This window comes from Perognathus longimembris, chromosome 3 (genome assembly GCF_023159225.1).
Source record: "Perognathus longimembris pacificus isolate PPM17 chromosome 3, ASM2315922v1, whole genome shotgun sequence".
NCBI classification, from domain to species: Eukaryota; Metazoa; Chordata; class Mammalia; order Rodentia; family Heteromyidae; genus Perognathus; species Perognathus longimembris.
In genome coordinates this window covers 46,970,288-47,114,466 of record NC_063163.1, presented here as the reverse complement: position 1 = coordinate 47,114,466, position 144,179 = coordinate 46,970,288, and the positions used below count along the sequence as shown (strand labels likewise).

The following is a 144,179-nucleotide window of genomic DNA, read 5'->3' as shown; positions in this document are numbered from 1 at the left end:
GAGTCAGATTGGTAGTGACAGACGTCTTTAGAAAGGACAAGGACTTTGTCCAATAATTAACAATAATGTGTCAAGTGAGTGGACAGGACAATTACAGCCAACTGCCCTATCTGTGGGCTCTCTACTGGTAGATCCAACCAATTGCCAATAGAAAATAAGAGAAAACAAATTGAACCTACACTGAACATGCTCCAACATTTTCTGGACATTGTTACAAGATTATTACTATATTGCTTAATCAAACAGTACCCTATAGAACTATTCACATAGCACTTACATTGTACTGGGTATTATAAGAAACTTGAAGATGTGCAAACACGATGCCATGTACAAGGACCTCGGCACTTGTGGAATTTGGTATTCTTGGGGACAATCACTTGATGATTTTGGATGACTGGAATAAGAAGGAAACACAGAGTACAAAGGACACTTTTCATGGTGAAGATGAAGGCGCTATCCTTCTTCTGCAGAGGAAAAATGAATTCCTCTCCCACCAGCTAAGGAGGATTATCGGGTAGTGATTTGTGAGGGAAGATGGCAGACAAGGACCCAGCCTGACTCACATTCTATAGCTCTCTGCAGGGCTCCCTCTGTGCCTTCACTCCGTGAAGTACTGTAAAGGCCCAAAGTTTTTCACAGAGAGAGAGCAGAAACACCTGTTTTCCATACTGATGAGCTATATTCTGGGGTGATGTTGGGAAACTCAGTTTCAACAGGACAGGCATTGGCCAGAATTGTAGTTACACAGTTATGTCAGAACCCATGGACTGAAAAACCATTTCTCCATAGCCACCAGTCAAGTTACCTTGTTATAAAGGATAGTTTAAGGCCAGGTGCCTGAGTGTAGTTCACACCTATAATCCTACCTACTTGTGAAGCTGAGATCAGGAAGATGGAAATTCAAGGCCAGCCTGAGCAAAAATATTATTAACACCCCCCCACACACACACACATCACAGACAATATCTAGTCAATAGCTCAGCATGCACCTGTTATCCCAGCTACAGTGGGAAGCATAAGGAGGATCACTATCCAGACTAGCCAGGGTAAAAAGTGAGAGCTTCACTATGTGGAAAAAGAACTATACACCTTGTGGGTATATAGTTCCACCTTGTGAACTATTCCACCTTGTGGGTAGAATTGGAGGAAAAAACTGGGAGAGAGCAAAGGAAGGGTTGGCATGGTCCAAAAAGAAATGTGCTCTTATGCTAGGCAGCTGTGGCTCTTGCCTTTAATTCTAGCTATTAAGGAGGCTGAGATCTGAGGGTCAAGTTTCGAAGCCAGCACAGGCCAGAAAGTATATGAGACTCTTATCTCCAATTAACCACCAGAAAAACAGAAGTGGCCCTATGGCTCAAACTGAAGAGTGCTAGCCTTGAGCAGAAAGGAGTTCAGGGACAGCTCAAGCTCTTTAATCAAAATAATAATAATAACAATAATGATAATAATAATAATAATAAATGTATTCTTTACCTGACTTATGTAACTATAACCTTCCTGTGCATCATCTTTATAATAACAATTTTTTTTAATTTTAAAGAACACTAAATAAGCAGTTTATCAGGCATGCTTGGGGGTTAAAACTTCAGATAGCATTCAGAAATTATAAAACTATTTTTCTCACTATCAAAAAATAGAGGCAGGTAAAATAATGACATGTACCTACGATAACTTAGACTTATCCCTCCATTACTGAAATAATATTTGCAGTTGTATGTCTTCCCAAAAGTGAGAGATCAGGGTACATTTGAGCTTCTGTGTGTTGTAGCAAAAAAAGAAAGAAAGAAAAGATGAGAGCTTATCTCAAAATTAAACAGAGCAAAAGAGGGCCAGAGATATGACTCAAGTGGTAGAGCACCTGCCTAGCAATATAAATTCTTGAGTCCAAATGCTAGTACCCTCCAAACAATAAAATAAGGGACATTTTAAAATTAAGTAACAAGATGCATAAATGAGAGATATATGATGCTATGTATTCAATTATTATCATGGTCTCGTGCAAGACAGGCTTCCTAGACAAAAGATTTATGTAGCCACTCATGAGCCCCAGCCCCTCCCTCCTCCACTCCAGCCTTAGTTTAATGCTTTGATGTTAACAATTGAGTCCACCGGAGTCAGAAAACTGGTCCTAGTGTGGTGAGGAAGAAACAGCGGTAGTCACAGAATGCTACTTGACACATGGGGTGGCTGCAGGTTAAGCAGGTTAAATGGCTTCTCCCAGGTCACCTTGCTCTCAGAAGCAGCTAACTTCTAGCCACACACAGGTCTCATGTCTCCCAAACCAGTGTTAGGTCCAATCCTTCAATGCCATGGGTGTGATTGCCTGCCCAGCTCACACCATCAACTACTCCACAGCTTCAATGATGAGCCCCTCAGCCCACCCCACACCCCTGCCCCACATGAGACTCTTGAGAGAGGCACTGTTCAGAACTATCATCTGGTCAGGAGATAATAATCTGAAACCTTAGGGAAACCTGCGGCCTCATCTCTCTGCTTGAAAGCCTGCCAGACCTGCTGATGGTGCAAGTTCGGGAGAGTAGTGGTTGACACCATTTCCTATCCACGCTGCTAAAGAAACTGAGACAGAGAGCTTGTGTAACTCTACCAATGTCTCACAGCTCTTATGTGGTAGAACTGGGAGTTGAACACAGACAGCCTGGCTACAGAATTTAGGCTCTTAAAGATGTCTCTTGGGAGCATCATTCTGGGTGATCTGAATTAAGGAACAGGCAATCTCTACTTTGAGTTTTTCATCTTCACACAGTACAGTTTTTTTTTTCAGAAGTCCTTACTTGTTGGAATTCAAAAGGCCTTTAAAGCCAGGTGCCAGTGATTCATGCCTGTAATCCTTGCTACAGAGCTATTCAGGAGACTGAGATATGAGGATTGTGGTTCTAAGCCAGCCTGGGCAAGAAAGTATGAGACTCTTATCTCCAGAAGTGGAGTTAGAGTTCAGGTGGTTCAAGCTAGCCTTGAGCACAAAAGCTCAGGGACAGTGCTCCAGCCCTGCGTTCGAGCTGCACACACACACACACACACACACACACACACACATTTTCAGCAGTTACGAGGGTTGTACATAATGAAAGTGTGAGCACAAAGTCTCTCAGCCTTCTCTCCCTCCCCTTCTCCTCCCTTTCCCTTTCCCTTCCCCCGCCCCCTTACTCTGCATCTGCCTCCCCTCTTTTTCCCTCTCCCTCTCCTCTGCTAAATCAATATTGCCATCATTGGTTTATATTTAGGTAATTTGACATGTATCTGATAAGGACAGAATTGGAGGTTCATTAAGGTTCATCAGTATCATGATATCAGTATAGTAGAGCAATCAGGGCTTAGACTTTAGAATCTGAAACACCTGGGCCCTTTCCCAGTTCAGCCACTTATGTACTATGTAGATAGGCTAGTCATTTATTCTCTCATTTCCTCAGTCTCCCCATCTGTAAAATGCAGCTGACATTCATGGCTTGTCAGAGTGATAAGGACTAAACAAGCTTGTGAATGCAGAGAGCAGCATAGTGAATGCTCAGATCTCAAGTTATCCTCATACCATCCAGCATCAGCAACCAAAAATGTCTGTCATCTGCTACATTCAAAGTCTTGTCCAAGGCACGGAAGGAGATCTTCAAGGCTGTCCTTAGAGAATGAAAGAATGTCTGAGAGATCTGAGAGGCTGTCAAGCATGACAATGAACTTGAACAGATTCAAGAGACACGTATCATTGTCATCAGTTTTCTAAAGCCATCTGTGTCCTATAGCACTAAACTTTAGCCATAAAAACAAGTTAAGCTAGTTGAAAATACAAGTAAGCTGGGCAGTGGTGGTTCACATCTGCGACCCTAGCTACTCACAAAACTGAGGTCTGAGGATTGAGGTTCAAAACCAGCCCAGGCAGGAAAGTCAGTAAGACTCTTATCTCCAATTTAGCAGGGGGAAAAAAAAGCCAGAAATAGAGCTGTGGCTGAAGTGGAAAAGCTCATGGACAGCACCTAGGCCCTGCATTCAAGCCCCAGGACTGACATTAAAATAAAATGCAAGTAACAGCAAAGCAACATCCATTTGCCTAGGTATTTGTTAACTGTTTTCTCTTGTGCTTAAAAAAATGGGTGGTATTTCAGGAGCTGGTTCACAATCGCATTGAACAAAATGTTGAGAACTAGATAAAATTTTCATTTGTGCCTAATTTCAAAGTTCATGGAACAACACTATAGCTAAATGATAGTCCTGTCGCCATTAACCATGGGGTGTTGTTTGTTTTTTGCAAGGACTGGGGCTTGAACTTAGGGAACTCAGGGCCTCCCACTCTCACTTAACACTGTACCACTTGACTACACTTTCGCTTCTGGCTTTTTAGTGGTTAATTGGAGTCAAGAGTCTCATGGAGTGTTCTGTCCAGGCTGACTTGGAATGGTAATTCTCAAGTCTCACCTCTTGAGTAGTGAGGATTAGCAGCCTGAGCCATCAGAGCCTCTAATAAGGTTTGTTTTTTTTTTTAATTAAACTTTTTTGTCAAAGTGTGGTACAGAGGGGCTACAGATTCATATATAAGGCAGTGAGTACATTTCTTGCTCATTTTCTGTTTGTTTTTTGTCGGTTGTGGGGCTTGAACTCTGGGCCTGGGCACTGTCCCTGAGTTTCTCAGCTCAAGGCTAGATCTCTACCATTTTGAGTTTTCTGGTTGATAACTGGAGATAAGAGTCTCACAGACTTTCCTGCCCGGGCTGGCTTTAACCACAATCCTCAGATCTCAGCCACTGGAGTAGCTAGGCTTACAGGCATGAGCTACCAGCACCCGGCTGTTTTTGGTATTTTTTATGGAACTTTTATTCTCTTCTCTGATCCTTTGTCTTGAACATACTCTCTTTTCCCCCAAAACATGGAGTCAGCTGATCTTGTTGACCACCATACCAAACAGCCTGTACCTCATAATATAAGAATGTTCCACGGTATTGCTACAAGCCATTAAACTTTAAAGCTCAGAACACCATTCACATTTCCAGCTTCACAGGAAGATAGAGCACAACCTGCTTTGCTATTGGTTGCAGAATTTACTTACATTAGACCTCTGGAAATATCGCACTGTTTGGGCCCAACTGGCCTCTTTGAAGGAGGGGTACCCACCACCACAACAAAAACAGTGTTAATTCTCAGGTTAACCAACAACTTACACTGTGGCGTTGGCCATAGTCCCAACAGCTGGTGCTTTGGCCCCCAGATTGAGGGCCATTACTGTATCATCATCAACCATGTAGGAAACAGAACTGGAGGGATTTATACTCAGTAGATAGCTACAAGATTAGTAACTGAGAGTCATGACCTTTCCTGATTGCTCTCAGTACTTCTGCTCACCCAAAGACCCATGGAGCTGTGAAGCAGGGACCTTGATGTGCTGAAAAGCAGAGTAAAATGGAACAGATTTGTCCTGAGGCAAAAGGTCTTAGAGCCCAAAATTAACTTACTCCAAACATCCATCTCTGCTTCCAGTCAGATAGTCATTCACAGTGACTCAGTCAATGCCAACTCCCAGAGAATTAATGAATAGCTGCCAATCTCTACAAGGTTATTCTTCCTCAGAGCATGATTCTGCAAGTCATCTATTAAATTTGTAGAGTTCTAAAGGGAGGGACCCTATGAATTCTGTCTTTACATTCATGTCTCTTTACTTTTGTTTCTTTCTTATGCTGTACTGGAGCTTGAACTCAGGGCTAAGGTCACTGTCCATTAGCATTTTTGCTAATGGTCTGGTGCTCTACCACTTGATCCACTGTTCTGCTTCGTGATTTGGGGTAGCTAATTGGAGAGAAAGAGTCTCACAGATATTCCTGCCAGGGTGGCTTTGAAACTCAATTCTCTGATCTTAGTCTCCTGCGGAGATAGGGTTATAGGTGTGAGCCATCCATGCCCAGTTTACATTCACTTCTTAACCTAAATGGCTGGCAGAGAACATGCGCATGATGGGTACTTGTGAAGTGAATAAAATATAAGCATAATTCTCCAGGACTTCGTTTTCTAAGGAATTTCCAAGCTTTTGAGGAATGGTGGAGTGGCCTCTAATCACACAATGACTAGAAAAGAATGTTTGGCCACACACACACACACACACACACACACACACACACACACACATACACACCCTGCTCTTGATGCCCCATTGTTTTCCTACATCAGAAATCAAGGACTAGGATGCAGGTTTGTTGGAATGCACCTCCCTGGAATTCCCAGCATATGTTGACTCTGTGAGTGAGTAATAGTCAGACACTGGCTACCACTATCTAACATCAGATAATATCCTTTTCCTCCCACAAGCCAATTGGATTTTGAACCTCAAATACCCTTAGAAGGATATTTTCATTTCATTTTATAGTTGGGCTGCAGACTCAGCCAGCCTGCCAGGCAGGATACAAGGGTCACTGCACATTCCTGCTGGCTCTGAGAGGCAGAGCCAGGCCTCTTATCCTTATGGCCTTGCCAGCCAGCATCTACCCATCGCTATGACACTCATTTCTCCAAAGGCCTGGCTCACCAGCCAACTTCCTCTGAGCCCCTATTATTTAGAGGTGCGTGGCTTTCCCTTGTGCCTATGGAGTAGCCTAAGTTGGTGGCGACTTTTTTACATGTCACAAAATTGCACTTCATTCTCTACTATTTGGGCTTTCCTATCTATTACTAGTAAGATCTGGTTTGTCATTCTCTTTCTCTAGAGTGACTTAAGAACATTTTTCCTGAATTTTTTTTCCAGATACCTATCTCAATGAGATATAATTTCTTGTCCAAAAAATGTTTCTGGAATCAAGGGGAGGGACATAAATGAATGGAAAAAAGGGTGGGTGGATACAGTCATAATATTCAATGTACATATGTGAAAAATTGAACCGAGTAAGGTTGAAGGGATAGGTGGGGTTGGGGGAGAAGTGGGGAGAACAATTGAAAAGGTCATATTGATCAAGATGCATTGTACTCAAAAGCTGATGTGTTAAATTGAAATCCCTTTGTACAACTACTTAAAGATAATAAAATCAATAAACATTTCAGCAAATAATGCTACTGAATGGCTGCTGTCTCTGGCTTTCTATATATTCTTTGCTCCTTGGAGTGGAGAGAAGAAAATTACCCACTAGATCAGGAGCTCAAAGCTGAGTCCTTCTTGTCGGCGTCATACTTTGGTCATTAGGTTGTCAAGAATTCAAGAGTCTACCACTACTTTTTTCCATCTTCTTAGTATATTGCTAATTTTATTGTGATCTGAACATTTTGTTACAATTCACTTGTTAACATCAGGATGATTCTGTGGGTTTCCTATGGAAATACATGCAATATAATTTTTATGTGTTATATTTATAATGGTGTGGGATACATTAATAAAGCAATGCTAACCAAAGGAGAACTTCTATTTTGACAAGGTGTTGGTGGAAGCTGAGTCTTCAGCTTCAATTTTTACATATTGAGGATGGGAAGAATTTATCGCAAAATAGCTTCTGGCTCCTTCTCTTCAGACTTTGATTATCTTCGATTACCCACCTACTTCTGGTGTCAGGTACCCAAGTGACTGTTCAGAGCAGCTCAATCATTACATGGGTTGAGTCATCGCAAAGAGAATTTGAAGATATTTCTGGAAACTACTCCTACACAAAAGTGGCTGGAAATATTTAGCTACACACAGAAGTGGCAGTGAATATCCTAAACATAACCCTCGAAAAAACTATTTCCCTTAACCTGACTCTCCAAATGCCTGCAGTCACCAATTCAAGCAAGAGAAAAAAATCTCTGACATTCATCAGAAAGTGCCTTAAGGAATCGCGACTAATTTATTTTACTTGCAGGAAGTTTTACAAAATTGATGGTCATGTGAACACTTTTCCAGGGCCTTCACAACATTGAAAACAAAGGGACCTGAGCTCAGGCTTTGATTATGGATATGTAAATCTACTGTGGCCTCAGCCAATCAGAACAGATGCTAGGCATGAATGCCCACCCCCATCATCTGGCACAGAATAACTGAAGGGACGTCCAGGAATGTTGACAACTGATGTGTATAAATACACATAGGTGACATACACCCACAAAGATATGGTTCTTGCTCCTATTTGTTACAAGTTCTGTTTTGCTATCCTTTTCCTAAGCAGCTCACTCTTGCCTTCCTTTACTCTCATTTGCTGAACTCTCAGTCTCTTCCAATTACTTTGTTGTTGTTGTTTGCAGCCTTGAGTTGTACACCATACATTTTAAAATGTGTGTTATATGTTAAGGACTTTAAAAAGACAGAATCACAAGTCATACGACATTCTAAAGAAAGATGTAAGAGTAGCTTGGATAAAAGGGCAAAACATTTGGATTAGATGAAGGAAGATATTAAGCAACAAAATGGTAACCCAACCAATAACATTAAAGAGTGTTGAAAGTAGTCCCCACTCTCAGACTGGGTCAGGAGCTGGATATAGATTACTCTTTAGTGCTTTCTCTTCTATTAGAATGTAAGTGTGTTGAGAATAAGGACTGCATCCCAGGGGTACAAATAATACATGTGCAATCAGTTTCATTGATGGATGGATGAATGAATGCTCAAGGCATCAAATATGAGGTTTAGCCATGCTTTCTTTGTTGGTAATTAGGTGTCACCACAAACCTTGGCAAAAGTGAGGCCAAGGAAGTCAGATCAGAGAAATTCCAGAAGAGTATTGTTTACTAAGGAAACCCACTGTAGATGCTGCTGCAGGATACAGGGGCGGGGCAGGAGCACAGCTGTCAACAGGGCCACACATCTGGGTTCTAGTTCATAAAAGAAGGTATTCAAAGAAAAAAAGCTAAGACTTCAGAAGACAAGGGAGCTAGGGGGCAGGAAGAAGGGCATGGCATGGGAGGTGTCACCAGGAAGGTGAGAGAAAAGCAGTGATTTTTTAAGAATTTGTACAGATCTTGGTCCCTTTGAGGAAGTCCCATCATAGGCAAGAACACCTTCAGAAGTGAATGAGCTTCCTGGTGAAAAGGAGTGACATGGTAAGCAAGGCTGCTGGGGGCATGAGGTGATGGGAGAGGGAGGGGGTTAATATTTACAGGGGGCAGCAGTGGCACTGGAATGCCTGAAAAAACCCTGGAGGAGAGTAAGAAACAGCCTACCCAGCGAAGCTGATTCACACAACCCAGTTTCTGTGAGTCTTTCATCACAACTCATTCATTAATTCTCTTCCATGGCCTCCAGGTTTGCCACCCCCACCCCTCATTTCCACTGAGGATTCAAGTCCACAAAGCTATCAAGTGGGTGAGAACCAGGCTGGAAAGGTGACCTCCTTCACTTTGAGGTTATGATTTACATATACCTTGACTTTTTCCTTCCTTTCAACATTCACAGTAGCCCTTCCTTTGATGTATAGTGTTGTGCCTAAGCGAATTACTCTATTGCTCTAACCTTTTAATTTTTTCTTAATTAAATGTGTTTCCTTTCCCCTGTGAGCCAGGCCTCTTCTCAGTTTGAATGCAACTCTCCATTTCCCAACTAACATGGGATCCTGCACGGGTCCAGCATCTACTTTTTCTGGTTCATTTTATGTTAAATTAGCATTTCCCACTTTTTTTGTCTCTATGGCTGTTTGATTGACCTAAACAGAAAATAAACACTAATCTAGAGAGACAGAGAGCACAGAGAGACAGAGAGACAGAGAGAGAGACAGAGAGAGACAGAGAGAGAGAGAGAAAGAGAGAAAGAGAGAGAGAGAGAGAGAGAGAGAGAGAGAGAGAGAGTCGTTCTGTAAGCAAGAGTCCTTTCTGTCTCATTGGCTAGCAATAAGGCCTGAAACTCCATGGCCACGTTGCCTGGCAACTTAGGAAATATTGTTTTGATTAAACAAAAACTATCTGGAGTAAATTCACAAGGAAACAGCTAAAAAAGCATTTGATCATCCTGCATTACACTATGAATATATGAGCAGCAGACAATTTGGGGCCGATTACCCCCAAGAAAACAAGTCCACTGACATCACAAAGAGGCAGGAGGAACCCAGAAAAGTCCTGGAGTAGGATCAGAAGTCCTGGGCAAGTCTCAAACCCTTTCGGTACAGTCTGTGTTTTGCATCTGCAAAAAGAACAAGTGGAAGTAATGAGCTCTGACATTTCAGGATTCAAAAGAACAGTAAAAACTGGAGCACAGGAGCCGTTGTCTGTGTGAACAGCAGCATTTACGATGCTCTGGTAGGCCATGAACACAGGCCTGGAGGATGAGAGTTATCCATCTTGCCTTAAATGCAATCCACAGCAGGGATGGTGGGGTTCCTATGAGCTACGGATACCCGGGTGATTACAAGTCACCCCTTAGCAGCAGAAAGACTCTCAGCATCAGAAAAGCTGCTCATCTCATTAGGACAAAAATACCTCCTGGAAATGTCTTCAAGACTATGGTAACGAGAAACCCTGGAGTCAAAAAGCCTGGCAAAATTAAAGCAACTTGTTCAGAGAAATCATAAATGAATAGACCATTTAAAAATTATTCAAAAGGGGAAGTTGAAATTAAAATTGAAAACTGCAGAGACAAGGCTATGAAGAGTTATATTGTGGTTAAAATTCAAAGTGGTGGATTCGAATCTTGACTCTACCACTTACTGGCAAGGCTGGGTTTTTGTTTTGTGTGTGTGTGTGTGTGTGTGTGTGTGTGTGTAACTCTCTGCATCTGCATATATCTTATCAGTATGTAGGTGCATGCCCAGCATACAATTGTTGAGATTTTTTTTTTTTTTGAGACAAGGTCTCGCTAGGCAGCCAGGCTGACTTCACAATCCTCCTACCTCCACCTCCAAGATGCTGAAATTACAGGCATGCATCACCATACTTAGCTCCAATAATTATTAACCCCAGTGTGGAGACAAATGGACCTGGACTTAAAGCCCAGGACCACTGGCTAGAAGCAGCTGACCATTGGGCAAGCCTCCTAGCCTCTCTAAATCTCAATTTGTCCATCTTTTTAAATGAGAATAACCAAAATCTATGAAGATTACATGAGATAGTGCATATGACATGCATAAGCCAATGTAGTTATCATATGTTATTATGGTCCAAGAATAATGAATACATTTCCCAGTCTCTCACTGGTGTTGATTTTTTTTAATCTATGCCTTAAAAATAACAAGGATGATGACTATGGTAAATGTCATGCACATTTTACTGAAGATATTTAAAAATGGAAAAAATAACATTGGATGCCAAAGACATGTCAATGAATAAAGAATATTTTCTTTTCCAACAAATGGTGCTGGAAAGCAATGGACATCCACATAGAAAACAATAGTTGGAGCCTGAAGTGCAGAATAGGAGCATGGCAAGTCTTTGACATTGGATGGATTCTGGGTCAGATCTCAGCATTGTGTTTCAATTTGTTAACCTCCCTCAGCCTCAGTTGTATTGTCTGAAAACAGAGAGACAGCAATGCCCAGCTTTCCCGTGCCATTGTGAGAGGATGAAACAAAGCAATGTCAGTAGCAGCTTCCTCAAACAGCCTGGCGACCCCCCACCCCCTTAACATTTCTTCCCTTGGTAATCGCTCAATCAACTAAATGGTTGCCCAGTAGATTCTAAATATCAGGAAAGCTTTATTCACAATTGTCTTCTCAATGCTAATAGATGAATTGTTTTGCTCAGCATGGTGCCTGACACGTGGTTTGTGCTTAATAAATGGTACAGCTATTTTTAACTCATGCCATTTTATTTTATATATAATTTTTATTTTCCATATTTATCATTGACAATTGATATTTATAATTTTATATAATATATTTTACATATAAGTTTTTATTAACTTTAAGTAGATATACAAAAGGGTTTCAGTTATACCTATTACTTTATGAGTACAAGGCATGTTGATCAATGTCACTCCTCCCAACCTTCTTTCCTAACCCTACCCAACCCCTCAAATTGCCTGGTTCCATTTTCACATATGAACATTGAATACTATGAGTGCATTTGCTCACCCTACCTCTCTCCATTTATCTGCCTTCCCTCCCATTGACACTCCACCCCTCCACACTTTTCAGATTCCTAGTAACCATTTTTGTTAAACTGTGAGTTCGTTGAGCGAAGCAGATCTACCATTGCAATCCTTCCCTATACATACCTACTACTTCCGTCAGTGACGTATGTCTACATATGTACGCAAATGTCAGGTCTTAGTAGCATCTAGCTCAGACCAATAAGGAAAGCTTACCTCGTGACCCTTTGACCTCAGAAACCTTATGAGAAAATTAAGTGGGCTCCAAGGAAAGGAACCAATGTTGTGTTTTCTGCTGAAAAGAGACAAGCAATCCAGAGACCCAAAGTCTGTCACACCCACAGACCACAAGGACATGAATTCCTGCTTCTCAGCCTTCCTCAGTTCTGGTCCACACAGCTGCTCTTGAAACTCAGTCTGCCCTGAGTATGCATGAACAAGGGTTGTGTGGGAGGCAGTATCATCAATGGTGAGAGGCCTTCACTCTTTCCCAAGAAGGTGTTACTTTTGATTTCCTTCAAGTGTGATCAAGGTGGGTGAAGTGCTGGCTGCTAGAAGGCTGGGTGAGGTGTGGGCTGTCTGAGTCAGGGCTGCTTGGGCTCACCTCAGGAAATTCCCCTGGGGAGGGGAGCAGGTGGCAGTTGTCAGCTGGGAAATTAAGCAGGTGTGACTTGAGATCAATGGGTAGATTGTAATGTGCCCACAGGAAAGCCTGGCTCTAATGAATGGATAGAACTCTGGGTAGAAGTGAGATCTTCTGTTTGGAATGAAGTTCTTCACCTGGTCTGCTCTGTCTCCTGGTGATAGTCTTTCCCATCGCTGTAGGTCAAAGAGATGTCAGAATAAACCAAGTGACTATATAGACACATAACACATATGTAAGCATGTGTACATACAAATATGTACACATTTGTACATAGCATGGAGATATATATGTGTGTTATGTTGGTATACACATATATATACCAATTATAGATAGATCTGAAAATATACTTACAGATTAAACCATGTAATGAAATATAAAAGAATTAAGAGAATTTTTATATTGTACTGTGTGTGTGTGTGTGTGTGTGTGTGTGTGTCAGTACCTAGGTTTGAACTCGGGACCCGAGCACTATCCCTTGGCTTTTTCAGTCAAGACTGTTACTCTATCACTGAAGTCACATTGCCACTCCAGTCTTTTAAGGGTTATTTGGAGATAAGAGTCTCACAGACATTTCCTGCCCTGGCTAGCTTTAAATCATGATCCTCAGATCTCGGCCTTCTGAGTAGCTAGGACTATAAGTCTGAGCCAACAGCACCCAGCTCATACTACTTTCATTAACCAAAAAGAAATTTAAAATATTATTGAGGGCTGAGGGGGTATCTCAGTGGTAGATTACTTGCTTACCATGTACAAGGCCCTGAGTTGAATCCCCACCAAACACACACAAAAATACTATTGGTTTTAGTTTCATTTTTATTCACCTCCACCAAGGATCCCTTCCTTTTGGGAAATTGAGTGCTTTCTATTTGATCAGCCATGTGGCTTCTGGTAAATAAACTCTAAAGGAACATAAAGATAGGAATCCACCCCCAATAAAAGGGTTTCTTAGAGTCATTTTAAACCGTCTCCCAATTTATTATGGTTAAAAGAAACATTTCCTTCAAATTCTTAACCCAAATCCTAAAGAAAGAGTGACAAATACCTTACATAAAAGGACTAACAAGTACCCTGAGAATCCATGAAGTTGAATTAGAACAAAGACTTAACTCATACCTTCCAGGAAAAAATTTCTCACATCAAGGGAGAATTTCCCAAAGCAGCTTTTTATCAAAAATGATTGTCATTATATTGGACATCGGCTAGGCATTACATATTTCTTCTGCATCATTTCTAACCCTCAAGCCAGGCCTCATTTAGAAAGTATATGAAGAGAGCATGAACTACTCCTAAAAATTGGTGAAAGGCGGCCTCAATTTTGTACCCAGCCTGATTGTTTGGTGAGGACATACCATTGGTCATCCACAGTGAGCCCCAGAAAACGATCAAAATCAAAAAGGGTCCAGATGGACATCTCTGCAGGCTAGGCAATACCTCTTCCCTAAACTGGAACAGTTATACTTCCAGCAGTCCAATGTTGAACCACACAAGCCATTCTTCTTCCTCCTGTCCAGTAGAATAAAAATGTAAAAACCAGATGTGAAGAAAAAAATGAATTACAAAACTTTTTTGTTATGAAATAAATTCATCTCCTTATACCCACCAAACTTCAACTACAACTGCCACCACAGCCTTGTACTATTCTTTTCTTTCCTTTTTAACTATAATTTTAATTAAATTAGTTAATTAATGAGTGCCCTACTAGGTCTTAAACTCAAGGCCACACACTTTTTCTTGGCTTTTTTGACACTTGAGCCACACCCCCACTTCTGGCTTTTTGCTGGACTTTTCCACATGGCTAACTTTGAACAGTCCTCACATCTCAGCCTCCTGAGTAGCTAGGATTACAAGTATGAGCCACTAATAACGAGCTTTTTTTTTTTTAATAGTACAGGGATTTTAACCTGCCTTATACTTGCTATGCAGACACTCTACCACTTGAGTAATATCCCAGCCCTTAGCTTTGTTGGGATGTACCACTGATTATCATTATCTATCATCACACTACTGCATAATGTAACAGCAGAAATTACTTCGCCTATTTGACTCTAACTTGGCAAAAGGTCTTCTTGTTCGTTTGAATCTAGTCCATCCATTACAAAATCTGAATGTTTCAGTTCTATGCAATTTCTTTTCTGGGGAAAAAAAGAAATTTTATAAAGAAGAAAACATTATTTCTGGGTGGTCAAAAGATGTTTTATGATGAAATCAGGAAGACAGAACCACCCAAGCAAAGCAAGCTACATGATCCAAGCTACATGCTTCATGTTGGCCAAAATGATTTCAGTGTTAGGAAATGATGGCTGTCATTGCTTTAGGCACAAAGTGGATTTTCCCTGTAATGAACAATGTGTGGATCAGGAAAGGAAACAGAATGTGCATAGAATGGGTGAGAAGTGAACTCGACCCTACCCTAAGCAGACCATGTAGTTGTTCTGAAATGAGAACCATTTCTAGAAGACAAAATAAAACTACCATATTCAACACAAACAATAATGTTTAAACATTTTTTTAATTGAGAATGTAAGTTTCATTCTCTCCTTGAGAAAATAAAAGGAGCTGGGCACTGGTGGCTCACTCCTGTCACCCTCACTCCTGTCAGGAGGCTGAGAACTGAGGATTGCTGTTCAATGCCAGCGGGAGGTGGGGGAAATAAGACTCCACAAGACTCTTATCTCTGAGTAACCACCAGGAAACCGGAAATGGCACTGTAGCTCCAAGTGGTAGCCTTGAGCAAATACAGCTCAGGGACAGCACCCAGGCCCCAAGTTCAAGCCCTTCAACCAACAACAACAAGAAAAGGTAAGTGTTGAAGTCACTTTTGTATTTTGTAATCAATGTGTGGGCAGATTATTAACAAACTCATATTTTCATCCTCTCTGGGACTCATTGTCTTTCATGTCACAGTTATGATGTCTGTGTTGAGGGGATGCGGATGATCTTGATGATCTTTGCACAGCTCTTCCATTCATCATCTCCCTAGTGGACACTGTGATGTGCCACCCAGACACACCTTTCCAGACAGATACTCACTGCCCAGGTTACCTGAAGTGTTGGTGGCTGGTGATAGCTCATAACTAATTCAGTTCTCAGAAACAATTATTGGCCCAACCTCACATCCTTCTCCCAGAGGTCATCAACAGCCATGGACTAGTTGGGACTTTTTGTTGTTATTGTTTTGTTTTGTTTAATTTGGTCACCTTTATTTTACAGATGAGAGACTGGATGTGATTACATACTTGGTCAAATGTCACACTGAACTGGATTCAGATTCATTTGGCTTTTTGTTTATTTATTTAAGTTACCTGGTTGTCTTTTTGCCTATCTACATTGAATGCCATGACTGCATGTGGCCACCTTTCCTCTCTCCCCTTGACCTCACTCCTCCAACATGTACTTCAGCTACCTGATAGTTGGTTTGCTAAAATCTAAGTTAGTTGTTCAAAAAAGTTACACCAATGCAAGCCTCCTCTGTATATACCATACTTTAGTTAATATGTTTATGTATATATGCATATGACTCTGTATATGTTTATAATTTAGACCTAAATTACAAATACATATTTATAATTTATATGTATATATTTATTTATAATTTAGATCTAGCTTCCACACATGAGAGAAAACATGTGTCTTTTGTCTCTCTGAGCCTGGCTTACTTCACTTACAATAATTCTTTCCAGCTCAATCCATTTCCCTACAAATGACATGTTATCATTCTTCCTGATTAATGAGGAAAATTCCACACATGAAGAAATATTCAACATCTCTGGCCATAAAGGAAATGCAAATCAAAACAACAATGAGATTCCATTTCACACTGCAAGAATGGCCATTATCAAAAAAATGAACAATAACAGATGCTGATGTGGATGTGGGAGAAAGAAATGGGAATGTAAGTTAATGGGAATGTAGACTGGTGCAACCACTGTGGAAGGTAATTTGGAGAGTCCTCAAAAACTCAACATAGAACTACCCTATGATCTAGCAATAACACTCTTAGAAATGTATTCAAATGATTACAAATAGGATACAATAAAGATGCTTGTACACTCATGTTCATTGCTGTACTGTTCACCATTGCCCAAAGTATGGAGATAGCCCACATGCCCCAACGCTCTTCAGTGAACATATGGATTATGAAAACAAAAATTTGAATTCCAGAGTGTTTCCTGGGGACTGACATCTTCTTCCACAGATTGTCATCTAGAAACTTGCTACATTTATGATTCCCAAACCCTAACATTTACAGCTCCAGTGCAATGGGCCAGCAGCCAGGAGGAGGTAGCTTCCTCTTCAACACAAGAGGTCTGGGGCCTCTGAAGCTGAGGGCACTGCACCCAGCCAAACTGGCAACCCAAGTTTCTCAAGGATCAGATAATTTTCATAATCTTGCACAAATACAACTGTGATCCCCAGCTGTGAACCCCTTGAGAAAGTAATCAAAGCTATCCAGACATAATAAATTATAGCAACAATATTTCTAGGTAATAATTAACACAGCAGCCAGAAAGAACTTTTAAAATAAAAGTCAGGTCATTGCTCTCTCTCTTTCTCTCTCTCTCTCTCTCTCTCTCTCTCTCTCTCTCTCTCTCAGACACACACACACACACACACACACACACACACTTTAAAATCCTCCAATGGAAAGCCATTGTTCTCATTTCACAACACAATCCCCAAATTAGTGCTTTGAAACCGGCTGATGGCCTCTCTGTCTATCTTTCCCTGCTCTCTGCCCCTCTCTGTCTCTTTGTCCCTCTCTGTCTCTCTGTCTCTTTCTGTGTGTGTGTGTGTGTGTGTGTGTGTGTGTGTGTGACCACCTCTCCTCCCACTCTCTCTCTCTCATCCACCCTGCCACAATCAACATTGGTTTCCTTGCTTTCCCAGAATATCCTGTGCCCACACCTGCCTTAGGGCCTTCCCCTAGGTTGCTATCTGGTTTCACCTTACATCCTTCTGCTTTCTTATCAAACATCATCTTACTAAGGAGAATGGTATTGTTTGGATATCTGTCTCCCCAAAGCCTCTATGTTAAAGGCTTGGTCCCTGGTAAAACTATAATATTGGGAGTTGGTGGAAGGTCCTTATGTCACTGGGAGGTTCTCTGTTGATGCCATGCAGCACACCCACAAGAGGCCCAAAGTGACAGATCCACCTGATCTTCAACTGGCACCTCCTACACTATCAGCCAAGGTAATTCTTTTACCTTTAGAAGTTAATGGTCTCTAGTATTTCATTATAGTGACATAAAGCAGATGGATACAGGTAGTTCCCTACCTTTATCATAGGAAGGCTGTCAGAATGAGATATCAGCTGCATCCAGTACATGAACTCTTTCCTAGAAACACCTCAATTGTCAAGGAATACACACAATACACACAATAATTGTCAAGGAAATCATTCTCATCGCCTTGAGATCTGCCTACGTTCTTTCCTAAGCTTGATTATGACTCCAGTCAAGAGTCTTACAAGGGGGCTGGGAATATGGCCTAGTGGCAAGAGTGCTTGCCTCCTACACATGAAGCTCTCAGTTCGATTCCCCAGCACCACATATATGGAAAATGGCCAGAAGGGGCGCTGTGGCTCAGGTGGCAGAGTGCTAGCCTTGAGCAGGAAGAAGCCAGGGATGGTGCTCAGGACCTGAGTCCAAGGCCCAGGACTGACCAAAAAAAAAAAAAAAGAGTCTTACAAGCCCCCACTTCATAAGAGATTCTTCCCTAAGAGACCCTTTTCCCACAGTGCACAAACACTTCTCACTTAGTATAATTTTTTCCAAGTCCTTCCATTTCCTAATAAATGGGGAAATGTCATTCTTTCTGATAGAAGCATAAAATTCCATTGTGTATATGTACCACATTTTCCTGATCCATTCGTCTACTGAGGGGCATCTGGGTTGGTTCTGTATTTTAGCTGCGATGAACATTGTTGTGCTGGTGGCTTTAGTGTGTTCTTGTTTGTGGTCTTTTGGGTAGATGTCCAAAAGTGGGGCTGCTGGGTCATAGGGGAGCTCTATGTTTAGCCTTCTGAGGAATCTCCACACTGCGTTCCAGAGTGGCTGAACCAGTTTACATTCCCACCAACAATGAAGTAGGGTTCCCTTTTGGCCACATCCCCTCCAACATTCATTATTGTTAGTTTTCTTGATAAGGGACATTCTTACTGGGGTGAGGTGGAATCTGAATGTTGTTTTGATTTGCGTTTCTTTTATGGTCAGTGATGTAGAGCACTTTTTCATATGTCTCTTGGCCATTCTCGTTTCCTCATCACAGAAGTGTCTTTTTTAAGTCTTTAGCCCACTTGTTGAGGGGGCTATTGGTTCTTTGAGGTTTTGTTTTGGAGGAATTTAATTTTTTTAAGTTCTGTATATATTTTAGATATGAGGCCTTTGTCCATTGTATGGCTGGTCAAGATCTTTTCCCAATTTGTGGGCTTTCTGTTTATCATGTGAGCTATGTCCTTTGCCCTGCAGAAGCTCTGCAGTTTGATGCAGTCCCATTTTCCATCCTTTCCTTGATTTGTAGCATTTCTGGGTCTTTGTTAAGGAAGTTTCGTCCTGTGCCAAGGAGCCCAAGTGTTTCTGAGCCAGACCCAAAGAAACACGGACTCTATGGTCTCCCTCATAGGGAATAATTAGCACAGGTTTAGGCTAGTCACAGCAGAGGATCACAAGAGCCTAATAGCTATGCCCTTATGAATGCATAAGATGATGCTAAGTGAAATGAACTCCATGTTATGGAAATGACTGTTATATCACTGTTGTAATCACTTTCAACATGCCATGTGAAACCATAGCTTCTATTGTTGATGATCCTCTTGTATCCCCTTCCTGTGGTTGTAGCTGCACTATCACTGTATCTCATTTGAGTACACTGGATACTCTATATACTGGTATTAGAACTAGGGAAGTGAAAGAGAATGTCCAAATTGAGAGACAAAGGATAAAAAGACAAATGACTCCAAAAGCAATACTTGCAAAACCATTTGGTGTAAACCAACTGAACAACTCATGGGGGGAGAGGGAAAGGGAAAGGAGGAGGGGGGAATGAGGGAGAAGGTAACAAACAGTAAAAGAAATGTACCCAATTGCCTAACATATGAAACTGTAACTTCTCTGTACATTAGACAATAAATAATGGAGAAAAAAAAAGGAACACTTCTTAAGTCCTCATCCTAAATCTTGGGATGCAGTGTCCATGCAAAACCTCCAGGGGATCAGGCAAAGATTAATTTGAAATACTGAGGCTGCTTTGTGGAAAGTAAAATAACTAATGACTAATAAAATACCTTCTTGCAGCTTAAGCCATTTCTAATTCATTGCTTTCAACAACTGGGAAGAATCCTTAAAAGAGTTTATTTAATACAGGTACCTAAAACTATTTTTTGACAAAAGATCAAATGACTCTGGCATTTAACTCTGAAGAAATTCACAAAATTGAATGGCATTGCTCTTATTGAACCTTTCTACTTCTGTCTACTTAGACATGCACATGAGACTTCATAGCACTTACAGCCATGAAACCAAAATAGTAACAGAGATGTTGAACCTCTTCTCATTGAGGTATCAAGTCATATTCAGCCATGGATACAGGAATTAATTGTAACCTTAAAAGAGAGACCTAGTCTCCTTCAAACATGATACATTTCCAGTGAAATTATGTTTCACATGTTTTAAGAACATGTTAAGGTTATCCAGGAGAAAATAAGTTGATATTAAGAGATAATTCTGAGGGAAGAGTGAGATGAAAATAGATTTTTCAAAGATAAAAATGGAATAATAGTAAGTATCCTTTCTCAACACTAAAGATGGTATGTTAATTAGCCCCATGGAGCCAATCCACAGTGTGTACAGGCTTCAAAATATCACGTAGTACATAATAAAAATACTCTTTTGGCAATTAAAAGGGAGGCAACAAATGCAGTCAAGTGGTATTTCCAGCAGTTAAAGAGTTTGTTCATGCAGTTTTAAGAGTAATATAATTAGTTAAAATTTCAATATAAACAATACATTTTATAATATGCAGCAACTGCTATTCTATATTTATTTAAGTAGTTGCACAAGTTCCATAAGTCAGGTTATGAGCACAATGTTTCTTAGTCAATGTCACCCTTTCCATTGTTCTCCATTTTGCATCTTCCATCCCCTAACTTCAGGTTATGTAGTTAAGTTTGTATATAATGTATATTGGATATAATGACTATATTTGCTCACTAGGAAGTGCTATTCTTTACTATTTATGATAAAATTGCATTTAAAAGGGGGAAAGTGGCATTATTGATGCTACAAACATTAAAAGAATAGTGAAAACATGTGAAAAAAATCTATGCCCATAAATTTGGTAACTTAGATGTAAAGACTCAAACTATCATAACTTATTTTTCAGTTATATTTTTATTATCTTTAAGTAGTTGTGCAAAGTTGTTATTATTCAAAAAATCATCTAATAAGTACAATGCATCTTGCACCATACCTTAGAAAAAGGGAAATATAAAATCAGAATGTCCCTGAATCTATAAAAGAAATGGAATAGTTCACAAATAACTTTCCTAAGAAGAAAGTACTAGGCTCAAATGGCTTTACTAGTGAATTTAACCAAATATTTAAGGAAGAAATTGTATTGATTCACCATAATGCCTTCCAGGAAAGAGAACAGAGGTAATCATTATACAAGATCAGTATTAATTGAGTTCCAAAATTAGATAAACAAAATACAAGAAAAAGAAACCTACAGGCAAATATCTCTCATGAACCTAGTCACAGCACTTCCAATGAAACATTAGCAAAGTGTTTGTAACAATGTATAAAATGATTATATGGAAATTTTATGTGAAAATGCAGAAGACTGAGTCAGGCAAGATAGTTTGGGGGGAAAAAAAACAAAATTGAAAGCATATATCTCCTGAGTATACAATTTACTCTAAAACTAGAATAACCAACACAGTCTGGAAGCTGATATAAGGACGGATGAGTGAAGGAGAATTAAGAATCCAGAAGTTCTTATGAGAGCTTGGGAGTGACTCAATGGTACAGCACTTGCCTAGCATGAGTTCAATAGACATATAGGAACAAAGAAATTCTTATAATTATGGTCAGCTGATATAATATTTTTTCAGTGCTGGCTAAGCAAAAAAGGGCTTATATCAATGTGACTGGAAATAAAACTGTTCAGAGCAGAGGAAGCAGATATGGGTATAAGATCAATTAAGCTAACTCAAGCCTATGGTCTTGAATTTGAATTGGAAATAATAACACATTGATAATCTATTTCATCTTAAATACATTCTTAAACTTTGTCTACCAAAAAATCCTAATGGAAATCAGGCATCATGGTACATACCTGTAATCCCAGCTACTTAGGAGACAGGAGGATCAAGAGGCCATCTTAGGAAACTTAGTCAATGAGGCTTTGTCTGAAAATAAAGTTTGAAAAAAGGGGGCACTGGGTATGTAGCTTAGTAGTAGTAGAGTGATGTCCTAGCATGCATGAGAACCTGGATTTGATTCCTCAATACCATGTAAGCGACATAATAATAACTGTTATTATTATATTTATTTTTTTAAGCTGAAGTTGTAACTCCGAGGCATAGTGTTTGCCTAGCATGACTGAAACTCTAGGTTCAACACCTAGCAAAATACACACACACACACACACACACACACACACACACACACACACACACACACACCCCTAGTGGAAAATGACTTATTTGGTACCAATGAGCCCCAGCACCCTGTGGACTATGACATAATTTTCCACTGAACGAACAGGCTGCTTTAAAGAAGTGACAGAGTCCAAATCTATGGCACAAACACACCAAGGAAGGCTCTACATTTTGTCCATACTACAAAAGAAGTGGGGAGGGGGGAGGAAAGGGAGAGGGAAGGAAATGACCATGCACAGGGGGCATGCTATTGGAAGCACGTTATGCCAGCTGTGATATAACCTGAACCTAATGGAGCATATAAGCCCAATTCACCAAATCAGCGAAGAGAAGGATGCACTAAGTGACACCCCAATGATACAGTTGATAAAATCCAGACTCTTGCAAAGACTCATTTCTTTCCAAACAAATACACTGGGAGTAATACTGTAGAGCAAGCAATGTAACCCAGGGCTAAAGAGGTAGCTCGGTGCTGGAGGGCTTGCCTACTGTGTGCAAGCTGGGTGCCATCCCCAGCACCACAATAAATAAATAAATAGTACATTGACCAACTGCAGCACATAGGCTTCAAAAAAATTCTGATGCCTATGAGGTTGTGGTGATGTTCGCAGAGCCATATAAATTTGCTTAAAATAAAACAGTATATTTACAATGGGTGAAGTTTATAATTGGTAAATTATACATCAGTAAAACTGGGGGTGAGGGGGAGTATCAGACTCTCAGGGAAAAAGGAGCACTAATGGCAAATAAGGAGTTCTTGAATTGAAAGATCATCATAATCACATTGGAAAATAATCTTTATCGTTAAAATAAATACTTTAGCATTTATAAATACGCATATTGCAAAGAATCTACTTTGAATAGGAACTGCATGTGCTTATCTAGGCAGTGAGCATGCAAGTATCATACTATTCTATATTTGCGCATGCTTGAATTTCTCTGTAATAAAAAGGCTAAAGCAAGCAGGCACTTGTGGTTCATGCCTGTAATCCTAGCAGCTTACGAGGCTGAAAATGAGAAGATCGTGGTTCGAGGCCAACCAATACAGAGAAGTTTTTAGAGACCCCTTGTCACTGGGTGCAACAGCTCTGCCATCCTAAGTTATGTGAGAGGCTAAGACTGGGAGATTTGAGGTTTGAGGTTCCTAGGCCTTCCTCAGCAGAAAAGTCTACCTCAGTTGAGGAAAACTGGGTGTAGAGCAATAAGTGGAGAGCCTAAAATAAGTGGTTTGTGATCTAGTTGCCTGTTCAGTCAAGAAGCAAGAACAAAAAACAAAAAACAAAACAAACAAAAAAAAAACGTTTTTCAAATCAGCAAAAATGGGCCAGAGGCATGGCCCACCTCCCTAGCACATGCAAGGCCTCCGGTGTAAGCCCCAAACAGATAAATAAATGAATGAAGCAGCCAGATATGATCATACATGTCTGTAATCTCAGCTAGTTGGGAGACATAGGTTAGAGGATCTGTCTGAGGCCAGCCTAAGTAAAAAGTTAGCAAGACACATCTCATCTCAACCAACAAACTGGGCAAAATGGTGCACGTTTATAATCCTATTTACGTGGGAGACATAGATCAAACTTTGAGGCTGACCCCAGACAAAAACACAGACTCTATCCAATTAATAAATGAATAAGCACCCAAGAAAGAAAGGGCTGAGGATATGGCTCAACTGGCAGAGTGCCTGCCAATCAAGCACAAAGCCCTGAATTCAAACTCCTGTAAACACTCCCCTCAAAAACAAAAGCATTTGAAAGAAGAAGAAAAAAGTAAAGTACTTTAAATCTCTGCCTGATTAGCAGGACCTACACATCTATGGATGATGAGAAGATTCTGTGCAGACAGGAGATTTTCTCAGAAAATATGGTAAAGCTGCCCTGCAAAGTCTAAAACACAATCCCTACCATTATGATCTGGTCGTTTATTGATTTACATGGTTTGTTTCACTTCAGCATTTTCTTTTCCTCCTTGAATCCTGAATCATTTGTTTTAGAATCATCCATTCTGGAAAATCACTGGGGAGACGCCACTCAATCCCCAGCAGGCTCCGTGTGCTCATCTTCACCTCCCAGGAGCTGTGTGAGACTCACACTGGGCTGGTATCAGGTGAGGAGCGTGGTTTTCCATAGCTGGCCTTCTAGTCACTTGCACTGGACACAGAGCTAAAGAAAACACATGGTGTTTGTTCTGGGTGTGTGAGAGCAAAGCTGCTAGCATGGTAGCGAGGTATGACAGAGAATGTGGCCTTCAGAATTCGGTGGACAAGCTGCAGAGGATTTCAGTTCTTTCAGACTCCAGATTCTTCTTCAGGGAAACAAGAATGCAAACTTTCCTCACTTGGTAGATGTGGGATCCTTCTTCCTACCGTGTGGGACCCCTAAGATACTGTCACCCAAACTTGATGGGAAAATGGGTTTTTCCTTTTTGTTTTGTTTTATTGTTGTTGTTTTGGTCTTGGCCTGTCTTGGGGCTTGAACTCCGGGCCTGGGCCCTGTTTTTTCCTGAGTAGTTTATTAGAGAGAAGAGTCTCACAGACTTTCCTGCCTGGGCTGGTTTCAAACCATGATCTTCCCATCTCAGCCTCCTCCACAGGTAGGAGCCACCAGCACCTGGCTGTGAAGATTGTTTTTAACACAGAGGCCTTGGGTAACTGGAAACAGGAATGAGCCCTGTAGCCTGTTTCACTGGCAAAAATGAAAAAGAAAAAAAATTGAAAAACAAGGCACATGGACTGATGGGTGACCTGGCAAGGCACAAGACTGGCAAGTAGAATTTTCCTGTGATGACTCTGAAATGGCAAGGGCTTCGAAGGGCTTGCAGAGAGGCCCTCAGAGGCCACACTGCCAGTCTGCTCACCCTCCCGAGTGGGCACAAGGGGCAGCCAGACAGAACTCCACTGTGGATCCAGGCCACATCTGAGCATAGATCCCATCCTTGGCTGAGCTGCTTCCCCATCCCATCCTGTCCCAACAATGAAGATGATCAGGGCTGTCCCCCAGAGAGAAGAGGAGAAACCCCAGCAGCAGCAGTGTGTCAGGAACTAAGGGTCACTGACCAGGGACTCCATGTCTAGCCCTGAGCCAGGGCGTATGAACACTAAGATGTTTCATCCTCCAGAAAACAAGGTATTCTGATCCCACTTAGTCAATGCAGAAAGAAAGGCTCTGCTGGGCAAAGGCAGAACCCAGGGTTACGTAACTGCTAAGTGCCTGCGCCAGGCTTTGACACCGAGTCCACATTCCAACCCTGCTAACCACTCAGCTCTCCATGGGGGACAAACAACGACTCAGAGACTGCACAGAGGACTGAACAGCATTTTTAATGCCTCTGCTGATCGCTATAATTCCATTTATTCTGATTCACAGTCACAAAGAGCCAAGGTCTGGGCTCAGCTCCCTGCCTCCTCCAGTGACTTTCTGTGAAGGATTCAACTCTGTTATATCCAAAGGAACCCAGTGAAAGAACAAAGCTTCTCAGAAGATGAAGGGGCTATTGATTTGGCATCGAGGGGATCCGCTCATGAAACAAGAAAGATGGCAATACATCTCAAGTCCCTTTCTTTCAGAAAACTAAGTGCAGGGAAGAGATTGCTCTGAGCAGGACCTGCAGAACTAACTAGGCAGAATACTTAAGGTGCTTACTCACCATTCAAATTCCTTAAAGCTGGAGTTCTTGTCTCAAGACCCCAGGGTTAACCTAAGTCCAAAAGTCTTGGGGCACCTGATTATAACTTACAGCTGCTAAGTAAGCTCGATAGCTGTTGTCAGACTGTCCAAACACAGACAGGGCCAAGGTCCTCCCACCAGTACCAGCCTGCTCTGAAGAGCCATGTTTTGGTTTCCATCACACCAGCTATAAAGTCCTCTCAAGCTGTCATCCCTGAGCGCCATGTGCCTGCCAGCCCCGACCTGGGTCACTTTTCCCTCTTCTCTTGGGCCATAGATTTGTTTTTTTGCACAAAATCCATGGCCACTTACTAGAATGAGTCAGACATTCCCCAAATCTCCTAACACAACTGGGGCGCAGAGGGAAAGGGACAACAAATAGGCCTTGCAGGGGATGGAAAAGGGACTGTCTAGCCATGACCTAAGAGTCCAACACAGTTTTCTAGAGGAACATTCATCCCCATGTCCTGACCAGCTTCCCAAACAACAGGACAGATCCAGAGCCATCATTTCTGCTGGAGAGACAGGAATTGGGCCAAGCACCACACACACCCCATGGTTACTCCAGACGTTCAAGGTCCCCATCGGAGCTTCTGTGTCCACCCCAAAACCCAGACACCTTGGAAGGGCAGTGAATTGATTTCCCCACAGTGAGTCTGATCAGGAGAATTTTCTGCTGGAGGAGGCATGCTTCCTTGTCGAAACAGGAGTTCTCCTCATCCAGAGAGTCACACAGGCACCAAGGGAGGCCTCCAGGAACCAAAGCCACATCTACCTCATAGGTGACCCCCAATATCTGCTAGTAATTTGCCCTGTAGGATACAGGTCTTTGGTGTGCCTGTTTGCACACAGTCATTCCTAGCCTTTCCCTCATTGTGGCTACAATGTCTACAAAGGCCTATAAATAACACATTATTTCCATAGCGCTGGGTTTTTCTTGAGCCAATGAGACTGATTCATAACTCAGTGCCCCAGTTTACTTCTTTTTTTACATTTTTTTTATTGTCGGGTGATGTACAGAGGAGTTACAGTTACATACGTAAAGTAGTGAGTACATTTCTTGTCAAATTTGTTACCTACTCCCGCATTTTTCTCCTACTTTCCCTCTTCCCTAAGTTGTACAGTTAGTTTACAACATATTGTCTTGTTAGTATTTTTTTGTAATTTATTTCTTAATTAAAGAAAAAATTTTTTGACAAGGTGTTGTGCAAAAAGGGTACAGTTACATAGTAGGGCAGTGTGTACATTTCTTGTAATATCTTACACCCTGTTTTTCTTTTCCTTCCCTAGGTCGCTAGACATATATACAATATACAATGTACCAAGAACAAATACAGTAGCCACGTGGCCTACGCCGAAGAAAATTCACCTAAGGCTTTAAATGTAATGTCTACAATAGACAATATGTCGAAAACAGACTTACATGAACGTACATACATAGCTTTTGAGCTATTGTGATCCACTGAGAGGTCAATTTTTGACCTTTATATGTTGAGTAGTTGGTTTTAGTTACATAGTGTAGGGTCGCTGACCCAAACCTGTGGGAAATACCATTTGACAGGAAGTTTTTGGTTTCACAGACCTGGTCTCTACTGTCTTCCCCTCCCCCGCACCTTAACAGTCATATATCAGGGAGATCATGCCCCTTTGTTTTCTGTGTTCTAGGCTTCTCTCACTCAACATTATTTGTTCAAGTTCTGACCATTTCCCTGCGAATAACAATATTTCACCATTCCTAATCGCTATGTAGCATTCCATTGTGTATAGGTACCATATTTTTTTGATCCATTCATCTGTGGAGAGGCATCTGGGTTGTTTCCATATTTTGGCTATTGTGAATTGTGCCGTGATAAACATGGAAGTGCAGATGTCTTTTTGATATCTTGGGACCTGTTGTTCAGGATAGATGCCTAGGAGTGGTATGGCTGGGTCATAGGGTAGGTCTATGTTGAGCTTTTTGAGAAACCTCCATACTGTTCTCCAAAGTGGTTGTACTAATTTGCACTCCCACCAACAATGGAGAAGGGTTCCTCTTTCCCCACAGCCCCTCCAGCATTTGTTGTTTCCTGAGTTCAGAGTATAGGCCATTCTAACTGGAGTGAGGTAGTATCTCAGGGTTGTTTTTATTTGCATTTCCTTTACTACCAGGGATGTTGAACATTTCCTCATATGTTTCTTTGCCATTTTTATTTCTTCTCTTGTGAAGTCTCTCTTTAGCTCCTTTGCCCATTTCGTAATTGGTTTACTGGGCTTGGAGGGGCTTAGTTATTTGAGTTCTCTGTAGATGACAGATATTAGGCCTTTGTCTGTTGCTGTGCTGGTAAAGATCCTTTCCCATATGGTTGGCTGTCTTTCTAGTTTGGTAGCTATGTCCTTAGCTGTGCAGAAACTTTTTAATTTGTAGTAGTCCCATTTGTTGACTCTCTCCCCTATTTGTTGTGCCCCTGGGACTCTATTCAGGAAGTTCCTTCCTGTGCCTATAAGTTCTAGTGTCTTTCCTACTCTATCCTTCAGTAGTTTCAAGGATTCAGGTCTTATATTGAGGTCCTTGATCCATTTTGAGTTGATATTGGTGCATGGTGATAGGCTTGGGTCTACTTTTAGTTTTCTGCATATGGCTGCCCAGTTCTCCCAGCACCAGTAGTTGAAGAGACTATGTTTATTCCATTGTATGTCTTTAGCTCCTTGGTCGAATATCAGCTGACTGTAAGAGTGTGGTTTTATTTTGGGGTCTTCAATTCTATTCCATTGGTCTTCAGGTCTGTTTTTATACCAATACCAGTCTGTTTTTGTTATGATGGCTCTATAGTAGAGCTTGAAGTCTGGTATTGTGATACCTCCTGCACTGCTTTTCTTGCCTAGAATTGCTTTTGCTATTCTAGGTCTTTTGCTGTTCCATATGAATTTATGGGTTGCTTTCTCTATTTCAGTGAAGAATGTAGCTGGGATTTTGATGGGGATTGCATTGAATTTGGGCAATATGGCCACTTTCACTATATTGATTCTGCCTACCCATGAGCATGGGAGGTCTTTTCATCTCCGTGTGTCTTCTTTGATTTCCCTTATTAGATTTTTATAGTTCTCATTAAATAGGTCCATCACGTCCTTGGTTAAGTTGATCCCTAGGTACTTTACACTTTTTTTGGCTACTGTAAAAGGAATTATTTCCATAATTTCCTTTTCTGTTTGTATATTGCTGGTGTGCAGAAAAGCTGCTGACTTTTGTGGATTGATTTTGTATCCTGCTACATTGCCAAAATGGTTTATTAGGTGTAGGAGTTTGGGGACTGAGTTTTTTGAGTCCTTCAGATATAAGATCATGTCATCTGCGAATAGGGATAGCTTGATTTCTTCCTTGACGATGTGGATCCCTTTGATGTCCTCCTCTTGTCTTATTGCTATGGCTAGGGATTCCAGCACTATATTGAAAAGAAGTGGGGAGAGTGGGAATCCTTGTCTTGTTCCTGAGTTTTGGGGGAATGATTTTAGTTTCTCTCCATTTAATACGATGTTAGCAGTTGGTCTGTTGTATATGGCTTTTATTGTTTTGAGGAATGTTCCATCTATTCCTGTTCTCCGGTGTCTCTGTCGGTCTGCACTCAGTCTGGGGTAAGTGAAGTGATCCAGACCCAAAGAATCATAGACTCTATGATTTCCCTCATTTGCAATAATTAATATATGACTAGGATAGTCCTAGCAGAGAATCACAATAGCTCAATAGCTATGTACATACAATCACATAAGATGATGCTAACTGACACGAACCCCAGTGGAGTCTCCATTGTTCATCCAACTGCTCAAGCTTTCCTGGCTGTCCGGCTTCCCTCATTCCTAAGACAAAGAGGAATCTGGCCTGCTTCACATTTTCCAGGCCATTGACTTCCAGCTAAAACTTGCCCTTCCCACTGTGCTCCAGATGTTAAAAGATGATCCACTGTAAGTGCCCACATTTCCCCAGCCAAATCTGCCCATCAAAATTCTCTGAGAGCTGGACCCTATAACACTAGATACTTAGGAGGCTGAGATCTAAGGATTATCCAGGAAGGAGAGTATGTGACTCATTTTGTTGTTAGTTGTGGGGCTTGACTCAGGGCTTGGGCACTGTCCCTGAGATCTTTTGCTCAAGGCTCTCCCATATTGAGCTACAGCTCCACTTCCAGTTTTCTGGTGGTTAATTGGACTTTCTTGTCCAGGCTGGCTTTGAACCATGATACTCAGACCTCAGCCTCCTAAGTACAGGTGTGAGCCACCAGTACCCAGCAAGTGAATGACTCCTATCTTCAATTAACCACCCCAAACCTGGAAGTGGAGCGATAGTTCAAGTGATGGAGTACTAGCCTTGAGTGAAAGGCTAAGAGAAAACACAAGATCCTGAGTTCAAGTCCCATTTCAGCCTTGTAGACCCTGTCAGATGCTCCCCTGACTCCCCATCCTCTACTTCGGCCCACATCTCATTCTGGAGTTACTTCATCCCATCCCACCACCCCAGGTGAATGAGGTGTGAATTCACCTTACTTTCAAATCTCTTGCAATACTTAATTCTTCACTTTCAGTGACTGGGCACATCTATATTATGTATTTTATTTTGATAAAACTTTAGATATTCAGGAAAGTAAAAAAGTTTATATAGGCTCCTTCTAGCTTCACCTGAAATTAGTAGCTTATGTAGTCACAGTACAATAATCAAAACCAAGAAATTAACAATACCATATTGATACCCAAACTGAAGTTGTTATTTGGATGTATCCAGATTTTCCATTTATATTCTTTCTCATATTTCAAGATCGATACGGCTGAGATGTAACTCAGTGGTAGACCACGGCCTAACAGGCATGAGGCCATGGGTTCCATCCCTAGCACTGTAAAAGAAACAAACAAATACAAGCCAGGTTGCTTCTATGTATTTAATAATCCTGTCTCTTCCATCTCTCCCAAGCCAGGGCATTTCCTCTCTGTTTCTCAGTTGATCCTGTAGGACTTTGACACTTTGGAAGAACATTGGCCATATATCTTGCAAGTTGTTTCCAAACTGGAAACAACTGTTGTTTTCTTGACACTAAACTGAGGTTATATATTCCAGGCAAGAATGAGGGGCACTGTACTCTTCTTGGTGTATCCTCAGGAAGTCCACAATACCCAGACATACTCTCACTGGAAATAGAAACAGTGAACACACGGCTAAGGGGCTAACCCAGGATTCTCCACTGGCATCTTCCCTCTATAGAATTAGAACAGAATTGGGGAGAAATCCTTTCAGACTATGAAAACACTCTCATTCTCCTTAACCATTTTGCTCTCTGATTGCCATTATTAGTGCCTCTTCCTACAGCGGTTATTACTAAGATTCTAACACTGATTTTTTTCCCCTTCTTTCCCTACAGATTTATTCAACAGGACTTTCCAATAAAGAATTATACCTCTTCCCCATTTCTCATTTTAGTCACTTATTTATATTTTACTTCATTATTAACCTATTTCAACCTCTTATATTTGTCAGTATGAACTCAAGGATACTTATTTTACATAAAAGTTAATATATAATGATTTTGTCTATTACATAATAGAATATCTATCTTATATTCATTACAAATTATAGTCTACACAAATTATATTAAATTGTACCAATTATAACCAGTATAAATACTATTAATATAGTAATAAAATTAATTGACCTAAATGGAAATACTAAATATTATTTATATGAAATAAAATAATAATTATTTTGTTGATCACAGTGTCGTAGCAATGGCTACTGGGAGCATATTTGGGTTGCCACAATTTGATTCAAAGCTTTCTGATGATGAGTCACATATTAATGTTCTTTTGGTTAGATAGCTTTTAATACATCTAATCACTTTGATCATTTCTTGTTAAAATGCACTAAGCATGCTAGGCATCAGTAGCTCATGCCTGTAATCCTATTCAGGAGGCTAAGATCTAAGGATTGTTGTTTAAAGCCAACCATGGGCAGGGAAGTTCACGAGACTCTTAACTCCAAATTAACCACCAAAAGGCCAGAAAGTGGAGCTATGGATCAAGTGGTAGAGAGCTAGCCATGAGCAAAACAAAACAAAACAAAACAAAAAACACAGAGGCAGCACCCAGGCCTTAAGTTCAAGCCCCAGGATGGACATACACACACACACACACACACACACACACACACACACACACACACACATACATGGCACTAAACTGCTTTAATATAGTTGATTCTCAGAAAAGATGTCTTGTTTAAACATCTTTTACATTTTAAAATGTTATTAGATCTGTTGTCTTGACTCTTACAATATTAGAATGCTTGAGCGAATAATAACCAGAGTAACTCATGAATGAAATATATATGTATAAATATATATATATCTACAGAGAGAGGGGAGAGAGAGAGAGAGAGAGAGAGAGAGAGAGAGAGAGAGAGAGAGAGAGAGAGGTGCCTAAGGTAAACAAAGGTGGGGACGCAGCTCTTCATTTTTCTTTCCTATTTAACTTTAGAGTCACTTTAGGAAAAATACTTGGTTATTTCAGCTGGCTCCAGCCACCACCCTGACTCAGGCTAAGTCTACAGAAGACTCTTTATAGGAGAACCTAGGTTGTTTTATTTGCTTGTCAAATCAAGTTGAAAGTTTCTTCCTGATCTACTAGTCTGGACTATGCTAGTTTACTGCTGGACACAGGCTTAGCGCTAAGGCAGTGGCTGAGGGGGAAAGCTTCTTCCCCTATCACAGATGCTTCACTTTTTGTTGTTATTGCTCTACAGTGTCTGGCCTCATTCTGTGGGACAGCAATTCAGATCCATTCTGACGGGCAGACACAAGAAGGGTTGGCTGCTATACTTTTGCTAAAATGACTTCGAATGAGTGGGTGCATTCTGGTTGCCCTAGAGTGACTTCACAGTTTCCTAGTTATTACAAGTAATATTCGTGGAAAATGGTGAGTGGTATTGCGAATGCCATGGTCTGTATCTGAATGGGACAGCCCCAAGACACCATACGAGTGATCCTTTTATCCAGGAGTGGATGAGAGTCCTGCTGGCTCTCATTCTCCTTCTTTCCTAAGCTCACTTCTGCCATTTCCATGCCTGGGGTAAAACTAGGCTGTGTAATTAGTGTGCCCAGTGGTTTGCCATCTACACAAGGATTATTGTTTACAAGCGAAAAGAGGGTAGTAGTCATAACTGCAGCAGGGCCACAAGCTTGAGCTGGGGATATCCTGGGGAAACAGGACTGAAAACAACTGAGGTTGGTGAACCTTTACAAAATTAGCCATATCTGCAAGAAAGCTAATAGCAATCCTTGGCAAGATCTAGAGAGAAAATAGATGGTCTTATGGCTGAGTTAATGTGCAAAGGCATAGAAACTTCTGGACATGTGGAAGATATTTTTGTGTGAGCACAAGAGCTAGAAAGCAGAACTTTCTGAGACTTGGCTACACAGTACGTGTCCTGTGAAGGAAGGAGGCTGCTGGTTAGCCTTACGTTCATTAGTTCTTTAAATGCTAAACCATTTCTCTTCTCAGGTCAAAGCCCATTTTAAATATTCTGTTTAATAATTTCCTTTAAACATCTAAGCGCTTAGATCATTTCCTTTTAGAAGACACTGAATTTTGAAGGAGATATTATGGAGAAGGATGTATTTCTGGGGTGTTGCCCTTCCATATTTACGTGGAAGCAGTTGAACCCCACCAACTAGGAGAGTTGTCTCTAGTTGGTCTAGAGAGGGAAGTATCTCTTTGGCACAAAGTCATGACCCAGTATTATTTTTTCCCATCCTGCTAAGGAGGAAATGGAGCCTTTGTGATGGGTAAATGATCTGTTTAAGTTTCTGGCTTGACTCAGTAAGCAGCCAGAGGTAGGATTACTCATGCTGCAACTATGGCCCTCCTCTTTCAACTTTAATGGGAATATTCAACATCCTATTATTTGAGCGTTTATTCTGGGTTTAGATTCTCTCTCACAGAGAAAGGCATTTAATGGTAGAAATCTTTTAAAACCTAAAAAAAAAAAGTTAAAAGAGGAAAGAACTCTCCTTTGTATCTATACTGGACACAATGGCCTAGAAGAAACCCACATAGAAAACTGGAGATCATTTATAAACTCATTTCCTTAAGCTGAAAGCCAGAAGAACCTGGGAGCAAAGATGTCTACCTCCAAGGATCTATGAGTAAAATATGATGAGTGCATAGGTTAGTGCACGGTGAAGCTGTGCTGAGCAGATATGCTGCAGGCTGACCCAGTCAGGAAAACTTAGGAGTGCAACAAAGCAACTAAGGAACTATGGTCATTCTGACAGGCACTGGGGGATTCATGCTGTAATCTTAGCTACTCGGGAGGCTGAAATCTGAGGATCATGGTTCAAAGCCAGCTCAGGCAGGAAAATCTGTGATACTCTTATCTCCAGTTAACCACCAAAAAGCCAGAGTGGAGAGGTAGCTCAAGTGGTAGAGTGCTATCCTTAAGAGAAAAAAAAAAAAAACGCAGGGATAGTGCTTAGGCCAAGTTCAAGCCTGAGGACTGACACACACATATACCCTCTCTCTCATGCACACACAGATACACACTATACACATATACACTCTGTACACATACAGACACACATACACATTCAGTTTGTTTCAAAGAAGTTTCTAGGTTTCAAGGAATTAAGTTAGAAGAAATGCTTAGAATTAGAATATCCTATTATGTTATTTTATAACCTTTATGAAATAATAGCTGTCATTACTTGCTAACACTATATAAGGAAAGCATAAAATATTAGCATAAAAGAATAAAAGAAAGCCAGGCTCTGATGGCTCACATCTGTAAACCTAGCTACTCATAAGGCAGAGATCTGAGGATCATAGCTCAAAGCCAGCCTGGGCAGGAATTAACCACATGAAAATTGGAAGTGGAGCTATGGCTCAAGGTGGTAGAGTGTAACCTTGAGCAAAAAAAAAAAAAAAATCACCAAAAAAAACCCCCAAAAACATCAGGGACAGCATTCAGGCTCTGAGTTCAAGCCCCACGACTGATGACGACAATGATGATGATGACAATGTATCTTATGTAAACCTGGGTTAGTATTATATACAGTAATATGGTATTACATATGATATTATTGTTGTACTAACTTATTGTGCTAGTATTATTGTTGTACTAATTGTACTATTGTTGTACAAATTTTATCTGAATATATATTACATGCTTAGATTGTTTCTTTATTTGTATCTCTACATTTCAACATCTATATCTTATAACCCAGATATATACAAACCTCACATAGCTCAATAAAACATTATTATCAGTACAAATAATATAAAAAGAGCCCAATTTTAACAATGAGAAAAAGAGTTGAAGAAAAGAAAGAAGCCATACAAGCCAGGTGTCAGTAGTTCATGCCTGTAATCCTAGCTACTCAAGAAGCTGAGATCTAAAGTCCCAGCAGGAAAGTCTGTGAGATTTGTACCTCCAACTGCTTCTTTTAAAGGCCCAGTGCTGGTGGCTCATACCTATTGTCCTAGTTACTCTAGAGACTAAGATCTGAGGATCACAGTTTGAAGCAAGCCTAGGCAGAAAAATCGTGAGACTCTTATCTCTACTACACTACCCAGAAAACTGCAAGAAACTGACTGATGAGGGACATGAAAATGGATGAGGGAAATACTAGGTACCATGACTCACCATTGTCCAGGCAACTCATGTTGTATTTCCTTAAATATATTTCACTTTTGAGGACCTTCTTGGACACAATTTATATATCTGAGAAATATTTAAAATTTTAAAATATTCTTATCTATTATATAATATTCTTATCAATTACATAGTATCCTTATAATAGAGTACTCGAGTAAGTCAGTCTGTCTGTAGGCACGGATGCATGTATTTAATACAGGTAAAAAAATATATATGGAATTTTCTTTTCTAAATGTTGCAATAAATGCACCTTTTAAATATCTTAATTATCTCTAAGTAGTTGTGCAAAAGGTTTTTAATTCAACATGTTCATTTATGAGTATGACACATCAATATCTTCATCATTCTCCCCATCTCTTCCAACCCCATTCTTCCTCTCTAGTTTACTGCTTCTATTTTCACAAAAATACATTGAATTTTAAGATTTTCTTTAAAATAGTCTAGTACTGAAGATGAACATGTATTAAAAATGTTCAGCCATAACCTGATCATTTTGCAGCCTGGGTGATGAGTATATATGGAAATTCATTATCTTTTTTTTTTCTTTCTGTTTTTGCAGCACTGGGGATTGAACTCAGGGCTTTGTGCATGTTAGGCAAGCAGTCTATCATTGGGCCACATTCCATCTCCTTACTATATTTGTTTATTCTTAATTTTTGTTTATGTTTGAAAATTGCCATGCTAAATGTCACATTAAAATCCATTAAAATACACAATGAGCTGGCACAGGTATCTCATGCCTGTAATCCTAGTTATTTAGGAGGCTGAGATCTGAGGATCACAATTCAAAGCCAGCCTGGGCAGGGAAGTCTGTGAGACTCTTATCTCCAATTAAATCACAGAAAAGCCAGAAGTGGTACTGTGGCTCAAGTTGTAGTGCTAGCTTTGAGCACAAACAGCTCAGGGACAAGACCCAGATCGAGTTCGAGCCTCAGGACCAGGAAAAGAAAAAAAGCACATTGAATACAAACTAGCAATTATAAAAGAAAAAAAAAAACAAAAAAAAACTATGCAACAAAGGTTTTATATAATAAATGAAAGAGAGGAGGAAGAAGAGAAAAGAAGGGAAGAGCAAGGAGGGAAAGGATGGAAAGGGAAAGGGAGGGGCGGGAAAGGGAGGGGAGGGGAGGGATAGGAAGGGAAGCAGAGCTCTCAGATCATTACTGAATACCAACCAGTCAAGTACCAATATTCCTAATGATCCTGAGTCATGGGGAAATGTCAGGTTATACTGGATATGGTTCTTCTTGCAAGAGAGATTGATTTATGTCCTACTTTTGGTCATACTTTACAAACAAAATAGAAAAAAGGCAGCCACAGAGGCGGCAACTTCCAGTGATCCAGAACATTCTCAAGTGTGGAACAGAGCTCAGCCTGTCGCCAGCCACCACCACCCAAATGAAGTGTCAAGGTGTTATCTTCATGGAGTGTCTGCCCTGTTAGGGTGGTTCCTGCCTCCTCGCCTGGGATGGGGTTAAGGGGTGAATTCTGCCTCAGAGCTGAGGCAGGCCTCCTCAGCAGTCCCCACCAACCTGGACCAAAGGGTGGACACACTATCTCAGCTAGATCCCCTCAAAAAACTCCCATGAAGAGCTAGCTGCCTTTCTTTCTCTGACAGCTATTTAGGAGAGACTGATAGCAAGGAAAACGGCTTTGTTTCCAATAGAAAACAGACACTTCGTGGCCCAGGTTATTATTGACTCAGATCTGGATGCATTTAACTCAGCTGTGGTCCACCCTGGATCAAACGGGTCCATTTCCACGTCTCCTCTTGACTCAGCCTGTTTTCATGCCACTCCATGGTGTTATTCAGGGTTGGCCTTTGTGCTGGCAAGAAACCCTGCCAGATGAGAAATGCTGCCAGGTCTAGAATGGGAAGCCCCAAGTGAGAAGAAGGCAGGCTGTCCACCATCAAAGATGGGACAGGTGAGAGCCTTAGGAAAGAGGGAAATTTGAAAATTGTAGGGCCAGGGATGATCTGAGTTTTGTTTGATCCAAGTGGCCAATTTTATTTATTTTTGTTTACTTACCTATTTATTTGTGGAGACAATCTAGTTAGACCAGGCTGGCCTCAAATTCTTTTTTGTTTGTTTGTTGTGTCTGTACTCAAACTTGAACTCAAGATGTTGGTGCTACCTCTTAATTTTTTTTCCTCAGAGCTGACACTCTTTATCAGTTAGGCCAAAACTCCACTTCCTGCTTTGGTGTGGTTAATTGAAGATAAGAATCTCTCAGACTTTCCTGCTAGGGATGGCTTTGAATTATGATCCTTAGATCTCAGCCTCCTGAATAGCTAGCATTGCAGGTGTGAGCCACCAGAATCTAGTTATACAATTCTTGTGTTTGGTTGGTGCATTTTTTATTTGTTTGTGGTCCTGGGGCTTGAACTCTGGGCCTAGTTGGCTGTCCCTGAGCTTCTTCTGCTAAAGGCTAGCAATCTACCACTTGAGCCACAGCTCCACTTCAGGCTTTTTCTGAGTAGTTTGTTAGAGATAAGAGTCTAGTGGACTTTCCTGCCCTGTCTGGCTTCAAACCATAATCCTCAGATCTCAGGCTCCTGAGTAGTTGGGATTATAGGCATGAACCACTGGCACCTGGCTGGGTTTAAATGAATAGCAAAACACAGTACAGTTACAGCTTTGCCAAAGACTAAAAGTGAGTCTCCAACATTAGCGTTCACAGGTTTCACAATGTACACTTCCTGGTCCCAGGCCCCTTCCAAGATTCAGAGCGCACACTTTGAGAAGCCCTTAGAACAGGTTCCTCAGGGTCTGCAGTACCTCATCCCTCTGTCCTGGACCGTGGTTTTTACCTTACAGTGTATGGTCCAGGGAAAATGGCTTTGCTACACTCTATAGTTCAAAGGGAGCCTGAGGAATGGGCGTGGACAAAAGTGCCTGGTATCCTTTAACAGGAGGAATTACAAATGAAAAGTCCTAATAAAAAAAAAATCACCGAACCTTTTGAAGAAAAAAATGTTTCCTAAATAATTCACCCACTTTTCTTAATTGTAGTTTTTCTTCCACAAGTCTGAGAACTGCCCTGCGGGGGGGGGGGGGGCGGGGGGAGTGGGGGGGGGAGCAGGGAATCAATGGGTTCACTTTTGCAGAGAAACCATCTGACGCTAACACTTAATTTCTGCTGCTCAATGGCCAGCCTCACTGCTTTCAAGCTCTTCATATTTGGAGCTTTCATTTGCTGAATCTACAGAAGGCCTGCTTGTCACACCCGCACGGGACAAGCCTGCACCTCTCTCCCTGGCACAGGCTACCTCAGCCAGAGTGATTCCAAAGCAGAGCAAAACAGCGCCTTTGGGAAAGGGGTGGGTTGAGAGTGATGAAAGGGGTGACAATAATGGAGACTCATTATATTCATAAACTGCTTTGTTGAATGGCAACTCCTTTGTACAACTAAAAAAGTTACACACACACACAACAGCAAAACGAAACTCGCCAAAAAATGTTTAAAAAAAAAAGGGGGGGGGGAAGGGGAAGGAGAATGGTTCAGAAAGAGTAATTTGATCAAAGTACATTATAGGTATGCAATAAATATCACAACACAATTGTAAATACACAATTAATTTTATGGTAATAAAACTTTTAAGTTAAAAAAGCCAGACACTGGTGGCTCATGCCTGTAATCCTAGCTACTCAGGAGTTCAAAGCCAGCATGGGCAGGAAAGTCCATGAGACTCTTTTGTCTCCAAATAACCACCAGAAAACTGGAAATGGCGCTGTGGCTTAAAAAGGTAGAGTTCTAGCCTTGAGCTGAAGTGCTCAGGGACAGCACCCAGGCCCAGAGTTCAAGCCCCAGGATCAACGAAAATAGATAGATAGATAGATAGATAGATAGATAGATAGATAGATAGAACATTTTAAATTAAAAAATAAATCTAGCACTTTTGTGATCCAAGGCAGATAATGCAAACTTCTGTTTTTTTTTGCTGTCAAATACATGAAGAAATTTCCAAAGAGCCACGGTCCACAATAGACTGAATTTTCATTCATGCCATTGCTATCAGATCCAGCCATCAGATCCAGCAGGGGGGAATGGCTGGATTTCTTTGAGCCAACTTGTAGAGCAAAGTAAGGTCACATGGACTTCAAAAGTATTACACAACAGAATACCCAGGCCTGGAAACATTCTAGAGCCTTTTTATAGTTACCCAGAAATGACAAAGAGAATTATTTACTCCAGGAATGTTTGGAGATTGGTGTGGCCAAAGGGATCCAAGAAAGCATTTTTCTTGTCTTCCTCCCTCTCCTTACTCCTGCCAGTAACCAAGTGACAACAGAATTATTGCTAGCCATCTATTTTTTATATCATGTGATCTTCTTACAAAAGGCAAGGACAATGGCTCAGATTGTTGTTTCCAAAAAAAGGCACTGAATGGTTACATGAGATTCTGTACAGCTGCTGGATGCTTCCAGCCCAGCTCCAGCCACAGTTCTGAAAATTATATCCATGCTTTTAATGGAATACCAATTATTTATAAACCCCCCAAATGAAAGGAGTCACAAAGGAACTAGAAAGATAACAATGAATTAAAATATAGCCCAGAGGGCTCTAAGAACTTTCAAGATGTCAAATGTGTTCACAAGAACAAATGGGGGGGGAAAAATGTCTTATTATCCAGGATATGTTTTTTGTTGTTTTTTTTTGGCCAGTCCTGGGCCTTGGACTCAGGGCCTGAGCACTGTCCCTGGCTTCTTCCCGCTCAAGGCTAGCACTCTGCCACTTGAGCCACAGCGCCGCTTCTGGCCGTTTTCTGTATATGTGGTGCTGGGGAATCGAACCTAGGGCCTCGTGTATCCGAGGCAGGCACTCTTGCCACTAGGCTATATCCCCAGCCCCCAGGATATGTTTGATCACAGTTTTTATTTTCTTTAAAACGATATCTGTTCATTTATTTATTTATTTTTGGCTGTACTGGAGCTTGAACTCAGGGCCTCACATTGCCTAGGCAGATGCTCTACCACTTGAGTCACATGCCCCTTAGCCCTTTTTGACTTCAGGTTGGTTTTCAAATAGAGTATTGTGCTTTGGCAAGGCTAGAACCCTGATTCTTCTGTGTCCCAATGCCTCCAGAGTAGCTGGGATCACAGAGATACACAACTCTGCCCGGCTTATTTGTTGAGATAGTAGTCTCCTTAACTTTTATTTTCCCAACTGTCCTTGAACTGTGATTCTCCTAATCTCTGACTCGTGGGGTAGTTAATATAGGTGTGAGCTACTGGGCCAAGCTTACAATCTCACATTTTTAAAAATTTCTTTATTGTCAAAGTGATGTACAGAAGGGTTGTAGTTTCATACATAAGGCAGTGTGTACATTTCTTATCCAACTTGTTACCTCCTCCCTCTTTTCCCTGCCTTCATTTCACAATTATTTCTAAAGACAATTGTCTCCTTGTTTTGTGGGTGTTTGTGTGGATGTAGTGAATTAAAGTAAGAAAAAGGTGTGTTGCAAAGGAGAACCAATTACCTTCCTTCCAAAGCAATATTTCCTTTTTAAAATGTTTTCAAAGAGTCGAAATTCCAAATATTTCAGAATAAAATTTTTTAACAAAAATGAAATTGTGAAATATATATATTTTATCCAATCCCATTTAGTTGGCAAAAAGTGTACATACCACAGTAGCAAAACACTGAGGCAAGCTAGGCTCTGGTGGCTCACAACTGTAATCCTAGCTATTCCAGAGGCTGAGATCTGAGGATCACAGTTCAAAGCCAGCCCAGGCAAAGAAGCCCAAGAAAAAAAAAAAGCCATGGTGGCTCAATTAGTAGAATGTTATCTTTGAGTAAAAAAGCTCAGGGATAGTGACCAGGCTCTGAGTTCAAGCCCCAGAACCAGCGCACACACACACACACACACACACACACACACACACACACACACACCCCGAAACCACAGAGGCAGAACCTTTAAGTGGCGATGTTTGTGTCCTTTTCAGGTGTGGGGGGAAGGGGGGAGGGTAAATACAGACCAACTAGCTAGTTAAGGGTAGCATCTCCCTCTTCTGAATGTAGAGGACTGACTGGATCAGCACACCCTGGCTGGTAAGTTTGTACCGACATGTGGCCTCTTCTGAGATAGCAAATGGACTAGCACTTCAGTGCTCAGTGGAGCCAAGCAGAAGGCTGTCTTTGTCCTTGAGTCCACAAGCTATATGGCAGGACAAGATTCTGCAGTCTGGAGAGGTGGCTGGCTGGAAGGCAGGCAATGCATGTCTTTTTCTTTTCTTTTCTTTTTCTTTTGAAGAAAGGAACTGGCAGCTGGGCATCAGTGGCTCAGCCTGGGAAAATCAGCTCATGAGACTCTTAGCTGCAATTAACCAGCAAAAAGTTGGAAGCAGAGCTGTGGCTTCAGTAGTAGAGTATTAGCCTTGCATAAAGAAGGTAAGGGACAGTACTTGGGGTCCTGCGTTCAAGCCCCAGTATAGACACACATACACAGAAAAAAAGTGATTTGCAGCTCCAGACTTGTCAAAATACTTTGGGCTTCTTGATCTGCATTTAATTTGTTGGAATGTTGGCTGACGCAGACTGGCTCACTAAAGAGGAATGCCTTTGGCTGTGTCCAGGGTCAAGTGCACTGGCAGTTGTATGAGGCTCACCGGGAGTCTGCCTACCCAGGCAGGCAGGCATGGCTCTGAATGTCCCTGTGGGGTGCTACCAGGCAGCCTTGGGAAGATCAACCATAGCCACAGTCTGTACTGAGAAAGGGGCCCAAATGTACCCAGCTCATCTGTATAACTGTTTGGATGCAAGGATGTATGTGGCCGACATGAAGAACAGAGGAAGGTTTTGAAGAAGGCCTTGGCTGAGAATTGAGGAAGGTGTCAGGCATTTCAGAGAAACAAACCTCCCAGCATGTGGAAGGTCTGGAAGCGGCTGAGGAGATGGCTGAGTGTGAACAGTGTATAAGGTGGTAGAGGAAGTGAGATGCAAAGGAAAGGAATACCCTTGTCTGGTATCTTAGGCCATTTGGCCTACTATCATGGAGTAATTTATAAACACCAGAAATGTATTTCTCACCCTTGTGAAGGCAAGTAACAGCAGATTCGTTGTCTGGTTCAAGGCCCATTTCCTAGCTCATAGATGATACCTTTCTCCATATGCTGTCCCCCGCTGATGGGCTAGCTAGCTCTTTAGAACATCTTAGAAGGGAATTAATCCCAACAGGAAACTGCTTAGGGAAGGAACCCATGTGAGTGGGGAAGGTGAAAGGAGAGAGCAAATGGGAGAGATATGATCTAAGTAGTTCATATACATGTATGAAAATGGACTAAAGCTCATCAACTTGGTTTAAAGTTTTAAAGGGAGGAGGGGGATAAGAGTAACTGTTGGGAGCCAAGCACCGTGGCTCATAACTGTAATCCTAGCTACCCAGGAGGCTAGGATCTGAGGATCACAGTTCAAAATCAGCAGGAAGGTCTATGAGAATCTTATCTCCAAATTGACCACCAAGAGGCCAGAAGTAGAGGGATAGTTCAAGTGGCACAGTGCTACCCTAGAGAAAAAATTTTTTAAAAAGCTGAGGGAAAGTGCTTCAGGTCCTGAGTTCAAGCCCCAGAACTGGCACATATATACACACAAAAAGAATAGGTGGAGCGAATTTAATCAAAGTGCATTATATGCATATGTGGATATATCACAATGAAACTCTTTGTACAATTATGTAAAGCGAAAAAGGACACTAATCTTATTTATGAGGGTCCCACCTGCATGACACAACCACTTCTCAAGGACCTCACATTAAGGGTTAAAATTTCAATAGATGCACTTGGGGGGGGGCATAGTCTAACTATAGCATATGCCATAAAGGGCATGTTACTGGGACACCAGGCCGACATTACTCCCAAAGAATAACCCTCTAGTTCATATCCTATAGTCACTGCGAGGTCAGATCTAGGATTCAATTAAGATCAAGGCAATCATTATTATTACTATTTTTTTAGACAGGATGAACATACATTAACTACCCAAACCAGAACAGTGAGTGACAAGAGAGCTTTTAATAAGTGTGCAGAGACCTCAGCCTGTCTTAGGCAAATCAAAATGTTTGGTTACCTCTTAAAACAAATCATTAGTTTTTTTAGCCCTTACTGTGTGTCAGGCTTTGTGATAAGATTAAAATTCAGGTTATTTAACTTCTATAAGTAACTCCTATAAATAGGTGCAGTTATTCCCATTTACAAACAATGGGTTCTGAGACCTTGATGCCCCGTTGTTCCTTTGGGTGGCTGTAACATCTAACTTGCCTAAGCCATCCAATCCTGAGAGCTTACCATCCCGCCCACTTTACATCCCACTTTACAGCTCTGTATCTCCCTGCTGCTGTGACCAATGACCTGTACCTTTCCTCAACCTCTCTTCTCATTCTTTACTTCCTACCACTGGTGCTTTAGCCTTAGTACTCACTTCCTAAGAAGTGTGCTGGTAAGGGCTTACCAAGTGGCTTTGCAAGGAACCCAGGACACCTCTATGGATGTACATGTGTTTATTACAGTCAGCTGAATGGACTGATCTAACTTTCGCTGGTTTGCTTCTCACCCTCTTTTGAACCGTACACGAAGCACAGCAGTAACACACCATTGCCTATAGCACAGTGTTCTCAGCACAGGGAGACAGCTGGTGTCCCAAGTCAACTGCAGACCCAAGGAAAACCTAATACCATCATTGGCACCAAGGACTTGGGAACTTTGTTTCTAAATACAAATGATTCATTAAGTTTATCTAATTTAATTATTCCAAATGGACATATGTAAAATCAGTGTTATGAGGAAGCCCTGAGTACTTACTATCTTTGTTTCTAAATACACCTGATTTAATACGTGTCAGATTCAATTGCTGATAATGTACATACTTAAAATCAATTCACAAAATTCCCTCAAGTTTAACTACTCTTTTTATTTGTTTATTCAGATGCAGGGGCTTGAACTCAGGACCTGGGTACTGACCCTGAACTTTTTATTCAAGCTGTCACTCTACCACTTGAGCCACAGCTCTACTTCGTTTTTTGGTGTTTAATTGGAGATAAAAAGTCTCATAGACTTTCCTGTCTGAGCTGGCTTGGAACCACGATCCTCAGATCTCAGCCTCCTGAGTAGCAAGTACTACAGGCATGAGCCAACAATTCCTATCTTTAGCAATCTGTTCTTCAAAAAGAAGCATTCATCACCCACCCCTACCCCCAAAATGACTGCTCAAAACGTGTCTTTTCCTCTCCTTTTCTCCTTCCCTGTGTCACAGATGGACACATGGCACTGGATAGCTGGAGGTTAGACTGTGGTAAGGTCAAAGTAGAGCAAGCTAAAATTTCTCCAAATGTTTTCAATATCGGACTAAGGGGAAGAACTTCTTGTAAAACCAAGCTAACAATTATTCCAACTATTATGTATTGTGCTTGTAACCGGTTGAAGATTTCCAGTGGGTAGTTGCCAAGAATATCCTGTCCACTATCTTAGAGCATTACATTAGCAAATGGAAATGCAGAACAGCACCAAACTGAACCAAGCAGCTCTTTGACCTATCCAGCAGGAAACTCAGACTGCCCAGGAACCTTAGCACAGAAACGTCCCCAAGGCCTGCTATGACCTAAGCTGACACCAATGAATGCTAGCCATCTTTCTATCCAACACAGGAAGCCACTTGCAGACATTACTTCATTTGCTCTAATCCCTGCAGCAAACCTGTGACCCAGGCAGGTAAGCAGAGGTCTTTTCAATGTAATCGATCCGCAGGGAATCGCTGTCCCGAACAAGTAATAAGCACCTCTGGGTTATTTCAGAAACCAAGATCTGAAGTACAAATGAACTTCCTTTTATCCTAAGTTATCATAACCAGGGCTCCTGGCTCCCACCAGGAGCCCAAGCCTAAGCACATGTTTCATCTAAGGTCATCTCACTTCAGCAGCAACTGGACTAAAGTTTCAATCCCAAGTATGGATGAAGAAACTCCAGCAACTACAAGAGTCCAGCATGCACCCATGCTATACTCTGTGTACCTTTAAAGTTTTGTGGGAATCCTGATAGCTGCTTTTCCACACTGGAAAGTAAAACGAAGAATGGGTAACAAGCAATGAAGAAGTTGCTTCTGCAGGATGTCTCTACTCCCCAGAGGCTCCCTGTGTGAACAAGACTTTCTACTTTGGGGACATAATAACACCGTTCATGGCCAGACATTTCCTTGGTCTTCTCAGCTCATCGGGAATATCAGAGGGTAGGAGAGAGTCTTGTCATAAAGTAGGCTCAGTTGGTCTAGGTTTAGAGAACTTTGCTCCTGTCATTTTTCACTTTTCTTCCTGCTGCAGGCAAATACCTTCTCTGAATACCCCTTCCTCCTGTCACAGCCCTACTGCCAAAGCCAAGAGCCTGCTCAGGTATAGCCTTTCAGTTTGCTTCAAAAACTGAAAGTTCACCAATCACAGGAGCTCATGCCTATCATCCCAGCACTAGGGAGACGGAGACAGAATTTAGAGCTCAATGCCAGACTACATAGTGAGACCTTGTGTCACAGAACAAAATTAAAAGCTCTTAATTTTTCCATGTCCCTGTAGTTAGTCCATGGCACGCTGGTTCAAGAGTACTCGGGCCTTCAGCTCTTACTCTAGTGGCTCCATTTTCCACCTGTCACGTCTTGCCAACTATCACCCAGGACTACTCCAGCAAGTATTTCCAGGTTAATTTGAAGATACCCTCATGTATATGTATCGTCTCCAGAGCTACTTCGTGTGTGTGTGTGTCTGTCTATCTGTGTCTGCTAGTCCTGGGGGTTGGACTCAGTCCCTTTGCTTTTTTGCTCAAGGCTAGCACTCTACCACTTGAACTATACAGTTCCATTTCTGGCTTTTTGGTGGTTAACTGAATACTTTCTTGTCCAGGCTGGCTTTGAACTCTGTCAGATCTCAGTCTCCTGAGTAGCTAGGATTACAGACAGGCATCAGTCACCAGCACCCAACTATAGCTACTTTTACAGGAGAATAATTAAACAACTGTCCAGGCAAAGTCCTCCACGGGGGTTGGTTCCCAGGTCAAGAAACAATACTAGGTACACACCCTGACTCTTTGGTCAGTGGCCACAGCAGGGGCCTAGTTACTTGTCTAAAGAGCCTCCCCTTCCCCCCATACCTACTAGGGAGAATTTCCTGCCACTGGTCAGGTCATGTCAAACTTAGGGACTGAATAAAAGACACCAGATGAATGCTTTTGTGTAAATGCACAATGTTAGGAAGATTGCTACCAGATTTGAGTTCAGGCTGTAACTATCATCAAGGCACCCTCCCCACCCCCCACCCCACCCTCACACATTTGGATAAAGTCAGCAGTGGTTAAAGTGATCTGCAAGTGAACCTGCAGGGCTAGGAATAAATGCTTTTGTCAGTTCTATGCATTAGGCTTCTGATTGCTATTTTAAAGAAAGCGTTCCACACTAAGTGCCTGTGGTTTATGCTTGTTGTCCAGCCACTCAGGAAGCTGAGACCAGGAGGTTCTCAATTCAAAGATAGTCCAAGTTCTGCAAGACTTGGTTTCCAATTAACCCACAAATTGCTGGGCTCTATAGAGGCATGGCTCAAGTCAGAATACAAGCCCACTAAGTACAAGTACCTGAATTGGAACCTTGGGATGACCACCAAAAACTAGACAGGGAAGAGAGAACCTTGCAACTCCTTTGTTTCAACAAGTATACATTAAAACGCCTTATCTTCTTGTTACACTCATTCATTTGTTGCTGGTCTGGTAAAGTGGGAAGGAAGGAGAGACTGGGTTTCAGCCTATTTGAGCCCTATAAGAGTATTCTAGCTCAAGCCTCAGGCCTTTCTGAAGCATGCACATGGACACCTCCACAGCCACAGAGGATGGGCTGCTTCTCCTGCTGTAAGGCATGTAGGCAAGACAGGCGCACATCTAGCTAGCCCTGGAAAGCCCAGTGTCTGCTCCGGGGTCTCCTGGCCGGGGCTAGGCCTTTTAATTTCTCCATGTCCAGATGTCGCTAGTCCACAGCACCTGCTAGTCAAAAGGCACTCATCCCTTCAGCTCTTACTCCACAGCACCTGCTAGTCAAAAGGCACTCATCCCTTCAGCTCTTACTCTGGCGGCTCCAGAGCCCCGTCTCAACTTCAAGATGTTTCCATTTGAGTAGGAAGGTTTCATTTGCTTCCTAAGTAGCTAGCGGACTCAGTCTGAGCACTGTAATGCTTCCAGACATTCCGAAGCTGGAGTGCTCCCAGCTGGAGTGTTATCAGAGACTTCATTTCATGGTTTGGTCCTAGAGGACTGTTGCCCCTCTCCTCCCGAGGAAATGCCAGATTTCCATAAACCATGACACTGTGGTGGACAAGGTTTAACTCAAATACTTGGTAGCTACACAAGAAAAATAGTTCCTCATGAAAAGCTTATTTAAAACAAGGAAAGAGAGACAACCACAGCATTTAAAGATAATTTATGTACATTTATGGCTTTATACAATTATAGCAAGGATTGTTCTTGTGTCTGTTAAGCACATCAGCATCATCAGGCACTTCTCAGAGAGTATTGGGCAGGGATGTGGAATCCTCACTGTTACTACTCTTGGTGGTGAAACTCGGGAGGGCATGACTCTACCCTGATAAGACTTAGGAGGCCATCACTGGCCCCGGTGCCAAGCTGTGCCTCCCCCCACCCCCGCCCCCCACCAGGAGGGATCGAGGCTACTTTGTTTGAAAAACAAAACAAAAAAAAAAAAAAAACACCACACTTTTTACTGAAAGATTACTCCCCAACTCAAACCACAAGAGAAACTCCTCCTTTAAAACTCAGTTATAAATTAGAAATTCTGAAGAGCTGAAACTAAGAAATTCAAGTTGTTTCTGTGTGGGGAGCGGAGTGAAGAGGATGGGGAAGAGAGCACTGTCATATATATCCAAGCAGTTGAGCAAGTTCAAATTGTACACCTTTCGGAGATTGGTTTCCATTTTCTTGTCCTTATCCTCTTCTTGGTGCATTCCATCAATTTACAGCTCACTGGGTCACAACATTTACTAATTGACCTAGATGTTTGTCAGTTTGTCAAAGCAAAACTTTCCATGTAATGCATCTATTACCTAAATATATTCCATACATCTATATTACGGAAACAATACATCTTTATATTTAAAATATCTGAATAGCTCTATAATACAGTATGTTTTTTAATAACAGTACAAACCAGAGGAAATAAATCAAACAAGGCTGCATAGGTGATATCATTTGCACATTTCACAAAGCAATCATGTACAGTAATATACTAATTACTCCCGAAAGTCAGTATTCTTTATAGCAAAAGAACTCCCAGAGACCCCATGATATTTGCTTTCAAGAAAAGAGAGACAAGGCAACATTCACTGGACTTCACTGAACCCCTGATTACTATCCACGATTTCAACACAAAGCAAATGGAGGTGGGGCATCTTCCAAGTCACTCTATTAAGTAATCAAATGACTTTGGCTGTGGTTTGCCTGTGTGGTGGTAGAGCAGGGGCCCCGAGGTTCATTCTGTACTGAAGAAGCCATGGTGTGGGAGGGAGAAAAGTGCAAATACCTGGGAAGAGAAGAGAGCGTACAGGTTCTCTCCATCAACACGTTCTATTCCATGGGCAGGAGGCGCTGCTCGGGGAATCAAGGTTTCTAAAAATGAGCCTTGATGATTGTTAAAACATGGCTACTCAATAAATGTCTGCAACAGGAAAAGTCACAGGGGAAGCTAGTGGCAGAGCTGTCCTGTTGTGGGAACTTTATCAGGAACACTTGTGTTTTTTTTAACATGTAGGGAACAAGTCAACTGAGGCACAACTGCCATCAAGAAAGAGCCAGGCTGGCATGAGCAGTGTGCACACAAGTCAGAGACTACCTAAAGAAGGCAACAGCAACACTGCTGCAGACCTGTTCTTCTCAAAGTCATGACATTGAGCATTCCACAGGACTTGGGAACACTAATGGATGGAGTCCAGAGATAAAGCCAATAAACCCAGCTGTCAGTTACAGGTAACCATGAAGTACCAAAGTCATAATTATTGTTCCTGACTGCTAAAAGCCTAAGAAATTCACAAATCCTTGATTTAAGCCCCCATTTTGAAACCAGTTCTATTCCACTTGGTAGCCATCTATCCTTAAAAAGTACTCCACAAATCACTGAAATCCTGCTTTTAAATCTCCTTCCAGCTTTTCAGGGCAGAGGGGAGAGGGCTGGAATCTGAGGACTGACATGATTTCTCAGGGCAGAGCTACAAAACAATCTCTGTCTGAACCGAAATCAGAGCGCAGAGATATGAGGGAAACTTTTAGTGAAGGTCCACTAAGCTGACCAAAACCTCCAGTTAAACAAAGGGAGTTTGAGATATGCCAGTCTCCTGCCATTCCTAATCTACAAACATGATGAGGCCTCCGGGGAACAACAATGCAACACACACAGGCATCAGAAAACCTGACACTATGTATGCAGTGTACACAGATCACAGGGTAGGAGAGCAGGTGAAAAGTCTTTAAAATACATACATAAAAAACGCATTTAGCTCTTCTAAGTATGAAACTCAAAGTATCCATAACTATACATCACTTTCCTGCCCAAACAAGGCCAGAAACGTTGAGTATCCAAGTACTAATTACAATGATTTTTAAGATTAGTCAGAAACATCACCAAGTAGCATCCCAAAGTATACAAACCAGTTAAGCACATATAAAAATTAGTACTAATCCAGTTAGAAATACAAAAAAAGCAAAATATGAATGCTGTCCCCAGATACTTGTTTCCACAAATTTACAAGCAGACAATGTAACAAAGTAGACCCTAGTTTTAAGAAAAACATTACAATTCAGTATCTATTCCAAAAATGATCTCAAGTCCCAACAATAACATCAAAAAATCATTTATCTGGAAATTAGAACCATTTTAAGTGTTTGTACAAATTTGCAAATAACAAAACAACCAACAACAAAAAAAATTAGAAAAGACCTGTACAAGGCTGGCATGAATCATTCCCCACCCCACCCCCAAAAAAAAAGAAGTTTGACAAGTCCTTTAATTCAGCAGATTGATTAACAGGCTACGTGGTTCTCATGTGAGTCCTGTGGCAATGCGAACAGGTCCAGAGCCATTCAGTGAGGTGCAGAATGGAGATCTCAGTTCTTTGTGATTCCTTACTTCAGCAGAACACAGGTAGTACAAACCAGAGTTTAACTTAGCAAGACATGAGACCCATCACAGTATTACAAAAAGTATAAACTTTCCTTGGACCAAATGGATATTAAAAAAACACACACACACACATACACACACACACACACACACACATACACACACACACACAAATACAACTCTGTATCATCTACCATTTATATACAAAACTGGAAAAAACACACCAGGATCTGAAAGTCTTTTCTGCAATTCTACGGTGTAGTGAGTTTGGCACTTCATTGTAATGAAATTTCCAATGGCACAGTCCTTATCTACAGCAGCACATAACCTGCAAACCTTGGGCAAACATCCTGTACAGGAAAAGTATCTTCGTTGCCAAGTCTGACGAAAGGGGAAAAAAAAGAAAGAAAGGATCTCTCTTTTTTTTTTTCCTTTTTTGAATCAAGAACACTAAAAGGAGGGGTGTAGAAGACATCTTTGGACTGCTTCTCTTCAGTTCTTGCTGTCACGACAATTTGAAGTACTTTAAGGTATAGCCTAGAGGAGAAACCACACACACACATGCACAATGAATATATAGCAGAATTAATGTCAATTCAACTTAATAAACTAGTAGAGTGATAGGCATACTTGGGGGACAGAGGGTGATGAGCTAGAGCTTTCTCAAATAGCTAGAAAATAATTTGATGGGGAAAATTCCATTTAAAAATAAAACCCTTCACCATTTCATTTATATCAAATGTATTCATTTATTGAAGAGCTAGTCAAGAGATGCAGCTATCTAACTGTCAAAAGAAAATCTGTAATTCAGCTAAAGGAAGCTACCTTAGTCAAGCTCAAAAGGAAAATTGATTAGCTGCTAAAGAAAAGAAAAGGGTGGAGACTAAATGATAAGATATACTCTCTGCAAAGGGCACTTGGGTGATGTCAACGAAAGGTCTCATCATGGCAGACTGTAGGGCAAGTCACATGCGCCTTTGAAAATGTATTTTTCCAAACGCTTTGGATCATTGAGGTGAACTTACCTGCTCACTAAACTCTTAGCCTGACACCCAACTGTGTGTTGTAGTCTTGACGTGCGGGAAGCTTTGGTTAGGCAAGACATTGTCAAAGTTAAAATCCAAAGTATCTCCATCCATGAGGTCATTCCGAATGATGGACTCCATGTCGCAGTCCAAGCGCTCAATAAACATGCCGTCCAGGTCACTTGGGAGCTTCTCCTGGTGGAGGACCCCGGTCCTGCCATAGCCGTTGCAGCTGCTCACTGAGGAGTAGCCACCCAGGGCACTCATCTGCATGTGGTGAGGCAGAGGCACTTGTAATGGTGTCTTCAATGGGGTCAGCCGGTTCAGACCCGAGGCGTGAGGCATGGTGCTCACTGTGTGAGGCAAGGCCCGCCCATTGACTGCAGATGTTTGCTGGCCGTGGCCAGGGTGGGTGTGGGAAGTGGGATTCATCATTTTGTTATGTGATGCCTGGTTGCCATAGGCTGACATGACTGAATTAGGGCCCATCATCACATTCTGAGCCAGGACCCGGCTGTTGGGTTGGGCTACCCCAGGATCAACGGGGGACATCATGTCATTATGGGGAGGAGAGTCAGAAGTAAGTAACTCCTTCAAGAGTCCCGGTGCACAGTTAAACTGATTCAATCCTCCATAAGTTGATTTGCTGTCCTGAAGCGTTTGCATAGGCATCTGGGGCAAAGGGCTCATGCTGGATTGGCCATACGTGTATTTTTGGTAGTTTGGACTGGGTGAATTCAGACTGGTATTGGGTGGCGCAAAGGAGTAGCATGGTGTCTGTTGCATCATGCCGCCGGGTGAAGACTGGGTGGAAACGTTTAATGACGTTGGCGAGGAGAGAAGATTGAGATTATCCAGCAGGTTTTCCATGTTTTCAGGATTGCTGATCTCAGACAGGCTGGGGAGGGTGGAAGCCATCTTTGCTGTGGATGGTGGGTACACCAGAGAATGTACATCGCCCTCTCCCAGATCATCCTGCTCCGTCATGATGGGCGAGAGCCTCCCGCTGATAGTACTTGCATTGGAGCTTGTGCGAGGGCGAAATGTGCTCCAGTTGTCAAAGTCATCGTTGCTATGCGAGCCAGGGCTCGCAGGCCATTTGGAAAACTGAGACCCAGGACTGTCCCCAGCACCCTCCTGGCCAGATTGAAGAGAAGCTTTTTTCTTGGCAGCTCGGCCCCGGCTCTTTGCGAATTTACTGTTGTTGTCCATGGATGCAGCTCTTCTCCTGGGGGATTTTCCACTCTTGCCTCCCTCCGGATTAAGCATCCACCAAGAACTTTTTCCAGTTCCTTCATTCTGCACACGAATGAACTTGCTGTGTAGAGACAGGTTATGGCGAATTGAATTCTGTAAAACAAAACACAAGATTTAGAAACAGAACGCTTCCTGGTCCACCTGAAAAACGGCTATTCAACATGTGTTACACAGGAAATGGGTCAAATCTGAATGAACGTTCATGATCATTCTATACCTATTACAAAAGGTCGCATCAGTGTAAAAGAAATAGTATCTTAAAAATAGGACCCCTGTCTTTCATTTGGCAAGTGTGATGTTAAGTAATTTCTTTCCTACAGCTATATTTTATGGGGAAATTATTATAAGAACTGTTTTTTTAAAGCACTAAAATTTTGCTCACCTATAATGCTATACAAATACTAGTCTGTATTAAAGCACCATCAAAAAGTCATTTGTATGTCCTTACTCCTAAAACAGACAAATCTTTTCAGATAAAGCGTGCATTATTTATACCAAGTGAGAAGTTCCCTGTTACTAGGCCTACATGGTTATGGAAGGGGGAGGGGGAAGATGAAGAGGATAAGGATATATTATAAAGTCCTAGTCAAGAATCCAAAGCCTGTAAAACTAGTGAGACCCAAATTCACTTAAGAAAAAAAAAATTTAATTCGGGGCTGGGGATATAGCCTAGTGGCAAGAGTGCCTGCCTCGGATACACGAGGCCCTAGGTTCGATTCCCCAGCACCACATATACAGAAAAAACGGCCAGAAGCGGCGCTGTGGCTCACGTGGCAGAGTGCTAGCCTTGAGTGGGAAGAAGCCAGGGACAGTGCTCAGGCCCTGAGTCCAAGGCCCAGGACTGGCCAAAAAAAAAAAAAATTTAATTCAAGAAGTACCTCTCTACTCTAGTATTATAGAATATCATCTAACTGCAGGAGATTCATTATGGTAGAAACAGGTAGATAACCCAGTTCTAAGGTGTACTTCTCGCTTCTGTTTGGTGGGTGTGGGTAGGAGCTTGGAAGTATTCAAACTATAGACTCACTTCAAATATATGGGAATAGAGGCCAGGGTCCCTTAGCCTTCTGCTGCAGACAAGGGCATCCCACTGGGGTTCTTTTGCTCAAGACACAGGCAGACTTCTGAAAAGGATCCTGGGTATCATCTAGGAAAGAAGTGGGAAACACTCCCAGCTCCTTAGAAGGAGGGTCCTTGTCTTACAGCTTTGCGCTCAATCACCGCCTATTTATTCAACTGCCTCAGTCCCCATGGGTGGGACCTGATCCCAAGCCTGGGAGCTGTATACACAGCCTGTCCCTCAGGCTTCTTGGCCTCCTCCACCAAATGGGTGCAAGGCTCAGCTCCCTGGGTATCCTGTGGCCCCTCTTGGACCACAAAAAGGCTCTGGCTGGATTTGTGGTCACGTAGAAAGGCAGCCACAACACCCACATCCTCATGCTACTGACATGGGACAACAGTACCCAAATACCAACCACTCCACTACAGCAGAGCCCTGGCACAGCAAATGGGGCAGGGTGGGGACCCACACAGCCCCAACAACAGAGAAGGGGTGGGATGAAAATCTTACTTTCTAAAACGAGATATAGCAAAGTTGGAAGGCGGCTCAACTAGTTAAGAGCTGAAAATTTTTCATTTCATAATGTCCTCTGACCATCTTCACTCCACTCCACCCTGGATTGCAACACAGCCAAGTGTCAGGTCCTTCTGCTCAGGTCACGTGGGCACATGGCAACGGTGGTCTTTTATTTCTAAGACTTCCTTCTTTTTTCCCATCTATTATTCTTCCCAACACTATGTAACTATGAAGGAAGGAGAGGGGAAAGGGACTGATCTCTACACAAGATTCCCTGAAGAAACCAAGGCCATGACTACATTTCTCTCAAATCCTCTATCATTCTTGTTAAGCTTGCCAAAATTCCATGGGGGAGGTCCTTAATACACACACAGCCACAGCCTCATCTGTTGTATCCAAACTCTCCATTCCTCCTTAAAAGCAACAGCCTTCCTGGGGTGGGCCGGAACACTGCCAGGAGCTGTGACCCTGCACCCGGCCATGCTGTCTACGGGCTGGGAGGCGGGACGTTTTCACAATATTCCATCAGGACAGTTTTGTTCTTCCAACACAATAGACACGCAGATAAGCTCCAAAGAAACCTCTGGAGGACAGGAAGCTCGACTCTGGTGTCTGTCACATTTAGTTGATGATAAAGGGAGAGAAAGATCTTCCCAGATAGCAGCTTCCTGGTTGTCTTCACTAACCAGGCTAAGGGGGAGGGAGGAGAGATCTAGAATACGCAATATGAGCCCGCAAGTGTGGTGGGGAGCATTTTTTTTTGGGGGGGGGGGGCAGTCCTGGGGCTTGAACTCAGGGCCTGAGCACTATCCCTGGCTTCTTTTTGCTCAAGGCTAGCACTCTGCCAACTTGAGCCACAGTGCCACTTCTGGCCATGTTTTATATATGTGGTGCTGAGGAATGGAACCCAGGGCTTCATGTATAAGAGGCAAGCACTCTACCACTAGGCCATATTCCCAGCCCAGTGGGGACCATTTTTAACAAAACTGCAAAAGACACCCAAGATTTACTAACTCAGGTGGGGCATATACTAATCTTAACCCATTTTATACTTTTTAAAAAAAGTCATAGCCATCTCTTATCAAATCATCACACTACACATTTTCCTTTTACTTGTTGCCAGTCCTGGGGCTTGAACTCAGGGCCTGGGCACTGTCCCTGAGCTTCTTTTGCTCAAGGTTAGCACTCTGCCAACTTGAGCCACAGCGCCACTTCTGGTACTGCAGAATCGAGCCCAGGGCTTTGTGCATGTTAGGCAAGCACTCTACCACTAAGCCACATTCCCAGCCTGCTACATATTTTTCTAAGAGGACATTTCAGGTCACCCAGAGTAACAGAGTTATCTACTAACTCTGCCAACAATTTTTTAAAAAGTTTTTTTTTTCTCCTAACAGGAAAAGGTTTGCTGTGCAGGGCTTGTTACATAAATTCCTGTTTTTCACATAGCCAGCAGGACATTAAAGAAGCTACGATAGCTCAAGTTTGGAGGGATGCCTTGTGAAAACACATACTTTTATGATGGGTCGAGTCCACGCTTCTCTCCACATGCCTCTGCGCACATCCACGCTGTCACGTGATTGCCTACCAGCCAGCACGTTCTCAGGAAACCTGACCCAATAAGCTCCAAAGGCCCTGGCCATGGACCTGCTATATTACGTGCTCTATCTGTCGTTCTGCTCTTAAGACATTCTATTCTATCCCCTCCATAAACAGGATTCCAAGCTCCTTAAAGGACAAGAAGACTAAGCTTCTTTTTACATCCTAATCCCATAACCCCTAACAGATGTTCTGCAACACAAAACATTATTAAATATAAGTATCTGCTGGTTGATATCTCAAAAATATTACAAGGATGCCTTACATTAAACACACATTTTATCCTTCCATCCATGGACCAACTCATGCCACTCATGTTTCCTACAACCCATCTGGTGATAGGGAGCAAGGAAAAACACAAGAAGGAATTAGACACCATTCCTGCCTTTCAGAAGTTTTTCATCTGTCTGGAAAGAGAACAGTTCATGAACATACACAGCAAAACAGTAGAAGACATCCATAAGACTGTGCAGGAACACTGACCTTTTGGGGAAAGCTGACTGGTTTGGGTGTTTCTTAACATATTGCGTGCTAGGTGCTAAGGACTAAATGCAAAACACTAGTAAGACCCACTATATAGGCTATGCACTTGCTATCCAGCAACACTTAGAATTCACTAAGAATTAGCTGCTGCTGCTGCGCCCTGTGTGGGGACATCATTTCCTGCCTGGGGCTCTCAGTGCTTGGGACACAGGTGAGACCAGTAGTAGCAGGTGTCATGGCCAGGCCTGTTTCCAATGACCAAAGTCTCCACAGGGGTTTTCTAACTGAGCTCTATGATGCTATTCCTCCATACAACTAGAAGAGATTAAGCCCTGAAGAGCCACCCACTGTACTGGCCCCCCCTCCCCAACACAGAAAGACCATTTTACATGCCCTCCTCCTCAGAATGCCCTTACCCTACAGCCTAAAGCAAAAGACAGCCATTGAAGTACATGAGGAAATCTTTACAACTTTAGTTTACCTTAGCGTTTATCGCTTCCTTGTGAAATTTACGTTCAAGGACGTTATTATGTAAGTGTATGCAATATGTCTAAATTGTATAGACTGATTTGATACCAATGGGGAAAAAGGCCTTAAACATTTAGAAACCAATGGCCTATTCTAATAGATCTCTAGGAGCCTGAGGTCCTAACAAAACTCAAGGATGCAGAACCAGCCAGGAGTCAAGTCTAGGAAAACTTTTGTACTTCCCACCAAAGTCTGAATTAGAAAAATAACCTCGTCCTGCCCTCTGCTTGTAGCACCTAATCCCCTTATACTGAGCACTATGTCTGGTCTGCTTCCCGGGCATCCTCCTTCATTCGGGGCTCCCCTGGCCCTGTGATTCCTGTCTTCTAGCCTAAGATGGGAGCCATGCCTCTAGTCTGGTCGGTTTTGCCCATTAATTAAAGCAAAGAGTCTCACAGACTTTTCTGCCTAGGCTGGCTTTGAACCATAGTCTATGATCTCAGCCACCTGAGTAGCTAGGATTACAGTTTTTATGACGCTGCCTGCTACACTAGTGTGGTTAAGAAACCTACCTCGTTTAAGAGAATCAAAGGAACACACTTTGGACCAAAGTTGCAAATGTACCTTCAGGGAACAGAAATAATTCTGTTTACTAGTCCACAAAACTCATTCTCTGCCTGAACGGGCGATAAATTTATGCACGATTTCCTTTTATTCTAGTGGGTTCCTCTTTATGGCAGGAAACCATAGCAGCTGAAGTGTGAATTTCAGGTGCACACATCATCCCAGGAAAAGCCCCATGTAGAGAGGCTTTGGGGACTCATAAGGAAAACAGAAAGATCCCTAGAGATCCCAGCTGCCAAGAACTGCCACCCTCCTGTAGAAAAGTAGGGACACCAAAAAGAAAGGGGGAAAAAAAGAAGACTTCTTAGTAAGAGATTCGAATGTATGGCTAAATGGACTCATTCTAAAAATCCTTTCAAAATGCTAAACAAACTAGATTTTTTTTCCAAAGTACTTAATCTAATTTCTGTGAACACTCTCATTATGTGTAACCATTAAAAGACTCCCAGGGTGGCCTTGATTCCTTGCCCCTATTTCTCTCTTTTACCCCATCTCTTCCTCTAGTGATCGTCACTTCCCAGGAGTGAAAACTACTAAAGAGAGAACAGAAAAGTCTCTATTCCACATACTTCCCATTAGAGTTGCTTATAAAACACACTTTAAAAAAAAATCTAGTCTGCATGCAACCAGAAGTAAAACATGTGACTTTTAGTCATTTTTGTTTTTACAAGTGATGTCAATAGACCACACTGTCAAAACACCATGTAAGTTTGACTTAAGAAGTGCTGTAGCAAAAGATCTGCAATGGACAGCTAATCCTTACACTTATACCTGAGGCTCTCCCAAAGGGCTGATGTCACTTCCCAGAAGCCTCTCCTTCTGTCTTGAATATCTTATAGACTGCCCAGCTTGCACTGAGGTCTTAGCATTTCCCTAGTGATCACAGAACTGCAGACCAAGACTTGAGGCCTCCTAAAACTGGAAGGCACTCGAAAGATCATCTGGTCTGACACTAAGGCAATGATTCCCCCAGACAATCCAACCTATCCTGTAGATTCTCAGAACACTGTAGATACATTGAGCTCAACACCACTCTGTCTGACCCAAATCAGGCCAAAGGGAGTAACTAAGTCTACATTAAAGCAGCTTTCACTGTGCAAAGGATGTGAGACAGTAAACTGCCATGTAAAGCTATATCAAAAAACCAGCCCAAGACAGGCGAGAACTCGAGGGTGTCTTAAGAGGCCCAGATGTATCTGGGGATGCCGGGGAGAAAGAGCCCCAAGTGCCAACCTGGACAGGGCCTTGATAAGGAAGTCACTCAATCCCTATGCTCTGTTTACATGTGTGAACAGACATAAATGTGAGGGCTGAGAGGGACCAGATAGTATGACATGCATGGAATCACTCAGTACAGCACCTGGTACAATGTGAAGGCAACGAGCACTGGCTATTTTGTTATGGGAAGTAGGGGGATGTATAAACAGGATTTTTTATGCCACTGTGAATGATTCCAACTTGATTAAGTCATTCATCACAAACTTCCTGTTTAACAGGCTTCCTCAGGCTTGTTTCCACGTTCTCACAGCTGAACCGTAATCTTTCATTTACAGAAAAATTGTTTTCTCCCCCTTAGGAAGACTATAGATTAAAAATTGAGTGGTTAGCATGTTCTGTTGACTTTCTGGTGACCAATGACAAAGCATGACCGTGAGGTTTTTTAAGGAGAGGGAGATTACACCAGAGTCAAGACAGACCTTCAATGGGATTGGTGACTGAGGGAACGATGCTTTCTGAAACACTAGCACTCCTGACCATTTATGTGACAGAGAATAAACCTGAAAAGAGTTCCCAAGAGTAATGAGGGGTGAGGAGTTCAAGAACATATAGGATGGCCAGACAAAATGTTTGGTATGAAGGAGCAAAGGACCGTGGAGTCAGCACCAGTGGCCACAAGACCCGGAAGCGGAGGCTCTGCGATGGGATAGAGGATGCTGCATGCTTTGCCACATCTTCATTAGCCTGAAAAAAAAAATTTCAGCCCATAACTTCATACATTAAGGACCCCAGAAAAAGCCTTCAGGGATGGAACAGAAAATGCATTTAATAATATTAATTATATCAAGTCATTGCTTCTCAGAAGGCAGTAATTTTGTTTCAAGTACAGTGCTTTCTCTTTATCCTGGAATTTAAGTATGCCCCATAGGAAAGTCCTGTTCTAAAGGGAAGCTAGTTTTTAATACTGTCTGTGAAGATAGACTCTCCTGTGCCATTCATTCAATACCATAAAGACCATTCAACGCCATATGCTCTATGTATTATCAAAAATGACATACCTCAAAGAAAAATACACCCCTCCAAAAAACCCAGGTGGGTTGCAATTAATGCAAGGATGTTTCTCTCTATTCCAAATCACTAGGCACTTACCATCCATTGCTGTTCTTCTATAACTTCTGTTTAAATTGTTAATGTGAGCCTCAGTAGAAGCAGAGACTAGAAAACAACACTTCATAGACCTGGCCTAGCCCTGTCATACAAGCCACCTGGGCCTACTTTGCAATCAGTGTCGTCACCTCTGGCTAATAAGGTCCCAATGGTAGACATTTACAGACTAAATTTCACTTAGCTAAAATTCTTTTAAATGCCTTCATCCTGCTCCCCCCCTTTCCCTTCCATTATAATTTTAAGGGGACCTGGGGGCTAGAGGATCCCCAAAGTAACTTTAAGGAGCCCATCCTTGCTGAAATTTCAGTTTAATTAACAGCCCCACAACACAGCAGACTCCCTTAGCTGCCCTTGCCAAGTGGTTGTTTCAGATACACAGGCCCCACGATGAGAATATTAAGAAACTCATTTGTTGCTAAAGTGATTCTGCTGTTTCCTAATGAAAATCTTCGTCTAAGTTTATAGGCAATACCATTTTTCTCTAATCTGCAATGGCTGTATAAACATGCCGCATTACGACGCAATTAACTACCTTATGTAACTGGCTACCATAAGAATAAGGCAACACAGAGTGAAAACTAATAACAAACAGCACATTAGAGTCCATTCTCTTCTGATAAACACCATATATCAGGCTTCAAATGAAACACAAAACATCAATAGTTGAATTCATCTTAAGCTTCTCTAGAATGTTAATAAAGGACTAACATGAATGTTATTTTGTCAGAATTAGGATGATGAGCCCTATTCATTCTGTTTATGTTATATATACTTTTTTTCAAGATGAGTGTCCTAAATTGCTTAAAAGAAAAATGTGATAGACATAGGTACCACTGGAACTTTGACACACTAATTTCTCTAGCAGTATCTGGAATAATATTGCATTCAATGGATATTCTACCGAGAACTGTTCTTTTCACCCTTAAATGCTTATTGTCTGGAAAATCTAGAGAAGACTTAATCCACTGGGTAGACAGTCTATTTAACTAAGAACTGTTAACTCATAGTAAATAGAATTAAGACAAAAGTACAAAGTCTATGCTTACTTGCTTTTTCCTATTTGAGGACCTAGATATGATCAACACATATGATATTACTTATTGACAAAATGATCCCAAATTCTTATATAAAGTATAACAAGCAGAATTGCACATTATTTACAACACAAGATCTTCCTGTGGTGTTTATACATAACCTTCACCTAAGCTTGTCTTGTTGTTTTTCAGGAAACAATAAACTTATAATTTCTATGCAAATACTTTGGGGGGGTAGGGGAGAAGAGGTATTAACTATCTTCCCCAAATTCTTAAAAAGTTGTCTGAAATCAGATAGCTAATCAAAACTCATTGGCTGGCCTAATGTCAAATAGCACTACTGAGGCACAGGACTAGATTAAAGTGAAATTCCCTCCCACAGCAATGGGAGACTAAGCCCAGGGGGCCAGGGCTATTCCCAGGCTTCTCAGATGTCTAAAGGATGAGTACAGGGCTGGGAATGGCCTAGTGGTAGAGTGCTTGCCTCGTATACATGAAGCCCTGTGTTTGATTCCTCAGCACCACATATATATAGAAAAGGCCAGAAGGGGCGCTGTGGCTCAAGTGGTAGAGTGCTAGCCTTGAGCAAAAAGAAGCCAGGGACAGTGCTCAGGCCCTGAGTTCAAGCGCCAGGACTGGCAAAAAAAAAGAAAGAAAGAAAGAAAGAAAGTAAGTAAGTAAGAAAAAGAAAAAGATGGGTACAGCTAAGTAGATGGTGTCAGTCTTACTCTGAGACCTAGCAGGTTTGCAAGTTAACAGCCCTACTCTCCACAACTCCTTCCAAACCATGCAAAGAGGTCTTCCTCACAAACTGCTGCTCTCAACCCACTAGAAACGTAGGCCTCTTAGGACTCCAAAAGTCTTGCAAACAGATGTTTCCACAATGTTACTTGCATTAAGTTTTCTGAAGGTTTATGGAGCCCTCAAAGCCCTCCACAATGGGAAATGAAGGCTTCCCACTAAGAGATCTAGCACAAGGCCCAGCTTTTGTCTTTGTACAACCAGCATCTCCACCTCTGAAAACTAAAGAGAAAAGAAGAAACTAGAATGTATTGCATCAAGCTAGTCTTAGGTCAAGTAGACCACCCCAGGAGGAAGTGTTTAACTGGTCCAAGAAAACTTTCTTTTGGTCGGTTGTGGGGCCTTAACTCATGGTCTGGGTGCTGCTGTCCCTGAGCTCTTTGGCTCAAGACTAGTGCACTACCACGTTGAGGCACAGTGCCACTTCGGGATTTCTGGTGGTTCATTGGAGATAAGAGTCTCTCAGACTTTCCTGCCCCAGCTGGCTTTGAACCATGATTCCTCAGATCTCAGCTTCCTGAGTAGCTAAGATTATAGGCATGAGCTACCAGTGCCTGACCACAAACAAAGAAACAAACAAAACTGTATATAGACATTCCACTATGAATTATTTGGGCTTTGGAAAAAGAGGGAAAGGCTCTCTGAACCACTTATGGGCCTCTACTTGAAGGCCTGGCAAATCTTTACTATCTAGCAGTTTCCCTTGTGTTATGTGTGTTGTGTGTGTGCACCCACACACTAGAACTTCAATTCAGGGTGGTCTTGCTCAGCCTTTTTGCTCAAGGATGGTGCTTTACCATTCGAGCCACTGCTTTACTTCTGTTTATTTTTTGCCAATTAATTGCAAATAAAGAATCTCACGGACTTTCCTGCTCAAGATGGCTTTAAACCACAGCCTCCTGAGTAGCCAGGATTACAGGTATGAGCCACCAGCACCAACTGTGTTTATTAACTTTTTACTTTAACACTAGAGCTTCAACCCATGTCTTATTTTAGAAAGATAAAAGCATTTTAATAATGAATTAAGATAAAGTAGCAGAGGGGACCATCAGCTACAATGAATACTGATGAAAGTGAAGTAAGCAACTCATGGGTGGGAATGGGAAGGAAGGAATAAGTGAAGGAGGCAACAGATGTTACTAAACAAAAGGAAAGCAATGTACATATTGTCCGAAATGGAGGAAATTATTTTATTGTTAAAGTTCATAGACTTCATAAGCTATGTAGAGTAGAATGATAATTTTCATCATTGTGAAAGTTAAAATGTATACTGTAAAATATATGGAATAACTTAAATGCAATTAAAAAATAATGAATTAAGAGTGCAAAACTCTTTATGTAAATCTCTAAAGATGATCCTCTCAGTGTCTTTAGGAATTCCATGTTTTATCTCTTAAGATGCACTGGTAACACATATTTGTTGCTTGAGGGGTTAAAAAAAAATCAGAGACTTCCGTACAGTGAGCTCTATCATATAAACTTAATAGGAAAAACTAGCAAAAGAAAAATGAATGAAAGATGGAATTAATCATTTCTTAGATTTCAAAACCAGCAGGAAATTAGAAAGCGTCACACAATCTGGTAATTAGTGATGGTATAGCTTAAAATTCTTTGGAATTTTACTTCTCATTGTTTTCAGTGTTATCACTTTGAACTTCCTCCAAAAGGAAACTGAAGAGCTACTATGGTGGCTGAAATCTTGCTACATGGTACAATTTTTAGCAATCTTTTCAAAGGCATATTCATGGACATTTCAAATTATAGTTTTCCATCACTGGGCATGGATGTGTATGTAAATGAGGTTGCAAACTCTAAATGTGAATCTGAGTGGTGTGACAGCCTGGGGTCTCCACAGCACACGACCCAAAGGTGTACCATGTGTACCATGAAGATTGAGAATGCTTAGAAAACACATACTGTACATGTAAAGACACTGTCAAGTCAAGCATGGTAGAGATCTCTTCAGAAATGTATGTCATTCTAAGACAAAACTCCCCAGGTTTTCTAGAATCACTGGCCTTACTGTCATGGCTATTTAAACAACTAAGATGTGAACAGTAAGCTCTGCCTAACAGGTTACTTCAGCATTGCAACTCCCCTTCACCACTTTTCTCTAAACAAACATGTTGGTTGGCATACCAATTTGTTTTCTTTATTTTTATTACTACGTAATTAGTTTACTCAAATTCAATTCAGATTGTACTGGATGGTACATTCTTCAATGGGACCCTATCCATCCCAACCTAAACTTTATGTTTTAATTATGTTAACATCAATCATACATTTCTATCAATTTGTTTATGAAGGCAGATACCAATACACTATATAGGCATTCTAGCCCTCAAAGTTGCTATAAATCAAGCTAGGAATATGCATACTTTACCCACATTTCCTAGGCTGGGTCATTTAGCTGTTTATCCACATATCTAACAGTTCCGGAAGCAACATGTGGAGAATTGGGGCTACAACAGAATATATCTGGTTAGTTCTGCCAACACAGGTGCCAGAACATGCCCAGGTGGGGGTGGGGCAAAAGGACTGCTAGACGTAGATTCAATCACTTTTATTAGGAATATACATAATTTTTTAGCTTCTTTGGGCGGAGTGAAGGGTCCTGGGGTTGGGATTCAGGACCTTGCATAGCCAGGGAAATTTTAAATAGGTATCTATAACTCTTACAACCACAAAATTTTCTCTTTGTAATAAAAAGTAGCGGCTATGGTTTGTTTCCAAAAGCTTTGTGGGCTGGAAGCTTGGTACCCAAAGCACTCACTGGTACTGAGAGGGAGTGGAACTTGGGTTGACCACCATAGAATGGATAAGGAAGAAGTCTGGCCTCTTCCATACCTTGCTTCTTCCTGTCTTGCCATATGACCTCTCTCCATACTCTTCCTTCTCACCACTCCCTTGCTCTCTCACTACTCTCCCAGGCATTCCCATCATGTGATGCCACCTACCAAGGGTACCTAGCAGCCAGGAGGCCTTCGCCAACCCGATATCACACTGCTTGGAATTTCTAGCCATGGGAGTTTGAAGCCTTCTTGATACCTTATTCTACCTCTACTATTTTGTTATATCAACACAAAACAGACCAACTGTCTTGAGTATGTATCTTCATTTCCTTTCCTGCTTAACAAAATTTGGCCACGGCTTATGTAGAAAAGAGGAATTCTAGACAATGTATCACTCAGGCCTTAACTCTGAAAGCTATACACAAACAGTTGTTTACCTTTTGTTTTATGCTTTATATGTAACTTGGTTGTTTTGAAACACACAGGCTATCTTTGATTTTTTTAATAGCCAAAAAGGGTGAGATACTGGAGCAGGAACATTTGTTTTAAAAACAAAAATGTTTAAGTTTTCTTCCATGAAGTCTACTACTGTGTCTTCATTCATTCAACCTACTGCTTGACATGTCTAGCACACAAATTCAGTTCTTACATTTTGATGGTTTATTTTTGTTTCTTGAGGTCTTGTGTGTCTAGGCTTGACCATAACACCTTTCAAGTTGTTTTGAATGGCTGAAAGGAAATTAAAGGAAATAATACCCGACAATGTAACCATGGCATATTCAACATAAATGGATAAAATGACAACAGATTACTCACAACTTACTCAATACTCTGAGAGGTGCATTAAGAGGATCTGGGGCAAAGAATGATCTGTGGCTGGCCTTCAGGGAAGTGCGGGCTACATTGAGATTGCATCTGACTTCCCCAGAACCCCCTGTGGAGCCCTCCTCTTTGTGAAAGGCATTTGCACCCCATAGGCATATACAGGTAAGAAGCATAAACTCTAGAAACTATTTTTGAAGGACTGATCTACACACCCCACCCCCCATCAGAATGCACTTGCTCTAAGCTAGCAGACGCCACTTTGGAAAATGCTGGCCAAATAGCAAGATGATAGTCAAGGAGAAGACCTACACTTGACTTAATCCTTGTATGCATGACTTGGGACAAATTTTGTAACAACTTTCATGTCTATAAGGTGGGGGGAAAATGCCTGCCCTGACTGCTTCACAGAGGGGCTATGGTAGATATATCTCAAAAAGCACCAAGTAGGAGTGTTTTACTCCCGGTTCCTATGTGGAAACAGGAAATGTTTCTTTTCTTTCCCACATCTCCCTACTTTAATCCCAATATACTAAAGTAAATCTGTATTAAAACTTTTTAAGGTATAAATACGTATGTTTATAAGACATATACAGCATCTGTGTGTTTCTGTGTGTGTGTGCGCATTTCTGTGTGCGTGTCACCAGAGCTGCTTAAGCTTCCTTCCAAAGAAAATGCCTGTTCTAGGTGTCAGCCCAGAGGGTGTGTGGAACATAAAGGCAGAAAGATGGCATGGTATCCCAGTTCTCTGAATAATGGAGGAGGCCAGGTCAGACCACTCAGTATAAAGCAGAACCCATGGTCAATCTTTTCCAGACCCCAGACACTGGCAGTTAACACCAGTAACTTCAGCAAGACACAACACAGTTATAGGGAGAATGGACCACACTTCCTTCTCCTTCAATGATTGTTTGAGAGGAAGGAAGGCAAGCCCCAGACAGGAAGGAACAAGAAAAGATGGGGAAGGGAAGAGGGGAGTGTTTTAGGCTGATTTGCTGAGAAGACAACAGAATGAGAACAAAAGCATGAGACTTTTTCCAAGACACATAAGTTTTTTGTTTTTTGTTTTTTAATTTTTAAGCTTTGGCTGTGACACGGCTCCATGCGGAATAATGATGACGGGGGTCCAGCAACAGCTTCAGGAGTCATGGAAACTGACCCGGAATACCGGAACCTGCACATGACTTTCCCCACTAGTATACAAGTAGTAGAGGGAAGCCAGAACCTACGGGGCAAAAACAGCTGCTAAGACCAGACATACTCTAAACATCTGACCATGGACAACCTTGGATATATCCAAAGCCTCTATGACACACTATTTGTAACTAAAATGAATGGGGTGTGTGTGTGTGTGTGTGTGTGTGTTTCTTAAGCATGTCCCTGTAAATTATTTACTTGATAAGCCATGAACGCAATGAGGCTTCGATTTCTAGTTCACCTCTGTCACATGCTATCTCTGTTGTGAAAGAAAGTAGCTATGTACTTTCATGGGCAGAATACATGGGCACAGGATATTTTTTTAAAAAACTGCGCATTTTGCTCTTTTGAGGAAAACAAGGAGTTCTGAGCAAGTAGAATAAACAAGTGGTACACTCTATATTACATATATGTGTGTATGTATACACACATAGATATGTGGATGTATACACACAAATATGTACACATAGATTTACATAACCAAGTAAGAATCTGCAATTTTCTTGCAAATTACATCTTAGAATTTTATTTAAAAAAAAAACACAGATCTTCTCTTAAGTAGGATGGAGCAAAGTCAAGCAAACAAACAAAATGCACATTAGATGTATGAAAATCCTGCATGGTGCTGAGAAACATAGATTTGTCTGATAAACCATGCAGGATGCTGGGCCCAACTGAGTCATTTGAACTAGGTTTCTATCTCAATTTGCAAAATGGGATAGCAACTGACATTGCACATGGTTTCCCTAAGGATTAAAATGCCATGGTCCTACAAAGTACAGACCAATATTGGACAAAACTGGTAGAAATCTCTGAACCAGAGTCCAGCCCCAGCTCCAGGTAAGGCACACTCCTGAACTCCTGATCTCAGGTCATGTCAGCTCCCTGCATAAACTAGAAGACCTAGCATTGCTTTTCAGGCAAAGCACACCCAGTGCACAGGTACCTAATGTTTATGTGATCATTATTAGCAGTAAAAACAAATGATGCTGGCATTTGAAGGTCAAAGTCATGCTGGACAAATGGAGCCAAGTAAGTATGGAAGCCCCAGACCTGTCATGACATGTTCAAAGACACATCAGGATAAGGCAAGGCTCCAAGAGTGTTTTCAGAGACCTCTCGGCACCCACCAATGCACATGGACACCTGATGTCTTCATTAGGTAGATGTGAGACTTGTTGGCTAGGGCACCACCATTTTTAATTCCACTAGATGTATAATGGGATATATATTTAAACACACACACACACACACACACACACACACGCACACACGCACGTTGGCATTTTCTTGGAGAATTCAGATTCAGCCTTCAGCTTTTGCAGGGTGTAACAAGTACCCAGAGGAGCTGCCCTGGAAATCATGGCCAGGTTTATGGCTCTTCTTCCTCCTTTCCTGGATAACCCTGAGGAAACTGCTTGAGAAGCAAAACAAGACACACAGACCTGCAACAGCCTTCCTGCTGCGTGCTGCAAGGAAGGCATGCCTTCACCTTGGAGAAGGCACAGAGGGCTACATTCAGCTATACCCAGACAATAGTACCCATTCGGGTTTAAATTGAGAAGCCACCTGCTCCTGGATCAGTCATCCTTTTATGATCAGCACAACTTTAATTAGCCCCACCTGCTTCCTGTTTTATGCCACATATCTTAACTTTCACCTTTTTAGACTGAACTGGGGGAAGCCATACTCATAGTAAATAGAAATAACTTTTCTTATAACATACAGTAAACTCTCATAAAAGTAATGAGCAGGCTGTTCAAAATAAAGCACAATTCAACAATACTTTCCACACATGACAATGCTTTAAGACTAAAATATGTAACCAAAATGCTTTCCCATCCACTTCCTGCTTTTTTCTTTTTCTTTTATTCTATTGAGGTTTTAGAGCTGCTGGCTTCAGTTTCCTAACTTTACTGCTAAGGATGGGCTATGTCAGTTCATGTAACACCCACGAGCAAATCTCAAAAACCGAATGCTTTTTATTTTGAAACTTAAGTTGCAGAATGTTTACATTAAATGATTAACATGTATGTCACATTATCATTGTTATTGGGAGAGGAGCAATCTTAGACACGGCTTATGGACCCACATCTATCAGCTCAGCCAGGGGACAGGCTAGGCAGGCGAACTGAATCTGGTAGGAAGGTTATTAGGGGCATTTGTCAAAACTAGGAGGTACAATATGGGTACTAAATATATTAGCTCTGATACTTTCTGGAAGGCTGGAATATTTTAAAAAGCTGTAAGAAGGGCACAAACAATCAGAAGCCAACAGGGAAGGTGAGTTCGCTAGCTGCCTCTACTACTTCTTGAGATCAACACACTCCAGTGCATGCCTGACTGGTGGGATAGCACTGTAGATGGCTAGAAAGGTGCTGACAGATTTTAATGCTATCTCCAAAACTCTTTCTTTTTCAAACTGAGCAAAACAATCCACAAATGTCTGGGACAGGAATCCTGGTGCTCGCTGTTCATCTGGCAACGGTACTCATCAAACTGAGACATAAATGTCATTTCAATGAGCCAAAAGAAATCAGAAGAGAACTGTATTTTATTTTCAGTTAGAGATTGAACCCAAGGCCTCAAACATGCTAAGTGTTCTACCATTGGACTATACATACCCAGCTAGAAGAAGACTTCTCCTGCTATTAGCAAGCCCAATAGCCAAACACACATCAAATCAACCTATTTTCCTGAGATAGATGAATAGCTAGCTACCAATCAGGGGGTAATGATTAGAATGCTCTAGAAAAGTTTCAACTCTTAGGATTCAAGAGGTATAGAGTAGGGCCTATGGATAAGTATTAAAGCAGTCACTAGGTTTAGGAACAACTTAGACGGCTTTCACGTCCAAGATTCTTTTTAGTTTTCATATTCTAAGAAAAGACACCAACCATACTATTCCCTATGGTTTCATAGACTTCAACAGGAAGAAAGTGAAATTCCAGAACATTCCTAAGTAGGTACTTATGTGGTAATAAGTGTGAAATACTTAGGTTTAGTGGTACTTTTGGTAATTAACACCAAATAATAAAAGGCAAATCATTTGATGTTTAAGAAAAGATGTCTTCATAATATATAGCTATGAGGTTATGAATAAAACCAGTTAGTACCAGTACCGATTTTTATGTCACCGTTTTTTTTTTTTTTTTCAGAAAGAAAAACAGAAAGGGCATTAGTGAATGAGGAATGTCAACCTCACCTTTCAATTTCCTGGAATTTTCCTCCCCCGCTTTCCTTTAATATATAGTACTTCCTTTAAGCTAACTTCACAATAGAGGTCTGGAAAGATTACTGTTCCATAGAGCGACAAGCCAGGGCCTCTGTGGGAGGGAAACTATCCCAGCCAGACTGCACCTGCTTCCATTGCTGCAGCTAGCTCTGCAGCACAAGGGTAACACTTCTCATCAAACACAGCATCTAAAATTCCTTACATTTCTCACAACCCATCTTCCCCCTCAGGGTAGAAATAGAATTCATACTTGCACTAAGGAAATGAAAAGCAATATGCATTTTCCCAGGACCAGTAGGTCAGATGAGTCTGACGTAGGTTCAAATGGGAAGAAAGGAGAGGCAACCTTATCCAGGAAAAGTGACCCAACCTAACAGCGGCCTCCTTCTACTGAAACAAAAACCTAAGTGTTGGGCTTCATCTTGACTAGACTGTAACATTGGGACTGTATTTAGTTTACTCCATACTTTAGATCAACCTGGATAGGGACTGATTTAGCTGCTGCATCTAAATCCTTCAAGTCCTTCTCCAAGTGGACTGTAAGCCAATCTTCTACCTATAGATATATCTATTTGCCTCTCCTCTAGTTCCAGGGCAGTTGCTGGGACAGGAAAGTCTTCAAAGAAGGTGAGCTAACACTCTCAGATCACACACAGCTCACAAAGTACAACTGTAAAGAGTTGGGGTCATGGAAATTTTTTTCCTGTGTGTATGTGTGCACATGTGCACACACGCACACCCATGTATGCACCTGCACACCAAGTCATGCTATAAAAGCAGATTTCTCACTGTGCATAAGGCTGGAAAGCAAATGAGAGAGCCACAGAAATAGAAAGGATGGCACTACTTCCTGCAGGATATGCTTTTTCTCTAAGAAAGGCTCAATGAACAAGGCCCAATATGGCAGCACAGCTTAATCCCCAGTGCTTATGCAGTGCTCGTGCTGACACACAGAGATCCTCTATGGTTCAGGCCCCCCAAATTCATGTATGAGTTTAATTCTCGCATTTTGATGTTAATGGAATCTCACTGTGATGTTTACAAGGCGAGGCCTCTGGGACATGAGGTCAGATCACTGGGGCAGAGAGACTCCATGACTGAGTCCTGGTAGTTTCACAAGACAGGGAGAAGGGAGACACATACACACACTGACTTACACACATGGTCCTACAACGGTGTGATGCAGACAAGGAAGTGCGCCCCTTCACCACACCTACGAAAAACTTAGACCTCTAGCTTATAATGGTGTGAACTAAATCGATTTTCTTTTTCTTGTTTGGGGTGGGTGTGGGGGGGTCGGGGGGGTCATGGGGCTTGAACTCAGCCTGTGCACTGTCCCTGAGCTTTTTTTTTTTTTTTTTTTTTTTTTTTTTTTTGCTCAAGGTTAGCATTCTACACTTTCAGCCACAGCTCCACTTCTGGTTTTCTGTCGCTTAATTAAAGATAAGAGTCTCATGGACTTTCCTGTCTGAGCTGGCTTTGAACCGTGATCCTCAGATCTCGGCCTTCTGAGTAGGTAGAGTTACAGGGGTAAGCCACCAATGCCCAACTCCATTTTCCTATAAAGCACTCGGCCTCTTACATTTTTGTTATTATAATAAAATGCTGAATCATACACCTGAGTAAGTTGTTTGCTTATCGACAAAATGAATATATCATAAAAAACCTCCACAAGTTTACAATTTCAAATAAATACTACGTAAAGCCTTCATCTAGACAAGCACTATCTTTCCTTTCAGTGGTGCAGGAGTTGCTGGCCTACAGAATCAGTACAAGAGAACAAGGGCTCAGAAAAGCAGGAAAATATACATTTACATTATGTGTATAGCTGAGAAAAGGAGACACACTGAACAATCCTCTACTGGAAACACTGTTGAACTGTTTTTAAACGGAAGATTATACCACCACTTAAGATGTTTCTCCCCCCCCTCAGCTATTTTGCCCAGCATATTACAAAACTACATCTAGGACTGAAATAGCAGATTGCCTCAAGAGCAAATGACAATATTTGTACCAGAAATGCTGGCAACTGGTGGCACAGATGGGTTTCTGCACACCAATCTTTAAACTGGGGCTCCAAGAATAACTCCACCTACTGTACCCATGTTAAATTGCTGAATCCCAAGTCAGAAGGGCTCATTATATTCCATAGTTCTCCCCACCACCTTCTCCCTGAAGGCACATGTACCTGCCTGACCTCCTCTGCCTAGAAAGGGCTCCGCACAGAGAAAGGAACGGAGGAGAAACCAGCAAGCAATAGGCATCAACAAATTACCCATAAGAGGAAGGAACACAAGAATGGCCACCACAAGTCCGGAGAAGCCCAATAGGTATTCGGAGTTTTAATTTTCCAGAAGTAGAGCAGTGGCTCACATGGTACCAACCTTGAGCAAAGAAAGCAAATAAGTTAGAGAATGAGGCCCTGATTCAAGATATCAAAGATTAAATGCAATTGACAAAAAGATTAGGGGTCTGGGAGAGGTGTGGGGGTGTGGATCTTTTATTTAAATAAATGTCCATTTAACCTACAGAAGCTGGGGATTATGGGAGCGTTCATCTGTATTTCCTCTTCAAATGATATGTATAGGACACTCCTCAGACAGACTGGCTATAATTCCCTAACTACAACACTAAGACTGGATGGACGTGTGTACAAAATGAATCTGCTTGTTACATTAACAAGCTTTGATTCACCCGAATCTGAAAACACCCAGGGATGTCAAGTGAAACAAAACTTCATGTCTATCATTTCTTTCTCCATTGAGTGGGGAGGAAAGCAGTGAAAATCAGGGCGGACAACTCTTCAACCAAACTCCACTATCCCAAACAAACAAATGCTCAAAGAATCCCCAGGTCCAAGGGAAAATATTTTAAAGGTGTCGACTGCATCTTCACGTCCTTGTATGTTATCTATAAGGGTTGTGGTTTTGTGTGTGCGTGTGTGATGGGAGGATTGAGAATTTACTCCAAGCCAAAATCACTATAACATGAGCCCACTTGAAGGAAGCAGAATGAAAATTTCCCCTTTGTTTATCTCATCTCCTCAACCCACATGAATAAAAGGCTCTAATCTAAAACTATCCTCAACCAAATATTTTCTCAAGAATTCAGAATAGGCAAACATGAACACTGGTGGAATAAAAGGCCAGGTCCCCCACAAAGTCAACATAAATGAAGTAAAAAGCACAAATACCTTGTTAGACTGTCCAGAAGACATAACAGTCATGGTACAGCATCAGGAAATAAATATAAAAGAGGAACTATTTGTAATAGCAAAAAACTAGAGACAACCAAGTATCCAATTAACTGAACAATGGCTAGGAGAAATGCAGTGTGCATAACACACAATGCAATATTATTCAGCCATTAAAAAGGATATCCCATGGTTTGTAGAAAATGAGGATGCAACAGTATATTGATTAAGTGAAACATACAAATAAACACAAGGAACACGCATGTGGAATTTGAAAGAGATGCAGCTAAGAGACCAATGGTTATCAGAGGTGGGAGGTAGGTGATCAAGAGGAAACGAAGTTACAGTTAGACCAGAGACATAAATGCAGTTGTTCTATTACACATAGGCTGATGAAGATACCCTGCAGTGCATTTCAGAAAAATAGAAGAGAAGTCTTCTTTTTTTTCTATGTATCATTTCCTTCAGAAATTGGACAAATCAGCTTATGCTGATTTGAACCTTCCCCAATATGGAAATATGACATGGCATCCCATGAGCATGAAGCTTTATGTGTCAATTAGAAATTCTGAACAGAAATTACTTCAAGAACATGCATTAAAAGAAATCAAGTTGGCCAGGAGTTTGGCCTAGTGGGAGAATGCTTGCCTAGCATGCACAAGGCCCTGGGTTCAATTCCTCAGTACCACATACACAGAAAAAGCCAGAAGTGGTGCTGTGGCTCAAGTGGTTGAATGCTAGCTAGCCTCGAGCAAAAAGAGCTCAAGGACAATGCCCAGGTCCTGAGTTCAAGCCCCAGGGCTGGCAAGAAAAAAAAAATCAGCAGTTGTATTAAAAGAAATATAACTTAATACCACTCTTACCAATCTGAAACAAGGCACTGACACAAAATTTACATTTTCTCCCCCAAGGGAGACCTTTCTCACCACCAACAACATGGAATTCAATCTCAAAGGCTCCATCTGCATTATTTTTAGTACACCAATTTTGACTTATGTAAAATTCAAAACTGGCCAATAATCAGCACCATCACTCAAGTTCACTGAAAACGGAAGTTACTACAAAATAAAATCTAATATTTCACAGTAAAACTCAAAGGTCTGTGTTGTAAAATATTTGCTCTTTGTTTCTTTTTTTCCATCACTCCATTTGTAAAGAGGAAACATGTTCTCGTTGGTTAATTAACCAGCAACATAAGTCAAATAATGAATGTGGCTGCCTCTGAAATAAATCAGAATAGATGAACAGAATCCTTCAGTAGAAATTTCAAAGCCACCACAGTAACTCTTTCTGAAGGTTAAGAAACAGGAAATGTGCTTCTGCAAGTGAACAGTAGCGCAGCTTTCAGGCGTCCTGCTGTTCTGGGCTGACTCGAGCCGGGACAGGAAGAGCCGGCAGCCTTGTGGTGCTGCCCACTGGAGCATGACTGCACTGGACCAGAGCAGCAGATGTCCGAGGGGTGCTTGGGAACAACAATGGGAGGAAGCAAGTGCTGCTACAGTAACTGCAACCAACAGTTACCAAGGCCTTAAGGGCTCAGTTGCCATACACTACAATGGAAAAATAAGTTTTGCTCAAAGCCTACAGCAACAGGGTAACATTACAACCCTGAAAGCTGGCCTTAAATGTAACATTTTTTTTTTCTGTTCAAGAATGGCTGCTTCAGGGGCTGGGAATATGGCCTAGTCGTAGAGTGCTTGCCTTGTGTACATGAAGCCCTGGGTTTGATTCCTCAGCACCACATATATAGAAAAAGCCGAAGAGGCACTGTGGCTCAAGTGGTAGAGTGCTAGCCCTGAGCAAAAAGAAGCTAGGGACAGTGCTCAGGCCCTGAGTTCAAGCCCCAGGACTGGCAAAAAACAAAACAAGCAAAAAAAAAAAAAGAAAAGAAAAAGAAAAAGAATGGCTGCTTCAGCATACTGACAAAGGGAAGTCCATTCAGATAAAACAAACAACAACAACAAACCCAACCTCTTTTCATATAACAAGGAATTGGTTTAGACTAATAACATCTCAGCCAATGCTACTAAGAAGTGTATACCACTGGTATAAATATAAGAAAGTAATTCCCTCCTCCTAAGACTCTTGGGGGCTCCCAAGACTCTAGGCAGATACTGCCCTAAAACAGGTTTCTTAACCAAAATGCCCCTCCTGAGTTGGTAAAGTATGTGAGAGGCTGTCATTTGCCAGGGATCCAAAACAAAGACCCAGACTGCCTTCTATGCATTTTTAACATGCCATGGGTAGAAAAAGACATTGGGTATAGAACAGGCCATTGAGCCAACAGCCAAGAAGCTCTGCTCTCCCTGGCATCGCTCAGCCTGGCTACCTGCTATAGTCTTAACTTCTCTGTTGTGCAGTGTCTCTTCCATTATAGCCTGGAAAGACCCATCAATGCCATCAATTATCAATGACTCTAAGAAATAGGTGCCCTTTTTCAGTAATCCAACTAAGTCAAGAGAACAGAGGGGCTAAATCCTGCATCCCTGCAGGACAGACATTAGCTGTTCCACAAAGTGTTAACCCAACAAAAATGGAAATGTGAGGGCTGGGAATAGGGCCTAGTGGCAAGAGTGCTTGCCTCGTATACATGAGGCCCTGGGTTCGATTCCTCAGCACCACATATACAGAAAATGGCCAGAAGGGGCGCTGTGGCTCAAGTGGCAGAGTGCTAGCCTTGAGCAAAAAAGAAGCCAGGGACAGTGCTCAGGCCCTGAGTTCAGGGCCTAGGACTGGCCAAAAAAACCCAAAACCAAAACCAAAACCAAAAACAAAAACGGAAATGTGGAAACGTAGATCCAGAACTCTGATATACCAAAGATGAACACAAACCAGCATAAATCCAGAAACTCAACAGATCCAGTTCAGTTCACCTCCAATACACAGCTTATCTTCAGAACATTCAAGGCTCTACTGCATTCTGCCAGTTGCTATTTGCTATCATTGGAGTGAGTGAAGACTCAGTGTAGACAAAGGAAGAGAGGTGAAGTGCCAATGGCAGACATGAGCTAGGCATGCCGTACCTACTGTCTGGATAAATACAACAGGGATGTTCTGAGAAGTCTGTATGTCCTTTGTTTCTGTTAGGGAAAGTGGTGGGGTGGTTTTAGTTGTTGTTATCATTTTGGGTCCTCAAAATCTTGCTTGGCTTTTTCCACTCTACCATTTGAGCTCACCATTGGATATCTCAACCTAAGAGCTAGTTATATTGATATTGGAAGTAAAGAAAAAAGGAAATTTTAGTTTCTTTTCTGTTCATTCTTTTTTTCAAATAGTAATTTATTATGTACAGAATCACTAGGGAGCCAGTAAAAGCTACTCCTACCTAACAGAAATTCAGGATTTTGTTCCTTCTCTGATATCCTTCTCATTTTAATCACGTTTCATTGACTTACAAGTGAACTCAACTACTGGCTCCACGATAATCTACATTTAGTTAAACCATTTAAAGTTCCCTTAAAATGTTCTATAATGTGAACATTATAAAACACAGCCAAATGTGGTCTCCTTAGACAGGGCTGATTTGAGAGTAACCATCCCTAATTACTTAACACAAAATGGTCTAAGATTCCCTAAATTCTCTGAATTTGAAATGGATTTAGTAAAAATCTGTGCTGGAAAGGCAAAAAGGCAGTATCTCACAAAGAAATGTCTTTAGTTGGAAGGGCTTCTTAGATAACTGTACAAATGCACAACAGGAATTCAAATAAATTTACAATTTCATCTCTGATTCCATGAACACAGAACATCTCTCTTTGAAGAATGTATCATGAACAAAACTACCCACCCTGAATGGTTTTCTGGATGCTTAAGGGCCCATCATGACAGAAGGAGCAAGCAGAGGGCAGCACAAGGGAGAGGAGGAGGAAGAAGAGAAGGGGCTGTGTCTGTTGAAGTGGCCCTTTGGTCCCTGAAATGCTGCCTGGAGAAGGTGGAGTGTTCTAATCCAATGCTCCCATCCTCAGACCCCTTCCAGTACTAGTGATTCCACCCTAGGCCTCTTGCCCAAGTTAGGCAAGTGCTCCACCTCTGGAACTACGTCCTCAGTCCTATTCCTTTCATTTTGAAGATGAGGAGGCTGAGGCGTGGGAGATTACAAGGCTAGGAAGGGGTAATAATTAGGCCAAGTTGCTTAAATACAGTTGTTCAGAGTTCTGCCCTCAGGAACTTAAATTCTGAATCAGTGACATACAGAAGTAACTCTAGCTTTTTAAATATCACTGCTAATTCTTGATTTCTATGTACTCATCTAAGCACTTGTAACAGTCTAAAAGGAATATCAACCACAGGCACACAGATTCGCTCCACGTGCTCCAAAGCTGCACTTAGTTATTAACACTTTCTCCTTCCTACCACCTCCTCTCATCCTCTTTCTATTGAAAGACAATTCAGTGGTCCCTTCATCAAACCCCCCATCAAGCATAATGTGTCCTTAAGCAGTATCACTCATCTCCCCCAACCCTGGTGTAAGAAGGAATGGCAGCAGGGCACCGGTGGTTCAAACCTATATCTATAATCGTAGCTACTCAGGAGGCTGAGATCTGAGGATTGCAGTTCGAAGCCAGCCCCAGCAAGAGAGCCAGTGAGATTCTTACCTCCAATTAACCACCAGAAAACCAGAGTGGTGCTGTAGCTAAAAAGTGGTAGAGTGCTAGCCTTGAGTGAAAAGAGCTCAAGGCCAGTGCCCAGGCCCTGAGTTCAAGCCCCATGACCAGCCCCCCCCCCCCCCCAAAAATGGCCTTCCACCCTTTTAGACTGGTCATATGGGAAAAGATTCTTGCTGAAAACAAAAATCTGCAACACTATTGTATACAAATAGTGGTATGTAATTAAGGCTTCCATACCCAGCCTTCCCCTACATGTTATTTCTCTTACCACATTAACCCTGAGACAAACCCAGGACTGACTGCTATTGTGATAATCATCAAATACAGACAGACTCACAGAGTTTGATATGAATTGAGTTCCTAGTCACACATCCTTGGGGTCTGTTCTCTCATTCTCTAAGTCTGAGGAAGTCCCCAGTAAGAGGTGATGAAAACAAAAATGATCTGTGTGTTTACCAGAATCACATATGCAATTCAATTACATATATCTAGTTCTGATAAACTCCTAGGGCCCATTTATCAATCTGAGTTATATACCTCCTACCTCCTATCCTATAACTGTTCAGGACCTAAAACTGACAGCCCACAATCTGCAGCATACACAAGATCTCCTGTACTGGAATGTGAAAATGCTGAGGTAAAGGTGAAAAAGAAACCCTACATTTTCCCTCAGAGCTTGTAAAAAAGTGTCTTCTACTGATCAAGGCAGAAAGAAACAGCCAGCCTTGGGGCATCTATGGGGCCCTGTTCACCAGAGTAAAAGCACCTCTCTCTTGGCCCACACACCTTTCTCCAGCTGAAAGAGCCTTTTCACAGGGAATAGAGGGGTGCTATAAAATCTTCATTAAGTAATTTAATAATTTGTGTGTCTGGTACTTCAGTCCCCAAACAAAAAGGAATGTGCCCAGGTTCCAGCAGACAGAGCCACACTCTTTCTGCTAAGCTGTTCTGGTGTGAGGCAGGCAGTGCTGGAGGACTTAGTCTCTTATATTGCTTTCCCAACTTCAAAGAGTCAGGATTTATTTTTCAACTTCTGACTGGGATTGTACCCAGGTTCAAACCATAGGCTGACAGAGACTAAACACTGCTAGGCCCATCTTCAACCAATGAAGACTGAGAGGCAAACAGGAACAAGAAGTAAGAGAATAGGGGAATGGAAATCTACCTGCAGGAGATGGGAAATGAAGTCTTGGAATTGCCACCATTTGCAGATGGCTCATGTTGTAAAGCTTGGAGTGGAGTCACAAATGGGCAATGGATGCATTGTGCTTTTTCGTTTTTGGTGTTTTTACCTTATGCATTTTAATGTTTTAAGGAGTGCCCACGCAAATGAGTGTAAGTTATTTCTAAATTAAATTCCTTTCCCTAAAAATTCTGATTGAGTTCATGAGCTTTTCTTACCTATAAGTGCAAGAAGCAACAAAAACAAACTAATGAAATCAACTAGACTTGTCTGCTGGCATGTGGGGGGGGGGGGGGGGGAATCACATAACACCAAAATTTAAAGTGCAATACTTTTCTGAATGCATTCTTTCGGGAAAATTTACATTATTGTGGTTCACATAGCCACTACCCACCCCAATTCATGGGATGGCTTTGATGAGCTGAAATCTTGTTTTACCTTCCATCATGTCACATCTCTAAGCTTCTTCAATATCCCCTAATCCCATGCCATTCCAAGTGTTGCTCCAGGACCAACAAGCTTTGTAACACCCAGAAGTCATGCCAGATGTTCCCTAAGTACCACCTCAAGAGATGCTTTATTACTTTAAAACCATCCAGGCCCATTCAAACAACTCTGCTAAGACAATCTGCCTTTATGGATGATTCTCTATTAGCTAGAAGATTTGGGAATGTAAGTTTTAAGCTTGTTGTGATAAATATTTTAAAAATAAACCCAACTGGAAACACAGTTCAAGTGGTAGAGTGCTAGACTGGCAAGTAAGTACAAAGCCCTAAATTCAAATTCCAATAACACCAAACAATCAAACACACACACACACACACACACACACACAGTTCTTTTTTTAGAGGTGGGGGAGGGTGGAGTTCTTGAATCCAATATGCCACAATGTCTGTGATCAAATATCTACACTACAAAATAAAAAGGCAAACATTAACATTAAATGGAAGATACTAAGTGAGCAATAAACAGCAAAACAAACTCAAATGAGTTACACAATATATGAAAAGCAGTCACTAAAGCCAAACTGCATATAGTTTCTTTTCAGGGAATGTATCCACTATACATTTCAGACTAACAAAAACTACTTCTGCCTATCTTAAAGAGATACTGGATTTTTTTCCCACAGAGCCAAGTCATGAGCTCAGCACTTTGCATACATTGTAACATTTAGGCCTTACCAGAGAAGGGAAGCTCTAGACACCTGTGTTTTCATTGAGGCTTAATTTGCACACAGTCAAGAGCTCAAGGGTTTTGTGTCTAGCTGGATGAACTTTTACAATTGTAATGCAATATAACCACCAACCAGAGAGTTCTCAGCAACCCATCATTTTCTCTCTACTCCCTAGTCAGCAGCCCTACCAGGCAAGAGTAACCACTATTCTGAATTCTAACACATACACTAGTTTTGCTTGTTTACTGAAAATCACATAAATGGAATGTATGTGCCTCCTGGAGTCTGGCTTCTTTAGGTCTAGAAGAATCAGTAAGAACAGAGAAAAAGTACTGCCTGGCTGGGAGAACAGAATGAGAAAACAAAGGAGAAGAGTGTGGGGCCAAGGAATGGGAGCCAAAGAGGCGCTGAAAGCATGGTAGAGAAGGCTATAGGAAAGGAAGCTGAAAGAGTGGACCCACTACAGGGCCCTGGTGGCTCTCCCCTGTAATGCTAGCTACTCAGGAGGCTGAGATCTGAGGATTGCAGTTCAAAGCCAGCATGAGCAGGAAAGTCGGTGAGATTCTTATCTCCAATTATCCACCAGAAAACCAGAAGTAGCAAGTGGCACTGTGGCTCAACATGGTAGAGTACTAACCTTGAGCTGAAGAAGGCCAGTGTTCAAGCCCCACAACTGACCAAAAAAAAAAAACAAAAACAGAAGAGTGGACCCTTTTCAGGGAGTGCATGGCCTTCAATGCAAGGGAAAAGATTTAGATTGTTATCCTCAAGGTAGTACACTAATGTCTAAAGATGTTTGAAGAGATGAATGGCATAATTAAAGAGATGCTTAAAGTTTGATGTAGCAGCTTACTAAGAGCAAAGAAGGAAAGAAGCTAGAGGCAGCACACCACAGAAAAGACCAGTGTATAGATGTAGGTATGAAATGGTATGGGCCACAATGGGGAAAGAGGAAGAGGGAAGACTTCAAAAGATGCTATCTCCCTCTGCTTCACAAGCAGAGGGGTTCAACTGGAGGGATCTTTTCCCCAGGTTCTTGCTTGGAAAGTAGTTCTCATTGGTGTGTAAGAATGGTTGTAAGTGCTGTTCAAAACCTGGTAAGTAAGGACAGAAAACTCATTTCTGGAGAGAAGGCCATAGGAAGCTAGCTATGAGTCCTGCTGAATTGACAAATCAGACCAAAACTCTGGAAACTATGTAGACATGGACATGAAGAGCACAACTAAGGCTACATGAACCACCTGTGCAAGGCAAGGTGCTGGGCTGACTCCAATGAGAATAGAGGATCACCAAGAAACCAAAACCACACAGATCTGAGCCCTGAGGAATATTCACATAAAATAAGGGAGTGGTTGGGAGACCACAAAGCATGCAATTGGAACAGGGTAGAAGGATGAAAACTAAAAGACCATAGCATTAATTTGGCAATCATACTGCCTAAGAGGTATTTAGTTTTAAAATGCCTCATCTCTAGTCCAACTATTCAGAATGCTTCACCAGATTCCCCCAGAAAACACAAGGTACCTCAGAAGCTTCTTTAATGCTTTCCAGATTTCTTCAAGGTATTACTTTGCAAATTACTGTCTGGGCATGCTAAACTTAGCAAATTACTGTTTGGGTAAACTAAATAGTAGCCTAGTACTCTGAAAGAGTTAATGGAACTTCCAAACTGTCTAATTTACTCCTAAAATGCTTTTGATAGGCTGGAGTCTAATGTAATTTGCATATCACCAGTGGGATTTAAATGCCATCCATTCAGCTGTACACTCACATTTTTGTCCAAACTTCGATCCAAATTGCAATTCATAAGTTTTTATTTGGATTTCCTAATTGTAAACCTTAGAGAGCCTATAATCAGTCAGCAGTAGTCCTTCATAAAGAAATCCACAACACATACAAGCTGGAAAAGTGATTAAAAAAAACAAAACAGAAAATCCTCAGTCAATGTTTACACACAGTATTTGGAAATACAATCTGCAGTGTATCCAGTCTACATATAACAGTGGACTCCAAGATTATACTTAATCCAGGACCTCTGTCTTCCCTTCCTTGCATTTATTTTTCCCTTTCTAGACTTCAGTAACTTCCCCACTTGCAAATAAGTTTCTCATTAAAGCACAGTCTTAAATGAGAACCCCTAAGTGATATCAGTATATAAAAGAGAAACTTCGCTTTTGGTTCTACAGTATTTGTTTAATCCACTGTAGTCTCTCAGATATGTTGCAATGATGTATTTACACTATTCACTAGCTGAAATTATTCTGTTAATCAAAAGCTAGTTGGCAAATTTTATACACATTTTAAGTAATCACACACAGTAATGCATAGGAAAGAAAATGAAAGCATTGCTAAAACACTAACAGTTTTAATTTTCCAAACGTGGCTCTTTTTCCCACATTTTAGATTTTAAATTACACATACAAATTTAAAGCCAAATGTGTTCAGATCCTCAAGCAAATCTGAACAAATCAATCTCCCAGAACTGTTAAGCATACTAAACATTTATACTTCAATATAATAAAAATTTTAAGTTCCTATTAGAACTCTTGGCAGTTTAGGCTTTAAAAAAATATCAGATTGGCATTTTTCCACCATATGACAAAAATGATATTCTTAGTTTGTGATGCTTTTAAAATATATAGAGCAATTACTAATACTCTTTGAATGAAGAGGTATAGATCATACCTGGCACATGTGAACAGCCAAGGTTTTGATAGCCACCTCAGTCCTATCACGTAATCCTTTAAAAAGAACTAACAAGTTGGGCATCAGTGGCTTACTCCCATAATCCTAATTACTCAGGCAGCTGAGACCTGAGGATCATGGTTCAAAGCCAGCCCAGGCAGGCAAGTCCATGAGACTCTTGTCTCCAATTAATCACAGGGAAAAAAAAAAAAAAAAAAAAAAGAACTGGAAGCGGCACTGTGGCTTAAGTGGTAGAGGGCTAACTTTGAGCACAAAGGAATCCAGGGAATACCAGGCCCAAAGTTCAAGTCCCAGGAGCCAAAAACAAACAAACAAAACAGAACAAAAGAATATGTATCTTTTAAAAACATAAAGCATAATTGGAACTCTCTAAACAGTTGCCCATTCTTGTTAATAAATTATCTATATGCATATACATGTACATGTTCATGTACGCATGCACACGCGCACACACACAGCCTCCAGAGTCAAGGGGCATTTACTGAAATCACACACAGAAAAATTCACTTAAACATTATTCTCAGTCCTATCACTGCGCCTAAGAGATAAACATTCTACTTTTTAATTTTCCAGCTCCATCTTTGTAGGAAGAACTAAATAAAACCTTAAAAAAAAAAAACAACAACTAGCCTACAAACTCTGTAACTAACCTTCACCTTAATTCTTAGTAGGTTATACGTTGTACCCTTCCCCAGCTTTCTCAAGGTGAATCTAAGCAAATGAACAACTAGCAGACATTGGATATGAATACAATCTCAGGCATTTAAATTAATCATTGGGGGAGAAAATGTCTGCTGTACACAGAAAATGTTTCAAAAGGAATAGATAAATGAGATAAATAAAAACTTTCAAAGGAAATTTTTTAAGCCTCCCTTTTCTGTTACTCCCCAGTCTCATTTTTCAAAGCAAAAGGAATTAAAGGTGGAGGGAGGGAGGAGATGCATTATCAATGTACTTATTCAAGGACCAGAGAATGAAATTCACAGAAGCAATTATTATAAAGATAATTTCAAGCCCAAATGGGGAGTTATCTTCCATTGCTTATACAGCTTTGATGATGGCTGTGTTTCTACCTAAGATCATTAAAACTACAAAAGCTATTGTGTTAATTTCATTTCATTCCAACACAATGCATTCTATCTAGCAGGTATGATTTACAAAGCCCCTAACCATACCACCTTTAGCCACTACTTGCTGATCATTTTTAAGGCTTTTCCAAGATATGTGTGAGAGATTTCAGATGCACAACAAAGCAAAAAATCTACTACCAAGCTTATCTACATAGGTAATGATCCGTACAAATTATGCCACCATAATAGCAGTTACTATGAAGTGGGTGAGGCTTAGATTCCCCATCTCCAGAGGGCTCCGAGAGAGAGAGAGAGAGAGACAGAGAGAGAGACAGAGAGAGAGACAGAGAGAGAGATGTAAAAACCACGGTCACCACACTCACCTACTCACTCTGGCTGTCCTGGTCATTCAAGAGCAGTGCCAACCAAAAGGCAAATCTCAGCCTGGCAGAACCATTTCACTGGTTTTAACTTGGAGCACCAACAATAGTCTTTAAAGTGTCTTCTAATTTATTCCACTTTAAGCATCTTTCAGCACATGCTTAAGATCTATTGTCAGTATTCTAAGTAAAGTGGGTTACATGTAGCTTTGGGACATCTGGTCTTAGTAATGCCCTTGAGCATTAGGTCCCAAAATGTCTGGCATCCAGTTCCAATCCACCCCAAACCTGATTAAAATTCTAGCTCATCAAAACAACAACACCCCTCCCCCAAAGGGGTTTTTAATACAAGATTTAAAATACAGTGTATTTCCCTTAAACATTTGCCTGTAAAATGGGCATGTAATGTGCATCAAGTAAGGGAAACATTTCCTGTTGAATCAAGGTGCTCTGGCTAGGCTTCTGCTCTTTCTTATAAATCTACAATGTATTCTCACCAAACATTTGTAATTTTGGTGGGCTTTATCATTGTTGTGTTGTTGTTTTTTAAAGTGGAATCTACCCAACTATAGTCCAATCACAGAATCATTTGTGGAATCATTTTTCTTAAGGTCTGACCACAACAAATTTACCAGCAATTTAAGCTTTTAAATTTAAGCCTTTCAAAGGCTTCAACTTAGCTTCCATAAAGATAATTTCCACATACGTTTAATTGGTTCTTTTAATATTTAATTAATTCTCATTAATTACAAAAACAAGCACCATTACACAAACCTAAAAGCACAACTAAATTCCAAGAAAGCTAGGGTAATTCAGGTTTCAGCAGGCATTCACCAGGAGACATATTTTTTCCAGAGAACTGGACACAAGGGTTGGCATGATACAGAGGAAGTGAATGGGAAAGGTAAGCACAGGTACAAAAGAGGGGCAAAGATAGGGTGTCCCGATAAAAAAAATTCAATGTGTGATTTCTGTTCATTGTGACAGACACTAGACTTCTCCAACTTCTATGCAAAAAAAAAGGCCACTAAAGAAGCACTAATATAAACGTTTCAAATGCATAACAGCCAAATGTTCCTTGTCATGTCCATCTCAAGGAAAATCTGCATGATGATTTTGTGTGTGTGTGTGTGTGTGTGTGTGTGTGTGTGTGTGTGTAAGTTAGTGGACCCATGTGACTACATGTAGCTCCCAATCACCTCACAGTTAGCTTAATGTTAAGTAATTTCTTTAAATTCTTTTACCTTTGGAAAACAGTATGGTATGCATGTGGTACTCTTTGTGTTTATCTATCTGCCCATGCACTATTTACCTTTACTTTAGAGTTGATCAGCCTGCCTTCCACAGAGCACCATGTGGGTATTAAAGCGGTGTATCAGTAGTAGGCAAGACACCAGGTCATCTGGGAAAGGCAGAGACTCACATCATTTACATTGCAGATAACTGAAAGATAATGCTTACACACCACAGCCTTTCTCTGCTGGAAGCTTTCTCCTTTGAAAATCAATACCAGAGCAGTTACTATTAAGTGTTTAGAGGAGCAAACATCCAAATACAGAACTAAAACTTCAATTCACTTCTTGACTATAATCATTCTATTTCCTCATCCAGGAATAAGAATTTTCCAGAGTATTTTGAGGATAACTCCAGTGTCTGCAGACACTGTTAAAATCCTAAATGGTATCTAGGGCTGCACATTTTATTAAGCTTATATTTAAGGTGGGCATTGGTGGCTCATGCCTGTAATCCTTGCTATTCAGGAGGCTGAGGATCTCGGTTCAGCGAAGTTCGTGAGACTCTTACCTCTAACCACAGAAAAAGTCAGAAGTGGTGCTGTGGCTCAAGTTGTAAAATCCTTGAGTATCCTTGAACTAAAGGAGCACAGGAACAGTGCCCAGAGCCAAAGGCCAAAGATCAAGCCTAGGGAGGACTGGCAAAAAAACTTATTTTTAAACAATGTTTTTTATCATTAGTACAAATAGGAAAATTCCCTGCTCCAAAGTCTGCACTTTGAAATTGTAATGGTGAGGGAAACAGCTCCCACTTTACAAGCCTTACCTCCAATAGCCCAACTTCAGTCACATTTGCTTCCATTACGTCCTTTTTAGGCTGTTTCCACTACCCTGAATCTCCTCAATATAGCCCCAACGCAACCACTGCCTATTGAAACTGCACTCCAGTTCAGTGCTCATCTTAGGTGTATGCCTTATTTTCTTTTCCTGGGGCTTCCTCCTCTGTCATCTATTCCCCTACTTACTCCCTGCTTCACTTGCTGGCAACACTGTAAAAACTGCTCAGTCCCTTTAAGATAGAGACTGTATCACTGTCAAATGCACAAAGGGAAGGAATATCATGATTGGGATCAACAAATGCAAGGCCAGCAAAAACAATCAGCCAGTACTGTGGAAGGGATGCCACAAATTATACCACCAATGCTGCTGACACTTACCACTAAGAGATACTTCTTAGTATCTGCTGACATTCATTTAAAGCTAGGGAGAATAAACAAAACACTCTAGAAAATGAACATGGTTAGGTCAATAATAAAGTGTCAATAAAGGAGACAACATAACAGATAAACAATAAAGCAATGAGACTTACTAAAAGGCATGTTCTACTTAACCAAAATGCTGTAATTTTTTTTCCAAATGTTACCAACCATATTAAAGCAAATGCAAAAGGTGAAGATCAAAATAGCATCCATCTATTACAAACATACTGAGCTGGCAGCTTGCCAAACTGAAGTTCTACAGTAGCTTGCCACAGAAACCATGCCACACCTATCCTGTCACCTGAGGCTATCTAGCTCAAAACCAACTATTACAGGGACCTGCTGCATTACAGAGGCAGTACACCTGCTTGCAGACTTGTTTAAAAGGGGGTTTTTGAAAGACAATGTACCATGTTCTCTGAAGGGGAGGCTAGGCGCTAAAAAGGACAGCCCATGGCTGTAGAGTGGTGTCATCATGACAAACCTCCAACCTTAAAACACTGTAGCTAAGGATCCAGCATCCCACCTTCTTCAGTCTTTCCTAGTCCTGCATTCTTTAGGAGAGGGAGGGAGGGAGGAAGGAAGGGAGGGAGGGAGGGAAGGAGGGAAATAAAATAAAGAGAAGTAAAAGGTACATGGCTCACCTTCTGACCAAGCTTCCTCTTCCATGGGTACGGACCAAGCTCATGCCAGGTGCTGGTGCTCACACCATTACTCCTAGCTTTTCAGGAGGCTGAGACCTGAGGATCTCAGTTCAAAGCCTAAATGGGTAGACAACTCATGCAAGTCTCTCCTAATGAATCCTGCCTCCACACCAGCCTTATCTCACCTTAAGTCTCCCTTCACTGTACTTGGGCCCTCCCCACATAATGTACTGGTGCCATTTCTACTTCCCAGAAGGCCCTACATTCACAGATAGGGTGGAGCTAACTTTTCCTTGCTTCTCAACTCAACTTTCCCCCAAGGAAGTCTATTTCTCCTTGTGGCTTCTGATGGGAAAGTGGATACAAGAATCTAGGACTCTTGTTTTCACATCTGTGTTCCCAACAAAAACACTGTTTCCTAGTGAAGCTCCCTCAGTGTAGCCAAGTGCTAGACACAGCAGGGAGTCAAATATCATTGTTTCCATCCTAGACCCCCAGCAGAGAGCTGTCCATCCTAGCCACCAGAAAAACCAACATTTCTTTTTTTCTAGGAAACTCTTTAAGAAAGTATTCCCCCACTAAATTCTCATCTTCTGTTCATTTGTTCCGAGTGTGCTCTGTTATAAATCAAAAACTATGAATTATGAATGAATGAATGACAAAGTTTTCAGGGAGCTTAATTAAGTCCAGGGGAGGAGTCTGTAATCCCAACCATTGTGTTCAAGAGTCAATATTCTAAAACAGGCATGATCGTATATTCCTATAATCCCAGCACTTGGGACACATTACAGGTTTGAGACTAGTGTGGGCTACATTGTCAGACCTTATATCCAGAAAAAGGGAGGGGGAAGTGCGGGGAAGAGAAGGAATAGAAGAGGGAAAGGGGGAGGGATATAGGAGGGAGAGGGGAATGAATGTCAAAATTCCACACTTAATATCACACATACAGGTGTTTTTATTCTTGTTCACTGTGTAATCCTTACTAAGGTAATTTCTATTGGTTTAGGTGTTTGTTTGCCTGTTTTATCAAGCTTTACACATGCTCAAAGGAAGGCAGAGTGGGAGTGGTGGTACCTGTAAGTGAAATCTGCATTCCCAGATAAGCAATGAATCTCAGTTCTATTGGTTGAAGGTGCTGAGGAGATGGAGCAGTCCAGTGCTTCACCTTTACAGAAGAGGTCCAAGGCAGATGGATGATGCGAGTAGCCTGGGACTGCCGCCCCTGCACCCCCCCCCCCCACTACGGGGTCTGAAGCCAAGCCATTCTTGTAGCCCAGATCTTTAAACTTCCCCCATCTCTTGCCCCTTTTCTCCAGTAAGTTATCTCAGTCCACACTCATCTATAAAGCTTAAATGGGGTTTCTCCTCAGTTGCTAGCATTTTCAACATCTTTGGTCAGACCGACCTACTGGTCCCAGTTTCATTTCCTTTGCCTTCTAGTGGATAAAGTATATTTCCCTATTTCTTGATTTTAGGGTCACCTGAGCAATGGAGTGCTAGAAGACCTTACATCAGGCATAGCCTGAAACACACTTGTGCAGCATGGCTCATGCTACTGCATACCCAATACTATCATGAGAACTTACCCCCAAAGTCACCTACCATCCAGCCAAGGGGCTCAGTAAAAGCAAGTATACTGCCACAGGCAACCCATACACATAACCAAGAAATAAATGCTTTTATACTTGTATGCCATTGAGATTATTTTTGGTTGGTGATCTACAGCAGCAGTTTAATTGCCCTTCCAATTTAAAACAAAACAAAACAAAACAAAACAACAACAAAAAACAAGCATGCTTCTGCTTATTGCCCCTTGGAATATCAGCTTGCTGTGCCAATAAAGGGTCATGTAATGACTTGTTCTTTTTTTATTTCCATCTTGCTAATTTCTCTAAGCCATCTTCTATTCAAATTTCCTTCAAAAAGAACATGTACCCAAATCAAAGTGTCATCCCCAAGTCTTTTCTGATTCTTAAAGTAGGTATTATGTAAGAGGATAGAAGAAAGTCATCCTTTCAATATCACCTCACGAAATGCCTCCTTCTCTCCTTCAAAGCAATGAGGTTTGTCACGATCGCACTTAATTTATTAAGGAAAATGTTCAACTCCTATGACGGCTCCTACAGATAGTGGGAAGGGAGTACAAGTATCTTTCACTGCAGGAACAGAAGACTTTTTCTTAAGGCTGTTTCAAAACTTTCAGCTGGAAAGATATTAAAATGCACCTACTTCTGATATTTTCAAAGGCCCTCAAACCAGAATTACATTAAACAATGACAGCCAGTTTTGTTTTTGCTCACTCACACTCAACGTTGTTCATAGTCACACAAACTTAATTAATTACCAAAATCATTTGTAATTTTTGAAGCTCAGTAGACTTGAAATAAAATTATATTTGAATGATAAATGCATTATGCAATGAAATTGCTGGCAGGGTTGGTTAGGGGTAGAATATCAAAGCAGGAACCTCCTTCTCTATCTGCCTTCTGCTTACCATGAGGAAGTCAAATTTGTTTCCTTTCTTTACCCTTCTTCTGTCTTATGAAATGAGATACACGTGCTTCTTTGGAAAGGCTGTCACTTCCCCAGTACACACACACACACACACACACACACACACACACACACACACACACACCACACACTACATACGTAAGTATTGTTCACACATTACCTCATAATCCCAATAACCTGCCACTTCACCTGGTCATGTAATGTACTGATAAGCATATCTATTGCATATGTCAATTTTGGTAACTGTATTTAATTGTTCTTTTTTTCAAGCCCATTTTGGAACACTCAGGACCTATTGCATCCACCTATTGTGTCCCATCCTTATTAACAAAGGACCCTAGAGTCCGGTTTTTGTGGAGAGAATGATGAAGGTACCAGTGAAAGGAGAAGGGATAACAACAACATATGTGTGTATATACACATGTATACACATATATCATTTTTTAAAAGAACCTCCAAACCAGGGTAACAGTAAACAATGACAGACAACGTTCTATGCATATTGAACATACATGTGTAAATACACATATGTGTGGTAATGAAATTTTAAAATGGTAATTATGATGAGGCATCTGTCTATTTGGCACCATCTAAAACCGGCAAGCAGTAATTGTACAACAAGGGTATGTTTAGTGTGTGAGGTTTGGGACACTGTGCCAGAAAACCTAAAGCATCCAGGTTGTAAAACAATGTAATAAGCAGGTAATCCTAGGCCCAGCGTCCAAGTTTCTGCCCTAACCTGTTCCTATGATTATGATTTTAAAACCTCCCAGTGTCAGCAGGTTCACTGTGAGTCAGACCTGAAATAATAAATGGCTCATTTTCCATCCTGATGGAGGAAATACATCATGGCTCATTGTGGCTCACTTCACTAAGGCTGTTTTTACAGGAAAACTAAGTCATTCAGCCTCACCATTTGTAATTTTTTCATTAACAAAGCTTAATGCTACAATCCATTTTTAAAAAGAAAAGGCCTGTTTTTAATTTCAGCTATTAGAACAATAACACACAAACATCTAGAAGGAAAAAAGAATATAAGCATTTCACAAAAATCAAGTCTTTGACCAACAAACACGCTGGTTTGCCAAGATAACTAACTAAACACATTCACTTCATCGAGATTAAAAAAAAAGCTGTTTGTTTAAATGGTCAACCACATGGTAATATTATTAAGAAGCAGCCCAAAGCTCTTGCCACTATTAAGTCTGCCAAATTTGATTAAACTACATATATCTATACATCAACATACCTATTCCAGAACCCAAAGTCTTAGTTGTTCAACCACTGGACGAAATGTTGGGGGACAAGTTTTATCTTCATGAGAAACAAATGTTCACAGGTGCTCAACATGTAACACCTGAATTATTATACTGACAGAGCTGAACCATGATTCCATTCCATCCCACCTGCAAAAAGAAGGTGAAGAAAAATCCTGCTAGAGGGGCTGGGAATAAGGCCTAGCAGTAGAGTGCTTGCTTTGTATACATGAAGCCCTGGGTTTGATTCCTCACCACCACATATATAGAAAAAGCCAGAAGTGGTGCTGTGACTCAAGTGGTGGAGTGCTAGCCTTGAGCAAAAAGAAGCCAGGGACATTGCCCAGGCCCTGAGTTCAAGCCTCAGGACTGGTTAAAAAAAAAAAAAATCCTGCTGGAAGACTCAACCTACCCACTCTTTCCTTACTTGACTCTTCCTGTGTCCTTAGCATGAATGACTAATAAGAAAAGATCAACTTACTAAGGCCAACAGCAGAAACTATTACAGTGGTAGTGTTCTGGTAGTGTGCTGGTCCCAGGGCTTGAACTCAAGGCCTTGGCGTGGTCCCTGAGCTTTACTGCTCAAGCCTAGTGTTCTACCACTTTAGCCATGTATCTACTTCCATCCTTTTTGCTGGGGGGTAGGGGGGTGTTAATTGGAGGTAAGAGTCTCAGGGTTGACCTTGAACTGCAATCTTCAGATCTCAACCTCCTGAGTAGCTAGGATTACAGACGCGAGCCTCTAGTGCCCAGCTGAATAAATGACTTTTAAAAGCAGAATCTTAGGGTTGGAGGCATGGCTCAATTTGTAGAGCACTAGCCAATGAGTGAAAGCATCAGGTACTAAGTTCAAGTCCTAGTCTTGGACCAGAAAAGAAAAAAGGGCAGAATCTTTGCACATTCAAGAGAACTGCTATCTCCCTCCTCCTATAATGCTATCAACCATAAAAAATAAGAGTCCTAAAAAGGAAAGACCAAGTTTTACCCTGCCTTTTTGCAGGTTTTTCCAAGGGTAGGATCAGCAGGCTGTTAGAGGACTAGTAAAAGGGCCAGTGCCCTGAAAGTTAGAGTTATCCATCTTCCATTTATTAGTTGTCACACCATGGAGACATAGACCTTCCATCAAGTCTATGCCTCCTCACCTTTCCCACAGGATCCTGGGAAACAGTGATGGAATACAGCAGGCACACAACACATGACACAACTTCACAAGAATATGCCATTTATGGAGAAAAGATTGCTACAGGATCTCCTTAAAATTATTAGGATGACACCTCAGGTTTCTACCTTAAAGAGGAAAGCACACAAATACACTCTAGCTGAATGTATATGTGTTTTGCTATGTGCATATACACATACCACATGCACAAATAAGCCTAAGAAGATTTGGAAAAGAAATATGGGCTGAGCACCTGTAAACCTAGCTAGCTGCTCAGGAGGCTGATATCCAAAGTTTCATGGTTCAAAGCCAGCCAGGGCAGAAAAAACTGTGAGACTCCATCTCCCAAATAACCAACACAAAAAGCCAGACTTCAGGCATGGTTCAAGTGGTAAGAGCATCAGCCCAGCAAAAAAGCCAAACAAGCATGAGGACCTGAGGTCAAACCCCAATACATATATAGAGATACAGATAAGAGATAGAAACAGAGAAAGAAAAATGACCAGCCCATGTAAATGGCCCAGGGCTAATTTCTTGTCTATTTATAGTCAGCTTCAATAGTGGCATATCAACTGCTATACAATTTTAATGGCAACCTACAAATTCTCTTCTATCTCCTATTTCTTTCATCAGCAAGACAGAGGCAAGGAACAAACCCTTGTGAGGCTAAATTTCAAAGTGACTGACATGAACCAAAGAATTTGAGCCTCAGGATCTGGGTAGAAAAGAACATTCATTTCTCTATCGGCATTGCCACCAGGCAAAGCATCTTCATCCTGCAGGTGGCATGTGTGAGGAGAGCAGAGCTAGAGTGTGGCTAGAGGTAAAGATACCACTAAAAGGTCATTTGTCTGCCACCGCTCTCTTCCTTCAGCATAAAAAGGATGTGACATAGTTACATGTGGTTTGTAAGAGGCCAACTCCCTTTACAATCTGCCTCAGTAACCCCACCCCAATCTCAATCAATTTTTATTTTCAGCTTAGGGTTCAAAAAAAAAAAGTTACCATACACAGAGGGACTTTAAGTCTGAGACTTTAATCACATCAAAGTCTGGAACTTCAAAGTTGCAGTTCCCACAGCAACAGCAACTAGGCTCCCTTGTACAGCTTCAGTGTGAGCAGGCATGGCCATCTCTCTGATGGAAGAACTTGATATGTGTATAGACAGACAGCATGGCCAAGTCATAGGCACTGTGAGTTTGAATTCCCTGACTCTCACTTGGTTGAGCATACGATTATAAGGTGCTGGCATCTGCTGTGTTGAAAGCAGGTCCCCAAAGAGGGGAGAGCACATTCAGGTCACCTGAGCAAAAATGTGTAGGGGATTACACTGGAACACCTCTCCAACTACATGGCAACCCCAACTTTCCCATTATACAGTAATCCACAGGACTAAAGAATAGTTCTCATCAGATTTTAAGTTAGACTCTTATGGCCAGTGTCAGAGCTTTAACAGGCAGAAGAGAAAGTACACAGATCCCTCTTCAAAGCGGGGGGGGGGGGGGGGGGAGGGAATGGCGTTAAAAAGAACTAGCATCTAATCTAGCACTTTGGCAGCTACCTTTTCTCTACCTTGTAACATGGCAACTTTCCAAAGGTATTTCCCAGCAGTCCTAGTTCCTGGTTTCAGTGGCCTTTCTGTTTAAAAAATAAGAATAGAATTCAATATGTGGATGACTACTGCAAAAGTCCCAAGGAACTAACATGGTGCTACTGGTTCTGTGCAAGTCCACCAAGCCTTGCACAGTTTACTTGAAAAGTCAAACTCGTTGCTGCGTGCTTGGTCCACTGTCCCCAACTCCATCCAGTGCCTGGAATTTTGAAGTTTGATCACCACGAGATTATGTGCCAATGGAGAAGCAGGGATTGGGACTACCATTCACACCTCATTTCAAAGCATACTCCTACAACATCTTAGTCCCACATTAATTAACTTGAAAATACTACCCAGAGTGCAGTACAAAACAAGGTCCCTGGAGTTATAAACGGCAAGAAACTGTGGTCAGTGTGTAACTCAGTATGACTGCTGACTCTTAGAAACAGTGAAGAGCAGAAAATGTCATCATGTAGGTTTTGTTTTGCGAATGATACTAGAAGCTTCTTGCTGCACAGTGAGTGAGAGCTGAGCTCTGTGCCTCACAGAGAAGCTCAGCAATACCTGTCCTAGTTGGTGAGTAAGCTTCAACCACCCCTGCCATTAAAAGAAAACCAAAATCAAGATTGTGAGCAAGGAAAGCAGCACTACAGCATACAGGGCCCCTCTCAACTCCTTGTAAGATTTGAGCTTGCTAGATTTGAACTTCATGTGAAATACGGCCAGTTATTTAGCATACTTCATTATTCAACTTCTCCTGGGATGTCTGGTCTCTCTCATGGCTTGAAACCATTGGGAAGTCCTAGTGTGAAGATGTCTCCTACACTCCAGAGACCTGTATGGCTGGGAAGTAAAAAAAAAAGCTAATGTTTCCAGTGACCTTCCTCCACCCTCCATCACCCCACTAAGAATGAGAAGCTCACAGTGAACACAGGTGGGTGTAAAGTACATTCAGGGAACCACAGTTCCTGAGGACCTACTATGATCCTGAGTTGAAGAAATGAACAGAAGATGCTTGTCCTTGTGAAGACAAATGGCAATCAAGGAAACAAAAAAAAATGAAGCGGAGAAGAGTACATGCATATAGAAGAGAGGAAGGTAGAGCAATATATTATCAGGGATATGGTACTGAGGGTGACATCTGAGTAAGGGAGGTGAGGTAAAGGAAGTCAGCCAAGCCATGTTCCAAACAGAAGCAAAGGATGTTGTCAAAGCCCTGAGGCAGGAAGATGCTTGGCCTGAAAGGAGGTAAGTGTGACAGGAAAGATATGCAGGGGAGGGAAATGAGGTCAGAGAGATCGCTGGGGTTAGGCCCTGGAGAGCCTTGTAGACTGGTGGAAGGGCTCTTAGTTGTTTATGATCCAGGCACCTGGAACAGGTCTAAAGCAGGGAATCTCTCTGGCCCTACTGAGGAAAGCCTGTAGGAATGCCTGTCAAGGGATGTACCAGTCACCAAGTTAGCAATTACAGAGGCGAGGAGGAAGGACAGCTTGAGAAGAGTGAGACATAGTGGAATCTGGCCATAGTCTTGTGCCACACAGTACTGCTTGGTGGGTGACACAAGGATGGTCTCCCTAAGGTTATATGACCCAGTGAAATACTCGGCATATGCTAAGTACAATGATGAAACTGTCTAAAGATACGATATTGCAGAACACCATTCTTTACAAGGTGGAAAAGGTAAGATGATTAAGAGTTTGTTGATCAATCAGATGTGGGAAAGAAAAAGGGAAGAATGAGAAATGTTTTTAGTAATTTGGAATACTGACCCAAAATAGTACTGAAAAGCAAATTTCTTTAGATGAGACAAGAATACTGTACAAGCTCATACAACAAAAAAATAAATAAATAGAACCAGAGCATGCTGAAGCAGGGATAATGTCAAAAGAAGTATGAAAGAGACAGGAAAACTAGTGGAAAACAGAGCTAGGAGTGTAGCTCAATAGTAGAGTACTTGCCCCGCATGCAAGCAACAAAAGAAAATAGAAATTAAGTAAGAAGAAGAACCAAGTACCTCTAGAAGTTCTGTGGAGGAATGAGGCTTAAAGATGAGACACTTTTGAGCCTAAAAGAAGAGGGGAAAGTGCTTCACATGAAGAGGTGAAGCCAGTGGCATAATATCCACTGGGAAGAACACCCATTGGGAAGAACACCCATTGGGAAGAACAAGATGTCTACCAGAGAACTTACAGGAATGAGTAGCAGGGAAGGTGGTATTATGCCAGCAACTGTTAATTCCAAGATATGGGGCAGTCTAGCTCTCACATACACTTCCAGCCAGCCTCACTCCTTCACCAGTAAAACAGAAATCCACATGCAACATGCCTGCCAAAACAACAGATCTGTTGTTCTAGATACCCCTTCCATATCAGTTTAAGATTTATAAACACTGACTGTATATATAGAATACCAATTCAGAATAAACATCCGCTCACATACTTCTTTTCAGATCCCAATGGGCTGTGCTCCATGATAGAGTATTTAAGTGGTGTTTGGTGCCCAGTACCAAGGATGAACAATAAACCCCTATTGGCATTTATTCACCTTTTTTCTAAGTCTTCCTATAGTTAATAGTTTTATTTTCTTAGTTTGGTTGGTTGGGTTTTTTTGTGCTAGAACTCAGGGCCTGGAACAGTTTGTTTGTTTTTAAGTTTTTTTTAAAAATAGAAATATAGCCAGGTGCCAGAGGCTGACACCTATAATCCTTACTACTCAGGAGGCTGAGATCTCAGGATCATAATTCCAAAACCAACACAAGCAGAAAGGTCCATGAGACTTGTATCTCCAATAAACTACTAAAAAGCCGAAGTAGAGCTGTGGATCAAGTGGTAGAACACTAGCCTTGAGCAAAAGAAATTCAAGGACAATGCCCAGGCAGAGTTCAAGCCCCAGGACTGGCACTAAAACAATAAAAAATAAAATTTTAAAAATGAAACTACAAGGGCATGGCTCAGGTGGTAGATCCCACATGACAAATATAAGGCCTTGAATTAATCCCCAGGATGCCTCTCCCCACCCCCCCCCCAAAAAAAAAACATAAACTATAAAGGGGAAGAGGAAAAATGGAGGCAAAAATTTTTTTTTTTCTGGGCTGGGAATGCGGCTTGGTGGTAGAGTATTTGCCTAACATGCATGAAGCCCTGGGTTCGATTCCTTAGCATCACATATATAGAAAAAGCCAGAAGTGGCGCTGTGGCTCAAGGGATAGAGTGCTAGCCTTCAGCAAAAAGAAGCCAGGGACAGTACTCAGGTTCTGAGTCCCAAGCCCCACAACTGGCAAAAATAAATAAACAAATAAAAATATTAGCCATTATATTGAGATGCATTTCTCCATCAAAAATAGGCAGGCATTGTGTTACACACATATAATCACCAGCATGAGTCAACAGCAACAGGAGCTCAAGTCTGAGACCAATCTGAGCTGCATAGTGAGACCCTTTCTCAAAAAGCCAAAGGGTGTGACCCAGCAGCCCCACTTTTGGGTATCTATCCAAAAAATTATAAGCAAGAACACACTAAAGCCACCAGCACAACAATGTTCATTGCAGCACAATTTGTCATTGTTAAAACATGGAACCAACCTAGATGCCCCTCAGTAGATGAGTGGATCAGGAAAATGTGGTACATATACACAATGGAATTCTATGCCTCCATCAGAAGGAATGACACTGCCCCATTTGTAAAGAAATGGAAGCACTTGGGGAAAAAAAATCATACTAAGTGACCCAGACCCAAAGAAACATAAACCCTATGGTGTCCCTCACAGGGAATAGCTAGTACAGGAATAGGCTAGTCATGGAAGAAGACCAAAATACCCCAATAACTACGCCCATGTGACCACATAAGAAGATGTCAAGTGAAATGAACTCCACATTATGGAAACAAGAGTTGTGCCACTGTTGTGATTGTTCTCAGCATGCCATGTGAACTTGTACTACTTTTTTTTCTTTTTCCTTGCCAGTTTGTTTGACTGAGTGGTTTATCTAGTTTTGTTTCTCTTGTAGTCCCTTCCTGTGGCTGTACCCTTGCTACCGCTACCACTGTGCTACATCCCAGTACCCTGCATATTGTCTGATATGGGTAGTAGAACTGGGGAAGAGAGAGGGAATACAAGGATCAGAGACAAAGAACAAAAAGACAAATCATTCAAAAAGCAACACTTAGAAACCATTTGTTGCAAACCAACTGCACAACTCTTGGGGGGGAGAGGGGTGGGGGAGGGGGAGAAATGAGGGAGGAGGTAACAAGTAGAACAAGAAATGTACTCACTGCCTTTCATATGAATCTGTAACCCCTCTGTATCACACTTTGACAATTAAAAAAAAAAAACAACCAAAGGGTCAGGAATAAACAATGACACAGACATAACACTTAAATATTTACTCACTGGTAGGCTATTCTATGAACAATAAAAAATTACTGAAAAGTGATAAAGGGGGCATCATGAGCTTTTAGCTATTACAGTTGCTATTATGTGCTACAGGAATTTCATTTTTAATAAAATTACTACAACCCTCAAAATGCTTTATGGCATCTAAAAATTGTGCCAAAGAACAATACTTGTTGAGTGCCAGTGGTTCACTCCTGTAATCCTAGCTACTCAGGAAGCTGAGATCAGAGGATCACAGTTCAAAGCCAGACCCAGGCAGAAAAATCCCCACAAAATTCATCACCAATTAACCACCAGAATACCGCAAGTGGAGTTGTGGTGCAAAATAGTAGAACACCAGCCAGCCTTGAGTGAAGCAGCTCAGGGACCCGTGCCCAGGCCTTGAGTTCAAGTCTCACAACCAACAACAATTAAAAAAAAATACCCAAATATCACTTGACAGGTATTACAAGTCTATCACTTGTAACAGTTCTTATTCATAGCAAACTATGAGAATGGCACTAAAGGGAACCAGAGGGAATCCTACAGCTGAAGTACCCATCTTACCATAAATTAAATGTAACTCTGCAGGGGAATTAATACACAGGAGTTCAGCTGTCGTTGCTTTCTAAAATATTTATTTAAAACTTAAAAAACTTTTTTCAATATAAACCTATAGGAAGTTCCAAAAACATTACAGAACCCTATGTAGGGTTCTTAACCAAGATAATAACAAAATAATACTAAGTATAAGGAGACCACAGACTTACAAAGACCTATACAGTCTTAGCACAGGTAGATTCACATCCTCAGCACTACAATCAAGATACAAGACCATCCCATCAGCACAAATGAAATCCTGGTGTCAACACATATTCTTACAAATGCTGCACCCCATCAAGTCACTGTTCGTAGCAACCAATGGGTTCATTTCTTTAACTTTGACATTTGTTATTCAATGCGATCACACAGTATATAACCTTTGGAGACTTTTTTTTTTAACTCACCAAAATACCCCCCAAGGTCCCTGGTAAGTTGTGTTTATTAAAAATCTGTTCTTTTTTGTTACAGAGCAGTCATCCATGAGAATGCTTATTTGTTTAGCCATCTACCCATTGCAAGACATCTGGTTTGTTTCCAGTTTAGTACTTTTACAAATAAAGATGCAATGAAGCTGTACAGGTTTTAGTGCCAAAACAGGTTTGCACTTTTCTGGTATAATATCCAGAGGTGCAACTGCTGGGTTGTAGAGTAACTATGCTTAACTTCAGAAAGAAATTTCTCCAGTGTAGATATACTATTTTACATTGCTATCATCAATCAATGAGAAACCATTTTGAATCTTCAATAACATTTGGTATTTTCACTATTTTCCCACTAGCCATTCTGATAAATGTGGTTTTAATTTGAATTCCCTATGAATTAGGAAGTGCAACATCTTTTCAGTCATTATTTGCCACTTTCATATTCTTTTCATTGACCTATTGAGTTTTTCATTTTCTAGTAAAAGTTGGTTTTGCTAAGTTTTGAGCACAGTTTTCCACATTGCTGAGACATGCACTGTCTGCAAATAATTTCTCAATATGTAGCTGTTTTTTAAAAACAGTTGTGCAGAGAAAAACCTTTAACTTTGATGAAGTCAAATGTCAACTTTTTCTTCTTATAGACTGCTCTGAAGTCCAGAAAAATTGTTTCCTGAAAGTGAACTTTTTCTAAATGTTTTACAGTTTTACATCTTACATTTATTCCATGATAAATTCTGAGATAACTTTATAGAAGATCTAAAATTCAGGCTTAAGTTTTGGGGCTTTGTTTTTCTTGCTTGACCTGGGGAAACCAATTGCTTCAACACTGCTTACTGAATTTTTCTCCATTTTGTCCTTTGTCAAAATAGGTTGGGCCTCTGTGTGTATCGTCCTCCTTCCAGCTGCAATGAGGTTATGTGTTGTTACATGACATTACTGCCAATGCAATACAACTTTGATGACTTCTGGCTCTTCTAAGAAGTCTTTGAAAAATGAGTCTTTCAAACGTTTCTTCATCAGATTGAGATAGATTTAAGATTGAGATAGATTTATACTGGGTGTATTGCCTGTTTTATTTTAGAGAAGAGAGTTTTTCCATAAGCTCTTTCTTCTCTTGGGTCAAAGCCTGCAAAAGTTCTTGGTTTTGCTCCCATCTGTTCTCCAGCCACTGGAGGAGAGGCCCACTGACGGCGGAAGCCTGGCCACATACATTGCCCGCATACACGCAGGCATTGTGGATCCTGGTTACCGAGTCCTGGTCGGGGCAACCACAGCTCCTCCTGTAGGAGGCCAGTTCTTCCTGGCAGAGGATCTTGGGCAGCTCCACTAGCGACTCGAGGCATGCCTTCCCAATGCTGGCTCGGGGTACTACGTGGATGGGAATATCAACTCTCTCATACTCTGAGCTCCTAGGGGCCCGTGCAGATTGGAAGCAAGTGAAAGCGATCTGGCCAATGTTTGTGTTTTTATCCTCCACGAAACAAGAGAAGATAATCCCAACGAAGCGTGGATCCATCATCTGGTAGGCGGCCTGGGTGCGAACGTCCACGTGGGAGGGCCAGACAGTGATGTGCGGGTGGGAGTGGTACCAGCCCACTACCCGCATGGGGCACCCGGTGAGCTCTGCCAACCTCTCCGCCTCCACCGAGGCCGCGGACAGCTGTTCCGGGGAAATCTCCACCCGGTCCTTCCTCTTATCCGACCGCGGCAAGATGATGACGGAGCGAATATGGACGATTCGGGCTGAGTGGGCCTTCTCTGCCGCCGGGCTCATATCCGCTCCAGTACTGGCAAATTTGGAGTCACTTTCCTCCTCCTCCTCCTTCAACACCCCAATACACAGGCCCATTACCTCCTCTTTCTCAGTGCTCAGAGCGTGGTGGAGACAGACGAGGAAAGCGTCAGAATCCAGGTGAACGGCCTGAACCGCCATCTTGCCCTGAAATGTTCCTCCGGCGTTAGCGTGGCTCCCTTTGACTAATCCAGAGCTGACCAATCAAAAGTCCCAGTTTCCCCGTGAGCGCGCACGCAGGCGCAGGAGCTCGCACTTACCTGGCTCCCAGCCCCCACCACAGGAACGATTTATACCTTAAAGCTCTAGGCCAGTCAATTACAAAAGTTTCAAACACTGCCTGAAAGTAAAGTAAAATAAAATCTAGGCGAGGAGCAACCGTGGGGCACATGGCTGTAATCCCAGGAGGCCTACCACTCACTGGTGTCCAGGCTAGCCCAAGCCAAAGATCAAGACTGCATTTCACTTAACGTGGCCAGGCGCTGGTGGCTCAGACCTGTAATCCTAAGATCTGAGGATGGCGGTTCAAAGTCATCTGGGCAGAAAAGTCCCTGTGAGACTCTGATCTCCAATGAACCACTCAAAAACCAGGAGTGGTGCCTTGGCTCAAGAGCGCTATAGCCTTGAGCACAAAGCAGCTAGGACAGCGGCCAGGTCCTGGGTTCAAGCCCCACAACTGACACACACCACAGATGGGAGGAAGGGTGTACGTGCATAGTCTAGCACTGAGTTTTCTTTGTTCTGTTTTGTCATTAACAAGGAAAGTAATACTTTAAATTATCTTTAAGTAGTTATACAAATGGGCTTCAATTCCGTCCGTTTAAAAATACAATTTTCATCCTGATCAAGGTCACCTCTTCCATTGTTCTTCACCCTTCATAACCCTACCCATGTTCTCAAATTATGTGGTTCCATTACTTTTATGAATGTATCACTGGATATAAGGACTGTACTCACCCATTCTAGTACAGAGTTTTGACTGGCCCATCCATTTCAATCTGTTCTAGCATGAATTTGGGATGTTGATGTTTATTATAAACTAGAACAGTCTGTCTCACAATAATATACTAATGATTACTGTACTAAATACGTATCTCTCTCTAAAAATGTAATTTAAGAACTTTTTTCTCCACTAGTATCAACAACTTATACTGCATGCATGCAGTTTCCAATGCCAACAAATTGCTTTCTCAGCAAATGCTAAGTATTTTTTTAGTAACTGCCCCAAAATGTTTTGCCATTGACACTGAAGATAGCAAGAGCAGAAGATGTGTATGTAGCTTTGGGGGGGGGGGGGTGAGTAACAGATACAAAACTGCTTTCTGTGAGTTTCAAACCTCAACAAGCTTAAATGCAATGAAAATGTCTAATTTTTATATAGAGGGAAGTGGTTATAATATTGTATGGAAATTTTACATAAAGCAAATGACACTTTAACATATTTTAACATAAGAAAGGGAAAGGCCTCTATAATGAAAACTAAAAGGTTGAAGGAATTAAAGAAGGCACTAAAAGATGAAAAGACTTCCCAGACTGGAAGTGTATCGTAAAAATAGCTGTACTACCAAAAGCAATATATAAATTCAATGTAAATCCTAACAAATCCTAACAAAATCCCAATTCTTTGCAGAAACAAAAAGAAATCCTAAGATTCATATGGAAACATAAAAGGTCCCCAATAGCAAAGTAAACGGGGCAGTAAGAGCAATGCTGGACAAATCACAGAATGGAACTTCAAATTATATTGCAGTAGCCATAAGTACCAAAAACAACATGGTACCCAAAGAGCAATGGAACAAAGAAAGACAGAAGTAAATGCCTACACCTACTACCATGTAATTTTTGACAAAGGAGAAAAAAATTCCTTTGAGAACATACAACCTTTAAACAAATAGTGTCAGGAAACTATTACAGGAAAACGCTGAAAGACATAGGTCTATGCAACTACTTTCTAAGCAAGACTCCAATGCCCAAGAACTTGAGAAAAAACTATGGGACTGCCTCCAACTAAAGTAAACACTTACCAAAACCAAAAGGCAACAACCCTTGAAATGGGAGAGTGTCTTCACAGATATTTTTCAAAGGAATATCTTTAGCAGATGTTCTCTACTGAATATATTCAACAGATAAAAGGTTAATATCCAAAATACACAGAGCTAAAAACTAAACACTAAAAGAACAAATACTCCAGTTAATAAGTGGACAAATGAATTGAAGAGACAGTTCTTAAAAGAAGAAACACAAGTGGCTAATAAATACATGAAGGGATATTTGACATTCTTAGCCATAAAGTAATACAAATGAAAATGACACTGAGATTCCACCTCACCCCAGTCAGAAGGGTAATCATCAAGGAAATAATCAATGCTGGTGATGACAAGGGAAGTAGGAGTGGGGACAGCCCCTCCCCCACTGTTGGTGGCAATGTCAACTAGTGTAACCACTATAGAAATCAGTATGGAGGCTCCTCAAAATACTAACAGAAGACACTGTACAAAAGGAAATGTATTCATTACCTGACACATGTAATTGTAATCCCTCTGTATATCACCTCTATAATAACAAGAAAGTAAATTATTTTTTAAAAAAACACTAAAAATAAGACCTACATTTTAGCCTCACTGTACTTGGGTATAGATCCAAAATACTGTAAATCAACACACAAGAGATATCCGCATATCCAAATACATAATGCCACTGTTCATAAGGGCTGAGCTATAGAATCAGCCTAGGTGACCCAAAAGTCAGTGAACAGGTGAAGAAACTGTGGTAAATATAGACCATAAAGTATTATTCAGCCACAAAGAAGAATCAAATTATGTCACTTACAGAAAAATGAATGGAACTGGAGATCATGATGAAATAAACCAAACTCAGTCAAATATAACTATGTGAAAAATTAACTATGTAACTTGTGGGCCAGTGGATGGGTGGAGAAGCAGGGGAGGGATAACCATGGAAGGGGTAACATAGTCAAGAAGCTTTGTATCTCATGACCTAACTTATGGAACTGTAACCTCTTTATACAACTACTTAATAATAGCAATAAAAATTTTAAAATAAAAAATTTAAAGCTACATATAGCATGGTTTCATTCATATGTAGCATTTAGACCTAATGTGATGGTGGTGATGGTGACGGTGGTGGTGGTGATGATGACGATGATGATGATAATGATGTTGGGGACATCAGATTTGTCTGGAAAAAAGGTAAGAAGAGGTATTTGAAGGTAAAGAGAATCAAAGTATATAGTGCAATGAAGCCCACCAAACACTGTTTAAAGGGGGAGAAAAAAGGAGGACAGACTAGAGGGGGTAAATTTGTTCTGAGCATACTTGTATATATCTACACAATTATCAAAATGAAACCCTCTAATGCTATTCATGTAGTCTGGAAATACTAAAATATAACTTAAGGGAAAATTAAAGGAAAAGGTGGCTGTGATAGTTACCAGCTTCCCCATTACCATTTGTAGACATACCTCAGATACGTACATTGTCAAAAGCAAATTCAAGAATATGCGCTAATCCCTATTTTACACAAAAAATTGGACATGATATACATGTCCAGGAGCTAGGGAGGAAAAGCCTTTTTTAACTTTTGTGACTTAAAAAAAAATTAGGGAACAAATTTCTAAAAGAAAAATGACTGCTATGTGGCACATTCTGTAAGAATAAGGACAGACAGACAAAGAGGAAAACAAATCCAAGCCAACTGACATTTCGGGAAATGGAATATATTTTTGACTAACCCTGTGTCTCAAAACACTGTAAAAATCTTTGAAGGATGTGATATTCCCAAAGCTTCTTCCCTAAACTGAGTACCTGTGGACACCAGCCCCAACTCCTCCAAACTACAGGCAAAAACTTTCCTTCCTCTAAGTCTAGTAACCTGTGATGCACGGTGACTCCACAGCCAGCTGCCTTCCACAGGAGAAATTTCAACTTGCCCACAAGATCCAAAACTGAAATGCCACCTCCTTATCTAAACAAAGCACCAGGACCGCTATATGTAAGATTCCCAGACAGGAAATGGCTTTCCCGCTTCCCTTTGCATCCTCCCCCTTTCTTTCCTTCCTTCACTCCCTAGGTCATGATCGGGAGCACTGCAATCCCTTTCTGCTGCTTCTGCAGCTCAGCCTGCCAAGCTCAGCTCTCTCAGCCAATGCTTCCTCCCCTGCACCTTCCACCTACCTAGGGCCTCTCAGAATCAAAGCACAAGGCTGCTCCAAAGATTCTCCACACGGCTCACATCTCTGTCGTTCAAACCAGTTCTTCCCCAAGCCCAGGTGGATCATGTCCACAAGAGAGCCCACCTGAATTCTTCCAAGTTGCCGCTGGCATGAAAACCAGAAGAAAAGCTAATACCTGCTTCAAATCAAAGGTAATTAAAGGAAGGTAATGCTTATGAGTACTGGGGTCATCCTCAACTAGATTCTGTGCCAGGAGAAAAAAGCTGCTTTTCATTAAGGGCATTACTGAGAAGCCAATAATAAAGGTGAGACATGCCTCACAATCCTGTAGTCACAATCCGTTTCTTGAACATGACAGCAACACTGTGCGTCCTCACCCCTGTTCTTTGGGAATATGCATCTCAGGTACATAGGAGCACTTACTTATATAAGCTACTCTTGAACAGGTTGGGAAAAAGGTAAGTGCATACATATCCATACAAAATGTGGTTATTTGCTTGCTTCATAAAACGCAAGCAAATGTGGCAGAAAGTTAAAAATTGGTGAATCTGGGTGACAGGTATACTGCTATTATTATTTAAACTTGTTTTATTATTAGTTTATTATTAGTATAATTGTTGTAATTGTCATTATTTTTATTGTTTAAACTTATCTTTTTAAATGACTGCAAAGTAAAAAGGCTTAAAAGCTCTTTGAGGCAAAAGCACAAGAAAACCTCAGGGTGAAATGTTCATTCAGAGTGTATAGCCAGGCCCCAGTAGATCACGCCTGTAAACCTACCTACTCAGGAGGCTGACATCTGAGGATCGTGGTTTGAGGACATTTGGGGCAAGAAAATTCCATGACACTTTTATCTCCAATAAACCACAAAAAGCCAGAAGTGGAGCTGTGGTTCAAGAGGAAGAGGGCTAGGTCTTAGAGACAGAGACCAGGCTCAGAGTTCAAGCCCCAAGAAAGGGGGCAAGGGAGAGAATGTAGTAATGTCAAAACTTACCATACTGGCTAAGGGCCAGTAATCCTAGCTACTCGGGAGGTTGAGGCCTGAGGATTATGGTTTAATTAGTGCCAGACTGGCAGAAAGTTTGTGAAGTTTTATCTTCAAAATAACCAGCAAAAAGACAAAATGGAAGCATGGTTCTGGTGGTACAGCACTTGGCAAGCAAGGAAACAAACCAAGCACAAGGCCACAAATTCAAACCTAGTATGAAGAAGGAAGGAAGAATAAAACAAAATTTAACTGCATGATTAAACAGATATATGTCACACATTGCTCAAGAAAGATATCTAAACACTCACGGGTACACCCTCTGATGTGTTAGGGGTTTCAATCTCCCTGGGTGCCGGTTGCCACATTGGCCTTTGATCCTTTTCTATACCTTTCCCCCTTCCCCTTCCCATAGTCCCTGTTCAATTTGGGCTTTTCGGGCCTGTTTTTTGTTCATGCTCCTATGTCCTGAAAAGGGGCTGGTGGAATTTGGATTGATCTAGACTTAAACCTCAGTCATGCCAAGGTCACATGTTCTCCATCTGTAAGATGGGAAATGGCCATCTACTGAAAAGACCAGAAGGAACAGTACAAGAAATGTATCCAATGCTAACATATGAAACTGTAACCACTCTGTATATCAGTCTGACAATAAAAATTAAAAAAAAAATAAAAGACCAGAAGGAACTGCAAGGTAGTATGAGCCCGGGGAACTGAGACAGAGTATATAGACATAGAGGTTGGATGGCCCTTCTGAAAGCCTCCAAATCTGAAACTTCTAAGTGTCCAGGCAGTGCTAAAAAAGTTTCAGATTTTCAATTACAGATGCTCACCCTATTCTTTTGTACAAATCATGTTCTCTACCCATTCAAAGCCGGGAAGGCTCAACCTCCTTCCAAGTTGTGGCCCAGGTGCCTCCTGGGAAACAGACTCCTCTCAAACCTGCCTGAGGTCACCCATGGGCTACCACGGTTACCTCCAACTGCAAACAAACTCTCCAAGAGCAGCTTCTGTGACTGCCTTGTCTTTCATGTGCCAGCCTTTGCTCACAACAAAAACCCAGTATTTCAGCTCAATAATGTGTTTCAGGTAGGGTAGATCAAAATGAGTGGAGAGGCCCAGCTGGCAATGAATGGCAATGTGTGATTCTCAAAGATGAACTGAAGTCACTACAACCTGCAGCGAGAAATGAAAGTGTTTGCGTGTGGGCCCACCCAACTGTGGCCTACCCTTCACAAACATGGTTATATGCACTGGCCAAAGCCCAGGAGGAGAAGACATGCAAGATTTCTCTTCCAGGCAGTGGGTTCTGCAGGAGGAAGCTTCAGATGAGAGTTCAGGGTAATTAAATACATTCTGGTGGAGTTGAGTATATAAATCAGGGCGAAACCAGAGGGCTAGAATACAAATGGAGGCTAGTAGTTAGGAAGGTTCTAGACAGGTAAAGATCATTTCTGCCTTTCTAGCACTCAGTATTCAAGCCTATCAACATACGCTATAGTTAAGAGCCTTCAATATTATCATGTTTAATATTATCTTTCTTTTCCATTTAATCGGTATGGAGTAATTTATATGTTGAATTACCCTATGAAACAATACCCACTACTTTTATTTTATTACTACTAAATGACAGTAACTAAACCAGGAACTCTATCTAGTCTTGCCACAATCCTAGATGTTTTGTTCTAGAAATTCAACTACTGCTAATTTAAACAGCCAGGGGGAATTGAAAATCTGGGTGTCAACTATACATATATAAGCAGAAAGTATCCTTCTAAATAGATTTTTTTCTTTTTTTCCTACTGTAAAATGAAAGGTATTTGTCAAGATTGGAAAAACCAGGAAAGGCTTGGCCTTTAATGACTGGTCTGGCAAACAAGAAGAGATCCTAAAACTATTTTTTCCCTTGAAGTATTATGAAGACTCTATGATTTGGCAACATCACTCAGTCGGTTGCTTTGTTTAAATCTTCCTAATTTCTTAAATAGGAGGGAAGTAGCTTTGAGGTACAACACCAAAACTCCCTGGAAGGGCTGCAGCACTCTGCTGGAATGTGGTGGAGACCTGAATGAAGGCAAGGGGTTCTTCCCTCCTCCACACAGGTGTCACTTAAACATCCCCCAAAGGCTGAGCTGCACAGGGAACCTTCTGCCTCGCATTAATTATGTTGTGGGGATGCGAAGAAAGGAAGCTACTTAGCAAATCAAACCATTCAAATGAACATAAAATAATTACTGCCAAAATCTTCTCCAGAGTTCTCATTCATACAGGATCAAGAGAGGCCAGATTTTGTGTCCTACAGGGGTGGGGTGAGGGGCGGAGCAATGTCCTGAAGGAGAAGTGATCCTCCCAAGTTTTTGTGCTCCAAGTTCTTACATAACCATTGCAGACAGAAGGACTGGAACTTAAGTTTAGAGCCACCATTCCATAAAAACATGAGTGGATTTCACAGCATATACCAAAATTAACTTGAAAAGATCAAAGACTCAAATGTAAGACCCATTACTAAACACTTTTAGAAGAAAACATAGACATAAATCTTTGTGACTTTGAATTAGGCAATGGTTTCTTACACGTGACACCAAAAGCACAAGCAACAAAAGAAAAACAAATAGATAAATTGGACTTCACCAAAATTAAAACCTTTTGTACTTCAAAGGTCATTACCACCATTTATTTATTTGTAAACTGGGGTCATAATAGCATTCATCACAATAACAGCCAAAGGTGAAGCAACCCCACTACACCAAAAGATGAATGGATAAAGAAAATGGGGTGCATACTCCAAGAAAGGATGATACAAGCCAAGCACACAATATGGATGAACCTTGAACGCGTTCCCCTAAGTAAAAGACAGCCAGATGAGCATCTGTTGAACGGTTCTGTGTGTGTAGTGTCTACAATGATGAGGTCATGAACACAGAAAGTAGGTAAGTAGTTGCCATGAGCTCGGGAAGCATGGTTAGCATTGGGGCACGGATCTCTTTGGGGAACAATGAAAATATTCAAATTTTGATTGTGGTAAAGATCACACAAGTCTATGACTATTCTAAAATTCAGTGGATTATACTTCATAAGTGGGTGAACTGTATGGGATGTGAGTATCTCAATAAAGCTGTTTTTAAAAAATATGAATGTGGGCGTCTTATCCATTCCATACCTAAAAACTACCTAAGTCACGGTAACCTTCTGCATGGCAAAGCAAAGAATCCACAGACCTCTTTATAATCATAGGAATTCCCTCAGCACAGGCACCACCAAGAGTAAAACAAGTATACATACTTCACCACACACAAGGCCATAAAAATGTTATAAGAGAGATCCTCATGACTCACACTTGTAATCCTAGCTACTCAGGAGGCTGACAGTTAATGATTAAGGTGCAAAGCCAGCCCAGGCAGAAAAGTCCATGAGAATCTTATCAACTCTAATTAACTACCATAAAGCTGTAAGCAGAGCTGTGGCTCAAGTGATAGAGAGCTAGCCTTGAACAAAAACAAAAAGCTTAGTGACAGACCCCAGGCCTTGAGTTCAAACCTTAGAACCAGCACAGAATTATAAATAAAAATAAGGGAAAACTGGGAGAGAGTGAGAAAAGGAGTGACATTCTCAAAAAAAAAAAAAAAGTACTCATTATCTGATTTATATAGCTGTAATTGCTCTGTACATCACCTTTATAATACCAATAAAATTTTTTAAATAAAAATAAAATAAAGTTACAGAGTACTATACCAAATAAAACACTTGCTACCAAGGTTAGAAATTAATTCCTCAGAAGTTCCACACTGCTCACTTAAGGAGCCATTTTACAACAGCTTTTCATGATCATTCTTGAATGTCAAGCCATTAGCCCACATTATGGGTATATGATGGAATATCAAAACTTGAGATTCCATAGTTGTGTGCATTCATATGAAAATTTAAGGAAGTTGCCTATGACAAAGTCCCTTTTGGGTTTTCCCAGTGACACCACAAAGTTGGGGTTATCTGCCATAGGGACTCAGCAATTTAACTGGTTCCTAGGAAAGAAAGCATGTAACAAGCATACGTATTTGCCTTTCTGTACAGAGAATGACGAACCTCACTTGGACATTAGCAAAGGAACAGGCCTGCACTCATGAAGACAAATGTAAGACATTACAGGAGGGGGAAAAGAACACAATTTATAAGTGATTCTAAAGAAGGTGTGGCATGGGGCTGGGGATATAGCCTAGTGGCAAGAGTGCCTGCCTCGGATACACGAGGCCCTAGGTTCGATTCCCCAGCACCACATATACAGAAAACGGCCAGAAGCGGCGCTGTGGCTCAAGTGGCAGAGTGCTAGCCTTGAGCAGGAAGAAGCCAGGGACAGTGCTCAGGCCCTGAGTCCAAGGCCCAGGACTGGCCAAAAAAAAAAAAAAAAAGAAGGTGTGGCATGGTAGGAAGGTGGGGGGAAAGCACAATTTATAGTGCTCTCCATTATCCAACAAACATGAACACACACACACACACACCCCAAATTCAACATGAACTTAGCACCATTCAGTAAAATCTAAATCCCTACACTTCACTTAATTTATGATTCATAACCAATGACAGAATATAAAAACATCTTTTCTGTAAAGCATCTGGTCTTATTCTAACAGCAGAAGACAAAGTATCAGGCACCAGAAATACTTACAGATCAACTTCCCAATCAAGAATCCAGGAGACTTTGTTCCAGTCACTAAAAGCAACCACAATAACAACAACAAAAAGTTTAGAGAAAATAGTCTTTCCTAAGCAGACATGGTGATATCCACCTGCAATCCTAGCACTCTTAGGCTGAGCAAAAGATTTTAGAGTTTTGGGCCAACTTAGGCTACATACTGAGACCCTGACCCCCCACGCCTCCCCCCCAAAAAAGATGGCAGGAAGAGAGGGAAGAAATATTGGTTCTTTCTGTTTCTTTATTTCCTCCTAGAAAGACAAGAGTGAATTGAAGATAAAATTGTGTGTGTGTCTGTGTGTCTACAGCTTCAAAGAACTATGAAATTTCCAACATCTTTTAATATTTAGAGGGGGCTGAGAATGTAGCTTAGTAGTAGAGTGCTTGCCTATCATGCATGAAGCCCTGGGTTCGATTCCTCAGCACCACATAAACAGAAAAGGCCAGAAATGGTACTGTGCTCAAGAGGTACAGTGCTAGCCTTGAGTAAAAAGAAGCCAGGGACAGTGCTCTCAGGCCCCTGATTTCAAGCCCCAGGACTGGCAAAAAAAAAAAAAAAAAAGTGAAAACTTAAACCAGGTGCTGGTGGCTCATACTTACAATCCTAGCTGCTCAGGACACTGAGATCTGAGGACTAAGGTTCAAAGCTGACCTGGGCAGAAAAATCTCTGAAACTATCTTCAGTGACCAGCTAAAAGCCAAAAGGGGAACGAACTGTGGCTCAAGCCATAGACAGCCAGCCTAAGCGAGAGCACAGGCTCTGAGTTCAAGCCGTAGTACTGGCAGGAAAGGGAAAAAAACAAAAAAAAAAGATCAGAACTTCACTCACAAGAACAGGATGTCTAAGTTTCAAAATCAGACCAAAATATTCGCCAGCTCTGTGCAAGTGGTGGCAAGCGACAACTATTACTGATCCTAGTGAAATGCCCACAAGTCCACACTGAGGTAGAACCCTGCACCTTAGCCTTCCCCTGAAATCTTAACCAACTCAAAGCATTCAGCCTATTTTCTGCCCGCTATATATACTCTGTTCTATGCTAAAGTAGTGATAATAATAGCTACCATTTATAAAACACTTCCTACGCGCCAAACACTGCTCTAGGACACATTACATTTTACTCAGTTCTTGCAGCCTATGAGTTTATTTACATTTTTCAGGAGAGAAAAATGTGACTTAGTGAGGTCAACTGCCTGAGAAATGAGTACTAAAGGCAGAATTATACCCAGTATGACTCACACAGCAGAGACTAAAGACCAGGCTAGGGTAAAGGCTTTCTCAACAACTCCTAGTTTCATGGAAAGAACTGCAAAAATTGTTCATATAACCAACTATAGAAAAATGCATTTATCTGTAAAAGATTACAGATGAGACTAAAAGTTTGGAATCCTTAGGATCATTTACCTAAGTTTGCAGTATACATTTTTACCACCAATACTCCACTACATAGTTAATAATTATGTCTACCCACTTTATACATGGCATTTCAAAGGAATTCTTGAAAGCCGGTATGCTACCTCATGCCTGTAGTCCCAGCACTAGGGAAGATGAGTGAGGCAGGAGTATTGAAGAGTTCGAGGTTAGCTTGGACTACAAAGTGAGATCCTACCTCAAGTGTCCTAAAACAAAATCTTGAGCTTATTCTGCCAGCAGAGTTCAGTGAAGATTAGAAAACTAACAACAACTGCACAGGACATTAGGATGAGTTAGTTAGGGTTAGTTTAGTACAGTGACAGCAGTGAACCAGATAATTTATGGACCTGGCAATTGGAAAGGCTGCACTAGAAAAACATGTCAAACTAGACCAGAATCTGTAGCATCATCATGATCATAAGATAACTTATAGAGGAATATTCATGTAAAGTGAGGTAAGAAAGACTAATACAAAAGAATACATTATTGTTACTTCCCCCACCCATAAAAATTACTGCTTTGTTATAGTTTCAATGTCTGCTTCGTGCCTAGTAGGTGCTAGAACTAGACTTGGTGCTTCAAGGGACCAGGAAAGAGAAGTGAACTGGACTCTGCTGCTGAGAGACAGGGCTGAGGACTAACCCATCAGAAGGTCCCTGGGCAGGTAAAGAGGAGAGAGGAGGGAAGAGGAAAAAAGGGGGAGGAGGGATCAAGGGAAGAAGGAGGAAAAAGAGGAGGAGGAAAAGATGAGGACAACGAGGATGATGATGGTGGTGATTATGATTATGATGAGCTTCCTAAAGAGATAAGGGACCAGAGGCAGGCTAGAAGGAGGAAAGAAGGGCAGGAGCAAGGAGGTGAGCCTAAGTGAGCATTTGGCCAGCTTGGGAGGCAGCAACAATCTTACTAGTGGATACAGCTCTCTTAGACAGTGACAAGAAGTAAAGCTAAGTATACTTGTGGCATGCTAGGGACACAAAGCATAAGAAACTTCAAGGAAATATGGCTATGGAAATAAGCGCAAGGCCCAGAGGTAAATCTAAGAGCTGGCTGGATAGGCCAGGAGGGGAGAGGGAGGCCTGCTGGGGCCTCCAGACTCTACCCCGGCCAGCAGCTCAGATCACCTAAGGTGATCATGGAAAAGCAGCCTGAGAAAGAAAGCAGAATGTGGGCAACTGTTCTTTTAAAATGGGTATGGAAGCTGGGCGCTCGTGGCTCACACCTGAAATCCTAGCTACTTAGGAGGCCAAGGTCTGGAGAATCCTGGTTCAAGGCCAACTGGGCAGAATGAATCTAAGGGACTCCATTTCTAAAATGCCAGCACAAAGCTGTGTTAGAAGCATAGTTCATGTGGTAGAGAGTACCAACTGAGAGAGCAAACTGAGACTCTAGGTTCAAGTCCCAGTATTGGGGGGCAGGGGCAGGCAGGGAGAGACGTGAAAGTAATAGTTCATACTGCATAAGAATCTTCCTGTGAAAAGCTATCAGAAGGAAGAGAAGTGGTAGGGTTCCCGGCTGTCCACAGGACATACTGATGGTCTCCCTTCCCTCCACACCAGCAGCTAAGGGTCTCCTATTTTTCTTAGGGTTTAAATTTTTCAAGGAAAGGGGTAAATAAATATAATAAGAAGGTAAGTCATTCTCTTCTAGAAAGAAAGAAAAAAAGCTCAGCCAATTTATATTCCTTTAAACTTATTTGCAAATGCTTTCTTCCACTGTCTCTACCCGCTGAGGTTTGGGAGACAGAGGAGGCAGCTGACCACCTCAGTAAACTTCAAAAGTATAGCTGCAACAATGAGAAGAAAAGCAAGGTACACAGGTTCAAAGGGGTGGGGGAACCCGTGGCCATCTCTTGGTGAGGTCACAGCCTCTGGGCAAATGGAATGGTAACTCTGGCCCTCTGCCCTTCTAATCTATATGGCTCTCCCAGGAGCCCTAAGCAAGCAGCTTTCTCTAAGAAGTTTTAGGTACAGCTATGCTTGGAATTCTCATACTTTATCTGTTTCAACTGTTTTTGTTTTATCACTGGGTTTTTCTTTGTTTTGTTGTTTGTTCCAATACTAGGGCTTGAACTCAGGGCTGGACATTATTCCATAGATTTTCCACACAAGGCTGGTGCTTTAGCGCTTGAACTACTCCTCCACTTCTGGCCTTTTGCTGATAATTGAAGAGTCTCATGGCCTTTCCTGCCCAGGCTAGTTTCAAACCGCCACCCTCAGCCCCTTGGGTAGCTAAGATGGCAGTCATGAGCCACTGGCGCCCAGCAGTTCCAACTGTTTGAAGACATTTGGGGGGAAGGGCAATAAATATAGTGATTTTATTGCAGAGAGGAGGGGAAGAATTGAAACCCAGAATACTTTTACTTACAGCAGAGTTTCTCAACTCAACACCTTTGACATCAGAGCCAAAGAATCTGATGTGGAAAGTCGATGGAATGTTTAACAGCATCTCTGATCTCTAACCACTGAACGCCAGTAGCAAACACACAACCCCCACCCCCACCCCAGTATGACAACCAAAAATGATCTCTGGATTGCCAAATGTCCCGGGGTAGGGAGGGCAAAAAATCCCAAAGCAAACAAACAAAAATCTCAGTTGAGATCTAATGGCTCAACCTTTTGTTCAAGAAGAATGGAGAAATACTTAGATTTTTTTTTCTTTTTCTCTTCTGAAACATCTCCACATATAGAACAGCCAAAGAGAAGAGAATACAGTGACCTCTGTCTTACAAGGTAACCCCAATCTCCTGCTCCTCAGCAGTCCCAGGAGAAGCATTTCTCGTTTAACATACCTGGGTGTTAATGTGTCCAAGCTTAAAACTCCACAAGTTGGCATGGATTCAGTAACAATACCTAAGGCTCTAAGCATTACAGGACTTCTGCAGGAGAAATAATCAGAAAGTCTACTCCTTTCATTAGAGCAAATAGCAACAACCCTCTAGAAGATCTGGAGCTAACTGGCATAAATCCTGGGTATCTACTAGAAGCCATTTGCTCAAGAGAAAGCTAATATGCCACATGTCACACACACACACACACACACACACACACACACACACACGAAGAATATAAAAGGAAACATCTATTCAAAAGAATAACTATGAGCTGCAGTGATTTTTTTTTAAGTCACTATGGAAAAGCAAGTGAGACCAGGCATTATTTGGAAGCAGAGCCCTAGTCCAAACTCTCACCCCAGCTATCCTTGCCTCTGAACTTCACACCACTCTCTTTATGCACTTTGAAAGCAAAGCCAAGAGACTCTCAACAAGGGGACTTCAGAGTTCATCTGCTACTGATCTAGTAGAAAGGGGCAATTCAGGGACTTCATAGCCCTGAGCCTGGGGCCTACGAGTTGTAGCTTTCTTCTTACCAAATGGTAAGAAGATGCATCTTCAATTTCATTTTGTTCTTGCCCCTTAAAAGAGGACTTCATGGCCTTCCTGAACCTAAACTCATGCCCCAAGAATAAAGATGGGTCAGGGTCAGTGCTACTTCTATATGGCCACCCTACAGTTTGAGCAAAGAGGAGTCCATCTGCCCTAGGAAGCAAACACTTTTGCTAAGCCTGGAAGCTTGTATGGAGGGGGTGAAAAGCAACAGTGTAGTCCACTGAAGTTCACCCCTATTCATGTGGCAAGAAAACCATGGGCTACTCCTCTTCACTACACTTCACTAGGTCACCCCCTCCAACTGCTCTTATCATCACCACAAATGCCCCAGAATATTTCTCCTAGAAAAAAACACAATTCGTAAACCAGGGGTTCATGTCTATAATCCTAACTAGTCAGGAGGCTGCAATCTGGAGATCACTTTTTAGCTCTAGCAGAAAAGTCAATGGAATTCTTATCTCCAACTAACCAGCATAAGGTCAGAACTGGAGCTGGGGCCCAAGTGGCAAAGTACCAACCTTGAGCAAAAAAACAAAATCTAAGCAAGAGAGTGAGGCCCTGAGTTCAAGCCCAGTACTGACTCACTCACACTCAAGGAAGGGAGAGGAGGGGAGGGGAGGGGAGGGGAGGGGAGGGGAGGAGAGGGGAAGGGAGGGGAGGAGAGGGGAAGGGAGGGGAAGAGAGGGGAAGGGAGAAAGACAGGGGAGAAGAGAGGAGAAAAAGGGAGTGAGAAGAGGAGAGGAGAGAAGAGAAAATGAATTCAAAGTTTTGTTTTTCCCATAGCAATTGCCATCAAAGTATTTTTTACATCTTTAAGAATATATTTATAGTCTCAGTGGAACAGCATCTGCTTATCACCTATCCAGGCCCTAGATGTGATTCTTAGCTAAATCAATCAATCAACCAATCAATTCTAACTAGCAAGAGAAGCCATAAAACTTCTATATTATATATGGCAGTGTGTGCACTGTTTATATTCAGCCAACCTTAATTTTCTATTTTCTTACACTTTTCCACTTTAAGTAAAAGTACTTTGCTTTCCTTCCAAACTACCACCAATAATTTTTCTCTCTGCTGTAACAACTAAATGATTAACAGACAGAGATGTTTAAAATCCATCTGTAGCTGGGCACTGGTAGCTCACACCTGTATTCCCAGCTAGCTACTCAGGAGACTGAGACCTGTGGATCGGGGTTCAAGGCCAGCCCATGAAGAAAAGTCTGTGAGACTCTGATGTCCAATTAGCCACCATAAAGTCAGAAGTGGAGCTGTGGCTCAGACGGGACAATTCTAGCCTTAAAGGGGGGTGGGGGGGATCTCAGGCACAATGTATAAAGTCCTGAGTTTAAGCCTAAGAACCACACAAAAAGGGGGTGAAAATGTGTCACCCCAATTACAACACATACTGCTGAGTTTCTAGACAAACTGTCAAACTTAATCTCACTTTCCTCATCTCCAAACTAAAGACAGAAATAAAATCTACCCCATATATTTGTGAGGTTAAATAATACATAAACTGCTTTTATAGGTGTACCTAGTTGCACTCACTTACCTAACATCCACAAAAATCCTAGCTTCAATCCACAGCACAAGTAATTGGGTAAATAAATACACACATAAAATAGTAGCCCTCCTCTGGCTATAATTTCACTGCTAAGAAAACAAGTTAAATAATATAATTGTTCTTTTTGCATATTCCTAAGAATGACTGGGATAGGTATCAAGTGTGACCCAAACCCAGTGCAGACAAGGTGAAGAACTGCCCTCAAGGAGAGTAGCCAGTGCCCGGTGCATATCCCTCAGGCAGCATGCTTTACCTTTGGGCTGGCATCTCTCACGCCATGCCCGCCACCACTACTTAGCAATTTGCAAACTTTGTCCCTTGGAATCCTAATGCAATCAGCTCCATCCTATTTCACTAGTCAGTCATAAAAGACCCTCAGAAGTCTTAACTGCAGCACCCCTTCACCTGTAATTTACAACTTAACTGCAAGTTCAACACTTGCTTGAGTCAAATACTCTCTCTAGCAGAGCTTGAAAATCAAACTGTACTTGTTGTTGTTGTTGTCTCCCTTTGTAGTCCAGGCTGATGTCAAACTCAATATCCTCCTGCTTTGACTCTCAAACGTTAGGGTTATTTATTTTCCCCAAACCTGGCTACAAACTGTATTTTAATTTTGAAAATCGTTTTAACCTTTTTTGCAATTCTCACCTTTCTTCCCTCCATTCACGTGCCCCTCCTTTGCCTTCTCCCCCAAAACACATTTCCATTTTCATTTTGAACATCTTAAATGCATCTATTAAAAATGTTTGATAGTTAAAACATAAATATCAGCCAGAAATAGTGGCACAGATGTATAATTCCAGCACTCAGGAAAATGAAGTAGGAGATCCTAAGTACAAGGCCTGCCTGGGCTACTATGTGAAACCCTTCCCCCATAAATGTGCTCAGAGCACACATACTAAAATTGGAATGAGGGGCTGGGGACATGGCCTAGTGGCAAGAGTGCTTGCCTGGTATACATGAGGCCCTGGGTTCGATTCCTCAGCACCACATATACAGAAAATGGCCAGAAGTGGCGCTGTGGCTCAAGTGGCAGAGTGCTAGCCTTGAGCAAAAAAGAAGCCAGGGACAGTGCTCAGGCCCTGAGTTCACGGCCTAGGACTGGCCCAAAAAAAAAAAAAAAAAAATTGGAATGATACTGCTCCATATAAATAAAAACCAAAAAGAAGTGCCAAATAAGGAAAATTATAAGGAAAGAATAACTTGCTCACACTTCTATAGTCTAAATATAACACAGTACTAATATTTGGATTTATTTTCTCCCACATATAGTTACATTTTCTCCCACATATAGTTAGTTACACAGAGCTAAGACACCACACAATTGGAATCAGTTTATACACTCCTGCTTTGGCCCCCACATCCTCAGGAGATGAGACTACAGGCACATGCCACTATACTCATTTTACATGCAATCTTATATTGGGTGGTTTTTTTACACTACCATGTATTCCCCATTCCAGGAGTGCTTCCAAAACATAAAATAACAAGTCTCCAAGACTGCTCTTACCAAATTTGCTACAGAATTACAAAAGACATATTTGAATTCTTTTTGGTTCTGATCCGTTATTTTTTTAAATCCTACATGATCATGGGGCCAGTGAATAAAAATATGAAAGTCCCAGACTCTCAGGCCCTCTAGATTTCCAGCCCAGGTATTTTGGCTAATGGTAAAATGTATAATATGGCATAATTACACAGCTCAGTGCTCGGGGCACCTCAACTTGTCCTACAGGTACTTCTCAGCAATAGTATCATTAACCCCACTCCACAGATGTGGAGGCTCGTACAGCAAGTGATGCGCCTTGACTAAATATGACTTATCTCCTCCGAAATCTAGAAACAGAAACTAAGACTCCTAATATTTACTGCAAAATTGCAGGTGTAGGCTCAGCTTGCGGGGCATTATAAAACATGGAATTCTAAAGAGAAATCTGATCAATCTGAAGCAAGCCCAGTATGGATTTTTAGAACAATACTGGTAATCTAAGGACATCCTCCCTAGCACATACAGCACCTTTAGTCCAAGAGTCTCCAAGCACGCTTTGTAAATGCTGACACTGGCTGGCCAATTACCACTGTCCAAGTTTACAGGTAGAAACTGAGACAAGAGGTTGAAACTCACATAACTCAACAATCTATGACCAAGGAACATTACACTTCCTCTCCCACCTGAACTCACCCCAAGGAAGTCCAGCAGAACTCGATCTACGGCGGAGCTTTGCCTATAGTAGAGCTTTCTGACAGCAGAGCTTTGCCTACTGGACTGACAATGAGTGGGCGGGGAGGGGGGTATGCATTAGAGTCAAATCCAAGTGGATTTGAGAAAACCTCGTGCTGAAAAAAAAAAAAAAAAAAAAAGGCATGCAAGTGGTTCCATGAGATCTACCAGGTCTTCCAGAGTGTTGGAGATCCCAATTACACAGCTGGCTTTGATTGTGTAATCCCAACATATAAAAATGTCTATGGAATTATTCACCCAAACACAGAAGAAGCATTGTCTCTCATTCTCATTCAGACACAAAAATCAAAACCACCTTGAGAATTTTTACTACTTTTAACTAACATGAGAGACTTCTCTGAGCTATGGCTCCTATTCTATAGTCCAGAAATTAAAATAATTTCGGAGTACAAAGGCAGAAACATTTAGCAGTCATAACTAAGACAGAAAGTTGCAGGATTTGCCATAACAGCCACAGGTAGAGACAGTGCAAGATTTGTCCCTGAAAAGCAAAGATTCTTAGCCCACTGGAAACAGCTGGTAACCACACCCACCCACAACAATAATGAAATGGCTGTGACCATTTACCCTGTACCTTCCAACTACCTAAGTTTGTGGTTCTTTCCTTCCAAAAGCCAAGTCTGTCAGGGACAGGATGGCTTGAATAGATACAGATTTGGCAGAACTTTATATCTATGCACCTAAATTATCAGATGCAAAGGGTGGTTTTCTTTCCTTCTGCCCATCTGAAAAGCCCTATTTACACAGACTGGCTTCAGTGAAGCTCACTTTCCTAAGTTATTTATGCTCTGTATAGGACTTGCTTAAGATAGTTCTGAGCTTTTCATGCCCAGCAATGCTATCACCATCCAAACACTGACAGAATAAAAATAAGGTTCTGTATGGTTTTAACTCTCTGTGTTAACACTTAAGTGTCACACAGCAACCAAAAGCTGGTACAAGCTCTCTCAAGCTACCCTACCAAAAGCCGGGTACCTCTGGACAAGGGACTAGCAATCCCATCGCTCCTCCCCAAGCAGTAATCCCCAGTGCCCAGAAGTCTTAGTTAGGGAGCCATACATTTTGACAATGACAATCAAGTATAGAAACCAAAGTCCCAATGGATGTCAGCTCACGTCTGTAATCCTAGCTTACTGGGAGGATGAGATCTGAGAACTGTGGTTTGAAGTCCATGAGACTCTTATCTCCAATTAGCCATCAGGAAACTGAAAGTAGAGCTGTGGATCAAGCCATAGAACTAGCCCTTTGTTTGTTGTTGTTCAGGAGAGGGGGCCCAGAGATAGCACCCATGCCATGAGTTCAAGCCCCAGGATGGCACAAAAAACAAAAAAAAGAAAAAAAAAGGAAAAAGGGGAGGAGAGGGATAGGAGGGGAGGGGAGAGCAGTCCTTTAAAAATCAAAGTCCTTTAGCTGAGAAGACTTCAGAGGCTGGCTTTATATATCTAAAGGGGAAATAAAGTGAGCTAATTCAATATAGCTCCCCAATCCAGAAAACAAGAGATGGTATAAGAAGGGGCATTTAAGGAGAAATCACAGACTCAATGTAGTAATAAACTTTTTAACGGTGTGGATGGAGGTAGTGGAGTCTCAAACATTGCCAAAGGCCAGCCAAGCAGAGCTCCAAAGTCAGATGAAGTTTTAAAAACCTGTTTAAATTTTATACCTATTATTTCACAGTTCACTAAATTTGAAAGTCCTTGAGCCCAAACCCAAGAATTAGGCAAATAGTGAAGCCAACACTTTGAAAGAACTCCTCAGATCACTTGTCAAACATTAAATTTCCTACTTGCAAATAAATCTCACTGAAGGGGATCAATTCTATTAATAATTGAATGACCATTGCCACAAAGGCAGCAGCAAATACAATGGGATATTGCTGTAGAAAATGCAAAGCTCACACAACCTTAAAGAAACTTGTCTTATTTACATTAATATATAAGAGAAAAATACTCAACTCAAATATTGTGAAAGAATAAGAAATGAGGAAATAAAATGTCTAATTAAAAAAAAAAGAAGGGAGAGCTACTCTTTTAATATAAGCCTTTTAGTTTTGTGCCTTCCAAAGACCAGAGGCTGCATGGTGCTATTCTAGATTTAGGGAATCACTGGAAATAAAAGAGGTTTCCTGTGACCTATATTTTCAATTTCTTGATCCTGGAATATCAGCCTTAGGTGAGAAATGAATATAAAAGTAATAATCAGGCCAGGCTCAGGTGGCTCATGCCTGAAATCCTAGCTACGCAGAAGGCTGAAATCTGAGGATTATGGTTGGAAGCCAGCCTGGGCAGAAAAGTCTGTAAGACTCTCATCTCCAATTAATCACAGAAAAAAACCAGAAGTGGCTCTGTGGCTCCAGTGATAGAATGCTAGCCTTGAGCAAAAGGAGCCAGGCATAGCACGTAAGGCCCAGAGTTCAAGCCCCAGAACACACACACACACACACAGATGTAATAATCAAATAGCAAAAAAACCTATGAATGAACTATATAAGGGACTGGGGAGAATCATGGTCTTCTGCTTAAAGCACTTCAGGCAAATTTACTTTTGTAACTTTTTAAAAAGGAAAATATTAACTGAGCACTGGTAGCTTACAGCTATAATCATTGCTACTCGGGAGGATGAGATCTGGAAGATCGGGGTTTGAAGCCAGTCTGAGTTGATGCTTGGTCTCCAAAATAATAAGCCAAACATAGGGCTGGAAGTATGGCTCAAATCAAAGAGTGCCAGTCCAGCAAGCAAGCAAGCTGTAACAATGAGACCCTGAGTTAAAATTTCTTTAATGAGGTTAAAAAAGACAGGAAAAAATATTGGAAAACTTTTAGATATTTGAACCCTACAATTCAAAAGGAGTAATTATTGAATGCAGCTTTGACTGTATTTAGCTAACAGTATCACAGACATGAACTTTTAGTTAGTAACAGCAAAACTTCCCTCTGTCCAGCTGTCAGTGGTGTGTTATGTGAGAGTAGCAAAAGTAACAAAGACAGTTCAGTTCTGACTTCCATGTGCCCCTAAATGCACAACAGCTCCATGACCCCAAAATGCCTTAACTTGTCAAGAAAAGAAATGAATCCAAGTCAAAGGAAATAAAAATGAAACAGGATTACAGCATTTTCCTAGTATTTTACACTAATGAAATACTTTCGTTGTCTCAGATTTCTATAAAAGTATGCAACTGAACCACACCCAGCAGAAATAAAAGTCATTAATACTTTCTTGATGCATTCCAATTTTACTTTTTCCTGCCTCGCTCTACCTCTGGTTGAAAGAGCCAAAATGTGTATTTCCCCATGCTATCACAGGAAACCAAACAAGGGAATTCCATCGAAATTGGAGGATGTCAAATTCCCAGGAACAGCCAAGCAGGATGTCAAAAGTCATGCCCCATGACTTCTGTCCAAACCAAAATACTACTAACATATTTATAGCCAGAATGAATAGCTGTAAATCCAAAAGCTTTAACTTGCTGAAAAATAAAATGAGTTTCAATAAAGTTTTCTAAGTCTACAGAGACTAAGCAGTACTCAGGATAGGCAGATTCATTTGCATCACAAATGTGATGTAACAGGATGAATGCTAAGGGTCCCCCTCCCCCAGGAGCCCTGCACAGGTCTGCGGACAGGCAGGTGGCTGCTAGTTTGTTTCACACCACTGCAACAGGACAGCAACCTTCTTCATTTAGCCATGAGATCACACAGCCTAATAACCATTCCTTTTATTTATTTTTTCTTCTTAGGAAATGTAATTTCTAAGCATGCAATCAAGTAGTAATGAACTCAAAAACTGCCTTTGGACATGTCTCTTCAGACAGTCTATGGAGAAAAAAAAACTTAACCAAACACATAGTCTATATCTATGATCAATACTGTCTCTGCTTTATTTTGTATCTTTCAAATACTCTACTTTTAACTCAAAGCAACAACTCTAGAAAGAACAAACTTTCACATTTTAAAAACTTCTTCCTAAACTCAACTAAGCTGGACAAATCTCCTTAAGAATATTTACTTCTGAGTCAGCTAAAGAGATCGTGGAGGGCTGCCTGTAATCAGAGACTACGGTGGGCAGGAGACCACTCCCCACAGGGAGAGTCAAGGTCTGTTCATACTCTCAACACGCAGACGCAGACACAGACACAGTCACTCTTTTTTTTTTTGCTAGTCCTGGGGCTTCGACTCAGGGCCTGAGCACTGTCCCTGGCTTCTTTTTGCTCAAGGCTAGCACTCTGCCACTTGAACCACAGCGCCACTTCTGGCCTTTTCTATATATGTGGTGCTGGGGAATTGAACCCAGAGCTTCATGTATATGAGGCAAGCACTCTTGCCACTGGGCCATATCCCCAGCCCCAACACAGTCACTCTTGAAGCTTGTAACAGTCATGGTTTTTAAATTTTTATCGAAATAAATATGCTTTGTTTTTTCTTTTATTTTTTTCAAATACATTCTCATACCATCAAAGATGTCAAAATGTCATTTTGACAAATGAAAAACACTTTAAAGAAGTGTTCCAGGAATACTGGAATAGAGTGCTATAGAGAAGGACTTGTGACAGACAGAACGGGATAGCCACAGCTGGACAAGTATCAATTACAAACCAAAACTAAAAATGCCAATCACAGCAAAACATGCCTACACACAGGAATTCAACTCTACCAATTACTTCAGCAGAGGGGGAGAAAAAAAATAAAGTAATAAACCATTCTATTGACATCCACAACATAAATGTATCAAATAAATGCTTAAAATTAGTGTTATTCTCTGAAAGCCTTCATGGCAACATAAATGCATAGAACAAGCCTCTAGAATCCACTCTGTATCATCAATCTTGCAAACTCAAAGAACTGCACAAAAACACAGGTCATAGGCCACAGTACCTACATCCAAAGTGTGTAAAATATCTTAATGATGAGGGGGAACAAAGGAAGAGGTGACAGTAAGTAACCAACCAGCACTGTACCCATAACCTCACTTAAGGAATTGTAACCCCTTCCTACAGCAGCAACAGCACACCAGCCACTAAAGAGAAAACTAAATTCCACAAGGGAGCTGGCAATTCAAACAGATTAGAGAAATGCCTCCCAGTAAAATGGTCCTCAGGAAGTTTCCAAATTGACTATATGCAAAACTAATGATAGCCGCAAGTCCAGCCCCACATAGAGAAAACTTTCCTAAAGGCTTAGAGATGCAGCCATTTTAGTAATCTACAAGTTCTGCCAGATCTTTCCCTCACCCTCTTCCCCTTCCTTCCCCCTGCTGTTGCTCCCCAAGGACAACTGAAGCTGACACTAAGCCCCCACCACTGAGACAAATTGATGATCCTGACAGATACAGCCCAGCAGCAAGTCATGAATCCACACAATCTCTGACACAGAATTCTGGCAACCACATATGTATCTTAATGCTGTTTATGCAATCCTACACTTAAGGTTACAAGAGATGAACTTAAAATTCTTTTCTTAACAAAACAGAACACTACAAGATACATTTTGACCATTCATACCTCAAAGCATCTGCCAAAATAAGGTCTCAATACCATATGCAAAAGATTTTCCCTTGACCTTGCTTCTGAACAACCAGGTCTCAAGTATTTGACACTTCCTTATGCAGACCATTCCCAAACGTTTATGTGATTTTGTTTGCAAGCCTGAAGGACATATTTACAAGCCTGGGAATTAAGTAATTCCATTATAATTTCTCTCTCCAAATTAGATTTGTAATCTAAATGCATTTCTTCTCAGATACAGAATGCAGTACCTTTTCACTCTTACCCACATTTACTACCTGAGGAAAGACAAAAGACCTTTATATGTGAGATTTGCCTTGGCCACCTGCTTGGCAGGTACTACCCAGGGGAAAGAAACAAAAATTTTCTACAGAAAGAAAGAAAGGGAGGAAGGGAGGGAGATGGAGGGAGGAAAGGAGGGAGAAGGAGGGAGGGAGGGAGGGAGGGAGGGAGGAAAGGAAAGGAAGGAAAAGAAAGGAAAATGGAAATAAATGAGAAGAAAAGAAAGAGAAAAAGGGAAAGGAAAAGAAAAAGGAAAAAAAAACAACAACCTTGGAGTTGAAAGAAGGTCTGGCTCAGATGGAGTGTCAGCATCACATACTGAGGTCATGGACACACACACACACACACACACACACGGACACACACACACACACACACACACACACACACACACACACACACACACACACACACGGAAAAACAAACCGAAAAGGGAGAAAGTGCTGAGGAGGCAAAGCTCACGGCCTGTAGGCCTGGGTACTCTTCAGAACACAGGCCCCAGAAGAGATCTTTATCTTCCCACACAGTCCAAACCAGTTTCCCTCTTCTCTCAGTCCTTAGGCTCCTCTGTTGTCTAAACCCAAATAGGCCTTACAAGGTTAATTATGGGGTTTTTTCCCCCTACAGTTACAAAATACTATCACTGAGATCTTACCCTTTCCCTGTAAAGCCAGGTTCATTTAGCTGGTTTCAAAATTTTAACTGAGCACACAGCAAGAAGTTCCTCACAATTACAGCCAACACAGTTCAGTAACAACTTCAAGATGGGGGGAACAACCATAGTTGTAAACAGAAAAGGATGCATAGCCTGGTGCCGGTGGCTCATGCCTGTAATCCTAGCTACTTAGGAGGCTAGATCTGAGGATTGAAGTTCAAAGCCAGCCCAGGCAGAAAAGTCCCCATGAGACTCTTATCTCCAATCAACCACTCAAAAACCAGAAGTGGTGCTGTGGCTCAAGTGGTAGAGTGCTAGCCTTGAGCACAAAGAGGCTCAAGGACAGCACCTACACCCCAAGTTCAAGTCCCACGATTGACCCAATGGGGGGGATGCTCATCAAATTTGTCGTATAATGAAAGCAGAGGTTCACAAAACCATGACCTATTTTCCAGATTGGTAAGGAGCAGCAACTGAAAAAAAAAACTGCCTAGCTATTACGTCTTTCATCAAAGAAATCGGAACACAGGGAGAAACAGACAACCTACCCCTCTCCTCCTACCCTCAGCTCAGCTTTACAATAATCACATGGCAGCTGGGCTGTGTCTCCCGGGATGTGAAGATCACAGGGTGTGTCACCCTAATGACAGGAACATAAGTTAAGTCACACCAAGAATGACACTGTAATTAAAGTAAATACTATACATCAAGGCAGAAAAGGAGCTTTTCTTTTTTCTTTTTTTTTTTTTTTTTTATCAGTCATAGGGCTTGAACTCAGGGCCTGGGCGCTGTTCTTGAGCTTTTTCACTCTGCTACTTTGAGCCATAGTGCCACTTCTGACTCTTCTGGTGGCTCAATAAGAGTCCCACAGACTTTGCTGCCCAGCCTGGTTTTAAACCATAATCCACATATCTCAGCTTCCTGAGTAGCTAGGATTACAGTGCCTGGCTGAGATCTTTTTAGATCTCAAAGACTAATACAATTACTGGGGAGTGAGGGGTTGCTGGAGACAATAGCACTTTACAGATGAAGGGGGTATGCCTGGAGGTCATGAGACCTAACACCAGAGGTAGCACTCTCCTCTGAACTTGAGGAAGTAAAAAAACTTACCTGACAAAGTTAGAAGTGACAGGGATCTTTGAATCCCCCAAGATCTGCAAATTCACTTGCTTCTCTCCTCCGGGAGGAAATAAGATCCTATACTTTTCCCTCCCAATCAGAACCAAGATGAAACACAAGTTAAAAGATGAAGTTTTGCAGGGTGCTAGTGGCCCACACCTGTAATCCTAGCTACTCAGGAGGCTGAGATCTAAGGATCTTGGTTCAAAACCACCCTGGGCAGGAAAGTCCATGAGACTCTTATCTCCAATTAACCAACAAAAAAACCCAGAAGTGACTCTGTGGCTCAAGTGGTAGTGCACTAGCCTTGAGCTCAAAAGCTCAAGGACAGCACCCAGGCCCAGAGTTCAAGCCCCACAACCAACCAGAAAAAAAAAAAAAAAAAAAAGATGATGTTTTATATCATCTCTCCTCTTGCAGAATGGAAAAAAAAACAAACAGGACATGATTTTGAACTTTACCAGATCTACTAATATTAATATTGTTTTTTAAAAATTAGATTGGGGGCTAGGGATATGGCCTAGTGGCGAGAGAGCTTGCCTCGTATACATGAGGCCCTGGGTTCGATTCCCCAGCACCACATATACAGAAAACGGCCAGAAGTGGCGCTGTGGTTCAAGTGGCAGAGTGCTAGCCTTGAGCAAAAAGGAAACCAGGGACAGTGCTCAGGCCCTGAGTCCAAGGCCCAGGACTGGCCAAAATAAATAAATAAATAAATACATACATGCATGCATACATACATACATAAATACATAAATAAATAAATAAAAATTAGATTGGCTAATAACCTCTTGTTTCCTAGCTTATTTATTAGCCCAGCATAGTGAACAATTAGGCAAGTGTGATGTCTGGTGTGTTTGGAAAGTTACTGTCTCCATTGTGAAGGGTAGCATACATATTTAATAAAACCTCACAGTAGTTGGGCATTTCAGTCTAGTCTAATTCTCCCACCACCCAGCAGGGTATTTTTCAAATCAAATAATATTTTCTACTACAGGTATAAATATGCCAGTAAAACAGCTTTCATCACTTGTTATTTCCACTATGGCTGAACATCTTCTAGTCTTTATTTCTAGCAGGACTAGTGGCAGTCTTCCACTTTCTACCTGTGGTCTTTCCATTTCAGCCATACTCCCAAACCTCTTTCACTTTATTTTTCATATGGGGTCTCACACTTTTGCCAAGGACCAACCTGATATTGCAATCCTTCCACTTGTGGTCTTGACTCAGTAGCTGGAATTACAGAGCATACCACCACATCTAGCCTGATGATTAAGTGTTGGGAGCCAGAAAGACATGAAGTCTTGGGGCAACAGTCCTGAGCCTTTTCACTCCTGCCGATGGGTTGTGCCCCCAGTATTCTACAGTTAAGACAGGGGACTTGCTATTAATTTTTTGCCCAGACTGGCCTCAAACATAATCCTCCAATCAGATCTTAGGCTCCCTGATAGCTGGGATTATATCCTGGGCAACCATGACTAGCCAAGCTGGTACATATTAATAAATCCCTATTTGTGCCTTTTTTTATGCCATATAAGTTCCTATTGTGCAAATCCTTTAGTTTATCCTGAGGTAGTCACACTTACTCCAGGTATTCCAAATACACAGTCCCGGCTGGCAGGTATCAATTCATGATTTGGCCTAACCAGATTTAATAGCCTCAGGACCCACTGAAACATCACATTGTACTCTTCATTACTAAACTTGAGTTAGTGGAAAAAAGATACAGACAGTCACAAAGCCATCAAAGATGCCTACTATTTAGTTAATGCAGTATTACAACTGAATATGAAAAATCTGAAACATCTTTCTAACCCAACCTACCTTCCCCCTAGTTGACAAGTATATTTTAGGTTGCTAACTTCAATTCAGATTGCTTGCTTGCTTTGAATCACTCTGCTATCAGGCCTTCTGGCAGGAAAGTGTGTTTCAAAGAATTAATCAAGCAAAAGGCTAAATATTTTTTGCAAGTACCAATTATTCATTTGTCAATCACAGGCTCAGTCCTATGCATTGGCAATTTCTGCATGTCACTTTTAAAAATCAAATGCAGTGTTAGGTGCAAGTGGTTTATACCTGTAGCTATTCAGGAGGCTGAGACTTGAGAGTCAAAGTTCAAAAAGCCAATCCCTATAGAAAAGTCCATACGACTCTTATCTTCAATTAATCACCAAAAGGCTGGAAGGAGAGCTGTGGCTCAAGTGGTAGAGCACCAGCCTTTGAGTGGAAAAAGATAAAGGACAGCACCTAAGTCCTGAGTTCAAGTCCACATATTAGCATGCATACACACACGTGCTTAGGCACACACACACAATCAGCCAGGCACAGAGGCTCATACCTATCATCCTAGCTACTCAGAAATCTGAGGATTGGGCTGGGGATATGGCCTAGTGGCAAGAGTGTTTGCCTCGTATACATGAAGCCCTGGGTTCAATTTCCCAGCACCACATATACAGAAAATGGCCAGAAGTGGCGCTGTGGCTCAAGTGGCAGAGTGCTAGCCTTGAGCAAAAGGAAGCCAGGGACAGTGCTCAGGCCCTGAGTCCAAGGCCCCGGACTAACCAAAAAAAAAAAAAAAAAAAAAAAAAGAAATCTGAGGATTATCAAGTTTCTAAGCCAGCTGGGGCAATAAAGTCCATGAGACTCTATGTCCTATTAAGCACCAAAAAAGCCATTAATGGAGCTGTGGCTCAGGTGGTTGAGCATCAGCCTTGAGTACAAAAGCCCTAGGACTGGTACAAAACAAAACAAAAAAATCAAATGCAGTATACTAAATTACACTGAGGTCCACTCCGTGGATCTCTGTATTAATATAGGACCATAGGTCTATGCAGTTACGTTCAGGGGCAAGGACATAGCTCAATGGTGGAGTACTTGCTTAGTATACCAAAGGTTTGGATCTGGTGCCCAGAAATACAAATCAAAGGAATATGGTTTCATTTTTAAAAGTGAAATTGCAATCCTTATTTCAACAATTTTTCATATAGTAAAAATAAAGACATACTCTAATAGAAAAATTTCATCTATACAATATTACACAATATTGGTCTATAACAATACACTACATGTATAGTGGTAGTTCAAAATGACAATTTTTTATGTCTCATCTGTTCTCCCTACTAGATCTTTACTGGAGTCATGGTTTCACAACACTCAAAAGCAACAAGTACACTCTGTTCATAATAACCATTTAACAAACAGAAAAGATACTTTGATCATCTATTGAAATTAAATAATCACTGATCTTTGCTCACAATACTACTTAATACTAATTTCACATGATGAGGACTCTGGTAATTCTTAAATACATGGGAAGCACCCAGGACAGCACCCAGGCCCAGTACTGTGGGGCTTAAATACATATAAACCAAGTCTAGTGGTGCACACCTGAAATTCCAGTATTTAGGAGGCTAAAACTGGAGTATCACAAATTTGAAGTCATATAATTTGGTCTACCTAGTAAAAAGACTGAAAAAAGAGAGAAAGAGAGACGGGTTATGGAGGAAGGGAAGGAAAATGGGGAAAAGAAGAAAGTGGAGGGAGAGAGAGAGGGAAGACTGAGTTTTCATGGACAAATTTTTTCCTAACCATATATTTACAATTTCACTAAGAAACTAAAACAAACACAGTAAAGCTAAATTATAATATACATCAGTGTGAATTAAGAGATGACCAAGCATTCTCTTAGAGAAGGAAAAAAATGCCTCTCAGCAAGAGAGCCAAGTTTAGAACTTGAAGAACTAATTTGACCTTGCAGACCATGGAAAATGTGCAGAATTTCCAGTAGGGGCAACCAGATGACCCAAGTTCTGGGGACAGAGGGCCTATGCCTGAAATAATAAATAATTTAGCATAGGGGAATGGCTAAGGGTTAGGGAATTCCCAGCTAAGGGCTAGGAAGTCTCAAGAAACCCTGAGAAAGAAGAATTAACAGACTTGAGAATAGTCAACACTGTGAGTGCTAGAAGTGAAAAACAGGGGTAAAAACTAGGGCAGAGACTAACTAGACCTTTAACTTGATTGAGGACCTGAGAATGGGAACCTTATCTGAGAAGTAAGGGGGATTACAGTATGTTTAGACTTAAACATGTTGAATCTGAGGCCCAAGTGGCACAATTTATAGCCTTCTAATAACAGGAGGCACAGGGCAGTAAAGGAGGTAGAATAAAACCAGAGAACAACAATCGACAATTAACCCTGAGGTATACTTACGACTGAAAACAAGCCAAGGAAAAATAAGTGAATCGAGGCAGACTGACTAAGAGAAGGACCAGGACAGTGGTACAAGATAGAACAGATGTCTCAAAGGTGCCAAAAGGGAAAGCTGAGACTTATCCTCCATTCCCCACTCCCAGCTCCCAATCCTCACCTCCCTCCAGACCTAGTGATTACTGACCACACTGCCACTTTATCCATCACAGGAACCAAGATCACACTGGGGCTACAGAAGCTAATCACAGGCACAGTATTCACTGAATTCATTTCCCCTATAATGAATATGTACTGAAATAAAGAACACATAAGGGGCTGGGGATATAGCCTAGTGGCAAGAGTGCTTGCCCCGTATACATGAAGCCCTGGGTTCAATTCCCCAGCACCACGTATATAGAAAATGGCCAGAAGTGGCGCTGTGACTCAAGTGGCAGAGTGCTAGCCTTGAGCAAAAAGAAGCCAGGGACAGTGCTCAGGCCCCGAATTCAAGCCCCAGGACTGGCCAAAAAAAAAAAAAAAAAAAAAAAGAACACATAAAACTTTGTACTCCACCACACACACACACACACACACACACACACACACACACTCTCTCTCTCTCTCTCTCTCTCTCTCTCTCTCTTTTTGAAACAGAATCTTGCTATATAGCAAAAGCTGGCCTCAATTCCCTTGCCTCAGCCTCCCAAGTACTTAGATTACAGGAGTATACAACCACACACTGCTAAACTTAGCTATTACATAAGCAATGTATTAAGGTACAACTTGCCTAAGTGACATGAAATTGACTTGGAGATTTAGCTTTTAAACTGCATTAGGCTTAGCTTGGGGCTGGGATGTAGCTCAGTGACAAAGCACTTGTCTAGCAAGTACAACATTCTGGGCTTAATCCCTACCCCCCCCCCATTTTGAATTTTTGTTTTTAGCTTTGATAAAAGCTAAAAGAAAAAAAAAGATGGGATGGCTTAAATACCTTCAAAGTCAAGACAATATTTGCAGTAAAGTCAAAAGCTGATAAACTACACACACCTGATTGGAGTAAATTGAGATGCCAGTGTTGTGTTTTCTTAAAAGATTGAACCATAAAAACTACTAATGTACAGAAATGCATTTTCATGTTTCATGTATTCCTTAGAAGGCAAATAACAGTCATTTTCTGCAAAGCATTTCTGGCCATTAATTTTACTTTTGTCAGTCCTTGTCAGCAGAGTTCTTTCCCACCTGAATGTGTTTGTATGGAGCTAGCCATCAGAAAACAAGTCTTCACAACAATTAGACACCAAAATAAACATTTTTCAATGTCAATCTTGGTTCTCTGCTTCACAATAGACGAACCACTCCCAACTTCAGAACTCTATGCACCAAGAAAGGTAAAGGTACTTATTGCTGAATGCTAGTGGGTCATGCCTGAAACCATAGCTACTTACAAGGCTGAGATCTAAGAATACCCATTCACAGACAAATCTTTACCAACAAAAACACTGAAGGGGCTGTGTGGCTTAAATGATAGAACACCATCACTGAGTGAAAATGTCAAGTCAGACCACAAGGTCCTGAGTTCAAGCCCCAATACCAGTGCGCACATGCGCGCGCACGCACACGCGCACACACACACACACACACACACACACACAGTACTTATCTGACCTAAGGAAGGTCCAGGGGCTTTGGGTATGTCTCCATAAATTGTTGCTATGAAAGACATGTTGAATCATTGGCTGAAGGGGAACAAAAAGGGACAAATCCATGTCTTCTTTCTAAGTGAAAACTCTGCCTGCCCAATCACTATGAGGTTTACACTGCCTTCCAAAAAGATTCCAGGAAACCCCAAAGCTACAAAAAGATAGCCTGCTAAATTCCCATGATGCCAATGTCCTGGGTAATTTCCAAGGGCAGAATGCAAGTCGTTCAGGCTCTCCCAAAGAAATTCCAGGCAAATACAGAGCTGCTCTCTTAGAAAGCGTAAACAAAAAATTGCTATTGAGGAGCCCAGATGAGGTTAGAAGCACAAGGACAGGAGAAAGATATGTGGCTCACTAAACATTCTAAGGACCACTAAGTATTCTTTGCCCTCAGCCCCACTTCAGAGGGCCACCTAGAAGATATTTTTGTCTGCTTAGCAACTTACAGGTCCCAGGCAACTCTGACTATGACTACATGAGTATAAAAATGCCTCCTTTCCAGTATTCAAATAGTTGTCATTTAAAACAAAAAAAGCAGGGCTGGGAATGTGGCTTAGCAGTAGAGTGCTTGCCTAGCATGCATGAAGCCCTGAATTCAATTCCTCAGCACCACATAAACAGAAAAAACCAGAAGTGGCGCTGTGACTCAAGTGGTAGAGTGCTAGCCTTGAGCAAAAAGAAGCCAGGGACAGTGCCCAGGCCCTGAGTCTCAAGCCTCAGGACTGGCAAAAAAAAAAAAAAAAGAAGTGGGAAATGGTACATACACTCACCAATAACTCCAGCACTAGGAGGCTCAGAAGTCTGAGACCAAGCCCAGTGCACCCGCTAGCTCACACCTGTAATCAGAGCTACTTAGGAGGCTAAGATCTGAGGGTGGCAGTTCAAAGCCAGCCTGGGCAGAAAAGTCCCCCCTGAGATTTTTATCTCTGATTAACCACTCAAAAACCAAAAGTGGTGCTGTGGCTCAAGTAGTAAAGAGTGCTAGCCTTGAGCACAAAGAGGCTCAGGGGCACAGCCCAATCCCTGAGTTCAAGCCCCACAACCAAATAAAGAAAGTTTGGAGACCAGTTTGGGTTATACAGCAAAACTGACTCACCCCCGCCCCAAAAAAGAAAGAAGAAAGAAAAGGAAAGGAAAGAAAAGAAAAAAAAAGGCTTATAATTGCCCTTCCCACCATCTCCCAACCAAAATTTGACACAAAGCTATGGTGTGAGACCAGGTACTTGTAATCCAAGCTACTCCAAAGGCTGAGGCCTGGAGATATCTGTTCAAAGTTAAGCTAGGCAGAAAAGTCTACAAGACTCCATCTCGAATTAACCATTGAAAAGCCTATCTAGACCAGGTGTGGCTCTCAAGTAATGAAGTGCCAGCTATGAGCAGGAAAGCCAATGGAGAATGCAAGGTCTTGAGTTCAAGTCCCAGTACTGGCACACACACATCCATACACACACAAAGGCAGGTAAAATATTTTAAAGTATTCACATCTAGTGTCTTCTTTCTTTTTAAATAAACCAGAACTCACTATGTAGTCCAGGCTAGCCTCAAACACAATCCTCTTGTCTTAGCCCCGGAGTGCTGAGATTATGAGCACATACCAGAAATGTCTAACCAAAAGTTTCAGCCATAGAACACGTTCACAGCAACCTTTATTTAACAAGATATGTCACATCAGGCTTGCTTACCTTCATGACCCCCAACCAACACCCATCTTTAATTTTCTTTCTTTATTCTCTCTTCCCAAAATACTATATTGAATGTTTTACCTGATTATATAAGTGGTCTTCTTTAAGGCAATTTCAGGGACAAATTAATGAGAAGTAGAAAAGATACCTCTGTCCTATAAAGCAATCTCTGCACGATTGCTTTAAGTCAAAAGTATTAGGGGAGGGGGGGTGAAACCAGACCAGCCCTCTATGGCTACTCACCTACAGATTAAAAGCTCAATATTATGGAATTTGTTAACATAAAACGCACTGCATTGACCAAATTAAGGCAACTTTATTCCAAACTAAAGAACACCTGCACCCCCTCATAATAAAAGTTTAAAAGTTTTAACTGCTATAATGAGAGTATTTTTTTAGCTTAAGTGTTCCAAATGATGCCAAAACAAAAGCAAGCATAAACCCCAACCTGCCATTTAATTAAAAAAAAAAAAAACCTGAGCATACAATACAATACTACTTCTCAAGTTTTAGAAAGCTTTCTATGTGAGAAAACAAGTCATGGAAATGAGGTTTCACTATTTATAAACACTGAGTTAGATGTAAAAGATCCTGGGTTTTCCAAGTCTGAGGTTCTACTTTGTGTGTAACTTATCACAGTCCTACCAATATTAAACCAATTGCAAACACAGGCCTACAAACATGACACATGAAAGACACATCCCTCAGTACTTAACTATGTAAGGAATTACATTAGAAGTTTTCAGACACTGCTTTCCAAACTACCCCATCCTATGCAAACAAATACTCAGGCAGTTCTCTGGAAGTTGAGTACAAGAAACTGTGTTTAATTAAAGATTCAGCCTAATTCCCTGTACTAAATCACAGGAAATATTCTGTTCCAAAGCAGCCTCTCTCTCTCTCCTCAGTCCTGAAAACAGTTAAGTTTGGGTTGATTTGCATTTTAGAACTTGATTTTTTTTTTTAGTTAAAAGTCACAGCAAAAAATGTATCGTTTATGAATTTTCAAAGTAAAAGAACCCTCCGAGCTGAGAGTGAAACTTGGTTTTAACAAGTAACTCATTTTTATGAAAGCTCTAACCAGAAGACTAGTTATGAGTTAGAACAGTTCAAGTTGTTTCTTCTTAAAATATCCTTTCAGTCAAACTGAGAACTTACTGGCTGTAATCTGACTTGTACCAACAACTGACTTTCATTACACCTGAAACACCAACCTCTTCCCTCCCAAAGCCTCACTAAGAAAGGAAGGGCTTTAGGGCTTTGGGGAGCTTGGGCTGAGCCTCTAATTCCTGACACAGTCCTCTTGGGGCTCACCTAAGCAAAATCTGAAATAAATAAAAATGATACGAACCTAATGATACGAAGAAAATCAGAGCTAGAACCTAATATGAAAAAAACCAGAGCTAGAGCCTGATGATATGACTGGGAAAGCAGCATAACTTTAAGAACTGTTTTTTTTAATCTAAAAAATAGTTAAATCATATTTCCAGTTTAAGAAAAATACCCTGACAATGCCTTTTGAGAAGCACAACTAAAAATAACCCCAAAAGATTGCCTTTATCTTTAAAGTAAGGCACTCCAGCATGCTGAAGAAGGTTCATTTCCAAGGACTTACAAGAATCCTGAGTACACACTGCATCTTTAAGGCCAAAAAAAAAAGTTGTGTTGTTTTTTTAACAACAAATGGATTACAATAGGAGAACCGAGATGAGCAAGTCACAGTCAAGTACTTAAAACTCAAACGTTAAGTACATATGGCACACCATCCAAATACTGTGACTTAGACTATTTAACAGATCGAACTTCAAGAGTAAAAAGTCACTTCACTTTTTTGGAACACTTGGTAAAATTGCAGGTGAAGCCTAGTAATGACTTCTAAGTGATACTTTTGAGACACACTTCGGGGGGGGAAATATACAATAACTCTTGACTGCTTCTCCAGGAACTTCCAAACGAAGTGAGTAACTTGACTTTTTTTGACACAAGAACCACAGGGATGACAGTGTATGTAAAACAACCTCGGTGTAACCACTGCGCGGCGAAGCTGCTCCATCAAGAGGAGGAAGAGCAGAGGTGAGAAAAGGTGTTTGTCTCACCAGGGCCTGGGACGGTGGGAGAAACCATGGGCTTTGGGAGGTCGAAGAGCCGGCAGACCCCACCACTCTCCAGCTTCCCAGTGCATCCCAAGGGCATCCAGATACCCCAAACCCCCACCCACCCTCGATCTCATCCAAAGTGTCTCTTCCAACTTGGCTTAAAAAGGGGTGGAGGAAGTGGGAAGAGTCATGCCATCTGCAGATCTATAATCTTCCCAGGCCAGAGGGCCCCAGCACCAGGTCCCTAGATGGGTACCTCCACTTCCACTTCCCCAAAACAGTCTCTAAGCTCCCGGCCCGGTCCCTCAACTGCGCCGCCAAGCTCGGTAATACTGAGTTGGCAAAGCAAACAGAAAGCACACACACCCATCTCAGCCCCGGATCACCCCCCCCCCCGGCCCCCAGCAGCCTCTGGCTTTGTAATTAAAAGCCTCATGCCAAAGACAAGACCAAGTATGTGGGGGGGGGGGGGGTGCTTCCCGGAGCACAAAAGTGCTGGCCCCACGGGCCGGACGTGCGGGCCCTTTAAAGGCACCCGCTTCCTGCGCCCTCGCCCCTCCCTCCCCGCCGTGCTCCCGCCCCCGCCGAGGGTCACACTTGAACTTTAGGTCGCCCCGATGGGCCCGGCGCCGGCGTTGCGCAGGCAGTGGCCACTCTTGCCGCACGTGTCGGAGAAGCTCACCTCAAGCTTGGCACGCCCGGCCTCTGGTACTAGGGGCCACTTTGGGGGTGGGGAAAACCAAAACAAGACAAAGCAAAATGTGCACTAGCCTCTGGAACCTGTATAGCCGACCCAGACCGTCCCCCAGCCGTGACGCCGGCCTGTCCCTCCACCTGCAGCCTGAGCTCCACAGCTGGAGGGTCTCCGATGCCCCTCGTTGCGCCCTCGCGGACCAGGCGCGGCAGAAACGGCTCAGCGCCACGGGCTGGGGAAGAACGCGCGCCGCAGGGACCAGAGGGGAGTCGCCCTCCTCGCCCCCCGCGTTGATCCGACAGGGAAAGGGACCCTGTCCGGGTAAACCCCTCCTTTTCTTATTTTTTTTCCTGGCAAACTTTGCCGGCTGCGCTGATGTCCACTTGTTGGCTACCTCTGTTGGCGCCCTCGTTACCAAACAAGCCCTTTTCACTGTCCCATTTGAACTCCTTGGCGCGCGCGCGCGCGCACACACCTAGTCCAATGCCCCGACTGATCCGGGCATGTCCCGCACTCCGGCCACTTCTCGCCGCTGTCCTCGCAGGCGCTGCCCTCCGTCCCTGCACTGCCAGGCGGGCCACACCTGCACCACCGCCCCCTCACCTGCCCTACCGCGCGCGCGCCCCCCAAGGGCTGGCTGCGCGCCCCGAGGCCACTCACCTTCCAGCCCGCCGAACTGTTGCTGTCGCCCTTATCCTTGAAGTAGGGCACGCTCTTGACCATCCACTCGTAGATCTGCGACAGCGTGAGCCTCTTCTCAGCCGAACTCTCGATGGCCTTGGTGATGAGGTCGGCGTAGGACAGATTCCCCCACGCGTTGCGGCGGGACGAACTGCTCTTGCGCGGCTGTCCTGCGAGTGGCCCGGCGGCGGGTGGCACCGGCGGGTGCTGCGGCAGCGGCCCGGGCGGTGGGGGCTGTGGCGGCGCCGGGTGTAAGCAGCCCGCCTCCGGTCCCTGGAAGTCCCCGCACAAGCCCCCGCTGGCGACAGCTGCGGCCGCCGCCACCGCCGCCGCCACGGAGCCGGGCGCCTGCGGGAAGTCCTCGCTCTCCTCCAGCAAGCTCAGGTTGCTCATGAAGTCGGGGCTGACAGCGGCCGCGGAAGCCGAGGGCAAGCCCACTGGGGCGTCGGGGTTGGCGGCCGCGCCGCCCGACGGCGCCGGACTGGAGGTGGCCGAGTTGGACTGGCTAAACTCCGGCCTGGGCAGCGGCCAGGTGCACGAGCGCGGCCGGGGCAGCGGCTCGAAGTCCGGGTCGATCTCCACCACCTGGGGCGCTTCGGCCATGGTGACCCCCCGCCCCTCCCCCAGCCGCCGGAGAGCCAAGAAGGGGGAGACGCAGCCCTAAAAGAGGAGGCTGGAAGGGAAAGAGTCGGTCCGAGATTCGGGGGAAGCCAAGATCGGTGCCGCGAGCGGACGCAGCTCAGCAGAAGGCGCGGCGGAGTGGAAGGACGAGCCCAGAACTTAACTTCGCGGGTCCATCAACATCCAGGGTCCTCCGGGTTTGCTGCGCCGACTGGACGGCAGGCCGGAGCCGCGGGGCCCGGCAGCGCGGGTGCCGCGTCCCTGTTGACAGGAACCTGCGGGTGGAAGGACGGACGGCGCCGGCCGCTCGGGACTCAGCGGCCGCGCGACCGCAGCGCAGCTGCCTGTTGAATGTGGCGGCGGCGGCGGCGGCAGTGGCTGCAGCAACTACGCGGCCGCCCGACTTACGGGATCTGCTGTCGCTCCCCCCCCCACCCCCCCGCCCGCGGCGGCGCGCGCGCCAGCCCGCCCCGGACTGACAGTGAGCTTGACCAATAGGCATTCGGTACCGCTGCCCAGACAGCCAATAAGCGCCGACAGGGGCGGGGGCTGGTTTTCCACGGGGAGGCAGCAGTGAGTTGGTGGGGGGTAGTGGGGTGTTTTTCTCTTTTTCTGTCTCTCGTGCACGCACACTTTTTTTTTAATCTCTGATTATTTTCTGGTAATTCTCGAGTGTTTCTGTGTTTCTCGCCCTCTCAGTGTTTTGATTGCTAGGAGGCGAACCAGCGTGGAGGCGGCGGCGACACTTTTGTTTACTACCGAGGAGCAAAGCCCGAGTACTCCCGAAGACCGAGTGGAACGAAGGCGAACGCGTCGGCCGCTTTTCCCCGAACCTGGCTGGCCCCGGGCCGGAGGAGCCGGGGACGCCGTGCGCCCCCGGGGCGCGGTGCGGTCGGTGGAGGTGACCCCGCGGAATTCCACTCGGTCGCCCCCTCTCGGCTCCACCCACGCTGTCTCGGCCAGGCAGCGTGGAGAAGTCGGTGGGGTTTGTTTTTGTAGCGTGTTTCCTCTCGCCCAGGTCTGTCCAGCCCTCTGGGGACTGCGGTCAAGTCCGCGCTAGGGACGCGTCCTTGCCCACCCCCCACCCCCGCGATGGAACCCCGCCGCGCGGGGGAGACCAGGATGACTGCTCCTCTCCCTCCCCCCCCCACACACACCTCAGTTCAAGCCCACCACCTGCCCAGTGCACCCCCTCCCTCCCCCAGGAAGCTCGGGCCGGGGGCACCGCACGGGGGAAAAGATCTTCTTGCAGCGGTAGAGGCAGATCCGCGGGGAACTCGCTGTCCGCGGAGAACCGCAGCGAGGAGGGCGGGAGGCAGAGTGACAACCTTGTTACCTTGTTACCCCTCACGAAGCTGAACGACTTGCTCGTCGTTTCTTTCTTTTTTTTTTTATGTAAGGTTGAATGAAAGTGATGAGGTGTTGAGTTTAAAAAAAAAAAAAAAAAGCCAGAGGCGATGAGACATATTGGGGCGCAGCTCTGCTCCACACCCAGGTTTCTTTAGGCGATTTGCCACATGCATTCGTCCGCCCCCACCCCACCTGGACTCGGTGTTCCGAACGTACTGTACGGGATCCGCGGGGCCAAAGGTAGGGAGACCATGTCCCTAGTATCTCCTGGAGGAGAAGAGAAACTTTCCAGGTTCTGTTTTTGCGTTTGTGGGGACATGGGAGACACGGTCTCCTATACGGACAGTGGCGTTTAAAATATCCTGGCCGAAAGGATCGCACTTCTATTTTTTTTAATCCCCTTTCTTTCTGATAAGTAAATCTACAAGTGTAAAAGTGGCTTACCAGATGGGCGCCAAGCTACTCGGGAGGCTGAGACCTGCGGGTCAGGCTTGAAGCCACAGCCTGAGCAGGAAAGTCTAAAGTCCGTGAATCTCTCACCTCCAATTAACCATTAAAAACCTGGAAGTGGAGCTGTGGCTTTAGACGGTGGTGTGCCAGGTCTGAGCCCAAAGGCTAAGGGTCAGTGCCCCAGACCCTGAGTTCAAGACCTACTATGGGCACAAAAATAAAATAAAAAGTGACTCACCAAGAAAATGAGGCCTATTACAAACGTTAAAACGATTTTAGAGAGATTTATTTCTTCCTCTACGAGCTCGCCAGCGTCTGCATAGTCCTTTCCCCTAGTGCTTCTCAAAATCCGTGTATCACTACAGCTTCCAACTGACGTGGGGGTGGGGGAGGAAAAGGAAAGGAAGAGGGGAGGAAAGGGGAGGGGATCCTGCCACCTTTTTCTCCGGAGGTCTCTCACTCTTACTGTCAAACTTGTACAGGTCAGCCCTTCTCTGCCAGCCACTAGGGGACTTAAGTAACCCAGATGATGAGCTCAAAAGAAGGCTTTCCTTCTCCCAGTCTTCCTAATTACACTCCCCAGAAGAAGCCCTATTCAGGCAGTCCAACCTCACAAACTGGTGGTGAGGCTGGGAATATGGCTTAGTGTGAAGTGCTTGCTTGCCTATAGCCTGCATGAAGCCCTGGGTTCGATTCCTCAGTGCCACATACATAGAAAAGCTGGAACTAGAAGTGGCTCAGATGGTAAAGTGCTAGCCTTGAGCAAAGAAAGCTCAAGGACATGCTCAGGCCCTGAGTTCAAGTCCCAGGACTGGCAACAACAACAACAAAAAAAGAAGGCAGTGCCCAATGGGTCCTTCTTGGTAAAGGACCGTAGTTGTAAATTTGGCCTTGCACTCATTTCTATTTTGTTTTTTCTCTGTTTTTCACGGCCTCCATTTGGTTCGGGGAGTTTTCCTGTAGACTTTCCCCAAATCTTTCCAAACTCTGAGTCTACCCTGCCAAATTTTTCTTCAAATGTTGTAGTGTGGGCTAGGCTTGAGGCTCAGTTGGTTGGATGCATGCTTAGCATGTGTGAGGCCCAGCATCCACCAAAAAAAAAATAGTAATTTTTTTAATGTCATAGTTTACTTTTGTTAGGTCTTTTTAAACAACTTGACTTGAAGCATGAACAGGAACACCTGTAACATCCACATTCCTGACTTAATTCAAAATATTAAAAATGTATATTGAAACTTTTTTACAGCCTCCCTATTACACTGTCATCCAAATGTCAATTTCTTCAGTTTATTAATTTGTTGGGGGTTAATAGGTGCCATTGGAAGTGAGGAGGAGTGAGAGGATGAATGAGAGTTTAAAAAGAAAGTAGTTTATTCACCTATAAGAAAATAAAACAATGAAACCCATTGCAGTTGTTTTAAGAAGAGAGGAACAGATAAGGAAGGGAAAGTGAGAGAGAAGGTGAGTTTGATTAAGATACATTGTATACATGTATGGAAATATATTAAACTCCCTTTTACAACTAATATATGCTAGTAAAAATTATGAATAGTAAAAATTATAAATAAATAGCACTTTATCGAATAGTATCAGTGAACATTTGGGTTGTTTTCTGCCTTTAGCTATCACAAACACTTCTGTAAGGAATAACAGCATAGAACTGTCATTTCATACCTATGAAAGTATACAGCAAGAATTTGTAGATATGAGTTGGCAGGTATATATTTTTAGAAATTTGAAAGACATAGCTCTTTATTATTCAGGCTATGAGGAATGTTAAAATTGAAAATATAACTTTACATCTGTATATCACTTTTATCATAACAATAAAAAAGATTAAAAAATGAAAGTAAATTTAGACATTACCTTTGGTGTCCTTTAACTTACAGGTAGGAAAAGAGAGGGAGAGAGACTGATTTGCACAAAAGCAATAGTAAGCTCCCAGGCTAGAATTATTTAATGTTCTTTCTAAATGAGGGTATTGGAGCTTGAGTTCATAACTAGAACTTGAACTCACGGCCTTGCACTATTGCTTGGCTTTTTGCACCTATTAAGCCAAGTATCCAATTCAGCATTCTTACTGGTTACCTGGAGGTAAGAGTCTCTCAGATCTGTCTTCCCTGGCTGGCTTCCAACAGGGATCTTTTATCTCAGCTCTGGAGTAGCTGGATTATAGGCATGAGCCATGAGGTAAGCATGCAGTTTAGAACTCCAGTTTTATGCTTTCCCATCAATAACCTTGCCAGTAACACAGATAAAGGATTGTAAATACCCTATAATACCAATATATTCATCATCATCAACTTTGTAATATATTTCCTTCCAATAAAGCCAGAGATTATAGTAATGTTAATTAGTTGAACACCACTGAACTGAATGAAGCTTTGATTTAAAAGATTAGGAAAGCAGCCCAGGTGCTGGTGACTCATACCTGTAACCCTAGCTACTCAAGAGGCTGAGATCTGAGGATTTGGGGTAGTAGCCTGCCTGGATCAGGAAAGCCCAAGAGATATCTATCCTCAACCACTAAAAAGCTGGAAGTAGAGATGTGGCTCGAATAGGAAAGTATCAAGCTTGAACCAAAAAAAAAAGCTCAGGGACAGTACCTAGGCCTCAAATTCATACCCTAGTACCAGCACACACACACACACACACACACACACACACACACACACACACACACACTGACCATTTTCAATATTTTTCCTGAATTATGAAAGGGACTGGGAATATGGCCTAGTGGCAAGAGTGCTTGCCTCATATACATGAAGCCCAGGGTTTGGTTCCCCAGTACCATATATATAGAAAATAGCCAGAAGTGGCGCTGTGGCTCAAGTGGTAGAGTGCTAGCCTTGAGCAAAAAGAAGCCAGAGACAGTGCTCAGGCCCTGAGTTCAAGCCCCAGGACTCGCAAAAAAAAAAAAAAAGTAATTATTAAAGATCAACCTAAAATAGGTTTTCTTCATTTTGCACACAGAAAGTAATAATTACAAAGGAAGAATAAAAACAACCTGAGACCTTGACATAATCAATGTCCTGGAAATGGCATGATTTCTTTTTAGATGTTGCTATTCATTCAATAAATGTTTGTTGAATACCTACTACATACTTGCCCAATATCTGTGGATCCATTAGTTTACGGAATTCAATAAATAGAGGCAGGAGAATCCTGAGTTCAAGGCCAGCCCGGGGTACATGGTAAGACCCAATTCATGAGACACTACTTATGGATTTCTGAAAGAATACTAAAATATACTTTTTTTTCTTTGTTGGTTGGTTGGTTATTTGTTTTGGCTTGGTCTTTGGTGGTGCAGATCAAACCCAGGGCCTTGGTTAAACCTACATGCTAGGCAAGTGCTCTACCACTGAACTACACTTCTAGACCTCTAAAATATTTTTGGACATATAACAATTGAGAATGGTTAAAAAGTTATATCTTTTTTTTTTTTTTTTTTTTTGGCCAGTCCTGGGGCTTGGACTCAGGGCCT

At 41.9% G+C, this 144,179-nt stretch overlaps 2 protein-coding genes and 1 long non-coding RNA gene across 3 annotated transcripts; 1 reads left to right on the top strand and 2 right to left on the bottom strand.

The window, feature by feature from the left end:
• Nucleotides 1–48,025: 48,025 nt before the first annotated feature.
• Nucleotides 48,026–139,302, bottom strand: Foxo1 (forkhead box O1). The gene is made up of 3 exons (XM_048341454.1): nt 138,251–139,302; nt 51,776–53,125; nt 48,026–51,287 (listed from the first exon to the last, which is right to left on the bottom strand). Exons 1-2 carry the CDS (start codon nt 138,872–138,874, stop codon nt 51,791–51,793), a joined length of 1,959 nt encoding a protein of 652 aa, XP_048197411.1. The 5' UTR covers nt 138,875–139,302; the 3' UTR covers nt 48,026–51,287; nt 51,776–51,790.
• LOC125348329 (lys-63-specific deubiquitinase BRCC36-like) lies at nt 98,736–101,430 on the bottom strand. The gene has a single exon (XM_048341455.1). The coding sequence runs from the start codon at nt 101,341–101,343 to the stop codon at nt 100,483–100,485; it is 861 nt and encodes a 286-aa protein (XP_048197412.1). The 5' UTR covers nt 101,344–101,430; the 3' UTR covers nt 98,736–100,482.
• Nucleotides 110,002–110,845, top strand: LOC125348330. Its single transcript, XR_007210350.1, has 2 exons — nt 110,002–110,563; nt 110,787–110,845. It is a non-coding gene; the product is annotated as an uncharacterized LOC125348330 (long non-coding RNA).
• Nucleotides 139,303–144,179: the final 4,877 nt, after the last annotated feature.

What these genes read in the sequence shown, in the direction of transcription:
- LOC125348329 (XM_048341455.1), bottom strand. Translation starts at nt 101,343, where the DNA reads ATGGCGGTTCAGGCCGTTCACCTGGATTCTGACGCTTTCCTCGTCTGT.
- Foxo1 (XM_048341454.1), bottom strand. Translation starts at nt 138,874, where the DNA reads ATGGCCGAAGCGCCCCAGGTGGTGGAGATCGACCCGGACTTCGAGCCG. An exon ending in ACAGTTCGGCGGGCTGGAAG is followed by an intron (nt 53,126 to 138,250) that starts GTGAGTGGCCTC and finishes TTTGTTTTACAG; the next exon opens with AATTCAATTCGCCATAACCT.